The following is a 144,179-nucleotide window of genomic DNA, read 5'->3' on the forward strand; positions in this document are numbered from 1 at the left end:
TGCCGAAATATCTGATGAACTGCTTCAAATATCTCCAAAACATCTTCTCAACCCTTGGATCAAGACTTAGGAGCAGTGCTGGGAATGGTAATAGTAGTAGGCTTGAATTTTCGCGAAAATCACGTGGCTCTCCCAGTACAGTAGTTCAAAAACGTGAATCTCATCAAGTAGCCTCTTTTGGGTGCACGAATTTTCTAAATCATGAGTGTCATTGAAGGCTCTAAATGCGGGAAATGCAGCGGGAAATAGAACATTTTTCTACAGTAATGCTGGGTTGCCCTTAGCAACGGGTGTTTTGCAATTTTCAAGGCATTTTGCCTACAGCAGCGATAGCGTGATTTTCACTGGCTTCGCTGACTGTGATTGGCTTTGTTTGGCTACTGTAGAGTGAATTTCAGATTTTTTCCCAACCCTGCTTAGGAGGTTTCTTAGGGAGGAATTGCTAGAATAACTATAAGCAAAAATATCCAATGAAACTAGTGACATCATTTAGCATAATTTTTTTTTTTGGAGAATTCCATTGGTCGAAGTAATTTTCAGCCTTGTGGTAACATCCGCGGCTATAAAGCAAAGCCATTCGCTTTCTTTTCGCAAAGTTCTTGAAATACTGCAGAAATCAGTTTTTTTTTTTTTGAGGAACTGTATGAGGAATTCCTGTGTGAATTGATTGAGGAATTGTGGAGAAAATGTGGAGAGTTTTTCCTTTTAAAAAATGAATGTGTTGAGATACTATTTTTTTCTTAAAGGAATTCATGTTGAAATGGCTGGAAGAATTACTGTAAAACTCGGAACAGGAGCTCCAGGAGGAAGTTCCAAAATTTTCTTTGAAAAATCTTACCTTTTTGTGTTTCTTTAGGAAAATTGCTGAATTTTTGAAAGATCTCCTGGAAGAACGATCGAAATAAAAGTTTTTGCAAGAATTGTCTGATACAATCTGTAGAAATTACTGAAAGTATCAGCGTTGGACTGCTGCAGAATTTCCTTAAGCAAATTTCGGAGGTATTCTTAAAGGCATCTCTAGAGATATCGCTAAAGCAATTTATGAACAAATCCGAGAACGAATTGCTGGATAAATCTTTTGAGAATATTCTGGAAGGTTCTTTGAAAAAGGAATGATTAAATTCCTGAAGCTGTTCCTTTGTGGATATGTGAAGAAATTTCTAAAGAACTTTTGGCAAAATAGCCCCGTAATCTCTGTGATTCAAAGATTCATATCAGGATTCACTGCAAGCATACTAACTCGTATTGGTATGGATAGAAAACTTAGGGGGAAGCTAAAAAGTACAAGTTACTCCATTCTACTTTTTAGTTTCTCTATTGAGATTCTGCTCAGAAAACTTAGGTTAGCTAGGGATTAAATTGCCTCCTTTGATGTACCATCAAAAAAAAAAAAAAAGAAAGTGAGTCTGGGATTGAACACATGACCTCCTAATTCGGAAGCATAAGAGATACCCATATGTCAACTGGCCTCGATTTCATGAGGACGGCACTTTGAAACACAGTTACACAAAATTGAGTACGATTCACGCTCTTCTGGATCAACACATTAGGCGCAATTTTTTACACATCTTAAAATTCGGTCTAGTGTTAGTTTCTTCTCATTTTTTTTAAACCCATGCTTTGATTTTTCGTTGGAAAAGAAATCTCACAGAACGTCTCTACTTTGAAAATGGTTGATCTTACAAAAAACAGGGGTATCTCTGAATTCACAGCTTCCGTGCAACAATGAGGTTGAAAACTGTCGATAAACATGTCAAACATGGAAAAAGGGACATTTCTTCGGAATGCGAGCTTCCTTCCAAGAATGGAGTGAATTATGCTGAAAAATGCACTGAAGAAGCAATCATTTCGATACTTTATACAGAATTTCCGAACAACACCGAACAATAGTCACAACCAGACACTTCAGTGCGCCCAGCGAGGAATCGAAGGGCGTCGTCACTCGTGTCCAGTATTTCCGAATTCACTAGATTTAAGCAGAAGATACGTATATCCATAGGAGGAAAATAAGGCTCAATACGAAAGCTGCTTGCGATGATGGAATTTCATTGACGGGGCATGCTTTGCGGTCTTCGACATTCAAGTCGAAAAATATTCAAATGATGAAGCAAACAGCTCTGCTTTAAAAAAAACTTCTTCTGATTTGCGTTTTGCCGTTCCTCAAAAGAGATTCAACCCATGAATGTAATTATAAGTATTAACAATCGAAGTTTGCATTGCGAAACGAGTGTTCTGTTCAGATTCAGAAGGTGTGATGATGGGTGAACTGAGGGGATGGGGGGACATGAATGACGTGAGAGAAATAATACGAAAATTAAAACAAAAACGGTGTTGAAATTGAAAATATTGAGAAAATTGCTCTGTTTATTGTATTTTTTTTTTGCTTCATACACATAACATACTGTTGCCGTTATTAAATTGTTTTAATGTAGTTATTGTTTCTATTTGTTTTGTTTCGTTTCTGTGTATCTGTGTGTGGTTGTGTGTGTTTGTATGTGTTTAAGACTGTAGCGGATTGTTAACAGTATTCTCTCGATCTTCCTTTTGTTTTTAGTCTGTTTGTTGTCAATCATAATAAGATCACTACATAATTTCACTTACAGTTATCGTTATGATCTCTTCCTCTTCTTTCGCGTTAATCAAATCTGTCATTTTTTGTTCTGTTTTCTTTGTTTGGATCACTATTTTTAATCAGTTAGATTTGTTTTTTTATTTAGATCTAGTTTTTCAACGTCGTCTCTTGCTTCCGTTTGCTTATTCTTTAATATTTACAAAGCGATGTGTTTCGCGAGCAACACTGCATTCTTCCACATTTTAATTATTAGTATATATATATATGATTCGTTTTTATGCTCTCACACTAACGTCAGCTAACAATCGACAGTCAAGAGCGGTAGGAGAATAGAAAATTAAAACCATTTGTTGTTCGATTGGTGAAACGTTCAAAATGTAATCCTCGGATAGAGTTGGTTAAAAGTATAATTTGCCTAAATAGATGCCTACAGGTTCGTTTTGATATTAGCTATTTTAGTTCAATCGCGCGTATTCTCTTCTTCCGGTTGATTTTTTTTTTGGTAGATTCTAATGTTGGCTTTACACGCAGAAAAAAAAACAATTTCAACTCTCCAAAACGTGAGCTTAGTTTACGTTTGCATCTACTTATCGATTGATTGCAGTAAAAAAGCTTGCCCAGTTATGCTGTCCTTTTCGTCGTGGCCACCTTTGCACCTAGGTGGCTTCCAGGTGAAGATTATATTGCGTGTCTGTTTGCCTTCGGTATATATTTAAATCAGGTAATAAACGTTCACTATAAAACAAGCGAAATCGTCCTTCCTGGAACAATCATCTCTCCGGTCTGGGCCGCGTTGGTGGCCTCGATGCTGCTAGCTGACGATTCCACTTTCCCGAGGGTCTCGATTTGCCCAGCAAATCGTAACCCCCTCTCGTGCACACCCTCCTCGCGACGTCCATCACCGTCATCACTCCACAGTTGCTCGATCTCTCTTGCAGTGTGTTTCAATTGTTTAATTACTACTACAACTATTACTACTAACCACTAGTGTAGACTCGTCCCGTCCCCCGTGCGTGAGCCCCTCGTTGCCACGTCCTGGCTCGGATGACCCGTTCCTACCTGCCGGATTGCTCCGCTATAACTAGTACAAAAACGAAACAGGAAACCGAACGTGACGCGTACCGAATTAGCTTCACTAGTCACCCGGATGTTCCGGACAGCTGCGATTCACCTCGAACCATTTGTCGATACATCTAAAAAAGTAAACCACACAAGAATGGTCAATACCCAACAGCCTCACCCAGGTTGCAATGTAGGAGCATTACTCACCCTTTATGATAGATGCATAAGCATGGTAATCTAGCAATGATATCACCGGGACATAAATCTTCTAAGCATATAACACATTCACCCTTGGCATCCGTTAAGCAGTCCTCTGTTGGGAAACAGTGTGAAAAAAAAACGGTCAGAGTCGGTCATCATTTTCGATCGAGCATCGCTCGCAGCCAGCCAGCCGGCGACCAACTTACCATTGTAAGACAAACGAGGTTTCGTTAGGCACATTACTAAATGACACTCTATGTCGTCGGGCATGACAAACTTGCTGCACACTGGACATTTGATGCCTGGAAAGGAAAAGAGAAAAGTGGGAAAAAGGATATGATGAAATTGAGCTGTAACTATTGGTAGGTTAGGTTTATGAGTTCACCTGGCAGGACCAGTATATAAGAGACGGGCAATCATCATTAAACAAATATTCCCTCAATGAATGGTAGGTACGAGTTAAGAAACAACAATGTGGGTTAAACAGTTCATACTTGATGCTTTCCATAAAGGAAAAATGACTTTTTATATTGAGGTTGCACAAATCTCATCACCTATATAAGGTGAATCCAGACCATAAAGCTTTGGACTCTCCCCCCCCCCCCTTAAAAAACTTCCTGTGATAACAATGGAAATGCAGAGGTATAGATACTCGATCTTTAGTAACAAATTGACATTGAAGATGACAGGCTGCCAAGCTACCAAGCTACATCTATTGATTTCCTATGCAATTTCGGTTATTTTTGTCCATGAAGGAATCAAGCAACTACAAATTGTACATTTATTGAACTTGTTACAACTTGCGATACATTGTCGATCATGGACCGCTACAGATGAGATGTTTATCTTCGCTTGCTTTGATCGTGCTTCAAAATCAATTGAGAACGAATTCTGCAATGCCTGACCATGCTATTGGCAATAATTCACTCGGATAATGTTGATACTCAATCACGACCAGGCATTGCAGAATTCCTTCTCAATTGATTGCGAAGCACGATCAAAGCAAGCGAAGAAAAACATCGCATCTGTATCGGTCCATGATCGGCAATGTTTCGTAAGTTGTAACAAGCTTGGTAAATAGCAGCAGTGAAAGAGAGCCCCAAAGTGAGAACGATGATAAAACCAATGTTCGCATCTCCCGTGCAAAAACAGAATCGGGTGTATTTACCATTGGGGTTAGGTATTTTAATCTACTGGCATGATAACCAATCCCCGAACTTCTGATAGAAATAGTGTCCCCCAGGTTTGGGGCTTGATTAGATGGGTTTTATCATGCACTGTTAGCCCTCAGATATAACCAGAGCTATAACAGTAGACGATAAACATATCATGATGTGCAGCGGATTATGATTGTTGCAGAGAGCGATGAGTGAGAGATATTCTCAATTTTCCCAGAATTCAACCCCAACCCCAAACCCAAATAATAAAAAAAACAAATATCATAATAACTTTAAAAATCAGGACATGACCACCATCAACCCAATGAATTCAACAGCCACCGGTCCCTGGCATACATCACCAACTGAACTTCGGCATTTTCCTGAGCACATTTATGCACAATCAGACTCGTCGGGGGCGAGAGACAGAGAGAGTAACAAGTATTAATCCATTTCCAAAACCACACCTCGTCGGAAAGCATGAGGGGACATGTAAATAAATCCTGGTGCCTGTCGGGCAAAAAAACGCGGTCGGCACGTAACTTTCACCAGCAGCAAAACGATGTCGACGTGGTAACAGAGAATTCCCATAAAAAACGACAATTAGATTGCGTCGGAAGTTGCCACTGTTGGAGAGACCCCCTGCCATAGGATACGCACCACGACACTGTTGCCACAGATAAACAGACGTCATACTTTGATCACTATCCATCGAACACTTTTTTTAACGGTTGAGAGTTGAGATCAATTCGCCACCCGCAGCACTAACATCGTTTTTGTTTGTGCTTCACATTTGCACACTATCGCCACCTGTTGGCGGACCGACCAAATACCGTGATGTGAGCAGTGGGCGTACATGTTCTAGCGACTAAGATTTTGATCCTGATTTCTTTAGGTGTTACCCTTGTTTGTCTGTGATGTAACAGTAGGGCCAGGATGAACGGGATGGTACAGGGGGCGGAAGGCGCCAGATCTCATATACATAATTGTTCACATTAAAATGGAATAATGGACGAGCAGGGTCGAATGGACTACTCAAAAGGGGACCTCTACTAGCTGCTATGTAAAACAGTGCCGGCGAAAGCTTCGACAGCAGGTCCTCTTTCATCTTGTGAGTGACATCAACATGGTCGGAGCCCGTGTACGAGTTTACTTTGTAGCAAACTCGGCGCATCTACTGAGGAGAATATAAGAACGAATTCAATTCCCGAAACATTCGGTGAACCGCCAAGTCGCGCGTTCATAATTTGGCAGGGCTGATAGCGACTGAATGTCTCAAAAATAGGAACTCTGGAGACCTCATGCTTGAAACAAAAATCCATAAAAGACCGAATAGAAACCAAAAAGAGACCAAACAAGAAATAAAAAGACAAACAAACGTAACAGATAGAAAACATATCAGTTCAAAACATATTAACACGAACATTCACGCCTAATGATAATATTGCGGCGCTCATTTTAAATCCACATCCATCGGCGGCGGTAACGCGCAGAAGATATGCGCGCAATTCAAACGTAACGTCAAAATTCAAGTAGGCTTGGATTTTTTTGTTCTTCATGGATGCTAAATCTGAAACATTTGATGACATATATTGACATTTTCAGATAATCGCATTACGTGGATTTTTCTTGCAGAGCACAATAATATTGCATTTGGTCAGCCGCGAACTAGGTGGCGGTAATGCGCAAACGTCAAACTCGAGCAAAAGCGATGCGAGCGTCACGAGTGATCGTTTAGTCAACTACCAAGTATTTCGCTGTGCGATGAAAATAATCCGAATGTTACGTCTGTTTGTCCGTGACTTGATTTTAACAACTTTAATTTGTATCCTTCGACGTATACGTGTATTCCGTCTTAAAGAAAATTTTGAAGAATCCAAGGAAATTTCACTTGGAAAATTACTCTTAAAGTGGTTGGAAGAACTACGGATGTAATTCGGGGATGAATTGTCGATGAAATTCTTAGATAAAAAAGTCCCTGGTTGAATTTATTGATGAATTCCTAGAAGATTTCTAATGAGATTTTCTGGAATCCCGGGAGGAATTTTGGGGCAATTCCAGAGAGAAACCGTGGATAAATTAAGTAGAGAATCAATGTCAAATATATATAAGAGCATCTGCAAAATCAGTGTTCGAACTTCTTGTAGGGTTTCCTGGAGTTATCCATAACCGATTTTTCACAAGCTGTGACTTATGCCTTAGAGAATTTCCATGGAAACTTTGAAAGATCTGCTAGAGCAATTAATGGAGAATTCGTTGGAAGAATTAGTGTAAAAGAGCTATGGACAAAATGTTGGAATTTTATATGAGAAAATTTTCAATGTAGGGTCTCGGTCTAATTCGTCATATTAAATTTGAAATGCTCCACTACGGCGTACATCGAACCTACTTACAGCGATTGAGTGTCTTAATAAAAGGATCTCTGGAGACTTCATGCTCAATAAGAGGCTGAACAAGAATAAAAAGGACCAAACATGGATCAAAAACACACCATATATAAATCCAAAAAAATAAAATTAATATAGGTATTTGCTCAAAACTTGCTTCAGGTATTACTCCGAGGATTCTCCAGGAATTTGAATGTTGATTCTTTACCGACTTTCTTAAGCAATTGCTTCATCAATTTTGTTCAATATGCCTTTAAAAATTTAACTTTGATTCTTTATGGACGATTCCAGAAATTACTCCAAAGATTGAACCACGATTTTTTTAAAGAAATTCCTCCAAAGATTCTTTTGCAAATTTCTCCAAGGTATTCTTCCAGCGATTTTACTAGGATTTGTTCCAGGCAAATGCCCTCACTGGTTTCTTAGGATTTCCCTCAAATTGTCGTACAGGATTTTTTTTTAAGTTTTCATAGACGAACGAGCCAAGGGCAGAAAGTCTTTTTAATAAAGACAATAGTAATAATTAAAGTTTTTCTTGATTTCATCTACGAATTTCTCTAAATATGATGATCCTAAAGATGGTAATTCTACAATAATCTCACATGAATCCTCTATATAAATTCCCAATGAACTCCGGAGGATGTCTTGATAGATTTCTAAGAGAAATTGCTAAGGTAATTAATGAAAAAATAATCAATCGAATCTCTGGACAACCCCTGTGTCCCCAATTTGTGTTGAGATGATTGGAATAATAGTTGTAGTATTTGCTGGTGTTTAGTGAAATCTCTGTTAGCACAAGGATTAGACGAAATGGTTGAGATTAATTACATTGTGTCAAAATTCCATCATGCATAACTTTCTTGAAAAATTATAAAATTGGATGCGATCGAAAGCAATTCGGCGGTAAATTTAGACCAGTTTCATAAATTGACCTAACTTGATATGATTACTGTTGTCCGCTGAAATAGTAACGGATTTTCGTTTTGATGTACCAAAGGCTCAAGTCATGATAGCCCTTGAGCTACTGAACAACTTTTCCGAAAACGCCTAGTCAGGCTCCTGAGATATCTGCAAAACTAAATTGTCGACGCCCACTGGCAAAATTTTAAATTAACTTAATCAAACAAGGGTAGCCCTTCAACTTACTGATTAACTTTGCCGAAGACGTCATCCTTCTAAATGGTTAGGAGCCCCAAATATCCGCAAAATAAAAGTTTATCAGTCCTTTAGCTACAAAACAACTTTGCCGAAGGCGCCAACATTTTAGTGGTCAGACTCCTCCTCAGGCCGCAATATACCAAACTATAGTTGCATCGTCACTAGCGCCAACTATCTCGAACAATAGTAGCCCTTGAGTAAGGACAGGCTCCTGAGATATCTGAAAAACAAAAGTAAAAATTTCATGCTCACTAGTTTCACCTAGCGGCCCACTTTAGAACTAAATGAGGAACCATCAGACAGCGCTCCACCTCCAGAACAACTTTACTGAAGATCACAAGTTTCTATTTCGAAATTATCTGGATTTTGAAATATACCGATTTCAATTTGTGGTCTACTCGAAGCGTTCGTTTTTATGCGACTTCTATGTACTGTCCAATATTGTTCTTAATGAGATTATTGAGGAATATATTTTGGTTTGGTCTATCTTTGTCGCAAAATTATAGCATATAAATTATTACTGTTGTACAAACTACAACAGCGCGACAGGCCGAAGATTAAATAGTTATTACCAGTGTTGTAAGCAATCATATTAGTCAACGCGGCAGCCTTACCTTTCACAACACGAGCGGTCAAATAAATCTACCAAAGCAAAATGTCAACTGAATGTAGTTTACCACGATGGTGTCGCCAGAAAACGGTATTGCTTTAAATTGACGCTCATATTGAGCTGTTCGGTGATTCAATCCGCATGGTTATTAAATTAATTAACTCATTACGCGTGGTAAAGATGGACAAATTATGGGTGAAATTATGAAAAAAATCCACGTGCTCGGCTGGGATTTGAACCCAGGACTCTTGCATGCTAGACGAGCGCTTTGCCAACTAAGCTAGCGAGCCACTTGGTGACCCAATAACTGAGTTGGTTACAAGTTTAGAATTCAAATCCCTACAGACCACGCGGACCCCTTTCATAACCCATATCCATCCATCTCATGTGTCTACACACGCGGAAAGAGCGAGTGCGATTTATTTAGTGTTGAATCTGTTTGCCTATCGTACCTACATCGCTTCCACATTGTATTGTTTTGTTTGTATTGTATTGTTTGTATTGTTTTATTTATTTCTACATTTTTTGTAGTGAGAGCTGATTTCTCTGTATGTATGACACATAAAAAGCAAAATTGAACTATAGACCCAATTTTTGTGTTTTGTTGGAACCTAACCACTCTACTAGCAGCTTATTTTTTTTACCGCAAAAAATGTTCAAATCGCTATAACTTTTCTGTTTCTTCATATTTTATACGAAATTCTTTGGGGGACCGACGCGTAGCTATAACCCACGTAAACATCTCAGGTTACAGAATATTCATCGCGTTCGGATATTCACTCTTCGGAACAATACATTAATGAGAGTATGTTGTGAAAAAAATGAAGTAATTTGGTGCAGTCGTCTTTGAGTAATGAGCATTTATGTTTCTGGCACCATTCTGTCTAAATAGAGATCTTGTAAACTTGAAAAAAACATCATATTGTAGTTTTCCGATATCTCCAACAATACTTAACCGATTTCTATGATTTTTACAGAGTAGTTTCTTATTAAATGGCATTGTATAGTCCACATTCTTATTTTTATTGATAAATGAACGTTGAAAAAGTTAGCCGTCAAAGACATTTTATATGGAGAATGTCGGTCCCCCAAGGAACCTCGGAATATCTTTAAAACCAGATCACCAATGATTAATATCGACACGGATTCTTAAACTAGAAGAGTGTTTTGAGAAATTGTAAAAAAAAGTGCACAAATATCGAGAAACAAAAAAGTTAACGCGATTTGAATTTTTTTTTGCGTTAAAAAATGAAGCTGCTGGTAGAGAGGTTAACTAATAATGAAAGATTTTTTTCAAAATCCTTCGATGTGGTGAGTTTAAGTACATTGTATCTAAGATGTTCGACAAGAATTATTGTTTAAAATTTTGCTAAAAAACAGTTTACAAAATGGTAAAATTCTAAAAAATCTTAGCTTTTCAGGTATTTCAATATACAGCCATTCCATAAAAAAAACGAAATTCCGTGAACATTTTCTATTTTGTTCTTTATCCGAAATAAGGATACACGTGTTTTTGGATTATTATTTTTAATAGGCTGACCATTTCCGAAATAACTTGACCAGAAAAATCAGGAGTATGCAAAATTTTTATTCAAAAAAAAAACATAACTTAAACGGTTCAATTTGATCAATTTTCAATTTTCTTGGACGACATGAAAGCTAAAGATTTTGACTTTTCAAGAGAAATATAAAATTTCACAATAATTTGTTCTTTACATAAAAACAAACCAATAATTTCCGTTTTTTCGTGTTTTCGTGGGGCTATTACTGTTATCATTTTTACTTGAAAGTTCAGCAAATTTTATGTTTACTGTCATATTTTTAGCCATGTATGTTTTTAATTTTTTGAGATATATTTTTTTGAAAATAAAAAACCAGTCATTTTTCATCGGCAGACACTGTAGGTCTCAGCGGAATAGATTTTTTATTAAAAAAAAATCATAACTTTTGAACAGCTCAACCGATTTCCAATCTTTTTATGGAATGAAAGCTTAAGATTTCAACTTTTCAAAAAAATATATAAAATTCCGATTTTTTTTTTTACATGAAAAAATATAAAAAAAGTTTTTAGGAAATTTTAGGAAGGAGGTTTAGAGAAAATACCTCTAGGATTTTTCAGGATTCCTTGAAAGAAAACAAGGAAAGTAGTGAGTTTAGAGACCATTTTGGGTAAAATAGAGACTGTTGACACCTTCCATTGAAATGGATTAAAATATTGACCAAGTCTCTAAAAAGACACCTGCTACCAGCCCTGTAATGGCGATCTAAGACGCGGTTCGAGTGCGTGAGGTCGTGGCTATAAGCTCGGAGGAACCCACGCCACTATGGCAATGCCAATAGATGGCCTTGAATTACAGATGGATATACCCTGCTATCGATTGACCTCCTTCGGTGACCGATTATTTTCTCTGCCATCTCTGCAACTTCTTCGACTCCAAGTCGAAAGGCATGCGAAGGTGAGAAGGATTTGCTTTCCCCCTTAAAGTTGTTGATTGACTAGTGCTGCATATTAATCGTACCCCTATCTATCTATAGTAAGTAAGTATAGGCGTCCGAATGATGTAAGAAAGCTAAGAATGAATGTGAGTGAAGGCTTATTTTACGCAGCTGGGCAGCAAACACTTTATCATCGGGGTTTTATGTTTTGCCATAAGCAGCTCTGCCCATAAAAGCACAATCGTCCCATATGGAATAAATGTTCATAATTTTCCAGTACATTACTATTGTAAAGTTAAATTCATTTGGAATCACCGCACAAATTCCTCATTCAGGCATTATTGATCAGCAAAACATATGAACTTACACTTAATAATGTGTTGCGATGAAAAAAGGTGTGATGTAGGAAATCCACATGAGACGGTTATGCTTTTATGGGCTGGGCTGCAGATAGCGGAAAATCATTGGCAGTGAGCGGAACAGGAGTCGGTCATCTGGAAACGGCAACAGTTGTTGCGTTGGGTGCTTTCCTGTGTTTGACTTATGCTTCCTTGCAGATGATTGCAGCATCGATGCAGAACTTTTAAGTTTTTCTTGTGCTCCCTCTTATTCTTCTTCATCTCCTTCTTTATGGTTCTATGTTCCCACTAGGAATTGACTTTTCGCAGATAATAACTGTGGAACTGCTCATACAAAATTAAGCTAAAATGCTAAATCTGTCCCATTTTGTACGAAATGTCAGAGAAGAGGAGAAGATCATATATCTTCGAAATTGGATTATGAAAATATAATTAGGAAATTCGTCATTGAAGTCTTGCGTACCAATCAACTTTGGCATAATTAATTTGGTAAGCTATTTAAAACTATTTTCGTCTACAATAATAACACATAGCTAATCAATGCGATATGGATGTTCCGTAATCCGGGGTAACATTGATCAATTTTTATGAATATATCTTATATATTTCGTTTAAAAATGCAAATGTTGCAAATTTTATATTTCCAAAACAAGTAGTGCCACCTATAGCTCGTGACTATATACTTTATTTGGTTTTTGAACGATTTAAGAATGTTTAAAAACATATTTTAAGCGATTTTTTTATTTAGCTGGTATGGGATAATATTGATCACTTATGTAAACAACGTTCGGTAATATTGAAAATGTTGTTTCTTACTTAAATCATGGCCCCTGAAGCCGAATATGTAGGTCAAACGCTTACAAGTCATTTACGTTTACACCTCGAATCACGGAATACGCCTAAAGGTAGGCAATTTCCTAAGGTAAATTTACGTATAAGGTAAACTCAATTTTTGCAAAAATCTTCACGTTTGTTAGCTCATGAATATAAGAATGGGAAGCACCATTTATGGTTTGGAAATGTTCCATCAATAAATGATAATGCGAACTTTTTACGAGATGAGTCATTCCGATCAATGTTACCCCGCTGATTAATGATACCCCGGATTACGGTACTAAGAATTTTACGACCAATTCAAGAGAACATTGTGAAAAATGGGCTTCGTAGCCGTGCGATTAGTGTCATCAGGTATTTGGCCGCATCGTGCTAGGGGGTGAGGGTTTGATTCTCGTCTCATGCTAGTGTGGTGCTTCCTTCGAAGGGCAAAATGTCTACTGGAAGCATTAACCGGTGTCTTTAACTCTCAAACACCCTCAAAATTTAAAATATCATAACTTGGCCAATTATAGACCGTTTTTGGATCTTCTGGTCTTGAACAAACCGCATACTCTTCAAGATTTATTATGTTCCTGAAGAAATGGGATTGGCCACTTACGGAGTTATCCCGGATTCAAATGGGGTATATTCGTTCTGGAAGTGATGGTTTACGTAGATTTTACAAGATTAGCGATAAGAAAATTATTCATAGTGTACTTTATTTAAGTAAAAAGCTGCCAGGAGGTCAAATGACATTGTTCCTCATTGATTCTGGTCATTTTGGATACCCGGTCACTTGGCACCGGAACATTTTCTGAAACTGAAAGAACAGTACCGTGCGACGGCTCAAAATTCATGATTTTTTGTGCTGAATATCATCGATATAATGCCATGGACCAATATGAGATTCTGTCCACTTCTGGATACTCCGGAATCGGTTCCGGCAGGGCCTCAGTGGAAAACTTTTATAATCCTACTCATATACCTGCGGTGCAGCTGGGCGCGGGCTTAGTGGTCGACCCTGCCCGCTTTCAGCCGTCAACAGGAGGTGAGGACCACCCGGGAAGCTGGCAATGCGCCAGCATGCTACCTTGGTGGACCCCCATAAGCGTGTCATCGATGTTCGTTGCTGCATGGCTACGCAGCTAACCTGGAGGATGCGATGTGCAATAGCCCCTCTCCGAAGCAATGCCTTCTTGGTGGTCCCGGAGAGACGAAGGGTTTGGCGGCAATGGAAATGGTTTAGTGGGTCGGGGGTGTAGTCCTGTTTACTGCTTGTACGTAGTAAATGGTCTCCAACCCCACACTCCCGGACCTCGGTCCGGAGTCTGTTGTGCAGATTATCCCCCCATTGCTTAGAAGGAAAAAAAAAAATAATAATCCTACTCAATCATATCGTGCGACGGCCCAAAATTCATGACTTTTTATTCTGAACATCATAGATATTATGTCAAGGACCAAAATGAGGTTCTGACCACATCTGGATACCCCGGAACGGATTCCGATATGACCTCAGAGGGACACTTTTGTAATCCTACTCACTTATATCGTGCAACGGCTCAAAATTCACGATTTTTAACGATTTATGAACGAAAAGCGAAGTTTTTCCAACAGTGTTCTACAAAATACAACAGCGCGACGACTGAAGTGTTAAATCCTTCCGATTATGAAAATATAACCTAAATACCTAAATACCGAAATACTGAAAAATCCGAGGTACATTCGATTTGAATAATCTGCTGATTTAGACATAGTGTGGACTATAGAATGGCCGGAGCGGGTATTGAAGTAACATTTAGTTTTATAGAGCAGTTTCATTATAACCGAACCTGTTTTTGAAGGTTGAGTCGAATTAAAATAGACAAAAACAATGCTGTCTTAAGCCTGATTTGCTACTGAAAAGAAATCGCTAAAGAAATTTCTCGCCGATTCCATGCAGAAATTTTCTACAGCGACTCCCATTTGAACTGACATTTCTTTTCAACTGCATACTGCGATCAGAAAAAAATCACATTCTTGATCGATTCCTTGCAGAAATTTTCCATGCATTAAGATAGGCCGAGAAATTACTTGTCAGCAGCGAATCAGGCTTTAAGCCGCAGTACACAGTTGAAAAGAAATGTCAATTCAAATGGAGCTCACTGTAGAAAATTTCTTGACCATTTCTCGCACAGAAATTTTTACTTTTCTTGAGCGGAACAGCATACACCCGATTCTGTTTTTGCACGGGGGATGCACACCGTGCAAAAAAAATTTCAGTTCAAAACTTAAAAAGCCGTGCAAAAAAAGTAACACCATTTCTCGACGTTTCATGTAAAAATAACCCGCATAGAAAAATACAATTTGCCGCACATTCCGAACAGTAAGTATCTTATAACTGATAAGGTCAATGTTTCACAAACAGTTGCTATTGTGTTGAACAATATGAAGCACAAAGTGAATAATTATAAAATGTTGTTTAAGTAATTCATACCAAACAGTAAAAATATAACTTAGTGTGCTGAAATTGTTCAACTATATTGGAACGAAATTTCTTTCGATATTGTTGAAATGTTTTATTCCCCTTTGTCGAATGGTTTTTCTGCATTTACTATATATAACTTATTTCCAACAGTTTGGCAAACAGTTGCCCGCTTTGGTATTTGTGAGTGATTTTCATTATGCACGCTTAAAAAATTATTAGTAGCTGTATGCTAACAAAAATAAATGTTAATATTTTTATTGAAAAAATAAGCACATCCCAAGCAACCAAAAGTTCCGATAAAAAGGCATATTTTGGCTTAAGCAGCTAAGTAATTAACCGAACTTCAGTTCACATAAAGTTTAATTAAATGCTTAAATGGAATGATATTTACCATAAAGTCGAGAAAAAGTTTGATTCGATCGTGTTCTGAACTTTCTAGTTGTTTATAAGTGTATGAGTTACTTTCTGGAGAAGCAAGTTCTGTTAGTATCTGTTGTGTTCTCTTAATCAGCAATATAGTTCAATTGGAACTTAAAATCTACTAGAAGTGAGCTTTTGAGTTCACTGCTTAAGTAAAATCCGAACTATTGGTTGTTTGGGATGTTTTTACAAAATTGTTGTCACATATTCCTCAAAAAAACTCAAACTGTATTTGATTTATAGACAAACTTTTAAAAAATAGAAAAGTAAAAACTTATTTTGATCTAGGTATGAAATATATACAAACGCTGAGTTGATGTTTTTTAAGCGTGCATTTTCCTGCACAGATTTTGCAACCGCCAAAGAAAGACGAAAAAATGAAAACAAATTGAAATCTTCTAGGTTCCGAGAGTTTGTTCGGTTTCCACGTTCCAGAGATTCGTGAGATTTATCCTTCTTTTGTTCATAGGCTGTTCTTTCAAAAGGGAAATATTTTTCATAATTAATTTAATTAAAGGGGTCATGCACAAATTATGTCACGCTCCAAGGGGGGGGGGGGGGAGTTGGTCAAGGCAAGCGTGACAAGCCTTACAAAATTTTTAGAGGACTCATATTAAAAGTGTGACAAAGGGGGGGGAGGGGGTCGAGAAAGTTGAAATTTAGCGTGACGTAATTTGTGTACCATCCCAAAGCTTAAAATACGTTCTTTTCAAAACATTTTTTTTTTACCTCAAGGGTTAACTTACACACTCCGAAAAAATCATGCGATTTTACGTCTTTTGGATGCACATAAAAGAAGCGAGCCAAATGACGTGATTTTGTGTCTCATTTTAAATACGATGGTGTCTGATTCGGGAAATGTCAATCATAGCGGCATCGTTTTCATGTCCTTCATCATGTAAAATTACATTTTTCTTTCAATACATCTATCAGAACCCATTTTTACGTCATTTCATCACTTACATAATGTGCCATTCAGTCATAATGTGAATTACGTCCGGAGTGATTTTCATTATTTTTAAGAGTGTAGATGAGATGTCATTCTCCTACAAGATTAAAAGTACAACTTGGGAACTGAATACTGCACCGTTTCTTGAATATAGCAATAAACGATCCGATGAACACTTACGTCAAAGAAGTACACTGTTTCTCCGTTGTGAAAAGAAGAAGCCAAGACTTGTTGATGTCAGAACTATGAAATATATTACTTAGTACGATTCGAGGGATCGAAGCAAGCCGATCCAGCAGAAGGACGAATAAGTTTTAAACTGTTTCAGTTACTGTCAAAAGTTCAAACGCGATGCCAAAACATCTGTGTGGCTATTACCACTAGCTTAGCATTGAACAACTGCTTACATTTAGGATGTTCTTCTTTCAGCTCTGACTGTTTCTTCAACTAACACTAAAAAGCTTATGTATATCAATGATGATATTTCCTATTTTTATGAATAAGCTGAATAAGTTCTTTGGAATTCATAATAAATCCATGCTAACTGTAGTTCACTTTTGTTTTCAATTTCGGCCAAACGGCATTCGGCCAAATGGCGTTCGGCCAAATGACCCTTTCGGCCAAATGGCGTTCGGCCAAACGGCATTCGGCCAAATGGCATTCGGCCAAATGACCCGGAACCCCTGGGGTGATTCCTGTCTAGAGAAACCTCAAGAAAAAAATATGGAGAAATCTCTGCAGGATTTCATGTAGAATGTAGAAAAATCCTTAGAGGAGCTTATGAGAGAATCTCCAGTTAAATATCTGATACAAACACGAAAAAAACGGAGTCTTCGGAAAAATCCGCAGGAAAAACTTTTTCGGAATTTAAAAAAAAAAATTCTGGAACTATTTTTGAAGGAACCGATGAAGAGAGTTTTACGTCAAGAAATTCCTGAAAAAATGCCTAAGAAATCTAAGGAGGAATCCTTGCAGAGATTTTATCAGATGAATCCCTAGGAAAAAAATCTGTAGGTATCACTGAATGGGATAAATTTATGAAGGAATCCTCGGAGGCATCATTGGAGGCATCATTGGAGGCAATTCCACTATATTTTTTTTCACTGTAGAGACCATGCTGGAGGTATTCCTAGGGAAATTCCTGGAATAAACGTTGGAGAAATGACCAAATTTCTGGAGAAACAACTGTAAAGTCTCTGGAAGAAGACTTGTAGAAATTATTCTGGAAGCCTCTGGACGAATACCTGGAGAAATCTTTGAAGGAATCTCTGGGGGTGGTTCTAGAGAAATTCCTGGAGTATTGAATGGAATTCTATCGGAACTGCTTTTGAAAATACGATTGTAATTGCAAGTTCTTCATTAAGAAATTCATGGAGAAATTACTGGGATAATTATTTGCGGAATCCTTGGAATATTCGTACTGTGGCTAATAGATTCCGGGGTCGAAAATAGATCTTATGAATGCTTTGAAAATGTTTTGAATTAATGCCTGAAAGCAAAGATAGATTAGTTTAAAGAAATCGTTTGTAATAAAATACTCTGAATACAGCAACAGCAACCAAATGAAGTGACATTTTGACGAACAATCAATTAACCACACATGATTGCTACGACCATCAGTCGTAGAACCAAATACGTCTTTGCTCGAACCGTGTAATATATGGACGAACAGTTCGTTTTTACAGAAGCTCGAACAGTTCGCGCGAACTTTGAACGAAATTTTTGAGCGAACGTTCGTGCATTGCGCGCGTAGTGCAATCAAGGCTTTAGATTTCATTTAGTAATATTTCACATATACTGCCGTTCTACGCATGCTTGTCCCACGGTCCATAAGGTTTACATAGAACATGGGACAAGTAGGCGTAGAAGGGCAGTATGGATCAATGCACGAGTTCACTAGTTGACGTTTGAGCGGTGCCGTGTTATTTACGTGACCATGGTAACTAGTGAATTCGGCACCGCTCAAACGTCAAATTAGTGAACTCGTGCATTGGTCCATGGATCAATGCACGCGTTCACTCGTTGACGTTTGAGCGGTGCCGTGATATTTATGTGACCATGGCAACAAGTGAATTCGGCACCGCTCAAACGTCAAATTAGTGAACTCGTGCATCGGTCCATATGCAGTTGAAGTCAATGGGCATTTATTAAAGTTAAGGTGAAGATGAATCGAAGCCAAAAATAAAATTTTCAAGAGCACGCACGAATCTGGAGAACCAAACATTTGTATAAGCTGAAAACTTAATCGATTGGTGAGCTGGTGGTGACCAATCGATTAAGTTTTCTGCTCAAACGGATGTTTGGTTCTCCTGATCCGTGCTCTTGAAAATTTGAAGTTTGGCTTCGATTCATCTTCATCTTAATTTGAAACGAGATTCAAACCTGAAACCTAAGGTATAGGTACAGGTGATACCAATCACTATCAAATTTTCCAAAAATTATATACATTCGTGTGTCATATGAAATTTTCATGCTTTAAAATTAATGGCATGACAGCCACAAGTATGTTAGTCCTGGAAAAGTGTAAGGTACGCTGGGCAAACTGAAACGGTTACGGGAAGATAAAATGGCATCGATAAAATTATAATATGATGTAAAATTCAACCACCAAAGCATTTTTTGACAAACGGAAAAAAAACCTTAGAGAAACTTGCTATAGTTTATGGAAAATAACGTTACTTACTAACATACCAGAAAAAAGTATAAGCATACGTGGGCTTAAACCTCAATAAAAATGCTTATTGAGTAAGCTAAATACAATAGCTAAAATACATTCTTGCATCAACAGTCACCATAAAAACATGCAGCTTGTTTTGTGCTATCATTAGAAAATAATACAACAGTATTTTCTAGTTCAACCTGCAATTTCGGGAAATCCCGGGATTTTCGAAAATGTCCCGGGATTCAGGATTTTTTAGATCCCGGGATTTTTGTGGGCTGTTTGGGCACGTAAGGAGTTAATCATCAAAGTTAGCTTCCTTTTCCGAGCAGCCTAGATAGCCGCGTAGTGTCGGTAGCGGTTGTTTCAATTGGCTAAGAATTAACACTACGGACTGCCTGTTCCGGTGGTAACAGTCCACCTCACAGGTGACTCCTAATTCATGCGGCCTTAAGCTTACCGTGCCTAAAAATGAATGGTTAGGGGGGTACCAGGGCGCCCTCTACAGTATCAAATTCTTCCTGTGCTACTCGGAGTAATGGTGCAGGTGACCTTGTGTTTCTCCGAGATAATCGGCTGCCCTTCTTCAGTCTCAAGCCTGAGTCTGAATAAGGGTGGGATTATTAATACGTTGTAATTTAGTTTAAATTTTCACCTCTATGGTTTCGCATTATGCGTATTACTCAGTGTATTCTGTGCTTTTCGCCTTTGGCGACTTTTAAGAGATACCGATCTGGTTTTTTCGCTGCTGGTCTTTTCCGTTCTGAGATTGCGAAAAGCTTAATCCTGCCAAGTTTGGGTAGTGGCTACGGTTAGGATAGCTTAGTTAGACCAATCTTAATCATAGAATATCAGCAACGTCCAATCTTTGTAGACTCATGCAAATGGTACAGTTCAAATGGCGCTAGTTCAAAAACCTTACTTTCGTGAACTTTTATCTAGGTACCCTTGTGGACCCAGTTTTTGCTACTTTCAGAAACATGAAATAGCAAACTCGCGTGCCAGGCCTCGTGCTAGACGTTGCTACACTCATTTCTGAGTTAACAACCAGAGATGTATGTGCTTGGTGACCTCAATAGGAAATACGTCTTTCGTTTTGTGGTGTATTTACCACATGATGAACCATCCCCAATGAATGACTTCAAAGTTGTCGTTCACTGCCTATGAAAAGGCCTTCAGCTCATTGTGGGCAGTGATGCTGATACTCATCGCATCATCTGGAACAGCTCAGATATCAATTTGAGAAGCTCCAGTCTGATGGAATGCCTAAGTAGTTAGTTCCTATAGTAAGTAATCTTGGATTACTTGTTATATGAAATCGCTCAACCTTCATGGTATCTGCTAGAGAAGAAGTGTTAGTCATAATGCTCTGCTCGAACAGAGTCAGTCACGAGTTGACGAATTGGCATGTATCAGATGATGAATCATTATCTGATCATCGCTACATCTCTATGTACATATGAATGTAAATTCGCAGACTTTGAATTTGTTATACTCCACAAACTGGGAATTGGTTGTGACCAAATACCATGGATTCTCTCCGTCCATTAGAAATCCTAGTGATTTGGATGTTTCCATTTCCGGTGAATTGAGACACAATTGTCCTTGCTTCGAGTGATCTTACAATTGCTTGTCACTTTGCTTATAGGAAATGTTCCCCACAACTCCCTTCGCGGGACGAGTGGACGTCTGGCTATTTGTAATGGAATATGTCAAAAAGTCAGGCTGCTTCTATAGCTCTTGCTTCGGCCAACTCAGCGTCTAAGCTTGTTATCGCACGTCGAACTCAATTTGAGGAACTGAATTCAGTGAACTCTGTAAACCTTGTATGGGTCCTTGCTATTATTCCATGACTGGGAATGAATTGGCTTATGAATTAGCTCGCAATGGAGCATTGCATGACTTCATTGGCCCTCACGCAGCTATTCCAATTTCGAAGTGCTGGGTGAAGCTTCAGAAATTCTTGGGCGGCAACTCAGCACCAGTAATACTGGAATAATTATGAGTCATGTCGTCAAACAAAATTGGACATTTCGAGCCATCCCAAAGGTGGCGAAGTATTTAACAAATCTGTCAAAGCAGAATTGCAGTCTCTTGGTTACAATCTTGACTGGCCACTGTCGACTCAACTATCACATGGCAAATATTCAGCGTGCTGACTCATTTGTGTGTGATAGTTGTGACTCCGATTATGGAACTTCGTATCACCTAATATGTAACTATCCAGTTTTCGCGTAATTGCGATTCCAATTACTTGGTAAACACTTATTAAGTAAAACTGATTTCAGAAACCAGAATCTTCAGGACATTCTGTTATTTTTAACCTGCTGTGGTAATGAGCTATAGGCTCTCTTTACGCTCATGCGTTTTGCAGTGCCCTTTTTAGGGCGCTATTTGAACCCATTGTGGTATGGAGCTACATGCTCTCAATTCGCTTATGCGATTTTCCCTCTTCAAGGGACCCCACTCCTATTTCCTCCCATCTTTCCCGTCCCTTGGGTAGATGATGAAATAGGCTCGAATATGGCCATGGCACAAATCCCCCAAATGGCGGGGAACGTGTCTCTGGAGCCGGCCTTCTGATACCTGATAAGTCGAGATTACATTCGCGTGATGTCAAGACTTATGTCCCACCATCACTCGCTACACACCAAAAAAATCTTAAATTTACACGTACCGTAATTTTAGCTTTAATCATGCAAAACCATTTCTCATGTATTATTCAATGATAAAACCTACAAACACATCTATTATATCCAACATTGTTAGCAAAATCCTTAATATTGAACACGAAACGTTTTCTCTTAAAGAATGTTGCATGCAAAACGACTCGGTTTACATGATTTTCAAGCTGAAAATTCAATCATAAATAATGCTGCACATCAAATGACAAGCCATCGATTCATCCATGTGCATTTTATATGACAGAATATTCAGCGTAGAATCATGTAAACCGAGTATTCTTGTTTGCAATTTCACTTTCTAGATGCAAGAAAGCATGCAATATTGGGGAATGTTGGATAGAAGATCACGAAATGTTTCAGTTTCACTAAAGATTGCAAGCATTCCTGAATGCAATGAGACATTTTACATTATTTATCGTGGAATACTCAGTTATAACTCGTTTTACATGATTATCATAGAAGTTTACATGTCAAGTAAATTTAAGATGTTTTCGCTGTGTAGATGCACATTTGCACAGGATTAACGATGAGCAATATTTGTAACAGGTGTGATTCCTGTCATGATGACATCGTATCCTGGGATGTGGGTTGAAATGCTGGAGAAGTTGTCCGTGCTTTTTCAATCAGTTGTTAAAAAGGCTAATCGAAATTTTGTTCGCAACGAGGTTAAACGTAGATAACATTTCAAAGATTGGAGAAATTAATGTGAATATCAAATGTTTTAGAAATGCGTGATCTGGAGCAAACTAAAAAGTTTGGCCTTAATTGCTTTCGAGGAATGTCCAACAATTGTCTTCCAATCTACTTGAAAAATGTCTTTTAACTTACATTCCTCGCTTTCGCTAATTGCCTTCTGAACTGAAGTTATCTTATCATCCGCTGTATTTTTATCACTTTCTGTGTTCTCTGCACCATTCAAGTGTACATAAAAATACTGCTTCCACTTTTCGATTATCTCACTTCCATCAATAAGCTCCTATTCCTTTTTAATCCTTGTCGGGTATGTAAGCCACTTCGAACTCTTGTTCCAAGTATTATCACTGCATGAAGCTTTTCCGGGTTGTGTATAGCTTTTCACAGTTGATATATAATACTAACAATAATTTTAGTTGTCATGATTGAATTAATGAAATATTATCTAAATTTTGGATTCTTCTTCTTCTTTGTTTAGCCTTAACATCCAAAATGGGACAAAGCTAGCATCTCAGTTTGCTGGAAGCAAAGCTTAGAAGCATTTTGTTTTTTTTTGCCAATTGATGACCATGCTTGCATATGTTATATTCAACTGGCAAACACATCGATACTCTACGTTTTGAAAATTTGATAACATCTCAGACTTGAAAACATTCTTCAGTATGATCTTGCTGAATAGCATTGCGTCTACAATATTTTACTAGAAATAGGAAAATTACAGTTTCGCCCGAAGTGATAAAATATTCAACAGCCACTCATGATTAGTTCCAGCGTAATAACAACGGATCCAAACACACAATCAGATCAACGATTTCCTTTCTTATCGGGCATTGATTCTGCTGCGTGTGCCCGTGAACAAACTCGACAAACAGATCTTGATAGAGGGTAAAACACCTCCACCTGATACATCACAACAATCATCCTACTATGTACCATCAAAGGCCATCTTCCATTCCAAGCGGTGGTAAGTGCTGCCGGTGGAGATTTACCTCGACTTGACTTCGAAGACGACACGATGACGACGAGACGGCAAAGCCTTTTGTTGGGCCCGCCGACCCAACTACAATGCACAATGGTCGGGCTCAATATAAAAAGAGGCAAAAATCATTAAAAATTATATTGAGATTTTTATATTTTTTTATTATTCTAAAACATATCTTCATGATTAAAATTGGACAAAAACTAAATTTCTTCAAATTTTAGTAATTTTGGTGACTTTTAACTTGAAAAACAACTCGTGTCGCGTCATTTCGCCGCCATTTTGAATATAACGCATCAATAAACATCCTTAGATCTCACAAAAACATTATTTTATTGTAGAAAATTTCTGGTTTTCATTTTTTTACATTATTCTACAATATGTGACGATTTGACATTTAATCAATTTTCAATCAAATTTTATTGTATTTCTGACGAAATTTTGTACATAAACGAGTTACATAGTATGTGAATAGTCCCTTCTGAAACAATAAAAATATCAAATAGCATAATAAGATTATTATTTATTCGATTAATACCGTAAAGCTAGATTTGTCCAAACATTTTGTGTCCTCTCATTGTGCAATGCCATGTTATTGTTACTCATCCCCCTGTCTAGCCAAACGGACACGGGCGGAACCACTTTGGCAGATTGCTCTGCAATCAAACCCATTTTCCTTTCGCAGCTTCTCTCTCGTGGTGGCTTTGTTTCTTTTTGAAGATTCGAGAGTCCACTGTACCGCCGACAGGTAAGTGTAAGGAGCAAAGTTACAACCACAGACAAACAGACGTAACACTGAAGAAATTTCCATCGACCACGCATTTAACGATCATTTCAAATTCGCTATGTTTCAAATCTCACAACCAGAGGCGCGCGCATCGTTTTCCTTCGTGTTTGACGTTTCACACTACCGCCATCTGTAGGTCTTGTTGCACAAAAGTGTTCTAAGTGTTACGTCAGTTTATCTGTGTTACAACCATTGGTAATTCATCTAGCAGGGCAGGTATGTCTCCTTGCTCTTTTTGAAATTCTTATAACTACCCAGGTAACCACAAAGCACTTATAAAGCTACAAATGTTTTGTTAAAGTGCCACTATAGTGCTTATATATAGTTTAATAGTTCTATATTAGCAATATATACCAGTTTTGGCGAAATATGGGACTTATTGGTTTCCTGGATATCATTGCAAAAGCCTTTTTAATATTTTAAGCTGAATTTTCTCAAAATCTCGCGGGCAAATTTTTGAAAATTTCAACGAAGTGTGAACTCAGAAAGTTTACATTATATGTAGAAAGCTACATATCGAGTTAATTCTAGGCTCTTTCCGCTTTCCTTTGGCGTAGAAGAAAAAAAACGAAACATTTAAAAGCACCTGCTTCTATTTGGGACGATGATGATTACTACATACGAACGTAATACATGTACACATGTATTCCAGAAGGCGGAAGGAAGCATCATTGTTAACTTTTGTACTACATGTTTTTTTTTTGTTTTTTACAAGGGGGAAATCTGCAAACAGATCCCCTGAGAAGATAACTCAGGGAATGCGGGGATGACGCACCAACGACGACCCGCTAAAACCAGCCTATGCACTGTGCATGAGCAATTCATTTAGAATTGCTCAAGTGGTGAACAGTGCATCGACATGACCCTTGGACTCAGACCCTCATCTCCCCGGAACCACCTTACGGTATTTCTTCGGGAAGGGACCAGTGCATATAGCACAACACGTGTAGCAGAAGTAGCCTAGGCAAACTGCTTCTCCTAGCCGACTTAAACAATGTTACAAGGGACCAGCCTCGGCAGGGCTAATCCTCTGCAGCCAACTCTTGGTCGGCGCGCCATAGACGCTGCAATTCTAACATAATGTGAGTGACAGCCGTAGTTACTGCATTCCAGCACTCGGCATCCGCACACATTCTCTCTATAATATTGTCGGGGGACGTGTCCCCTCCGCATGTAGTGAGCATGCGACCTCTCACAACAATGAAACGGGGGCAATCGAACACGACATGCTCCGCTGTTTCCTCTACACCAGCACAATTGGGGCACGCAGGAGATTCTGAGTGCCCGAACCTATGCAGGTACTGTCTATAGCAACCATGTCCTGACAGAAACTGCGTCAGGTGGAAGTTCACTTCCCCATGGCTTCTACCATACCAATCTGACACATTTGGTATTAGTCGATGGGTCCATCTACCCTTAGTGGAGTTATCCCATTCCTGCTGCCAGCTTCTGAGCGTTTCCTCTTTACACGTGTCGCGGACTCCTCTGGTACCCCTTTGGTTGAAGCATTGAACATCTTCCTTGATGATGAGCCCGATGGGCGTCATCCCGGCTATGATGCACACGGCCTCTTTAGATACCGTCCGGTATGCACTTGCTACTCTTAAGCACATTATCCTGTATGTGCTTTCCAACCGCTTTAGGTTTCTGTTCGTTCTAAGCGCTTTTGACCAGATTGGTCCTCCATACCTTAGTATGGATAGCGCCACGCTTGCCAGCAGCTTGCGTTTGCTGGCAATTACAGCAGAGCTGTTAGACATCATCCTCGAAAGCGCCGCTATAGCCGTAGATGCCCTTTTACAGGCATATTCAACGTGGCTAGCGAAGCTCAGCTTGTCATCGATCATTACTCCAAGATGCCTAAGGGATCGCTTGGACTCTATGGTGCAATCACCTACCGAGATAAGCGCCCGTTGCTCGGACCTGCGGTTGTTGACCACCACCACCTCAGTCTTGTGACGGGCCAGTCCTAGTTTCCTAGACTTCATCCATTCCTCAACCAGGGAAATAGAGTGCGCTGCTGTCAACTCTACTTCCTCCATCGATTCACCATAGACCACTAGGGTGATATCGTCGGCGAAGCCAACAATCTTAACACCCGTCGGAAGGGGCAGCCTCAGTACGTCATCGTACATCGCATTCCATAACAGCGGGCCCAAGATTGAACCTTGAGGTACTCCCGCGGTAATTCGAACGCTTTTCTGCCCCTCCTTTGTGTCATACAGTAGAATCCTACCATCAAAATAGCTTTCTAGAAGCTTACACAACTGCACCGGTACCTTGAGGCGGTGAAGCGCGTGTGCTATTGCTTCCCAGCTTGCGCTGTTGAACGCATTCTTCACATCCAGAGTGACAACCGCGCAGTAACGGATGCCGCTCCTTTTATGCTCGATTGCCACCTCAGCTGTTTGAACGACCGACTGGATGGCGTCCAGAGTAGATTTACCTTTTCTGAATCCAAACTGGTTGTTGGACAGGCCGTCCGCACTCTCCGTATACGGTACTAGTCTGTTGAGAATCAACCTCTCCAATAACTTGCCCGTCGTATCTAGTAGACAGATAGGTCTATACGCCGACGGGTCACCTGGTGGTTTCCCCGCCTTTGGTAGTAGCACCAATTTCTGTCGCTTCCATACATCCGGGAAGATTCCTTGATCAATGCAGCGTTGCATCGTGGTTCTGAACATGTCCGGATCCGTGTTCACTGCCGCTTTTAAGGCAACATTCGGGATACCATCGGGTCCCGGTGCCTTGTTTGACGCGAATGATTTCACGACTTCTGCCAGCTCTTCGTTCGTCACTCTCGCCACTTCTTCTCCTTCATCTGCCGCATACGGCGCTGGGGGCCATGGGCTTATGGGATGGTGCGGGAAGAGTACATCGATTATCGATCGCAGCAACTCGGGCGATTTCTCTTGGGGCGCTATGGCTCCTTTGGTCTTAGCCATTACCACTCTGTAGGCGTCACCCCATGGACTAGAATTGGCACTCTCGCATAGACTTTCAAAGCATGCCCGTTTTCGACTCTTGATTTCCTTTTTGAGAGCCAACTTTGCCTCTCTGAATGCTGCACCGCGTTCCTCTCTTTGTGCTTCTGTGCGTGCGCGTTGCATTCTTCGTCTAGCCCGAAGGCAGATTGCTCGAAGATTTGCAATTGATTCGCACCACCAATACACTGGCGGCCTGTTCTCTCTAGGAGGGGCTTTTCTCGGCATGGAAGCATCACACGCTCGTGATATCATAGCAACTAGCTCTTCACCGTTTAGGTCCAGAGTGTTTCGTTCGCGCCTCAGGGCTTCAGTGAATACTTCGCCGTCGAAGCGCGCTGTTTTCCATCCTCGGGCTTGGGTCGAGTTACATCGCGCTGCCTTCTGCCCGCCTGGTATTATACTATAGCGAATCGATTGATGATCGCTATGAGTATAACCGTCATCAACGCGCCAGTTCATGGTACCTAAAAGGTTAGGACTACAAAACGTCACGTCGATGATCGATTCTGCACCATTTCTGCGGAAGGTACTCACTGTACCCACATTTGCCAGCTCTACATTTAATGCGGCCAGGGATTCCAACAATAGCTGGCCTCTTTGATTGGTGCAGCGGCTACCCCACTCCACTGCCCATGCATTAAAGTCGCCAGCTATCACTACTGGCTGCCGATTAGCTAGTTCGGCCATCATCCTGTCAACCATGTGGGAAAATTCCTCAATCGACCACCTTGGGGGCGCGTAACAACTGCAATAGAACACGCCGTTGATTTTTGCTATCGCAAAACCGTCATTTGAGCTAGAGACTACTTCTTGGATTGGGTATCGTCCTGTCGTCCCTATAGCTGCTAGCTGTTGAGACCTATCCGCCACCCAGTTCCCGTTGTTGGCTGGTATGCGGTATGGGTCCGATAATAACACCACGTCAGTCTTGGTTTCCGAGACTGACTGCCAAAGCAGCTGCTGGGCTGCATCACAGTGGTTTAAATTTAACTGTGTTACTTCCGTTTTGGCTGCTTTGATACTCCGCTTGTGCCCGGACATTTGGGTCCGCCCGTTAAGTGTCCGTTGTCTGCTCTGTCGACACATATTAGGCACTTAGCGATTTGCTTACAATCGCTTGCCCTATGGCCTTCAGCGCCGCATTTTCTGCACATCTTACTTCTGTCGGGACCATTGCAATTCCACGACTTATGGCCCTTCCCGAAACACTTGAAGCAAACTTCAGGAGGCTGTTGTATGCTCAGCCGGCAAACCGACCAGCCTACCTTGAGTATGCCCAAGTTCTTCGCTTTGTTGGCCTCTGCGACCGGCAGCCTGATCGCCGCCACCTGAGTGCCCTGCGGGCCCTTTCTAAGGTGGATGGCCTTACTGGCTACGTCGATGTCACACTGCTCTTTGAGGGCAGCCGAGACCTCCGCTGCATCGGTGACCTCATCCAGATTTTTACACTGGAGAGTCGCTTCAGCAGTAAGGGATCTTACATCAACCTCGTCACCAAGTACTTCTTGTGCCAGTTGCTTATAGACTGCACCCTTTTCCTTGGCGTCCTTCTTTAAGACTAGGATCATTTCACCAATCCTAGTTCGCCTTATGCTTCGAACGTCTGCGCCTAATGGCGATAGCTTCTCTGTGCTTCGCATCGCCTTCAGAACCTCGGCGTATTTTGCTTCCTCCGTTTTGATAACGAGGGCTTCGCCTAAATTCCTACGTTTCGCTGTTTTCGGTTTAGCGCTCTCCTTGGGCTCCGTTTTCGGTTTCCTCTGTTTTTTCTTATTTCCAACTCGTATCCACGGGTTGCTGTTGCCTTGCGCCCGTGGTTCCTGTGGATGCACTGCCTGGTTCCGGTTAACCCGTGGCTCCTTTTTCTTGGCTTTCTTGGCCTTAGGATTGGTGTTGGCCTCTCCTTTGTTGCCATGTCCTCTTGATCGCGGGGCTTGGCTCGTGCCAGCTTTTCCGCTTTGGAGGACGGCCGCGTAGGTCACTTTTCCCTTAGCAACCATACGTCTTTTCGCCACGTATTCATCCCCGGAAGCTTCCCTCTTCCGCATCGCGTATCGAATAATATCATCAGATATATTCGCGTTGCCTGTGAAGGAAAACACTTCGGTCTGACACGACCTAGTGTCTTTTTGGCCTTCTACCTTGCCCAGTTGTTCCTTGGCTTTCTCGTAGTCCTGCTTTGCAGCTAGGACTGATTGTCGCAATTTCAGTAGACTTGTTTTCAAGTCTTTGCTGATATTTGTTTTGCTTTTAACATATTCGATGATGACATCAAGTTGCTCAGCAGCTACCTGCATTTTAGGGAGGTACTCCCTATTGCGATCCATGGCCTCGATTAGTCCCGGGCCATCGGTCACCACACATGTTGCACTGGAGCGGCCGGTGCCTGCCGTCGTCACAGTATCTAGGCTTTTGCCCACACTGTTTTCAATAAAGTTGGTCGCCTCCTTCCTTGGCGGGAACCTTAGCCGGTTACTGATAGGTCCAGAAGCCTCTCCTTCACATTCCGCTAGTTGTTTGTTTTGGTTGATCATCTCTTATGGGTCCCCCTAAGAGCCGCTATCCATCTCCGCTGGAATAGTCGCCTTTATAATCCCATGGTTATCTATGCAAGCAGGGAGGCCATGCTAGGGTTGACATAGTCCTTTATGGGGTACTATGTTCAGAGCCGGATCGGCGCAGGTCAGGTAATGGCATCTGAGCCTACTCCCGCCCAGTTGGAACAACCAGACGACGGATTTGGAACGTACTCTAAGGCCTGCCACGGTTTTACGGGACGGGGGCAGCCTGCGCCATTAACCCACTCGCCGTTTCGGGCCAGTGTCACCCGACCCTACTAAGGGAGTAGAATGTCGCCGCTGTCAGCCTCAAAGCATATTATCCAGTACATATACCGTTACTTGTCCTTTGTCGTGCGCTGCCAGTATACATAATTGGGGCCGTACTGGCGTTGGTCCCAATGTGCTCGAAGCACTCCTACTCGTAATTCCATGCCTTGTCCGTTTGTATCGCGACCACTCACTGGTATCAATCCTGATGTGCCGGTTGGCACTTCTGTTAGTTTGGGCTAGGGTACTTTAAGCGGCACCGGTCGCTGTGACAGAGTTGCATTCGGATTTTTGTGGTTTTTATGAAGGTTCATCAGAGCCCACTGCGAACTTCACCACATCCTGGGCAACTCCCCAACTCGCAGAGGTCCTGGGGGGGGGGGGTGTCCGTTAAGCCCCTGGACTGTCGTCCCTGCTGCCCCAACAAAAAAAAACGCATAATGCGAAGCCATAAGGGTGAAAAATTTAAACTAATTTACAACATCCTTATAATCCCACCCTTATTTAGCCTCAGGTTTGAGACTGAAGAAGGGAAGCCGATTGTCTCGGAGAAACACAAGGTCACCTGCACCATTGCTCCGGGTAGCACAGGAAGGGCACAATACTGTAGAGGGCGCCCTGGTACTCCACAGGCTCCGTTTGCGGTTAGGTTTTTTTTAGACCCCCCTAACCATTCATTCTTAGGCACGGTAAGCTTAAAGCGGCATGAATTAGGGGTCACCTGTGAGATGGACTTATACCACCGGAACAGGCAGTCCGTAGTGTTAATTCTTAGCCAATTGAAACAACCGCTACCGACACTACACGGCTATCTAGGCTGTTCGGGAAAAGGAAGTTAACATTGATGATTAACTCCTGACGTGCCCAAACAGCCCTGTTTGTACTACATGTGGTAGTAGGTAGTGGTTGTGACTACAAGGATGAGCTGGTATCACTTGGGTGGAAGCAAAGATTCGACGTATCACGTATCTGCGTGGATGTGCAATCGGAGATCGGCATACCACACTGGATTGAGGATATACTTCAGATTTGGTACAGAGATAAGAAGGCGTGAAATTTGCCGCTACAAGGCCAGATCGGCAATTTTTTCGGGATGATTTTTATTAAGAATTCAAGAACTATTCAGATATCTTCGAATTTCTGAGGTGGTTTCAATGTTATGTCAGCTAAATTTTCTTTGGCCTCGCGGCATAAGCAAGGATCAGATACGACATTACCTGTAATTCAGTATGCAGAATAGAGTCCTAAAATTTTTAATGAAATCTAGTTTTCATTTTATAACTACAAAAGCATATTCTTACAACTACTTGAGCAATTTTTCCCGCTCAAATAACGGCTAAATCATATTCAAACTTTAATTTAAAAAATGGGTCCAAATATTTTGGATCATGATTGACGTTTACTTAGTCGACAAAAACGCCACAGGGGCCCTCCTTTTTAACACTGGAGTTTCTCCTATCTGACATTTTGGCAGGCATACGGGAAACAAAATACACCCAAAATTTGAGTTTAAACCAAAACGTGTGACAAAATCTAAAAAAACCGTAAAAATTTCTGAACTCATACCAACAAAACCATATGAAAATTGAGTAAACATGGTTTCTGGTTTAAACTTGAGCGTTTGCCCTATTGCCTTTTGCCGATTTTCATTCTTCATTTAACAATCACACCCATCACCTTGTCAATGTCGATCATACTCATTAACAGAATATATGACAAAAGGTCAAAGAACAAAAATAAATGACAAAAGTTCGAAAATCTTTTTTCAAGGAAGAAAAAAAATCCAACCGAGCAAAACATTTTCGATCTTTTGTCTTTCGACGTTTTGTCTTTCAACTTTTTATCCATAAATTTCATTAACAAACTAATGTTATACCTAACTGTTCAAATTTTAATTCCCGAACTGTACCGTCTTATTTAACAAGTCTGCCTTTGATTTTTAATTCTTATCTGAACAATTAAAACAAATAATTGATGTAACGTATAATACTGTAACTATTGTGGAGTCAACAAAAATTGGTGTGAAATTTATATTGCAATTATTGAACAATTTATATTGCAACTGAACTTATTTGAAACCTGAAACCAAATTCATAAGAGGTCCGCCAAACTTGTTCATACACTGCCTGCCAAAAGTATGGAATCGACCAAAAATTGGTAACCAGGTGTCATTAGAATCGTAATCTTATATTCTTTGAAGGGCGCTCACGAAAATCTGATAAATCAAGTTTAGGTTCAACAGAGCCGCATGAAAATTATTTTTGTCAATATCTCTGCCATTTTTCAATCGATTTTAATAATTCATAGCTTTTACAAACGCAAATAATGGCATGTACATGATTGGTTTGAGATTTCACAGATTTTCCGTGTTTTAAGTAAGTTCAGGTGAACCCAAACTTTTGCACGATGACTTGAATGACTGTTTTATAATTTTGAATAGTTTTCATATTTTTCCGCAAAATGAGCACCCTTCAAAGAATATAAGATTACAATTCTAATGGCACCTTGTTTAAAATTTTTGGTCAATCACATGCTGAGGAAATTAGCTTTGTTTTGTCAGTGTGTTTTTTGAAAAATGTCACAACTTTAAGTTAAAATTTAGTATACAATATTCAAAAAATGTTTTAGGCAAAGTACATACAAATTAAGAATAACTCTTTGCCTTTCGAATGCGGCTTAGAGAGTTTCAATTGGACGTGTAATCCCAGAGACATGGACTGAACACTTTTGTATGTTTTTAGGGGGTGAACCCAAACTTATGCATGGGAGTGTATCATAATGATCACCTGGATGAAGCATGTGACGCATAAAACATTTATCATTTTCCTCATTTCAAAACGAAGTTTTTGAAACTTTGAGTGTTTCTGTAGAAACTGGATAGAAAATTCCATTGTTGAATTTGAATTTGGGTTTGAGTCATTTCAATCCATTTGAATGCTCTCAAATGTTTTTATTTGAGCCATTTTAAACTATTGAAATCCATTTTGAGCCGAGTTAACCCATTCTAGGCCATTTTAAACCATTTTAATGTTCTAGAATTTTAAATTTTGAGCTATTTTAAATCATTTTGAGCCGGGTTAAGCCATTTTAAGCCGTTCAAGCCATTTTATACCATATTCATGCTTTGAATTTTGAGCTATATTGTGCCATTTTCAGCCATTTTAAGACATATTAAACTAATTTAAGACATATTAAATCATCTTAAGCAATTTCATACCATTTTAAGGTGCTTCAAGACATTCAGAGCTATTTTAATGCTCTTGAATTTGACATTTGGAGCCTTTCAAGCCATTTGAAACCGTTTTAAGCAATTTTAATGCTCGCGAAATTTAAATATTTAAATTTTGAGAAATTCCAAACTATTTTTGTTATTTTGAGCCATTTTGAGCCGTTTTAAGCCATTTTGAACCGTTTTTATTTTAAGCTATTTGAATACGTTTGAAGTAGCCAAATTAAGTTCAATTTTTTAATAATTTTAAGCCATACTTATGCTCTCGTATTTGTAATTTGGATAAATTTCAAGACATTTGAAGTCATTATAATGTTCTACAATTTCGAATTTTAAGCAATTTTAAGCCATTTTGAGCCAAGTTGAGTTATTTTAAGCCGTGCAAGCCATTTTAATGCCCTATAAATCCGAATTTTGAGTCATCGTGTGTCATTTCAAGCCGTTTTAAGCCATATTGCGCCATTTCAAGCTATTTTAAGCCTTTAAGTCGTTCTAAGCTATTTTCAGCGTATTTTGCCTTTATAAGCTATTTCAAGACAATTCAAGTAATCTTATTGCTTTCGGACTTTAAGTCATTTTTAGCTATTTTAAGCTATTGTAAGCCGTTTTAAGCCATTTGAGCCATTTTAATGCTCTCGAATTTTGAATTTTGAGCTATTTTTGGACATTTCGAGCGTTTTTTGTTTTTGCTATTTTAACCGTTTATAGATATTTTCAGCCCTTTTAGGTAATTTTAAGCCATTTAAGCGTTTGTTGCCATTTTAGGCTATTATAAGCCGTTTTAAGCTATTTCAGTCATTATACGCCATTTTAAGTACATCCGATTTTGTTTTTGCACGGCCATGCAAAAAAAGATTCCATATATTTTTTTTTTCGTTAAAACCTTATTTTTGCATGAAACGTCGAGAAATGATGTTACTTTTTTGCACGGTTTTTCAAATTTTTAACTGAAAACGATACGCATCCCCCGTGCAAAAACAGAATCGGGTGTAATTTTAAGCTATTTTATTAAAATTTTTAGCTGTTTAAACCATGTTGAACCATTTTAAACCATTTTAGGATACACTCTATAAAAATAATGAGATTTGCGAGTGACGTAAATCTTATTACACTTAATTATTTCACAACTTAAACACAAATATGACTTAATTGTATGGCCTTCATGATGTATCCTGAAGTTTCAATGTTCAAAACCTTGATTTTACATTAAATAACAGATAAGCGCTGTGACTTCGATTCTAGGGGCTCCAAACTGAGAAAATGTTCTGACAGGCTTAATTAAAAAAATATTTCTACAGAAAATTCATGTATGATTTTTCCATATGTGCGTTAACACAAAGTACCGGGGCAAATTGATCACTATTTTACAACTTTTTGTTCGGAATTCAAATATTGTTAAAATTTTTTGACAAAATCAGTACTCCATTGATCTTTATCAGCTTATGTAATCGACTTTTCATGAAATAAATCTATCTACTAAATTTGGGTCTGCTGAATCTGAAAATGATGCCAAAATTCTCAAGCACCTATTTGATCATTTTATTGCAAAATTAAACTTTGAAAATCTGCCTAATACGCCTTAATGTAAGCAATTTGAAAATAAACGGTTTTATGAGCAAAAAGCTATACTTTCTATGCTGTATGATATCAAAAATGACTTCAATAGTTTATGCTTAAGCTTACACAACATTTTAAACACTCAAAGTTAACAGGTAGGCACAGCACCAGTGGATTATTCAGTACCGGCATTCCCAACTTTATTGCTTACACTTTCAAAGAGTGTGAATATTTCTATGCAAAAATTACCCTAATAATAATGAAATAGTTTAAAATCATCATTAGACATCTAAAAACTAGAGAACATGGAATGTCTGTGGTGCCAACGAAACCTTCAGCATCCTTGGGAGGAAATGTTTTTTGGTGCCGACATGATCAAATTCACATCTAAGTTTGATGTGTAAACCAGAAAAAAAAAATGAATTTTGAGCCTCTCTTCTAGTAATGCATCTCGACAGACGAACGTGAGGTGATCGAAAGGTGGAAGCAGCACTTCGATGGACACCTGAATTGCGCTGAAAGCATAGGCGACGGAGGTCAAGACAACGGAGGAAATGACACGATGTCACTAGTGAACGTCAAAACGCATTAGCACACAAAGCAACGCTAGCGACAAGTGGTCATTTTTGATATAGACACTAGCGCCAAAGTGTAAAAAGCGGCAAATTTGTAGCGTTCTCAATCTGACGACAGCGCCGCGTAACAGGAGCATAACGACATACTTTAAAATGACCAGTACAATGCTTTACAAACGCTGACGAGAAAAGATAAACGTCTGTTCTCTGTGCCTGTAGTAAACGAGTTCGTGGGAAGTTATCAGCGGACCAGATCTTTACAGTACAGCAAATCCTCCAAAAAGGTCGTGAATCCCAGGTCCCAACGCATAAACTTTACATCCATAACAAGGCAGCATACGATAGTAGCGACCGCATAGAGCTATAGAAAATCATGGACGAAAATAGCTTACCCGGGATGCTCACAAGAGAGCAACGATGGAAGGTGTGCAAAATTGTGTGAAGATTGCAGGCGAACATTCTAGTTTATTTGAATTACAAGGTGATGGACTTTCGTGCCTGTTTTTCAATATTGTGATAGAAGGTTTTATGGGGAGAGCCGGGTTCAAAAGCCGGGGTACAATTTTCACGAGATCCAGTCAATATGTTTACTTCGCAGATGATATGGACATTGTATGGTGAAGAATGTCTCGTGGACAATGCTCAAAGAGCACCACCTTAGGACGATCTTTGACGGAGTATGTGAAATTGGCGTAAGGAGGAGAAGAATGAGCTAGGAATTTGCAAAACTCTATAGTAAACCCAGTGAGCAGAAAGTCGTCAAAGCTGGAAGGGTACGATGGGCTGAGCACGTTGTGAGAATGCCGGGCAACAATCCCGCAAAATGGTGTTCACCTCGTATCCGATCGGTACAAAACGAAGAGAAGAGCAACGAGGCAAAGAGAAGAGGTGGTTTGATCAAGTGGAGCAGAATCTTGAGAGTGTGGGACGATCAACAAACTGGAGGCAAGCCTATCAGATTTCATATGTTTTGTTAGTTTTCCAATATTATGTTTTGTGGATCAATATGTAATACAAACTACAGATAAACTATGACTCATCTGCAGTTTGCACTACATATTAATCCTCAAAACATAACCTTGCAAAACTCACAAAAGCATATCAAATATGTAAATGTAGTCTGCCGTTGACTGACCGATCGTTTTCCTTTTCTCCCTACATATTACTTATCAATTTCCATACAAACGCAGCTGAGTACACACAGAGTAGAAATCAAGCAGATTGTGACGGCTCATCGAGCAACAACTTACTGTCTTCGTTTAAAATATTATATGTTCTTAGTGAACTTCTCACATCAGACAGTGCGCAACGCACTACGAACCTTCTCTCCTCGCCTCGCCTAGCCTCTGGCTCGATTGCCTTCGCATGACGTCCGTTCCTCAAATATGATGTTGTTATTATCGCATTTCTGCCAAACAAACCGAGCGATGTGGATTTGTGTGCTCGGGTCAGCAGAGCGCGTCAGAGTACGATTCGGGCGGTATCGTAAAACGAGGTAAGTTTTATAGTTTTTGTCGAATTAAATTTGAAAATTTGTGCATCCTTTCGTAAAAGTTTTCACAGTGTTGCATAATTCTAGGCGTTAAAACGTTATATGCAAATTTATGAGTTTGATTACAAAAGTGATCCTGATTGGTGAAAATACATTTTGCTAAGAAATTTAAGACCAAAGTTAAGAGTTCTACTCCAATTAGGATGTCAAGGATTTATGTATCGACAACGTTCGGAGCTATTTTCGAATATAAAAATTTGGTGATAGGTAATAGCATTTTTAAAATTCTTACAAACAATCTGTTTTACGATCCCTATTCGATGAAATTTAAATCACTTTTTGAAATTAAGTATTTTAAAAAGTCTATTACATATCATTAAATTTTTATATTCGAAAAAAGCTTCAAGCGTTGTCGATTCCAATGAAACTAGTTCTGATTATTTATGTCCATTATCAAAGATACCCCATTCTACGGCACGTTTGTTGACTTGTTTTGGGTGGACTCGTCGAATGGTGACAATAAATGCAAGCCACGAGGAGGCCACTCGCGAGCTTTATTTTTGTTCTTGCCTGTATAATGCCAGCAAGAGCAAATAGTGTAGAGCTTGTGCGTCTGTCTCTCGATACCCGCAAAAGGACCAACCGCCGCCACTGACCGCGCTTACATGATCGAAGTAATTTAATTATAAACCTTGAAATGTGTGTGTTTCTGTGGCTGCTGTAGATGGCGGTGATGATGATGGTAAATCGATGGACGCCCGTGGTCAGTGGCATCGGAATGCTGCGACATTTATATCAATATCAATTTTGTACACACTTAGCTTGGGGTGCTAAATGATGGGTGGGCAGCTGAAGTTGAATGCAGTAGTAAGGACATCCGAATGACAACAATACTTCGAAGAAACTTTTTTTTTTCGGTTTACGTTTTCTGACAGAAAGACTGCTACGAAGCTGTCACTGTTACTTGCAAAGTTCAACAGACGTACAAAATTATCTAAAGTATGGAAATTGACTGATGAATTGCTACTATTGAAAGGTGAGAGCGGCGTTAGGTCGAACAACTGAATGGTAAATCCTGCTGTATCGATTGGTTGCGGTCGCATTCACTGGAGAATTCGCATTAGAAATAGAGGTACTGGGACACGGAATGAACGTTTTGATCGTGCTTCAAACGTTTCGATCGAATGCAAAAATGGCCAATTGGTAAAGAAAGCTCTCAGTTATTAACTGTGGAAGTCCCCATAAGAAACATTGAGCTGAGAAACATGCTCAGTACCAGCTGGTACGTAACGCCAAAAAGAAGAAGAATTTAGAATAATCAACAATCCCATGACAAAGTAAACATAACTTTCAAAAATACAAGATACTCCATACTCTCTAATATAAAATTGTATCTGCAATTTTCAATTGTTATTTACCGCTCTCGGAATGATTAGTTAATTCCTTCCTTCGAGCATCCGACTAGAGTCATTTTATTTCCAACAATCACTGAATTGTACAACAAACAGCACTCTACTAACATACTTGTGAGATGCTTTTCATAGCAGGAGTGAAAGATACGGAGAAGATGATAATGATGATAGTTGCTTTGTGTGAAATTGATTGTAATGTATACTAATGTGTAACATTCGCGTGCTCTCCTTCTCCGAACCGGCTCGCTAGCTACCTAGCCAGTCAACTTATGCGTTTCACTTTCCGACGGCAAACTATAAGCATGCCCGTAGTGGCTTGTTTCGTTGCACCCTGTCTACTAATAATGAACGACTAACGATTGCATTTGAATGACAGACCGACAGAGTGACGACAACTACTACGACTAGAAGACTATGTTTTGGAATTGGCGCCTAGGAGCTCTCCGTCAAAACAGCTAGCTACGGACTACGGAAAGCTCGAAACCGGTCTTGGCTCACACGAAAGTCTAGGTCGACCGGCCTTCTTCTAATAAAAACGCCCGAGGTCAACTGGAGCGTATTACGTTCAAGCAACAGTGTTCTCTCCGGATCGTCTCACTACGTTTACTCCTCCTAACCTGTCCATTAGGGTGACCCTTAATGATAAAATTACGAATGTCTTAAGTTACACCCCCAAATTTGTCCATTTGAACTTCCGAAAGCTACTGTGACAGTTTGAATTGAAGAGAGGCTAAACGAGCTTGAAGTTTGTATGGAGAAAATCGACAAAATGTATGGGAAAAAAGGATCCCAATTGCATTTTCGACCACATATGGCGCTGAAGTCGATGAACTTCTTTCATTTTTGATTTTTAGATTCTCCAAACAATATAAAAGAGGCTTCAACAAACTGGAAGTCTTTTCGTTAAGAAACAATAGAGGTTTCTGGAGGTGTTTTCGATTGATGCAAAAATGTTCATATTTCATCAATTACACAGTGGAACACGTTTTTGTCCCAAGCACCAAAATACCGCTATTTACTTAACACTTCAGTCGTCACGCTGTTGTATTTTGTACAACACTGCTAAAAAAAACCTCACTATTCGTTCACAAGCGCAGAGTGGTGTTTCTGACGGTGGCAAATCACGCGACGACTGGAAGGTTAAGCAAGGGTTGCTGAATCCATCGCCGATTACATCAAATGTTTATTATTCCATGTTGAGAAAACGATGATATAGGGCCGGAAACTATTCTTGGCAGTTTATAGAGTAGCAAAGAAATAATAAAATCATAAATATTTTATAAAATATTCCTATGAAAGTTTTTTGTTCGTTTTTTGTTGACGCATTCTAAAAATATTTGTAAGCTTAGAGCACAAAATGTTCGTTCAAAACGATTTTCCCGGTGACCACCTCAAATTTCTAGTTTTCCCTTCTTTTTCCCGGTGGATTTAAATTTCCGTCTCTTTCTCGCGTTTCCCGGTTCGGTCGCTACCCTGCGCTTTTGATTCACTTCGTCATTGGGGTTTTTGAAAGTTATTGAGCTTATATTTGGCCACAATATGCATCGTATCGAAGTGCTTTGTATTGCAAAGTTTTAGACAATTCAGTCAAGAAGAACCCCCCATGCCAAAGTAAATCACGGAAGTGCCCAAGTAGCTCTGCACCCTACTGCAAAACTGACTGTTATTACTGGAAATTTCTCAAGAAATGCACGGTAAATGAAGAATTTCTTGCATTATCTGGCAGAAAGTATCTTCAACCCTGCATGTTTTATTTTACAGTTTTCTAAAATATCATAAAAGAAAATGCTGCGTGAAATCTTGGAAAAAATTCAAAAGAATGCAATGGAATTTCTGAATGACATTTCTTGAGTAGAAGCAACTCTGCAAAAAAAATCATTGAATAATCCCAGATGACCAGAGATTTCTTCTAAACTCTTCCATAGATTTTTCAGAAATAACATCAACAAATTTATAAATACCGTGAGGGCCCCTAACTCTGCGCAGCTCCTAACTCTGCGCACTTTTACCAAAATCCACCAAAACCTGGTAAAATACTTAAATTTTTGTTTACATTTTTTTTCATATATTGCTACAATAGTAATAAAAAAGTACGCGAAGAACTTTCTTGACAAATTAACGTTTATTACTTTAATAAAAAATGAAAGAGCTTTAAAAATATTGAAAAACGTCCAAATATGTTAGAGACATTCCACGCTCCACTAGGGACGTAATGCCGGATCAAGTAAAAAAATGAAGATTAATTCAGAGTTCAACTGCTAGTAATGCTTTTAGTAAAATACTTTAACTGTTATAAAGAATTTATCGAATGCGCAGAGTTAGGAACCTAAATGCGCAGAATAAGGAGCATTGCAAAAATGAGTGCGCAGTGTTAGGAACACGGACACCCTTAAAAAAAATAAAAATTTGCAATAAAAATCATTACTTAGTGAAGCTTTTATATTTTTTTCCTTATACATAAGATCAATAAGTATTTGCTTCCAAAATTTCAGACTATTGTGTTTTGTTTTCAATTAATTACAGCTGTTTGAAATTTGAAAAGCCTTAACTGCGCAGAGTATGGGGCCTTCACGGTATTTGCTTATTTTTTTATTTTATATTTTTTTTTTTTGAAAAAAAGCATTTTGCTTTTTGGCAAATGAGACAAAAGCTGTTCTCAGCTAAGTGCTTTATGGACATTTTAAAAGATATTAACTGATTTGCAGATATCTTAGGACCCTGACTACTACGCAAGATAGGCTATTCGGCAGAGTTTTTCAGTAGGTCAAAGGCTGTCATGTTTTGGGATAGTATATTTGGTATTCTGCCATCAGACACAGTGCTATCACGCATGCAATTTTTGTTTTGCAGATATCTCCGGATCCTGACTACGTTTAAAAAGTTGGCGTTTTTAGCAAAGTTGTAAAGTGGGGCAAGACTTTCTTTTTAAGATTCCTAATTGAATTAAAAAAAAAAGTATTTGCAACGTCATGGTGCTTCGATTGCTATTCAATCTGGACACTTTCACTCGAAAGATTATTAAAATCGATTGAAGTTTGGAAAAGTTATGGCTATTTGTTGTTTTTAGCCGTGAATGTTGTAATTTTCGGTCGAACTTTCATTGCATGGAGCAAAACAAAAATTAATTCGAGACCTAAGGGGACTTTGAGGTGTATTAGTTTTTGCAAAATTGCTTGGATACCATTTATGGCTCATAGTGGGGCAAAAGTTCAAGCCGTATATTATTTCGCGAAAATTTTTGCGAATTGCCTCAAATTACCTTTAAATTCATCGAAATTTGCCTAATTGTGCGAAAAAACGTCACCAAAATTTTACGTTTTTAGTTAGTTCTGTGAAAAATGGCTATTTTGGGTATATTACAATTAATCCTGTTTGAAGAAGATTTATGATCAAGACAATCAATTTGAAAACTGTTATAACTAAAAAAAGGTAAATATTTCGACACAAGTTTGTTCAGCAAAATTGTAGCCAATATGTTGATGGTTCACTGTTGTGGTTTTTTTTCTGGAAATATTTAATATTCCACTAAGGTTGAACTTTTGCACCACTACTCTAGATTTGGAATTCTGCCACCAGGCAGCGATAGTCAGTATGAAATGCTTGATTCGTGGGTGTTGCAGGATCCTGACTACTTAGAAAGGAGACGTCTTTGGCAAAGTTGCTCAGTAGAACAAGTCTAGACTAACATATGAAAAGCACGGAACAACCATTACAAACTAAATCTCCACCATACGTGTATTGCAACAAATTTGCATAAACTACCTCACTAATAGGGTAGATAGGAGACAGCTCTGACTGTTAAATGGCGTCTAATATCGGTTTTTAATATATACTTATCGAGTCTGTTCCAAATTGCATAGGCTTCCACTGTTTGTTACAAACCACCATCTTGTTCTCTGGTTTCGATGTTCTCTCGTCTTGGATTCAAAAATAACATCTAACATTGATTACTGGCATAAACTCGTTGAATCTATTCCAAAACCACCCATATTGCCTTTGATTTCCATTGATTTTCATAAACCGCAAGTCGTTATCTTGATCTCTGGTCCACCATCTTGGATTCCAAATAGCGTCAAGCAAACAATGTTCGACATCTACTCGTTGAACCCGTTCCAAAAATGCCTATATTGCATAGATTTACATTGATTTTTAAAAACCGGGAGCAGTCATCTTGATGTCGGGTCCGCCATATTGGGTTCCAAAATGGCGCCATACATCGATTTTCGACATCTCCTCATCGAGCCCGTTGCAAAAATACCTATATTTCATGAGTTCATAAAGATTTATATTCTAATTAAGCTCCGCAGTGCCAATGGCCGCCCTACATCGGGATCCTACACTGACGCCTAAGCCGCGCTCTTATAGCCCTGCTACTATCTGATTTTGATCGAAATATGAACACTTTAAAAAATCTGCGGAGCTGGCCGTTCCACTAAATAATAATTAAAAAATATATGTTCAGAAACGTCCTTATTATCAGATACACTATCATATCAGCATATTATCAAACACTTAAAATAAAATTAACTATAGTAATTTGAAGTATTTCTTAAAATTGCTTCAAACTTATACAAACCATATATGAACCATCATCAATTGACAGAAAAGAAGATTTGATTAGAATTTCAAAGATGTTTAACGTTCAATGCTCCGTCATCGTAATCATCGAAACTTCAAAAGCAGTTTTTCTGTTCAAAACTGAAAATTATTCGATGAAAATGTGTTCACTTTGTTTCAGTTGGAGAATAGAATACAGTGAACACATTTTCCTGTAAATTTTCTTGATTTTGAAAGAAAAAACTGTTTTTGAAAATTCCGAAATCAATTACGGATCCTGCCCCCTGAAGGATTATTTTTCGAAGGACTTTAGTAGGGATGTCATCAAAAAGTAGGTTAGAGATATCTTCTGGCTGTTTGCCGTTGATTACTTCAGAAATTTCATCATAAATTCACTCAGCAGAACTGATGGAAATTTTTCCTTGTGTTCTATCAAACCCTTTTCAAGAACATTCACCAATAAAATCATCTGACATTAAAATATTAAAATTTTACCAGAACTATTATCACAAATTCCTCCTAGAATCCACCAAATGAACTTCAGCAATTCTGTAGGAATCCCTCCCATCGTGACAACATGTCTACTTGAAGTTGAAGGTTTCAAATAAAGAGCTTTTAGTTTATGTAGTACAATTATAATGTTTTAGAAAGTATTACTCGCGAAATTTCAACAAATACTACTGTATGCATTTTTCAAGATTTTTTTTCCAGGAATTTCATCAGAAACTGATTCTAGTATTTGGCCAAGGTTTCCTCCGTGTATTACTCTGGACATTTCTACTGATATTTATTTTACGGTTTTCTTAAAACATCGTTTTCTATGATTCAAACGAATGTCTTTTCAAGAATTTTCACAGAAATTACCAAAGAAGTTCAACAATTATGTGTTTCTAGAATTCCCCCAAAGATTATTTCACTAGGATTCTTCGTGAATTCATGTAGTAATCTCTAGACTGATTTCCTAGAATTTCCTCCAAAATTGCCGTTGAGTATTTCTTTAATATTTCAATCAAGAATTCCTTCAGAAATCGCTCCGGAGACTTCTCCTACGATTCCTTAAATTCTACAGAAATATTTGAAAAAAAATTACCACAGATTACTTAAGGAATTCATCGAAGACAATTCCATCACCTGCTAAGAGAAGAAGGGTCCATTAGCATTCGTCTTCCAGTAAAAAATTTTGTACTATTACTATCGTACTAGTAATAAATGGGCTTCACCCTGAGGCTTGCTTATCGAACGCAAAATTGTAATCCAAAAACCTGATTTTCGATATTTTTGTAATTCCTATTGATTGTTTATACTTCTCAAATAACATATATGCACATATTGTTGTTTGCATTTGACGTGCAAATCCATTCCAACTGGGCTTCAAATGCGGTAACACAAAGTAACCAAAGGAAACTTAGCAACCATGACCCATATCACCGCCAACCTAGCAAAGAAAGTCAATCTCTGACTTCGCCTTCCTTGTTAGATATCTTACCGCGTTTGGTGTTCCTGCCTTTGAAATTTGCATTTCAAACGCACACAGCAATATATTTTCGCGGATATTTAATATATGTAATCATATTTACGTGTAAAAGAAGCCTCAATCCCGTAGAAATTAAATGGAGCGTATTGCACCGAATTACCCCAATCATTTGAATTTGCAAAACTTTCGTAACCTAACCTCACATTTGATCGCCAATAGTAATCTCTGATGAAACTTTAGTTGAAAATTCTGATGAACTCTTGCAAAGATCTCTGAAAAAACTTCCAAATTCCTGAGGAAGTCTTAGAGCATTTTCCATATGAATTGCAAACATAATAAATCGAACGGAATCTCTGAAGAAATTTTTGCAAGAATGATCGGAACAATTGCTGCACTATTTGCCAGTGTAAAACCTTGAATTAAATTTTGCAGAATCCATGGAGATTTTATTTGAAAAAAATCTACGAAAATGGTTTGACAGAACTGCAAAAGTAAAACGTGAGTGAAATGTTGGATAAAATTCCTGTAAAAAACTGGCGGAATTTAATGGGCAGGGATACCCAATATACCTGAGGGAGAAATATTCCTTCTCAATAGATTTATCGAAATAATCGCTGGATGAGGTTTGGAGTAATTCCTGAAACAAACCACGATTAAATTATGGATGCATCCAAGAAAAATAATCAGCATAGGACCTTTTTAAGGACACCTAAAGTAAATTCCTGAACGAATTCCTAGAAACAAAAAACAGAATAAATCATTGACGCTTTGCTTGAAAACTTGTAAAAAAATTTCTAGAGGAAATCCTGGAACGGAAGCTGGGGAAATTTTCAAGGTAATTCCTATAGAAATTACTAAGGGAAGTAATGTTGAGTTTTCTAGAGAAATTCCTTTAATAAGCCACTGCAAAATGTCTGCAGAAATTTCAAAATGAATTCCTGGAAGAGTTTGTGAGAAATTTCCAAATGAATTTGTGGAGAAAAGCATGGCGAATTTATGAGTGAGTCTCTGAAAAAGTTTCTCTAGAGCTGTTTATCTAAAAGGAAGAGGAAAATGATGACTTTAAAGAAAATGGTCTCAGAAAAAAAGACTTTTTATGGCCTTGCATTAAAATGCAAAACCAGTGTTTATAAGAAGACTTGCTACTAGCCCTGCTACTAAGAAATTTTGAGCAAAATCCATAAACTCTAAAGGAGGAATAAACGGGCTTGAAGTTTGTGTGGAGAAAATCAAACAAATATAAGGGAAAACAATTCCCCTTGCATTTTCGACCATAGATTTCTTTCATTTGTAACTCACGGCTGATCATCGGCAGCTACAGTAGGAGAGTGGCTAATGAGACTCTGTATTCAACCCTCATCTCTAGGGTCGATACGCTAATCCTTGCTATTTCGCGGAATTTTGGAAAACACCCGAGTTGCCTTTTCACACTCCTGTTTATTCTTTTTCTTATTCTTCTTGTTTTTTCTTCTTCTTTTCTAATTTTTTTCTTCTCTCTCTCTTTCTCTCTCATTTCATCTGTCCTTGCTATCTACCTTCACTCTACTTCACCCACTTTCTTAAGACTACTCTGACCTTCATTGTTTCACTTCTTTCGATCCTTGGGGACCCTCTGGCGATGTTCTCGTTGCTCCTGCTTGATCAATGGCTTTCTTGCGATCTTTGCCGCCATACATGGACAATGTGATGAGCGTATTGGAGAATATGCTGAAGATGATCCCACCGGGCAAATGACCGATCTTAGCTACTGCGGAGCTCCAAAATATGAATCATGGCCTTGCTACCAATGGTTGCTCCCTTGGGATTTAGACAGAGTCCTCTGGTGGTCGGTATCTTGACGGTATGGGTAGCATTTAACAGACTGCGTGCCGATCGGGTGACCACATAGAGCAGAAAGGAGGAACTGAATTCAGTCAACTCTTTAAACCTTGTATGGATACCTGGTCATTCTTCCATCCCTGGAAATGAATTGACTGATGAGCTAGCTCTCAATAAAGTATCGCATGACTTCATTGGCCCTGAGCGAGCTATTCCGATTTCGAAGTGCTGGGTTCAGAAGCTTCATATAAACTCTTGGGCGGCAACTCAGCACAAGCAATATTGGAATAGTTTGGAGTCGCGTCGTCAAGCAAAATTGTACATTACTGAGCCATCTCCAAGGGTGGCGAAGTATTCAAAACATCTGTCAAAGCAGAATTGCAGTCTCTTGCTCAGAGCGTGACTGGCCCCTGCCGACTAAACTATCACATGGCAAATATTCAGCGTGCTGACTCATCACTGACTATCACACACAAGTTGTGATTCCGATTACTTGGTAAACACTTATTAAGAGAATCTTTTTTTCGGAACCCTGAATCTTCAGGACAATCTATTATTCATAACTTGAAGTTGAATAGAACACTAAGTTCATTAATGCTTAAAGAAAATATCAATTATTATTCATGAAACTTTTTGGTGAACCAATCCACCCAACATGCAAAATTGGACTTAAGCTTTTGTATGAAACACAGTTAGATTGAAATTTCTTTATTCAACATTGATCTAATCGAAAGTCTGAACATGCTTGCAGCCCCATACAAAATTCATCGTTTATTTTATATGGCCGAATGCAATACTTTTACAAATCATCAAAGTGCACCGTTCGAGTAACAAAAATTTTGCAAACCTTTCTTAACAGTGATTTCTGTAGTATATTATGCAAAAAAAACAGCTTACAAGCTTTGACTGAAATCGATTAATAATGCATTTTAACAATCAATATCACAAACACTAGAGGGGCTATAACATTTTCGAAAACGGCAATAGATTCGGCTACCCAAAAACCCGACCAGAACCACATAACAAGATTATAACACATTTCTATCAGCAGCAGTTAAAAATAACAGAAATTGATAAAATTTTGTTGTCAAAATGGCTTTGTTCTCAACTTGTTATATTTTTAGTAACACATTTATAACAACATTTGTTACATTTTCGACATCGCATTTATAAGTTTGTTGCCAATGACTTCCGATGTCATAAACAATAACAAAGCTTACAATAATTTTGTTATTTTGTAACATCCTTGCAACACATTCTGTAATAATTTTGATATAATTGTAACAGGGTTTGTTACATTTTAGTATAATTTGGTGCAAATTTTGTTAGAATTTTTGTTATTTTAACTACTAACGGTACATGTTTTATAACAACCGGTGATATAAAAAAATTCATATCAGGGGAACACATTCTGTTATAATCTTGTTTCTTCCGTCTGGTCGGGAATCAAGCAAATATCGGTGTTTTGGAACTTGAAACAAAAGTAAATGCATCGACTTTAGCTCCATCTATGGCCGAAAATGTTATTGAGATTGTTTTTTTCTCATATATTTCGTCGATTCTCTCCATACAAACTTCGAAATAGATTAGCCCCCTCTTAGAGTCGACCTCATTCTGCTCAAACTAAAGGTTTTTGTATTTCGATCATTGTGGACCACCCTACTGCCCATCGATGGAACATCACCCAACAGTTCACCGTTCTGCAACGGTGACTGCTCTAAGCGTACGCAAAATCTTGTTCTTCGTAGGCGCAGCTAAGCCAAGCGAATCGCATTTCTCCTGTTTTGCCCTAACTAATATTGTCTTTCGTGTAGGAAGGTACTGCATTACTGCAGGCAGGAGGGTGGCTTTGGCTAACAGGTGAAATGGATCCTGCTTCCTCCCAGGCGCAATATGGTCGTATCGAAATAGTATTCGGTGTAACGTTCGAGACCGACACTGAGGAAGCCACGTTGGATGGATGAAAAGTGCTACCTTTCTACCTTTAAACTAGTAGGTCTTCGCCGAGCGATGCACAGTGGGAAAATTCGGCTGGTAAGCCTAACTGCCACTGAAAAAGAGTTCATTTTCAGTTTTGAATACCACTCTATTGATAAGGTAACGAATAACTACATGTTGTAAATTAACAATAATAATCAATAACTGAGTCACATTAACCTCTTCTGTTGCGTTTTTTGTATGAAATGCTAGCCAAGGTCATTATATTTCGATCTATGGTGAAAAACTTCTCAAAAGTTTCAGTATTGCACTGTTATAATCGACAGAGAGTAAGAGAGCTTTTACAGGCTTTTAAACATCTTCAGCAAATTGGTCATGATGTGTGGTACTGTTAATCCTATGTGCGATGGCTGAAGTGGAACTACTCGCGCAAAAAGGGCCAAAAGGTGCAAGGCACGAAAATGGGGCTACACGGCACGCCTCGTGTCCAATAATAATAATAGTAGCAATATTTGCCACACGGACGAACGACGGCCATACGGACCAACAACAGGCGGCGACGGAAACAAGGAACTGCTGTAAATAAAAACGACAACGCCAACAACAATAGCAACAGCAGCGGCGTGAGATTGAATGCGATTATTCTGCTTCCTATACGACCACCACCGGGCACACCGGTGCCAGCACTGTGTGCCAGTATGCCAAACTAACACCTGCCTGAACCGAACCGACAACAAAAACAACAATTACTAAAACTGCATAGGTACACTTGGACGTTGAAAGCCAACTGAAGCGATATGATATGACTCTCTGCAACATAACATACATATGTAGTTTGGACGTTGAAAGGTGCCAGACGAAAGGGATTTTACTGGTCAATTCTTTTAACATTCAATTTGCAGAGAAAAAGAAACAATTCTCGCTTAACTTTTCAAAAGAACCTATCAAACATTGAAAGACTCTCTTTGTTTACTTTCTCTTTAATCAAAAGCTGAGCCACATAACTGAACTCTGCTGTTGCGTTTTTTTTTGTATGAAACAAAGATTTCTTACATCCCTGAGGTAACTCAGGTAAGTCAGATGTGAAAATATTGTATAATGTTGGTCTCAGCATGCTGCCTTGAGGAACACCTGCTTCTACAGGAAGTCTTTCAGACTTGGAATTCTGATAAACTAAAGTGTACGATATGACAGATAACTTTGGATTATTCTAACAATGTATGTTGGAAAGTTGAAGTTTTTTCTTTTAATTTGACAATCAAGCCTTCATGCCAAACACTGTCGAATGCTTTTTTCTATGTCTAGAAGACATGTCTAGACCAGTAGAATAGCCTTCAGATTTGTTGGAACGGATCAAATTTGTTACACGTAAAAGTTGCCCCTGGCTTCAACAATGGAATTTGTTAAAGTTTCAAGAGCATTGTCAATATCAAGTTTTGTTTGTAAAGAAATGTTAACATCAATATTACTATCCATATATGTTTCAAATATTCCGGTTGGCTCGAAAATAGTTGAAAGTGGAGCTGATGAGATTGAGAATCGTTTCATGAAATATTTGAAATGTAGCAGGGACATGATCAGAATCAAAATCAGCATGAGTAACCATTGAATCAAATTGTCATCAAAATAGACAAAAAACAAACAACAAAGCAGGCTCGGTTACAACCGTTTGTCGGATAAGGACACAATCAAAAGCAAAATTATCATGACAATCACAGAGCGCAACATTGTTGCAACCCTTTCAACTCGCGATTTATCAGTTATTTTAAACACAAAACCAAATTGGTTTTATGGATGCTGTTTGATAATGTGTCAATGTTTACCAACACGGAGAAAGTTCTCCGAAGCCCAGAAAATCGCTGCGCACGTGGTGATCGATCTTTGTCATCATTCTGTTCAAGTGATGATAAACTGATGTTGCGGAATGAAATTGTTGCAACAAGAATAGAAGGTGACAATGTCTTTGTTGCTGCGTGTTGAGTGACAATGGATTCACTGTGAGTAACCAATTGGCTACAGAGGTGACTAGAGTCGGTTGAGACCAGATCAATCGTAGAAGGGTTTCTAGAAAAGGAAAAATAAGTAGGGCTCTTAGGGAATTGCGAAATATCCTGAGGAGCACTCATCAAATAAAATTCTGCCGTTGGAATAACTTTGAGAATTAATCCTGTGTGATGTTTGGCATTAAAGTCACCAATGACAAAACATTTTAATTTATTGCGAGTCAATTTTCGCAAGTCAGTTTGAAGCAATTTAACTTGCTGCCCAGAGCATTTAAAATGCAAATAGGCAGCTATGAAAGTATATTAACCACGCTATGTTTCAACGGAAACACCTAAAGTTTCACAAACTTTGGTCTCAAATGACGAAAAAAGTTGATTATATATACGCCTTTGAATGATGATTGCAACTCCTCCACATGCCCCATCATGTCGATCATTACGATAAACAAAAAAGTTTGGATCTCTTTTGAGCTCGGATCCAGGTTTTAAATAAGTTTCAATAATAACTGATATATGTATGTTTTTAACTGTTGGAAAATTAAACAGCTTGTCCTCTTTACAATTCCAAGAACAAGCATTCCAATTTAAAATATTTAAATTATTATTTGGATCCATTAGAAAAACGTAATCCAATAAAAATATGATTAGTAACTTTTACACCGGCTTGGACAGCTTGAGTCAAAGTGGTGGTTTTGAACATTGCATCAATCATTTGGTTCAATTGTTCAGTTAGAAAAATAAAATCAGAGGGAGACATATCACTTAAAGTGGGTACATTATCTGATGACTTTCCGTTAGAATATTCAGTAGACGAAGAGGCAGAGTAGAATTTTCCTGTGGCGGCAGGGTTGTTTTCCATTTGATTTGAAACAATTAGAATGGTTACTTGTTGTATGAAAAGGAGGAGTTCAAATTATCTGCTACGATATCGGTATAGGATTTTCCTTGGGTAGATCCAGTCGAACGGCTCCTGTTGGAATAAAATTAATTTGTTAATGAGCATGATTATGATCTTCCTAATGGATATGATTCGATCGTTAACTGAAAAATGAGCATTATTCGATACTCTACCAGGGGAATTTCGGAAACGACCGTTACTGTAACGGACATTACCGTTCATCTGGCTGGCACGAGCCTCGACGACTCGCCTACGCGAATGGCTATCCAAAAAAGTTAGATTTATGAGGGTCCCCGCAATTTGCGCATACAAACTTTTTGGTATCTTCCCTCATAGGACAGACGTCCTCAGCGTGAGAAAAACCTCCGCAAATCATGTATTTACAATCCATGCGGCAATGTTTGGTACCGTGACCCCATTTTTGATGCCGACGGCACTGAATGGGGTTCTGGAAATTTACTCCAGGTTTCTGGAAATGTTTCCATGTCACACGGATGTCGAACATAAGTCTTGCTTTTCCTTAAGCTTCAATATTATTAGATAACTTCTGCTGAAGTGAACTAAATCATATTCTTGAGAAAGCCCTTTCCGAACAATGCCAGATTGGGCCCTCTTTTTAATAATGATTACTTGTACTGAGGAAAATCCAAGTAAATCATATATTCCATTTTTGATCTCTTCAGGTGACTTATAGTCACTTGAGAAACCATTCACAAACTTTGAACGTTTTACTCCCAGTGGTTTACGTGTGTAATACCATTGGCGTAGCCAGGAAGCACTGGTACTTTGAAGGATAATTCTCACTGAACTTTACTAAAGGACCTGTAAATGAGAGATTCGCTCCTTTATCGCTCTCTTCGAATGTAACAGTGGAATACTAAAGCTATTGGGAAGTTTTTCATTATAGATTGAAAGACACATGTCCTTGGCTAGCGTTTCAAACAAAAAACGCAACATAAGAGGTTAATGTGGCTCAGTTATTGATTAAAGAGGAAGTAAACAAAAAAAGCCTCTCAATGTTAGATAGGTCCATTTGAAAAGTTACGCGAGGATTATTTCTATGGCATGTAAGGCGCCGTCCACAAATTACGTTGAACGAGAGCAGAGAGAAAACTGCAATGCATTACGGCTTATACAAACAAATTTAAAACTTTCCTACAAAAAGCGTTACGGAGAGGAAGGATTGAAAATGTTCTATTTTAGCGTTACGTTATAAATGAACGCAGCCTGAAATTACAGATAGTTGATCAGGAAAAATTATTACAATCATTCGCACTAATATGTAGAGTAAGGTTAGACAAAAGTTCGATCTCATTGAAATAATCAACACGATGACTTAAAGGACTATTTTATTGATTTTGAATAAGATATTCATGCGCAGGGCATATAGAGAATGATTTCAAAATAGGGACTAGGGTCCTCCCTCCTGGAATAAGAGACTAAACCAAGAAAACAACATTAATCTACAGATGTTACCTCAGAGATTCCATCAATAATCCCTCTAACGATTCTTCAGAAGGATTTGGAACAGTGATTCTTCCATAGATTTCCCTAGGACTTCCTTTAAAATTGTTGTTTAGAACATCTTCAAGATTTCTTCTTAGGTTTTTTCAGGAATTCCTCCACAAAATCTTTGAATATTTTCCCAAGGATCTGGAAGGTATTTCTTCAGGAAATCTTAAAATAACCTCTGATGAAACTATAGTGTATGTTCCAAAGCAACCTTTGGTAAAATCCCACAAGGATCTTTGAAAGAGCTCTTGGGCGAGTCTTAAAATATTTCGTAGATGAATTGTTAAGGTGATTAAAAAAAAAAAAATCGAATCAGTAGATGATATTTTGCAGAATTTTCATAAGGAATTTTAACATCGGACGAAATCCTTGCAAATACATTTTTTTTAGTATGGCTAAGCTACAAAATCAGTAAACCAAAATGTCCTCCTTTCTGATATATCCTTCTGGTAAGCCTATCTATGGCATGTAAGGAAGCGCCGTTTACAAATTACGTAATACTTGACCGAAATGAGAGGGTAAGCTGCAATGCATTACGACTCATATACATACGGGAGGGTTGAAAATGTTCAATTTTACCGTTACGTAATAAATGGACGCTGCCTAAAATTACAGATGGTAACTATCGACTGTTGATCAGGAAAAACGAACACAATCATCCACACTAATATTTAGAGTAAGGTTGGACAAACGTTCGAATAATCAACATGCTTGACTTGAAGGACTGTTTTATTGATTTTGAATAGGATATACAGGACTGGTATGATAGCAAATGATTGTTCTGAAAATAGCAACTTTAAAGACCTCCTGTCTGTAAAAAAAACTAGACCAAGTGAACAAAATAATCTTGGCAGAACCAGGAGATAAGTGTTTGGTTCTTCATCGAAGCTGACTTGCCATTTCTCAAAAAATATCCCTAAGATTTTTTTTCGTGACAAGTATTATTTTGTTTCATTATTTTATACAGAATTTTTTCCAAAGTTTCCTTCAGATATTAGTCCTAAAATTTCATCCTTGAAGTTGCCTCCAGGAATTTCTCTAAGGATACCTTTAGAAAACACTTCAGAGATTTCTTCTTAGGGTTTCTTCAGGAATTTTTCCAGAAAATCTACCAAAGACCTGGAAAATCTCAAGGTAATCTCTGATGAAACTTATGTAAGTTCTAAAGTGACCCTTGGAAGACTCCTACAAAATTCTCTGAAAGAACTATTTGGATCTTTAGCGTCTTAGAGGATTTTATAGACAAATTGCTGAAATAATAAAAAAAAATCAATCTGAATAACATCCTGCAGAAATTTTTGAGCAACATCGGTCGAAAGCCCTGAAGAAATATATGTAGAAATGATCAGAGGAGCTACTGGAATAATTGCTATAGTGTTGAATGATGTAAAATCTCAAAAGAACTGAAAAAAAGAAACGCCAAAATATTACTGCTTCCAGTGGACGGTTTTGTCCTTTGAAGTGTGGTGTTACACTAAACAATGGACTAGCACACAACGCCCAATGACACAGTCAGAAAGCGGGAATCGAACCCACACTCCTTGACACGATGCGGACAAATGCCTGACAACACTAACCGCATAGTTACAAAGCTGACAACTTTTGAAAAATCCTTGGAAATTTGACTTGAGAAATTGCACCAGGAATGTTTAGAAGAACTGCAGGAGTAATCCTTGGATGAAATGCTGGATAAATTAATAGAGAAATTCCTAGAGAAACTTAATGAGGATTCCTCGGTCTAATTTATTGAACAAGTTCTGGAATTTTTCTTGTATTGGCAAAATAACCCCTAGACGAATAAACAAAAATAGACTCTGCAATAAACCATTCGAGGAAAAACTCATGTTGGGATCTTTGGAAATTTCCTGTAGTAACTAATAGAGAAACCATACTCAAGGATTTTATGCAGCAAATTCTGAAAAAAATCCTCTAAACATCCATTGAAAAATCACAATCACATTTTTGGGAGAATAATTAGTAAAGGGGAATCTCTATGGGAATTCCTGAAGGAATCTTTGGAAGAGTCCCTCAGATTTCTTCTTAAATCTCTTTAAAAATATTTAGAAGAATTCCTGGACTATTTTCTCGAGGAACTTGATAGAAATTCCTGAAAAATCTGTGGAATAGTCATATAATAGTCTCTCAAATTTTATCTGCAGCACCAGGATTCATTGCAAGCATAATAAGAATATAAAATGACCTTATTGACCAACAGTGTGGGACAAAATTTAGATTCTCGCTCCAGTCCACTTTTTGGATTGCATTTAAGTCACATAACGACTGCGCAAAATTTCAGCTCGATCAGTGAAACTATATTTTAGCGCCAGCCGTTCGAAGTTTGTATGGGATTTACTATGGGAAAACTTACATTTGCAAACAAAAATCGCCAGAGGTCGCCCATTGTGCTCTATAAAAATTCTGACCTCGATAGGTGTTTTTACGATGAGCAACATTGCCTAAGACCGCGAAACAATCCGACACTTGTGAAAAAAGTTATTCAATGAAAACCAATTGGCAAGGTCACGTTGATTAACACGTAAAGGATAATAATAACAAAATCGGGCAAAATTTCCGAATAGTCAATGTCTAACAACTTTTTTCACAAACATCGGATTGCTTTGCGGTCTTCGGCAATATTGTTCATCGTAGAAATACCTAACGAGATCTGTGTCCAGAATTTTTATAGAGCACAATGGGCGACCTCTGGCGATTTTTCTTTGCAAAAGTAAGTTTTACCATAGTAAATCCCATACAAAATTCGAACGGCTGGCGCTAAAATATAGTTTCACCGATCGAGCTGAAATTTTGCGCAGTCGTTATGGGACTTAAATGCAATCCAAAAAGTGGACTGGAGCGAGAATCTAAATTTCTCATATAACCGTGTCCCAGGCTATTGACCAAGCCTCTAAAACGAGACCTATTACCAGCCCTGGATATGGACAAAATCGAGAGAATCTCTCACTTATCGCTCTCTGTAACAATCATGATTTTCAGCGAATTGTGAGAGCCTGTTTATCGTATACTGCTACAACTCTGATTAGATCGGGATGATAGCATGATAAAACCCCCTGAGCAAGCTCCAATACAGGGGGACACTATTGCTATCGGATGTTCGGGGATTGTTTATCATGCCAATAAAATAAAATACCTACTCCCAATGGTAAACAAGCGAGAAAGAATTTTATCTTTTTTGTCTCTCTATGTGGCACTCGTTTGCTGCTCTCATTCATCAAACTTGTAACAACTTGCGATCGGCAAAGATCAACCGCTACAGATGGGATGTTTTTCTTTGATTGCTTTGATCGTGCTTCAAAATCAATTGAGAACAAATTCTGCAATGCCTATACTGCCCATAACTGCATATTTGTAACATTCGACAAAAGTAGGCATTGAGTAAATTGAGTACAAAGTGTGCATTTAATCGCAGTATGGGAGGAAACTAAAATTTCTAAAAATTACCAGGAACTCAGAAGTGCTTATTTGAGGCTGATATTTTGTACAACTCATTTCGCATACTAGATGAATAGTCAGAAAATAATTCTGATAGAAATTTCATTGATATTACATTACGACATTCATTTATAATCTCAATGTGACTGTTATGCGGTTATAATTACCAATGTGACAAAACAACTAGGTATTTTTTCGACTTTTCTAGAACAATCTCACAGATTTCAGTAAGTGGATCGAAAGTATTTATCATTTGATGACTCTCCAGTTATGGGCAGTATATGTAGGTATAAATAAGGTAACCCTACGACCTCCTCCAATGCTACGCCTCTGTGCAGCCCCCGATAACAGCTCGAGCTCGAGGGGTTATGTAAATCATACCGTCGCCGTCGCCTCAGCCAGATGAGCCCGGCCGGCGAAACTAGAATGTGAACGAATCGGCATTTTCCAGATTAGTCCTTAAACCGGAGGAGCTTACGGACTGATTGGACCTCGCCATCATGATGCGGCGCCCCCCTACATCGTTGACGACAAATCGTTATCGTTAACAGTACGGAGGTAGATATTGCAACCCAAGTCTGGTCATCTATACCGAGTTACACGACATCGACTGGAGGCGGTAAAAATATGATCATGCCCTAGGAAAAGGATGAGCATCACTATTTTTTCCAAAAACGACGAATAAAATAATTTGAAACAAGCAATAATTCTCATGGAACTTTTCAATAGGACTTATGTGACAATGGGAGATTCTCTCCGGTCTCTTTTGATTTTAATAGTGTCATACTTAAGCATTTCGGAAGTTTTTCACTATAGATCGAAAGACAATGTTCTTGGATAGCGTTTCATACAAAACCCGCAACTGAAGAGGTTAAAGTGGCTCAGTTATTGATTAAAGAGAAGTAAACAAAGAGAGCCTATCAATGTTAGATAGGTTCTTTCGAAAAGTTACGCGACAATTAAATATTCAAATTAGAGTTGAAAAAATTACTGAAAATTTCCCGAAGAAAACTAAAAAAAGCACAGAACAGCTCAATATAAGCGTCAATTTATAACAAAACATTCAAAGTCTTACACTAAGCAATAAATTTTAAAGTTTTTTGGAAAATTTTAGATCTTCTATTGTTTTAGTTTATCGAATTTTTATGTGCATAGTTTCAATTTTCTCGAATTCAAATTTCTATCAATATAAAATAGAAATTCTATCGGTATAAAATAGAAGTATTATTGCTTAAATGATTGAAACTATTGCTTAAATCTTATTATTTTATTGACTACTTTTTGGCCAGAAGAGTGTTCTATAAATGCTTGCTATAGTGGCTGCCACTGGTAGCGTATGTTTTTCACTCGAAAATTGCCACTCAAAGCACAACCGGGCCAATCATCGCGTTTGTTTGTCATCGGCCCAACAGAACAGCAGCGCCTCGAATTGAGCAGCCTTGTAATTTCGAGTGTGACTTCAATGTCGGAAAAGACGCCACCACACATCAGGGCCCGACGTATATTTATGTTTGCTTTCGTTAATTCCCCGTAGATGATAATGTGCGTTTGAGATTACCTTCCAAGCTACTACCACGGTCAATTCGGTTCCGGTCAGAAGATGGTCGGTTCACAGTCGAATGCCTGTGGATTGTCGATTTCAATGCGTATCGGAGTGGTTTGCTAAGGGTTTTGATCTACTTCGTCGCAAGCGCTATTATTCGTCGTATCGAACTTGAAATGTTCCACTACGGCGGATATTAGAACTTACCTACAATATAGATTCATTTTCCAAATGTAATTCTGTGAAAGCTGTTATGATTCATTCACTTGTACACCAATAATGCAATAAAACTACCGTATTTCGATAAATAACCTCAGTTAAATGAATCACTTTGCACTTTTTCACCGAAATCGCATGGACGAAGACGTACCGAGCGAAATCTGTTTAGCAATCGACGATACGAATCAAATGTCTTACTTACTTTACCGGGCACTAATTTACACTAAGGAAAACCTTCGTACATCTTCACTGAAGGATTTCATACCAATCACACGCCGTAGAACTTTTATAATTTACAAAATTTTACGAAATTCCCTCAACGGCCGCATATAATTGAGAACGTAAAAAAAGTGTACGCATCAATGTGTGCGTGATGTTCGGCGTAGAAAACGATCTCTTTGATTATGATTGTTTTCGCTGCACTGTGAGCCGTCATGCATTTGTTTGATCAAAAGTAATTTTGCTTGAATGTTTAGGCTGCATTTTGATGGGACCAATTAATGTTAAGGCTAAGTAGCCCGTCATTGGTTTTGGCAACAATGATGACTTTTCAGCTTGCATTTCAAAGTGATAAAACTCAACCTTGATAGTTTATATTGACTTGAAAAAGTATCACTGCACGCGCTAACATGCATAAAGTATGCTGATACTTTTTCAGCTGTGTCAGAGCCAAACCAACTGATTTTCTTTGATTCGAAAACGTGAGATGGGTCAACAACAATCATCAACGACGCGTACAAATTTCAATGACGGCTTACTTCGCCTTAAGAGAAATTCAAATATTTCATCGTGCTGTGAAATTGGAGTGGGATGCCCGAAGATCTAAATAATCTGGTTAAGCATATTGTTATAACGTTAAAGTTGTATATTTTGACCACTCACTACATCACACTGAGCCGTTATAGCCGTGAGACGAATCAAAACTGATTACGACCGATATAAAAATGGATACGACGAATGTAGAAAACTATAAGTAATAATTTCATTGCATTATTTCCAATAAACGATCAAGATTTATCCAAATATGTTTTCACAATGCGAAAACCGTCCAGGGAAAGAATATTTTGGCATTGGTTTGGATCAGCATCATTTACTGCAATACTCGGAAAATTTTAGGTTCTCACTGATCAAAGCTTAATACGATGCATATTAGCTCATCACCCTACTTGTTTGAGGACACATTTTCTATGTTATGCTACAACTTCTAACTATAATTTGGTTTATACTCAGCTACCACCAGTAATTGCTACAAGAATTCTAACAGAGATCCCACAAGGAATTCCATTAGTTCTTCATCCGGGATTCAACAAGGGTTTTGTGCAGGGATTCAATTACGCATTTCCTAAGGAATTCCACCAAGCAATTCATCTAATCTCAGGAGGAAGAGATTACTTTAGGGATTCCATCCAGGCATTTTCAAAGAATTTTCCCAGGGTTTCTTCTAGGGATCACTCCAAAATATTCTTCTTGCTAGGATCTTCCGGAATTTTCTCCAGGAAATTCTTCTGGGATTTCTTTGGGTGATCCTCCGAAAATTCCTCTCAAGGACTCCTCTAAGAATTCCATCAATGATTGCTAAACAGAATCCGTCAAAACTACTTTCAGGGGTTTCAGCGATTTCTCTTGAAAACCTTCCGAAAATACCTGCATGAATTCTTAAAATGATTTTTCACCTAAATCTTCCAGGGATTTCTCCAGAAGTTCGTCCAGAGATGTCACCACATTTTTCTGCAGTGATGTCTCTTCAGAAACTCCTCAACGGATTCTTTGAATTATCCTTTCTGGGCATTCTTCAGAAGATTCTTCCATAGACTCCCCCAGGCGTTCGTTCAGGATTTCTTTCAGAGATTTTTCCAGGAATTCTGCCAGAAATGCTTAGAGCTATTTCTCCCAAGATCCTCCAGAACGTCTTCGTTACATCTGTCAAGGCATAACTCTTCGGATTCCCACGAAAATTTTACAGGGATTCATCCAGGGGTTCCTTCACAAACATATTCCTTCATTGATTCTTCCAGGGGGCTCCTCAATTCCTTCAGGAATGGCTGGAATGACTGGAATTTCAACGAATATTGTGGTAAGAACCTCTAGAGAAACTCTTGAAAGAATGTCACGTTCATTTTTTAGATGAATACCTGGACGAATTTTGGGAGGAATTCTGTAAGAAATCCCTGAAGGTATTCCTGCAGCAATCTCTGGCAGAACACCTTCAGGGATTTCTTCTAGAATTCCTCCCAAAACTCGTCCAGGTATTCCTCCAAAAAGTGAACGAGACATTCTTTCAAGAGTTTCTCTAGAGGTTCTTACCACAATATTTGTTGAAATTCCAGTTCTTTCTTGTGGTATTTCTTCAGAAAGTTTTTCAGAAATGTCTCAAACAAATCCTGCAGGATTTCATGAAGATATTCTTCCTAAAATGTCTACAGTATTTCTTCTTGAGTCTCGTTAAAGCACTACTGCAGGGATCTCGTCAGAAATACCTCCATAGGTTCTCCCAAACATTTCACTGGGATTTCTTCCAGAGATTCTTCAAAGAATTCTACCATAAATGCTCCAGGCGTTCCTCTTAAAATCCTTCTAAGTTTCCTCCCATGTATCGGGGATTTTTCAACGGTTTCTTCCAGGAATTCCTCGAAAAATTCGACCAGAGATTTCCCGAAGGGTTGCTCCAGTTATTCTAACAGAGATTCCTCCAGGAATTGTTCCTGAAATTACTCTAGGGATATCTATAGGTATTCTTCCAGACTTTACCCTAGAATTCAGTCAGGGGCTTCTTCATATATTCCTTTCTTTTTCTTGGCATTAACGTCCTCACTGGGGGTCCAGATAGCCGTAGCGGTAAACGCGCAGCTATTCAGCATGACCATGCTGAGGGTCGTGGGTTCGAATCCCACTGGTCGAGGATCTTTTCGCAAAGGAAATTTTCTCGATTCCCAGGGCATAGAGTATCATCGTACCTGCCACACGATATACACATGCAAAAAATGGTCAATCGGCAAAGAAAGCTCTCAGTTAATAACTGTGGAAGTGCTCATAAGAATACTAATATGAGAAGCAGGCTCTGTCCCAGTTGGGACGTAACGCCAGAAAGAAGAAGAAGTCCTCACTGGGACAGAGCCTGCTTCTCAGCTTAGTGTTCTTATGAGCACTTTCACAGTTATTAGCTGAGAGCTTTCTTTGCCAAAGTTGCCATTTTCGTATTCGTATATCGTGTAGCAAGTACGATTATACTGTATGCCCAGTTTAGTCAAGGAAATTTCCATTACGAAAAGATCCGGGAACGACCGGGAATCGAACCCAGACACCTTCAGCATGACTTTGGTTTGTAGCCGCGGACTCTAAACACTCGGCTAAAGAACAGGGGTCTTCATAGATTCCTCAGAAGATTATATCAGGAATACCATCAAAAAATTCATCTAAGATTCCATCAAAAATTCATCTACATAGACATTTCTCCAGGATTTTTTCAAGAGATAATGAATCCAAGAAAATATTCAATCAGAAAATTCTTAAATGATCTCTTTTGGATTTATTCAGAAATAGCTCCAAGGATTCCTCTAGGAGCTTTTTTAGGAATGCCTCCAGAAACAGCCTCAAGAATGTCTTTAAGGAAGGCTTTTAGGAAATCTAAGGAATTTCTACATGGATTACTTTAACAATTCCTCAGAGATTCTTGGAAAAAATATTTCAAGTAATACTCGAGCAATTCTTGTTTGGATTTTTCGAATTCAAGGGAAACTTCCTCATACTTCCGAAAGTTCCTCCGGAATTATAGCTATGGATTCATCCAGGTATTTATTCATGAATTCATCGAGATTTTTCAGCCCTTCAGTGGAATATGCAAAGATATGCCTCTAAAAATTCTACTAGGATTACTTGAGTAATTTCCCTTAAAAATCTTTCAAGGATTACTTTCAGATCAAAGATATAGAGATTACAGAATAAACATAGAGGAATCCTTTCAGATTTTTTATGGAACCTCTAAAGAAATTCCTATGCGAACACGTGGAAGAATTCTTGCATGGAGAAATTAATGATGATCAGTTTCCATCTTTGCCAAAATCTTGAATGAATTTATTGAGTAATTATTTAAAAATCCTAGAGTGATCCTTGAATGTGGAATCGTTTGAAGATTTCCTGTCTGTATGTGTTTACTGGAAATTAATATGGAAGTATTCGTGTAAGAATTCTTAGAGGGTTTTTTGAAGAGCTTCATAGAGATTTCCTAAGGAAATTGATGGATTTTAATATTTGATAAAATCTTCCCGAAATCCTTGGAGATCTTTTTGAAAAAGTTTTTAAGAAAATACGTGAAGTAATCTTGAGAGAATTAATGAAGCATTCATTAGAGAAAGTTATGGGAAGAATTTCTCGACTACTTTTTTCAAATTTACGTAAGTAACACTCATGAGGTTTTAAAACCCAATAAAAACAAAAAAAAAAAACTCATGAGGTTTTTGTAAAAAAATAGACTAAATAGAATAGAGAGTCAAAACCTTTGTTCTGCAACTGTCGAGTACATCGTTCAAATTTTGCATGCAGAGCTGAGATGCGTGCAAAAACTAGGTAGTTTGTATTATTTTCCACAAAAAAAGATGACAAAATGATACACCATTTCATTCAATTCCTTACGACGTTTTTGTACCAGTGTAATATTGACTCAAGTGGTGTTTTATTTTGATTCGTGCTTAAATCACTTTTTCTCTCCATGTAACAGACAGCGGTGAAATTATTGGATTCGAAAGTTAAAAATCCTACTTAAGTCTTACTTAAGTCGTTTTGTAAATCTGGAATTCAAAAGTTTTAAAAGTAAAAACCGAGTAGGTTTAGAGTGGAGTGTGTTTTGTCAACGGAATACGATGGATCGAGAATGTTATTTCGGTTTATATTTGGAGATAAGGCTGTTTGAATACTATTTCGAGAATTGAAGGTTATTATTCTTCTAAACATAAACGAATTCTTAGAGTAAATTCTCTGATAAAATCGCTACAGTAAGTAATATGTGGGGAAATTCTTGGAGAAATCCATGCAGGTACTAATTGAAGAAATCCCTCGAAAAAAACCTCATTCAATCTATGAAGGAATTCTTGGAGCTCTATCGGAATCGGTTCCATGAATCCGGTAGTGGTCAATTTTTTTTATTGGTAGATGTTTTTAGGTCTTTTACTCTAGATAAAAAATCAGGATTTTTGATCCGTCGAGTGATATATTTTTATCATATTATTAAATTTTCCTAGCTAGTTCCTTTAAGCACAAAAATGTCTTAAAAGTATGGAAAATTCTGTAAATTTCAGATCTTAATTTTTATTTAAGGAGCCTTCCTTAGCCAAGTGAAGGTGTCTGGGTTCGATTCACGGTCGGTCCAGGATCTTTTGGTAATGGAAATTTCTTTGACTTCCCTGGGCATAGAGTATCATCGTACCTGCCACACATTATACGAATGCGAAAATGGCAACTTTGGTAAAGAAAGCTCTCAGTTCATAACTGTAAAAGTACTTATAAGAACGCTAAGCTGAAAAGCAGGCTTTGTCCCAGTGAGGACGTAATGCCAAAAAGAAGAAGATTCTTTTTTATCTACAAAATTGTGGATTCTTCAACAGAAATGATACCGATGAGATACAATGATGGTTAAGATCTTGGGTTCCCAATCATGGACGTGTCATCCAGTTTAAATTGTGATGTTATTGTGCACCCAGCTATCATTAGCAACCTACGAAGCTCTGTTACGATCCGGCACGACCTGCGTGAACTCAGTCCTATGTGAATTGCGCTAATCAACCGAATTATCACATCACTGCGAATTGCTTCACAGCGCACTCTTTCCGAGAATACATCAACGCACGTTATATGAATACTGCTGCGCTTTCTGATGATACATCTATAATAAAAAAAAACTATAATTTCCCTCACAGCAGACTAATGACCCGAACTCCCGGGGCAGATCATTTGCCAGGCATTTGTCAAGGAAAATTGCCATTCCATTCCTGTCTTTGTGTGCAGTCACTGCTCATATTACAGATATTGAACAGAACCGGGAAATGCGATAGTTGGCATTTGGTCGCTTTCTGGGATGAAACAGCTGTTTCTTGTGAAATCCAACAAAGACGGCGCTCGACACCAACAGCTGGTTTCCGTATAGACCTACGCTGCAGAGATTTCCCGAATGTCAACGAACTGCGAAGGTTTCTTAAGTGGCTCTCCAAATAAACTGGATTGAAAGTTCAGTTACACGTACCCTAATAATGTGTGACTTCGAATCCGATTTTGTATTTAGCGGTGAACGTCTATTCAGAGTCACTATATCACTATACTAACAACCCTAATGACTAGCACTTACCATTCAATGACCAGATGTGTGCCGGCAAGGATGTGGCCGCGTAGACCCTACCTAGCGCTAGTGATGCGGCACTCGCCGCGGCATTCTCCTCCGCGGAGCTACTGTCGGTTTCCGGACTGGCGGAGGATATTTCGTACGCCGCTGCTGGAAGGAAAGAATCGTGGAAAGAAACTGTTAGCTTGGGGATTCTACATGGTTTGTATATCTAGTTGGAATTTACATTGTTTTTTGGCAATCTAAAACTAGATCCACAGACTTGTTAGAAGGTGGTTGTTGGTTATCTATTAATTGCTACCGTGACGTAAAGAATTGGTATACACAGGACTGGTAGCGACTGAGTGTATTAAAAATAGGAACTGTAGATCTTGAAGCTTGAAAGGTTCAACAGAAACCAAAGAGATACAGGAACCAAGGAACCTAATATAATCCAAGCGGGAATGAGGAGATAAGAGTTTTTATATAAATGTTTTATAGAATCTGGCTAGATATTTTTCTAAGGATGTTTCAAAGAGTTTGGAAACAAATACACGTATTACAACAAGTTTTATTTCTCGATTTACTGTAATTGGATGTATTTTCATGATTTCCTTCTCAGGAATTTCACCAGAAACTACTTTAGATAGTTGCCCAAAGTTTATCTCAACTGTTACCCCGAAGATCTCTTAAGGCGAAGTAGGCCGTCATTGAAATTTGTATGCGTCGTTAATGATTGTTGCTAAATCATCTCACGATTTCGATTCAAAGAAAATCAGTTGGTTTTGCACTGACACAGCTGAAAAAGTATCAGCATAACCCTTCATGCATGTTATGACGAACAGTGATACTTTTTCAAGTCTATATAAACTATCAAGACTGAGTTTTATCACTTTGAAATGCAAGCTGAAAAGTCATCATTGTTGCCAAAACGACTTAAGGAGTTAATTAACCTTTGCGCCCTGACATTTTTTACCAAATTTTCGTGAACTTTTTGCTCTAATTTCCATAATTTTCAGCCGAATTCAATACAATTTTGACACAACACCACAAAGCTGTTCAAGATCCGTGACCTGTACTGAGACCTCAGAGGGACGGTCGGTTTCCGATTTACACTGATGTTGGGGTCTGTCCGAGGGTCATTTGAGACATTAATAACTAGATTTTTTTAAAGCAAGCCCTGGGAGAAAACGAGATGATTTTTTTCAAGAAATCTTAATTAAAATGGTTGGAACTACTAATGAAAGGATCGGTGTATGATTTCCGGAAAACATTTCCTTCGACAACTGTGGAATAAAACTTAAAAGATGTTCTACCAAGAACTCGTAAAAAGATTTTTGGAAGATCTGCTAGGGTAACATATGAATAAATTGCTGGAGAAATAAGTAGAAAAATATCTAGAGGAAATTTTGGGAAAATTTTTAGAGTAATCATTGTGGAAATTACTGGATATATAAATAACAGTTAAACATATTCAAACATGATTTTCATCAGCACACTCAATAGTTTACAGTTTAATCTTGCAAAGAGATGAAAAGCTTCAACAATTTCGGCTGGCCCATGCCCATTATTAAAAGTCACCGCATTAAAAGTCACCGTAAGCCTTGAGAATATGAATCGAATCGGTTCCTAGTTGCGTGTTTTTATTGATAATAAATATTCGAGCTGTTTAGTAGAATACCTATAAGTAGATGAAAAAACCGAATTTAGTACTATACCATTTAATTCCACTAGAGTTTGTATCCTTTGACAGATACGCGTATTTCGACCTCAACTGTAAGGCCGTCTTCAGTGTCGTGTACTAGACTCGACTTCCTTATTTGCTGGATCGACTGTTTTTATTTCCTGGGGAAATTCATCTATGCTTCTAATGAAAAATCTGTGGTGAAATTTCTGGACAATTGGCTAAAAGATGTTTTAGAGGGATTTCTAGATAGACACCAGAATACTAGTCCCTGAAGTTTTTCCTCTAGACTAGACAGGAACCTCTGTAGATCCTTTGGATTAAATCCCGTGAAAGTATCTAAAAATTTCTTTGGAGCCTCTAGAATGTTGCACCAGGGTTTATTGCAGGGAGAAAAGGAAACAAGCAAATACACCATTTTGGCTAAAACAGATCCTTCAGAGACCTTCCATTAAAAAATGTCCGTTTAAAGACTTGCATTAAAATAATGACCTACTACCAGCACTGTATACATACACATATCACACGGCTTATAGATGGAGTATGATTCTCTGGTTTTTCGTTTTTTTCTCTCATAGATACAACGCCTCCGGAGATTCTACAAGAATTTACACAAAGACTATTTCCTCGCAGAGAATCTCTTCAGACATGCTTCAGGAAATTCGACGTGAAACTTTTCTAGCAACTTCTCTACGGATAAATCAACGGTTTTGCTCGGCGAGAATCCTTCAAAAAATAACATTGATCCTTAATTTAATACACTGACAATACTATCGTAAATTTCTATTATTTACTAGTAGTTTTGACGTTGTATTACCTCAAATTATTCTGATACGGTTCTACGCATAACTCCAATACAAACTGACATTTTTTTTGACTCTCCTGTTGAATATTTATTCCTTTTGTGCACACAAACACGTCGGAATGCTTCACAAACACAAAACTGAAAGACCTTGTAAAATCTGATAGCCCGTTAGGAAACCATTTTGTGCCATACAAACAACATTCCATTTTTATTTATCTAGATCGATTATCGTAAATTTCTATTATTCTATTATCTATTTCTAGTCAACACTTCACTTCAAAAAAGTACGACTTTATATTTCGTACACACTCCCAAAATATCAAGTAATTTTAAGTTTTTTGGATGCACATAAAAGAAACGAACCGAATGACGTAAATGTGTGTCACATTTTAAATACTGTAGCGTCTGATTCGGGAATTGCCAATCATAGTGACATCGTTTTCGTGTCCTTTAACATCTAAAATTATTTTTTTTTGTTAGATACATCTCTAAGAACACATGTTTGTGTCTTTTTATCATTTACATCATGGATCATTCAGTCATAGTGAGAATCACGTCCACAGTGGTCTTCGTTTTTTTCTAAGTGTGTATGTTTGCAGGTTATCCCTTAAAAAAAGTAATCAACTGACTCAAAAATTGCTCGACTGGCAGGATTCAAACCCGCCACCCTTGGCATGATTCTGCTGAATAGCAACGCGTTTAAACGCGGTGAAATTTTGATTTATACTGTTGACTTATTGCATCTATAATTGGTATACCTACCCTACAATGTTTGAGATCATAATTAAGTTGCTTAGATGCTTGCTTGCTACATTAATAGCAAACATGGATAATGTTTGCAAAACAAATCTCACGAATGAATCGATATCGTTGTGTTGTGAAAAACTCAATTTCTCATAACTCACGCTTGATATTTTTCATGCGTGAGTTGTCAATCAAGCAACTCAGCAGTCAAAAAATCAGGGATGAGTTGGCCCACCTTTTTGACTCATTGTCTCAATTTTCCACAGTTTACTCACACACGGCAATAATTTCTTGTAAGTCTGGTAAAATTATAGTAATCCTTTCTATAGATGCTTGTTACAACAGATCTAATAACCGGTCACTGTGACGAACCGAAAAAAATGTCCGTACAAAACGTTATGAATTGCTCAACTGTGTGTTATTACGCACTTCTCAATACAATTCGATAATGAATCACATTTTGTTTAATCTAGGACAGTAGTAAAAAGCCTCATATTCGGTCAAGACATCATCAACATGATGATTAACTACCGTGCCGCTATTATCATTTCTCGACCAGTAGTCTGGTAGTACACAACAATTGCCCTGATTAGATACGTCAAATTGCATACCTATGACGTCGTGTGTTTATAAAAAAGTGAGAATTATCTTCAACGATTACAAAAGCGTAAAGTTAGCTCTTCCGATGATACTATCAAGCTTGTTTCTAAAAATATATTATTATTGTTTTGTTGTATATTGGATGTTGTATTCCTCTTTTTTTAGATATTCATTCAAGATTCTCGTTTAAGGTTTCTTCGAGAAATCAATCAGTAGTTTTTTGTAAGCATATCCCCAGAAATTGTTTCAGGAATTCCTTGATAAATTTCTTCATAGATTCTTCCAAAAAAAATTTTTTTTTTTTTTTTGTCGGTAGCGATAGGGGTAGTACTGGCACTCTTAATCTGCCCTAAGCTCCTTCCCAGCATTTGCTTTTATAAGCCTCTATTGCGTTCATCACACAGACGTTCCTAAGCAATGTTGCTCAAATGGTCACTGTGTACGCTAGCAGCAATCAGCCCTTGCCGTAGTTTTGCAGTGTAGTAGTTCAGACTACTATCAAACTATGATAAGGCCTGAAATGCTACTAGAGTGGTTAAAGTGAAGAACGAAATAGTTTTATTAAAAGGTCCTCATTCCCCATTTCATTTCATCACTCACTATTGACACTTTTATTTTCGACACTATCACGTATAACACCGATTATCACTCATCACTTTTCACAGCACACCATTTTCATATAAATTCATTGTTATTATTTACCATTTACCATCTGTTATCATTACTAAGTAATTAAAAGATAATCAATTGACATTTTTCATTATTTTTGTTGCTGTTGAGCCATTACTATTCGAACTACGATTTAGCACTACGATCAAGGAAGTTACAGTAAAAAATCACTTCGATCCATTCTTCTGCACTCGCTGTCATTATTAACTTTTTTATCATGTACGTTTGAAGAACTAGGCACAACTAAGCAATAAGTTTATATTCAGAGAAATGATTGCACAATGTATTATGGCCATTATTGAATTAGTAGAGTTCACATCATTATTAATATATTTTTACAAAACTATCAGAATCACTTCCACTTTCATTTTCAAATTTTCATCACCATAGATTTTATTATAAAATCACTATTAGCACCTTCACAATCACTAAATTTAATAACGACGAGTAAAACGCACAGTTCCACCAAACACCCATTCTTATGTTGCATTATAAAACGATTGATCACACGTTAGCTTCGAAACTTAACAACCATTACTGATTAGTACAAAGGATGCTACAGCTCGTGGTAAACGAACTGAACCATCAACAACCAGCACTGGTTTATAAGTAACTAATGAGCCCTGGCGGTCCCTCCGTTCGAAGAGGACCTGATAATATGCCGAAACGTATTAACAGATCCTCCGCCTGAATGCAGCCGTTTCATGATAAATCATGAACCGTTGGAGGTGTGCCAAAGTATTGGGAAGGTGATATGTTTCACAGACGGGTATTATTATGGTGCACCTTCTACTTTGGCACCGTCAAACCCTGTGATCGTGGCCAGGGAGATTCTTCCAAAAATTTCTCGATGAATATCTTGATGATTTTTTCCAGGAATTCTACCTATAGTTTCTTCATAAATCATTATGTGCATCGTCTGCTGACTTACTCCAGAATATTTGTTCATGATTTCGGCGGGGCCCAGATAGTCGTAGCGGTAAACGCTCAGCTATTCCGCAAGCCCAAGCAAATACAAATCTCTTGATAAAACAGGAACTTCAAGAGGAGGTACGAATTTACAGTGAAACCTCCATGAGTCGATGTTCCACTACTCGTCATCGACTCATAAAACCATATAAAAAAAATCATGGTTACTACGATAGTCCCCTCAAACAGCTTTCGAAAGCATTGCTGTTCGATGACTCAAAATTTCCATAAGTCGATGGTCCCTTCAAATATCTACTCATGGAGATTTGACTGTATTTAGAAATGTTGAAGGAACTTCTGTGGGAATACCTGCAAGACCTACTAGAATAAGAACTTAAGGAATTAGTGAAAGAATTAATAAATGATTTCGCAGAGTAATCCTTGAAGGAATTTCTGGATCAATTCCTGGGAGAATCCATGTGGGATTTTTGACATAAACTCTGAAAATGACTTAAACATTCTAGGTCTTGCTCGATTATCGATACAACCTGTAGTTGAAAAATGTACGTACTTAAAAAATAACAAATTTTCAACTGGAACTGTGAGTGTTATGTTGTGCAAGATAAAAATAACAGAAAAAATCAAAGTAGGAACTTTTGGAAAAAGTCAGGTTTTATGTTCTATGGAGTGCAGAATAACTTTAGAGCCTCTGGAGGAAATCCTGATTGAATCGGTAGGAAAAGCTTCGCAACAATCATTGTGGACATAAATGAAGGAAACAGCGTTAGACTGAAAAATTCGTGGATGCAAACAATTACACCCGATTCTGTTTTTGCGCGGATTTTTTACACGGCCGTGCAAAAAAAGTTTCCATACATTTTTTTCGGTCAAAACTTTATTTTTGCATGAAACGTCGAGAAATGGTGTTGCTTTTTTTGCACGGTTTTTGACATTTTGAACTAAAAACTTTTTTTGCACGGTACGCATCCCCCGTGCAAAAAAAGAATCGGGTGTAATGAATAAATCGCTTGAGGAATCTCCAGAGAACTTTCTAGTGGAATCCCTAAAGGAATTCGTGATGAAATCTCTATGGAAATAACTGGAGGCGTTACTGAAGCTGTTCGTCCAGGAATCTGTGAAGAAATTGTTACCGTTTACGGTAACAATGGATCAACTGGTCTGCATGTACAAATTACCCCCTCAATTGTGAAACTATGCATTTAGTGCCCCTCGCCAATGATGTCTCACTAACGCATAACGCCTATGGAGGCGAATACAACGAGGGTAACCCCATATCCGGGGCGAAAAGGAGAAGACCAGGAGAAGGAGGAGAACAGACTGCATTGCGGAGGTCCCTTCCCGAACCGGCCATCTAGCTTAATGGCCTAATTTCTCTGACATGTAATTATCGGGTAACTCAAACGGGAGCACCATAGAGACTCCCTGATTCAAAACCTCATGGTCGGCATTAAAACTCGCACTTAGTTTAGTCTACCACAGAAGTTCTTGGAACAATTTATTGACTGGCTAGCTTCACTCCCACTTTCTTAATCTAGTCTAACCTTAGCGGGGCCCCTTCTTCTTCTCCACCACCTTACTGCTTACTGCTTCTCTGACGTAGATCGGTGCAGAGCTCTACCTCGACGACGATGCAGCACGGCGATGTCTTCTGGGGTGGCTTGGGGTATGGGTCTTGTAGATCCACTGCGTGTCCTGGTCCTGCCGATATGGTAACGGATCGGCCTTCGGCCTTGCTCTATCATTGCCCTCTCAATGAACTAAACGACCCCATTACGCCACCCCTCAAGGCTACCCAAAAGATAATAACCAAGCCCTCTGATGGTGGGATTTTTCACTGCGGTGGGTAGGTGGCTGCGTAGAGTAGTCTATGGTGGTGGAGTATATCTAAGGCTGCTCGAGAGTTTGAACAGTGGAAACATAACGAAGTATAAGTTTTCCTGACATTTGACTATACGAAACGCTAAACACGAATTTCCCGGTGACTCTCATGACATGAAATAACCAACACTTACAGACAAAACAGGTACCTACCTATCTCAGGATGCAAAAAGGACAGCTCTGCCCATAACTGCATATTTGTCACATTCGACATTTTTGACAATTTCGAGTTAATACCGGGGGGTACTCGGAGACCCCACGCAGCTACCGGAATTCATCACCAGGGGTGTCACATTCCTTCTGCCAAAGGACCAACACACAGCTGACCCAGCGAAGAACAGAAAGGCTGTCGCAGAAACACGCAAGGCTGCAAAGATCAGGTCATCGTAGATGCAGTCATTGTAGGGCAAGCTACCCAAAAGCAAAGGAACCTGAGTATGGCGTACATCGACTACAACAAGGCATACGACTCAGTACCGCACTCGTACCTTCTCAATGTACTGCAGTTGTATAAGGTAGACGGGAACGTCATCAGGCTGATGCAACACGCGATGGGGATGTGGAGCACATCCCTACACATTACCGACGGTACAGCTGTGGTACGGTCCAGGACTCTCAGCATCAGGAGAGGGATTTTTCAAGGCGATACCTTCAGTCCGCTGTGGTTTTGCCTGGCCATGAACCCCCTCAGCAGAGCACTCAACCAATGCAACTATGGCTACCAACTGAAAAGTGGGGCAAGGAGCACAAAAGTTATCCACACCTTCTATATGGACGACCTGAAGCTATTTGCGGAATCAGTGCAGAGGCTGCATCAACTGTTGCAGCTAGTTACGACATTCAGTAACGACATCCGGATGGAGTTTGGTATTGACAAATGCAGGTCAATTTATCTACGTCGGGGTCAAGTCATGGATGCCAGCTGTTTCCGCGTCAACGAGCAGGAGGAGATTCCGGATATGGTTGAAGGCGAAACGTATAAATACCTCGGATTCCTGCAACTTAGAGGTATTTGCCACAAGATCAAGAAGGAGCTGCAGGAAAATTCTTGTCTCGTGTCAACTGTATTTTGAAGAGCTTTCTGTCTGTCGACAACAAGGTGAAGGCGATCAACACGTTTGCTGTGCCCCTGTTGACGTATACTTTCGGGGTGGTAAAGTGGACCAAGACTGACTTGGAGGCGATAGAACGAGCAGTACGAGTGGCGTTCACCAAGCACCGAATGCGCCACCCAAAATCGTCCATTGAGAGAGTCACCCTGCCACGTGCAGCAGGAGGACGAGGCGTCACCGATATCCAGGCACTATGTTTTTTTTTTTTTTTTTTCTTTATTAAAGTGATTTTTAACTCGTTTGGCTAGTTCATCACTGCCACATGAGGTGCCTGAAGGGCACTCGTGTAACGGGGGAAAGTAAGGCGAACCATAAGGGTCCGTCTTCGAGCCCAACCGTGGGGTCTCGCCAAAGGTTTCGTAGCTAATCTCTTAAAGTTACTGACGTTCCCGGATTACTTCACTGTGTTATAATTTGTTATTCTAGTATACCTATTTGCGCTAATGTTCCAAATCCAAAGTGTTTGCACAAGATTTGCCCTATTAATTTGTGGTGAGGCCACTATAACAACGAAAATGATCTCGGGCTGCCCACAATTAGATCCTATAGAAGAGGCCAGCATCTTTGAGGAAACAGATCAGGGAGGTTGTAGCGGATGCATCGTCACTTAGAATTTCCCGGATACTGCTGGAGAGTCCATATGTTTGACGTGAGAACTCATACTGGGGACAGACACATAGGAAGTGCTCAACAGTGTTTCTCACGTTGCACGTTGAGCAGATAACGTTGAAATCAGCTCCATCGAAGTTGTGAGAGAGACGCGTGTGTCCAGTACGCAATCTTGAGACAACCCGTTGTTCACGTAAGGATTTACGATCATCCCAGGCAGACGTATCTTGTTTGATTTTTCGGATATATGATGAGTGGGAGCAAGCCCATTCGACATTCCAGTGGTCCCTAAATTTTTTCCTGATGTGTCTTTTGACATCATCCAGCGGGGCTGTGGAGCTATACCTCCGTTCGGCGTGACCGATTCCAGCGAGTCGATCCGCTGCAACGTTTCCAGGGATTCCGCAATGGCCGGGTATCCAGGCAAACACAGTGCTGTGTGGTGAATTTTTAATAATTCCTTGTATTCAAGGGTGCTGTGGGGTATCAGATTGAAGGGCAGAGATGACACTGGCGGAGTCCGTTAACACTAAAATTGGTCGCACGCTGACAGTAGTAGCAGCAATAAAAACCGCCACAGCTTCCGCCGAGAAGATTGAGTACCACGGTTGAAGACTTTTGCTGATTTCCAGAGAATGTCCGATGATTCCAATACCTACTCCTACCTGGGAGAGGGAGCCATCTGTGTAACGGTGCTCGTAGCCTGAATATTTTGTCTGCAACCATTCAAGCACTGACATTCGAAGCGTTTGCGAGTTGTCACCCGCTCTAAATCGACGCTTGATTTCGTCATCGATTTTTGGTGCTTCTTTATGCCAACTATTGTCTCCGTACCAGTGGTACTTAGCCACAGGGGGGAGATTTCTATTGGCCACCCTACGGAAAATCTTATTTCCTTCTTCAAGGAGAAACATTTTACGGCGCCCGGAGGTTTTTGCAGCATGGACTGCAGCCTTAGTGCAAATTGCTTTGGTTATGAAATGGCGAAAAGGTGGTCGACCCGCCTCGACACATGCAGAGTCGGCTGGCGTAGACGGGAGGAGTCCGGAAATAGTACGAATGTAGCTGTTGTATATGGGCGCTAATATTTCTACCAGCTGGTTGTAGGCGATGCAGGTGAGCTCCAAGCCATACAGGAGACGGCTATCAACAATGGCTTCAGCTACTCGGAATCGAATCCCACGATTATTGGAACGATGTGGACGGGAGATTGTCCGAAGTAGATTCAATCTTGTTTGGCAGTTATTCTTAACGTTGGTAAAATGCGGCTTAAAAGACAGGTGTCGATCAATTATGATCCCGAGTACTTTCACTGTCTTCTTGGAGGGAATAGGGTTACCATCCACCCGGATTGGCGTTCTGTCGTATTGATGCCTATACTTACAGACGTGGCAGCGTACACTTTTGTTGGCGGAGAGGCTGAAACCAGGCACTATGTGTCTCCCAGATCCAGCAGCTGCGGGCATATTTCGTAGAAAGCCAGAACCGCCACGAAATTTACCGCACTGTATGCGAAACTGATCACGGCTTCAGCGCCCTGCATCTGGCGCAGGAGGATTACCAGCTGAACTGCGACATCAAAACCGTCGATGAGAAGATCGCAACGTGGAAGCAGAAGGAGTTGCATGGAACGCACCTCCATCAACTGGAGCTCGAGCACATCGATTAGGTGGCGTCAAACACGTGGCTGATGCGGGGTGACCTCTTCTCAGAAACAGAAGGTTTCATGGTAGCCATCCAAGGCCGGGTAATTGCGACGAAAAACTATCGGCACTACATATTGCACGAAGACGTGGAGGACCGCTGTACTGCCCATAATTGCATATTTGTAACATTCAACAAAAGTAGGCATTGAGTAAATTGAGTACCAAGCGTGCATTTTATGGTAGTATGGGAGGAAACTAAAATTTTTAAAAATTACCAGGAACTCAAAAGTGCTTATTTGAGGCTGATATTTTGTACAACTCATATCGCATACTAGGTGAATAGCCAGAAAAAATTGTGATAGAAATTTCATTGTTATTACATTACGAGGCTCATTTATAATCTCAATGTGACTGTTATGCGATTATAATTACCAATGTGACAAAACAACTTGGTATTTTTTTCGAATTTTCTAGAACAATCTCACAGATTTCAGTAAGTTGATCGAAAGTATTTATCATTTGATGACTCTCCATGGTATTAACTCAAATTTGTCAAAAATGACTGTTATGCAGTTATGGGCAGTGTAGGAAGTGCAATTCAGTAGGGGAGAGTATCGAGCATGTCGTTGCCGGCTGTTCAGTACTAGCTGGATCAGCCTACCTCGATCGTCACAACGAAGTTGCCAAGATTGTGCACCAACAGCTTGCCCTTAAGCACAACTTGGTGGATCGATTTGTACCCTACTACAAGTACCTGCCGGACCCGGTTCTGGAAAATAGTTGCATAAAGCTGTACTGGGATCGCGAGATCATAACGGACGTCCTCATCCGTGCCAACCGCCCCGACATTGTAGTCTACGACAAAAGGATGACACGAGTTACACTCATCGACATCGCTGTACCGCTGGACCACAATGTCCAATCAACGTTCTCTAACAAGATAGCGAAGTACCACGACTTGGCGGAGGAGTTGAAGCAGATGTGGCACCTAGAGGACGTCCGTATAGTTCCGGTAGTCCTCTCAGCGACCGGAATTGTCCCGAAATCTCTCCTAAGGTCATTTTTTGCTGAGAAGTGCCAAAACTCTATAATAATAATAAATAAATATAAATGGCGACGAATTCATTAAGTAAAGTCGATTGCAATCTTCAATTTAAATTGTGGCTTTGGACTTGTGGTCAGCCAGCAACAGCAGCAAAGATAAGGCTGTTTGTCCACGATTACTTAAGTTAGGCCTGCCCAACCTTTTTGGCTCTTTTTTGACATAAATGGTTGCCGCGTTCGCAATAGTAGTCCAATCTGAGCAATTGATACCGCAAATGAAAGCTATATCTGACTAATCCATGTATAAAAATTTGACTTTACATCAAACTCTTCGCTACAGATGCAGTTGACTAGAAAACAAAACGTGCGGCCCGCGGGTCGGAGTGATTTTTGCCTTTGCCTGTATCGCTAACAAAGAGTTTAGTATAAATTTAAATTATAATACATGGATTAATCAGATATAATACCAGGCGCGCCCAAAACTATCCGTCATCAATGATGTACGGTACCGACGCCCGCCCCGGTACAATCTCGAGCGGCTGAAACAACCGGATGTCGCCAATGCGTACGCGCAGCATCTTGAGGCTGCGTTGCCGGATTAGGGCGAGCTCGGTAGGGCCCCTCTTGGGGACTGCTGGACGACAGTCAAAGCAGCCTTTAACGACGCTGCCGAAAGCATTGTCGGATATGTGTAATGGAGCTCAAGAAACGATTGGTTCGACGAGGAGTGCCAGGAGGTTTTAGAGGGAAGAATGCAGCGCGGGCTGTAATGCTGCAGCATGGTACGCGGCAAAACGTGGAACGATACAGACTGAAGCGAAAACAGCAAATCCACCTATTCCGGGACAAAAAGCGCCGCCTGGAAGAGGTGGAATGCCAAGAGATGGAGTTGCTGTACCGTTCTCAACAAACGCGGAAGTTCTATCAGAAGCTCAACACATCCCGCAAAGGCTTCGTGCCGCGAGCTGAGATGTGCCGGGATAAGGATGGGAGCATCTTGACGGACGAACGCGAGGTGATCGAAAGGTGGAAGCAGCACTACGATGAACACCTGGCGCAGATGGCGCAGAGAACACAGGCACAGAAGGTCAGGACAACGAAGGCGATGGCTACGCCAGCATAGCGGACAGCGGAAACCAACCAGCTCCCATGATGGGGGAAGTTAAGGATGCTATTCAACAGCTCAAGAACAACAAGGCCGCTGGCAAGGATGGTATCGGAGCCAAACTCATCAAGATGGGCCCGGACAGGTTGGCCGCTTGTCTGCATCGGCTGATAGTCAGAATCTGAGAAACGGAACAACTACCGGAGGAGTGGAAGCAAGGCGTTATATGCCCTATCTACAAAAGATTTTACCCCATTACCCCGAATTCCATCACCCCGAATGCTATTTTCCCGAATTCACAATTATTTTGACATGATGATATTGATGACATTTCCCCATGATTTTGGAATTCGGGGTGATGGGTCGTTCGGGGTTTTGGAATTCGGGGTAATGGCGTTCGGGTTAATGGCATTCGGGGTAATGGGATTCGGGGTAATGGGGTAGAATCCTACAAAAAGGGCGACAAACTGGAGTGTGAAAATTATCGTGCAATCACCATCCTAAACGCCGCCTACAAAGTGCTATCCCAGATTCTCTTCCGTCGTCTATCACCTATAGCAAACGAGTTCGTGGGAAGTTATCAAGCAGGTTTCATCGACGGCCGCTCGACAACGGACCAGATCTTTTCCGTGCGAATCCTCCAGAAATGCCGTGAGTACCAGGTCCCTACGCACCATTTGTTCATCGATTTCAAGCAGGGTGTCTACTCGTTCACCGAAATGAAATTCCCTGATATTTCCAGGTTTTTCCAGGTTTTATAAAAATAATTCCAGGTTCAAGAAATACTCTAATTTTATATGTCTAAAACAATATAATGACAAATTTTAAAGTGTTTTCGATTTGATAGGTATTTATACACTTCTAACCATTATGTAAAGCAGTGGTCACCAAACTGCGGCCCGCGGGCCACATGCGGCCCTCGTGAAGGTTTTGTGCGGCCCACGAACACATTTTGAATGTTAATGTGAAGTGGCCCGCGTGTTACATAAAACAAATAAAGAGGCTTATATTCTTTTGTCTTCGACACTATGTTTTCGAAAGTTGATCATTATTATATGAAACATTTTCCTGTGGGAATCTATGGAATATCGACCGTATTTATCAGCTCAGGAATAACCAGTTAAGTGACTGAAGCTCCTATTCGATGCAAAAATGAGATGGTTTCGAGGTTTTTCTGAAGTAAAAATTCAACTCGAAATTCACAACACGAATCCTCAAACGATGAGAGTTATCGAAATGCAAGGATTTTTACTGATACTCTTTCTCTCTTGCTTCTATGCTCACTCTTACTGACACTTTAAAATAACTTATTAGTGACTCGTCCAAACAAAGCCTCGCGGAGTTGTGATTGCACTCTTTTTTGATGGAATTTTCCTCCGTTGTGTTTTGTGTCGCGTCTTCCTCGCTCATTTTTTATTGCCTCTCTGCTCAGTATATTTTCGCTACCTTACAAAGAGGCAAAGACAGCAAGCTTTCGAACTCTGGTGATGCTGCGGAGTATTATCGAGCCTGGGGATAACTGGAAATCTGTCTGAGACCGTATCTCTTGAATATATATTGAATCGAAAAATCCTAAATAAGCCAAGGGTTTAAAATTAGCTTCGAGTGCCCATAAATTTCTTCGCTTCGCGAAAAATCTTCGCATCAGTTTATTTATAAAATTATAATTCCTTTGATGCAGTGTAATCTTCAAGATTTATAAGCATCCAAATTTAAGGAAGGATTTCAGGGAGCTCAGCTCCAACCCGTATTAATTAAGAGTCTGTTTTTGTTTTTATTGGACAATATTTTCGGTATTCTTTCGGTCAAGGCCAGTGCTGTAAACATTCGACACTTTGCGCGACGTTCGTTTCGTTGCCGTGGTCAGCAGTCACAGCACAAGCTGTAGAATGAACGTCGACAAACACAAAAAAGTATCAATTGAATGTCGTCTTACACGATGACATTTGCATAAATCATAAGTTTTACATAGAATTCAGACATCGGATAATAAGCAACATGAATAGTTTGATCTTGCCTGTTATGTCGAATGTGACACACATACAGTGAAAGCAGGACAAAAACAAACAAAACCGTAATGTTTCCTAGCGAAGCTATCGCGGTCAGTGGCATTCAATTGACATTTTTCTTTTCGACATTCGTTTGATCGCCCGTTTTGTGCATGTTTAAGGGAAGCGCTGTCGAATATCGGCGAAAACGTGTCGACTACCGTAATTGCTTACAACACTGGTCAAGACCTTCTTCAACAACAGATAACCGAAGGACCACAAAACTCATCTCCGTGTTAATAGAAAAAGATTCATATTTTTTACATTCTCCTTGAAAATTTAAAAAAAATCTCAAATACGTTGTGGCCCGCGCTATGTTTTGAAAACACCTAAGTGGCCCGCATAAGCATATAAGCTGAGGACCACTGATGTAAAGCATGCTGAAACTATTCCAATATCCAATATTACAATATTATTTATTTATTTAGTTGGTGTTACATCAATTAATTTGATAAAACCTCGTTAACGATGTTACGCCAATTTACTCGGTCCAAGGCTGTGTCTCTCCAACCTCGATTTTGGCCCACGTTCTCCAGATCTTGTTGCACCTGATCAAGCCACCTCGCTCGCTGTGCTCCCCGCCTTCTTGTGCCAACCGGATTCGACGCGAACACCATCTTTGCAGGATTGTTGTCCGGTAGTCTTGCAACATGCCCTGCCCAGCGCACCCTTCCGGCTTTAGCAACCTTCTGGATACTTGGTTCGCCGTAGAGCCTAGCGAGCTCGTGGTTCATTCTCCGCCGCCACACACCGTCCTCCTGCACTCCGCCAAAGATCGTTCTAAGCACCCTTCGTTCGAACACTCCAAGTGCTTGCAGGTCCTCTTCCAGCATGGTCCATGCTTCATGTCCATAGAGGACCACCGGTCTTATAAGCGTTTTGTACATGGTACATTTGGTGCGGGGGTGAATCTTTCTCGACCGCAGCTTCTTCTGGAGCCCATAGTAGGCGCGACTTCCACTGATGATGCGTCTCCGTATTTCACGACTAACGTTGTTATCAGCCGTTAACAAGGATCCGAGGTAGACGAACTCATCAACCACCTCAAAAGTATCCCCGTCTATCGTAACACTGCTTCCCAGGCGGGCTCTGTCGCGCTCGGTTCCGCCTATCAGCATGTACTTTGTTTTTGACGCATTCACCACCAGGCCGACTTTTGTTGCTTCACGTTTCAGGCGGGTGTAGAGGTCTGTCACCGTTCCAAATGTTCTGCCGACAACATCCATATCATCCGCGAAGCAAACAAATTGGCTGGATCTTGTGAAAATCGTACCTCGGTTATTGAACCCGGCTCTCCGCATGACACCTTCTAGCGCGATGTTGAACAGCAGGCACGAAAGTCCATCACCCTGTCGAAGTCCCCGGCGGGATTCGAACGAACTGGAATGTTCGCCCGAAATCTTCACGCTATTCTGCACACCGTCCATCGTTGCTCTTATTAGTCTTGTGAGCTTCCCGGGAAAGCTGTACTCGTCCATGATTTTCCATAGCTCTTCGCGGTCGATGCTATCATAAGCCGCTTTGAAATCGATGAACAGGTGATGCGTTGGGACTTGGTATTCACGGCATTTCTGGAGGATTTGCCGTACAGTGAAGATTTGGTCCGTTGTCGAGCGGCCGTTGATGAAACCAGCTTGATAACTTCCCACAAACTCATTTGTTATTGGTGATAGACGACGGAAGATAATCTGGGATAGCACTTTGTAGGCGGCATTCAGGATAGTGATCGCACGATAGTTTTCACATTCCAGTTTGTCGCCCTTCTTGTAGATGGGGCATATGACCCCTTGCTTCCACTCCTCCGGCAGCTGTTCGGTTTCCCAGATTTTGACAATCAGCCGGTGCAGACAGGCGGCCAACCTCTCCGGGCCCATTTTGATGAGTTCAGCTCCAATACCATCTTTACCAGCGGCCTTATTATTCTTGAGCTGGCTGATGGCATCCTTAACTTCCCTCAATGTGGGGGCAGGTTGGTTTCCTTCATCCGCCGTGCTGACGTAGTCACTTCCTCCGCTGTCGTGACCCTCGTCGCCTGTGTTCTCCGTGCCATTCAGGTGTTCATCGTAGTGCTGCTTCCACCTTTCAATCACCTCACGTTCGTCCGTCAAGATGCTTCCGTCCTTATCCCTACACATTTCGGCTCGCGGCACGAAGCCTTTTCGGGATGCGTTGAGCTTCTCGTAGAACTTTCGCGTTTCTTGAGAACGATGCAGCTGTTCCATTTCTTCACATTCCGCTTCTTCCAGGCGGCGCTTTTTGTCCCGGAATAGTCGGGTTTGCTGCTTCCGTTTTCTTTTATATCGCTCCACGTTTTGTCGCGTTCCTTGCTGCAGCATTGCAGCCCGCGCTGCATCCTTCTCCTCCAAAACCTGCCTGCATTCTTCGTCGAACCAATCGTTACATGTCCTCCTTTCCACGTACCCGACGATGCTCTCGGCTGCGTTGTTGATGGCTGCTTTTATGTTGCTCCAGCAGTCCTCAAGAGGGGCTTCGTCAAGCTCGCCCTCTTCCGGCAACGCTACCTCGAGATGCTGCGCGTATGCGGCAGCGACGTTCGGTTGGGCCAGTCGCGCTAGGTTATACCGAGGCGGGCGTCGATACCGTACATTGTTGATGACGGATAGTTTTTGGCGCAGTTTCACCATCACTAGATAGTGATCAGAGTCGATGTTAGCGCCACGATAGGTTCTGACGTCGGTAATATCGGAGAAGTGCCGTCCATCGATCAAAACGTGGTCGATTTGTGATTCCGTCTGCAGTGGTGATCTCCAGGTGTATCGATACGGGAGGCTGTGCTGGAAGTAGGTGCTGCGAATGGCCATGTTCTTGGAGGCGGCAAAATCTATCAGTCGTAGGCCGTTCTCGTTCGTCAGCCGGTGGGCGCTGAACCTTCCAATCGTCGGTCTGAACTCCTCCTCCTGGCCAACCTGAGCGTTCAAATCACCTATGATGATCTTGACGTCGTGGCTTGGGCAGCGGTCGTACTCGCGTTCGAGCTGCGCGTAAAATGCGTCCTTGTCATCATCAGTGCTTCCGGAGTGAGGGCTATGCACGTTTATGATGCTGAAGTTGAAGAACCGGCCTTTGAGCCTCAACTTGCACATTCTTTCGTTGATCGGCCACCACCCGATCACACGCCTTTGCATATCACCCATCACTATAAAAGCTGTTCCCAGCTCACGTGTGTTGCCGCAGCTCTGGTAGATGGTATGATTACCTCTAAACGTTCGCACCATCGAACCTGTCCAGCACACCTCCTGCAGCGCTACGATGTCGAAACCGCGGGTCTTCAGTACATCGGAGAGTATGCGTGTGCTTCCAATGAAGTTGAGAGATTTGCAGTTCCACGTACCGAGTTTCCAATCGCTAGTCCGTTTCCGTCGCTGTGGTCTTTGCCGATTGTTCCGGTCCGTATTCTCTCGTTGACGTTCCTGTGCTGATGTGTTTTTACGGCTGGCTTGCAGGGCCTGACGCCAACCCCCTAGATTTCCGGAGGACCATTCCCCCTAAATGTTCGGAGGGCCATAGTGCGCAGTTTAGCTTAGAGTCCTTCTCTGGCACTCGGACGATGATCAGCCGCCCCTGACATGGGGAACAGACGCTGTTGTGAGCCGCTCCTAACATGGAGTACAGACGCTCAAGGTTTGCAGAAGCAAACCCCCCCTTCCCTGTCAGCATACGACCAAAGTTCCCACCGGGGGTTGGTTACCCGATCTTCCCTAAGGTTACTCGTACCCCGGCCAGTACCACGAGGAGGTAGGGATAGGAGTTGCTGGGCAAGAGGCTAAGGACCGCACAGAGGGGTCTATTTTATTCCTTCAGGTACGCGAGGTACCAATGGTACGCCATGCCCAGCCATTTACCAACCAATATTACAATATGAAGATGATAATAACCAAAGCTAAGTTTTATTCAAATGAATTGTATTGGACAATAATGATGCCTTTTATTGCGTTTGTAAGAGCTCTGTGAACTGAACGGAACTTTCAAGTACATCAGTATGTGTCTTCTTGAAAGTGTTTTAGTACAAATTATGTATCATTTATTTCCATCGGTCGTTTGGATAACTAAGACAGCTTCATGAGCGCAAAATTAAACTTTATTTGGATATGTGGCAATATTTTACAATAAATACTAAGTTTACCGATGTATTAGCAAGTTATCACACAGCAAAAAAGCCAAATTTTTTAAAATATCCCAAATTGAATGGATCGTGTTAATCATCTGCTACATATTTAAATTAACACAAATAATTCGTATAACTTTTGGATTTCGGATTCATTTTTTTTATAGTACAAACACGGATTATCAAGCCCCTGGGTAATCACGTTCGACCGTATAACATTCAACTCTCGCATAATCTGGGATAACGCCCTAGAAGCCGCATTGGTACCCACGTGTGTAGCTCGTTGTTTCTGAGCAAACGAATTATTAAGCATCCAAACCAACACTACTGGCAAGTATGGAATGATCCTTTTTTCACCATATCGTCGTTAAACAACGTGAAACTCCATTCAAATGCTCAGAAACAACTAGCTACACACATGGTTACCAATGGCTTTAAGGGGGAGATCATAAGTTATGCGAGAACTGTGGCAATATAAATAAATGACAATTTTTTGCATTTCATTCGATAAAAAATCTAAATTAATCGTGATTGTTCGAAATTTTGAATTTAAAGTTGTTTAAATTCCAGTTTACTATTTGAAAATCGTTTTTTTTTTTTCTGGAAATAAATATTTTACAATAATTTACAAAATTGTGCATGGTAAATAAGTTTGTTGAAAATATGAAATTTAGAAATCTCTTCCCAAAAAAAAAAGAGATTAAAAAGTAACCAAAAAGAGACCGAAAAGAGACAAAACGGTATCTAATCAAAAAACGAAACCTAACAGGAACCAGGACAAAATAGTTTGATCAGACCAGACATTTCTCTAAAAATATTTTTAAAACTGTTTTTTTTTTTTCATTTTTTTGTGGCATTACGACGATATACAAGCACATCTGGTATATGCCAGTAAAGGACAGACATTCATTGATGTATTGCGACGACATTATGAGAGGGATGGATTGATATCTATATTTGACATTTTCTCTCTCCAAAAATTTTCCTTAGGAATTCCTCCAAAAAAATTGTTTTTTATATCTCAAAATAGAACCAGGATTTTTTCATTAAATATCACAAAAAAATATCTCAAGGCTTTCATCAGAAATTCCTTCACATATTATTTCAAATATTTTTGGAAAAAGCCCTTAGTCCTCGAGAATTTTATCCGGTGATTCTCCAATCAGTTTTTCTAGAACATCCTTCAAGACTCCCGTTCAAAACATGTTGTAATATTCAACCAGAATCTCCTTCAGATGCCTCCAAGGATTTCTCAGGATTTTCTACAAAATTGTTCTTTAGAATTTTTATCAGATTTTGAGTACAAATTTCTCTAAGTATACCTTCAAAAATTACTTCAGAGATTGCTCCTACGATTTCTTCGGAAATTCCTCTATTAATTCTAAGAGATTTCTCAAAGAAGTTTTCAAAACTCTTTTCTCAAGCATTCTTCCATGAGTTTTATCCAAAGAAATTCGAATGAACTTTCCCAGAAAGCTAAAAAATTGTTGAGAAAATTCGAGAAGCATTCCTGAAGCAAATTTACGGGTATCTTTTGTTACAGTTACTTATGTAAAATGAAAAATGTTTGGATGAACTCCAGTAATTGTTGGATGAAATGCTGGAGAAATTCATAGAAAAAATCTAAAGAATAACCGTAGATGAACTGGCGTTGAAATTCTTGTCGGATTTTCTTGGGAGAAATTCTGTGGGAAACTTCAGATATCTCCTAAATAAACGACTGTAGAACTCGGTTGAATAGTTAGTGAAAAATATCTGGAGGAAGTCCCAGGAAAGTCTTTGTTCAAAGTACTCCCTGAGAAAATTACTAGAGGTAGTAACGTTGAAATGTTCAAGGATTTCCTGAAGCAAATTATGGAGGAAATCGTGTGAGCATCCTATGAAAAATATGCTAAAGGAATTTCTTGAAGAATTCCTGATAAAATCTCTGGAGAAACCACAAGGATATTTCTTGAAGCTGTTCTCGAGAAATACGAGAAGAAATTGCATCTCAGTTATCTGCAAGCAAGTTATGGAAAAAAAGAGACTTTAGAGACTATTTTGGTCAAAATAGAGACTTAAGAGATTTTTTATCAAAAATAGAGACTTTTTATAAATATAAAATATAAAAAACTTGCATAGAAATGGTATCTAAAAAGAAGCCTGCTACCAGCCCTAGATATGTTAATCCTTTACCGAATAATTTTAGATCATGTTTTGATAAGCTGATGAAATTTCATACTCGAATGGATCCTCACTGAATAGCTCATATAGTATGTTGAGAGTGGCGCAGCCGAATTTTTTTTCGAATGAAGAGAGTTTTCTGGCAATTTATGATAGCTCTGTTATGATAGCTGATAGCTTTAGTTATGACGCAAAAATACTTTGGCGTGAAAATATTCTATCATAAATTACTGCCTCATCATAATTTCCCTGATTGTGGTCGAAATTCCCTGAAAATTCCAGGTATATTCCAGGTTGAATAAAATTCCAGGTTTTCCAGGTTTTTCCAGGTAGTAGACACCCTGTCAAGGCAGCATACGATAGTATCGACCGCGTAGAGCTATGGAAAATCATGGACGAGAACAGCTTTCCCGGGAAGCTCACAAGATTGATCAGAGCAACGATGAACGGTGTGCAAAACTGCGTGAAGATCTCGGGCGAACACTCTAGTTCGTTCGGGTCTCGGCGGGGACTACGACAGGGCGATGGACTTTCGTGCCTGTTGTTCAATATTGCGCTTGAAGGTGTTATGCGGAGAGCCGGACTTAACAGTCGAGGCACGATTCTCACGAGATCCGGACGTGATGCTTCGCGGACGACATGGATATTATTGGGAGAAAACTTGAAACGGTGGCAGATTTGTTCACCCGCCTAAAATGCGAAGCAGCAAGAGTCGGGCTAATGGTGAATGCGTCGAAAACAAAGTACATGCTGGTTGGCGGAACTGAGCGCGACAGGACCCGTCTAGGAAGCAGTGTTACGATAGACGGAGATACCTTCGAGGTGAAGCGTGAAGGTAGCTAAAGCTGGAAGGATACGCTGGGCAGGGCATGTTGCAAGAATACCGGACAACAACCCTGTAAAGATGGTGTTCGCTACGAATCCGGTTGGAACAAGAAGGCGTGGGGCGCAGCGAGCTAGGTGGATTGACCAGGTGCACCAGGACCTGGAGAGCGTGGGTCACAGTCGAGGATGGAGAGAAGCGGCCATGAACCGAGTGAATTGGCGAATTATTGTTGGCGAGGCTTTATCAAGATAATTGATGTAAAGCCAAATAAGGAGGACCAGGCATTAATTTAAGACACAAATTTCTCAGATCTTTCTATAATTGCGAACGCGGCAACAATTTATGTCAAAAAAGAGCCAAAAAGCTTGGGCAGGCCTGAGGCAGATAGAAAATAGGATCGCTGAAGTATGAAGTAAATTTTCGGTCGAATTCATGTAAAAATTGTTGGGGATATCTCTAGAGGAAATGCTGGAAAGATTCTCAGGATTACTAAATTTCTGGTTGTAATTTCTAATCCCTATAGCTCCTTCCTCGAGAAATCTATGAAGGAACCCCTGAAAAACCGGCGATGGAGACACGTAGGAATCTCTTGCGTCTCAAGGATGTACACCAAAGATTCCCAATGTGATAACCTTACAAACTATGAAGCGCTTGTACAGTCTCAATTTCCATCCAAATGAGATAAGCCTTTTAGAGAGCACTCATGATTTGATCTAGCTTCGGAGAAGCGGTGTGGAGTTTTTTTACTGGTTTTTTCCAAGAAGTGCGGTGAAAAACAGTTCGATCAAAGATCAATTTATGTAACATTTAAATTTGTGTCAATATAAATTTAGAAAAACGTTAATATTGTGGGCTATAAGCTTAGTGCAACGAACGAAAGTTGACTGTATCTGGTGTGACGCTTAATAGTGGTTAAAAACAGTGTTCTTTTTTGAACTAATAGTGGATACAAAAAAATAATAAATGTAAAACATTTTGAACAGGATTTAAAATGCTTCACAATATATTGCATTACCTTTTCTTGAATCCTTCCGAGTGTTAGATATGTCGTTTTTTGAATTACACTTGGTATATAAAAGTTTTCGTAATCAATATTATTGTGAAGGTCTATATTGTCCAGGATAAAATCTTAGTTTGGTTGTCCTAAGCGAGTATATTTTGGGATATCTGCTGTTGTTTTCAATTGTGAAACATAGTCTTTGATGCGTAATGAAATAGTATCCAATACACCGGTTATATATATTCAGGGCACCACTAGGGCGGTTCAAAATACAAACAAAATATTGAAAATCAGGTCTCCTATATCTTTTCTACCATCCTTACTATAAAAATTGTGTTCTGTGAAATTGTCAGCTTCTTCGGTGGTGATTTAAAGGTGACCCAAAGACAAAGTAGGTTTATATGGAAATTACTAAGGAGAAATTTTGAAAAATCTTCCAAACAAGTAAGTACTGTAATGTAAGTACCAACTTATCACCTAATAGTGAAAACTCAATCTTTAAATCATCATCAAGAAAGTTGCTGAAAAAAAAAACAAATACTTTTTGTGCTGATTTTGTTTGTAATTTTTGTTTTACTGAGATAAATAATAGCAAATACATTCATGAATATCTTTTCTCCCATACGTAGGAATGAATTGCTCTCTTCAGCAACTTTCTTTTTTAAGGTTTGAAGAAGGTGTTTTCACTATAAGAAGATAATTATCAGATATTATCGAACTTGCATGAACCTCCGATCTTCTTTCGCTAAAAGTAAGCCTTGGTAGTCAAGAAAAGCTTGCGGCATATTGAAAAATCTTTCATCGGTAAAAATGTCAAAAAAATCAGTGGGGGTTGTGCACAAGACACGACCGCATGACGTTCACTACGCCTAGTGATTTTCTGCATTCAAATCCAAGTCATAATTGAACCTTCCTTTAGTTATAACTCAGAATGTAATGGTTTGTGAATTTAAGAACAGCGAGCAACTCTCCGTTTGTAGATGTGCCCGAGTCATCGATATCGTCATCGCCACCGTAAAATTTCAATTTGCCGTATTGTCCTCACTGGGACAAAGCCTGCTTCTCAGCTTAGTGTTCAATGAGCACTTCCAAAGTTATTAACTGAGAGCTTTCTTTGCCAAAGTTGCCATTTTTGCATTCGTATATCGTGTGGCAGGTACGATGATACTTTATGCCCAGGGAAGTCAAGGAAACTTCCATTACGAAAAGATCCTGGACCGACCGGGAATCGAACCCGGACACCTTCAGCACGACTTTGCTTGGCAGCAGCGGACTCCAACCACTCGTCTACGGAAGGCCTTACAGGTAACCAAGGTAAAACATGACAAAATGATAATCGTTCAAATATTGGTCGTTTGAAGTCTGAGGATCACGAGTGGTAAAGTCAGATTAGATCTAATGTACGCCATGCAATAGTAGCAATGCATGAAGGAATTATACCACAAAACTTTAAATTTAATTACAACGAATTGTTGTAATATACTAACACTTTGCTTGATTACCTAAAATTAGCAGATATCACACCATAAGGTGCCAGCTAGCTTATGAACTTCAACCTTTACGTTGGTAGATCTATTTTGGTGAAGTGTATAGATTCATCGCATAGTAATCAATCCTTCAAGCAAAACTCAAACATCATTGCAAGTTTGTATCGCAAAAAAAACCCTGTGAAAAGTACGGGACCTTAGAACGCACATCAAATGGCGACGAATTCATCAAGTCGTTCGCAATCTTCAACTTGAGTTCTAGCTTTGTGGCTTCGGGCTTGTGGTCAGTCAGCAGCAGCAAAGATAAGCCTGTTTGCCAACGATTACCTAAGTTATTAGCGCCTTTCTACTACGGGATGGCGTTGGTGGTAGTATATCGAACATTAATATAGTATGTATTAGTATTAACATCAGAGGGTAAGTACCTGCACCGGCGGACACGACATCCGAGCTGCTGCTGGTGGAGAAGGTTCTAGCTCTAGGACTGGACTGTCCACCATTTGCTGTACTGGCCTTTATTCCCATCTCTTCTCATGAATGTTTCCGAGGGCTATCGTGTCCTAGCAAGAGGCTGGCTTCCCCCCGCGGGCCGTCGTCGTCGTCGCTGAATCGGCTACTATCCACACAGGAGCGCTCCTGAACCTGAACTGAGAGGGGCCAGCAGGGCGCAGACTACAAAGAACACACTCTTCCTCTCCACTGGCACCACACCACTCGAGACTCGAGATCTGTGTTTGGCTCGGTTTGTTCTCCCCTTGCACTGATTTTGGTAGCAGGAAATCCCACACTCTATACTTCTCGAAAGTCGAAGTCGAAGCAGCTTTTTTGCACACACACGCGATAGCACAGAAAGATGAAAAATAAAACGAACAAAAAATAAATCAACTCAGTCGAAGAAACCACCCGAGATAAGATTTCGCGACTTCACTTCACGACGACGGAGACACTCAGCAGGACCCCGAAAAATCCGATCCCAACTAGATCTACATAATATAGCCACACCACTCAGCAGAATCTGTCCGACTTCCCGAAAGTGACGTATTTTCTTCGCGGACACTACTTTTGCTCCCCTCCACTCTTGGCAGAGGGCGATTTTCTCAACTCCCTTCACGGTCAGGAAGCTGACGAGGATTCTTCTTCACCTGCAAAGGATTCAACCGTGCTGTTCTTCGTCACTTTTGGACGGTGTCGAACAACACTTCTTATCCGAAAAGGGGCCCACTTTTGACACACAAAGTAAAAAGGTACTCCTCTTCTATCTTCTATGCACTGTGCCTAGATTAGTACATCATCATCATCGCGCACTATGTTTTTTGTCGTCCACTCTACTTCTCGAACACCTCGCACAAACACCACTCTGCTGCGACTGACTGTTCTTTCCTTTCGTGCTGCTTTAGCTCACAACACCCCGTCGTCTCGTCTCGTCGTCGTCGTTTCTTCGGTTTCTTCTGACTTTGTTCGCTGTGCTTCTTCGTCACTCTTCAACTACTCTTGGCTGACTGCGCTGTTGTTGTTATTTTTAGTGTGCTTGATCTTCCTCTCTGGCTAGCTCGTTCTCTCTCCTATTTTTGGCGCTGTGTTTGTGCGAGTCTGCCGTTGTTCTCGCTGTGTTTGTTTTGAATTCGCAAACTCTGGGGGCGATTGTTATTATTTTTACACTGTCCTACGAAAGTTAAAGCCAAAAAGTATCCACAGATCAGTAAATCTCGCATTATGGGCCCAAGTCTCGACCATTTGAATCACATTAAGAAATTTCATCAAGCTGAAGCGGACGAGAAGATGTTTTTGGCATAATTAAATATGTGCTTCCACAGAAACCACGGAAACAAAGCAATAGCAATCCGTGGATACAGTTGGAATGAAGAAAATATAGAGAAACCCGAAAACAACGAGCCCAGTGATCTATTTTGAGATCAGAGTGCTCAAACGTCCAGTCTGTGCTCATGGCCGCCACTGTGTCGGAATCATAGTTCATCTGTAGCTTCTTTACCGATACAGATTATATTCTCAAGTAATCTATATTTATCATCTACTTCACTCTCTTCTACTCTTTTACTCTCACACCGAGCAGGTAGAAGAGTGCTCTGCTGTTAGTCCAATCAATTTCCTTATAAGACATAGTCCATTGCTCTTGCGGTGGTTCATTTTGCCGTGTTCCTGAGTCGTTTAAGACAAGCCGCCTTCGAAGAGGGTCAGTTTGTCTCAGTCACCATCTGATTCTGACGGAGGATTGATGTGCTCCCAAAGCACATTCCTTCGTGCGGCGTCTTCTGGTGGCTGGTGGTGTCTTATGTTACTTCGAGCGTGGTTTCCAATGGATCATTGAAGGTAACTTTTGCAGTACTCACTGTATCAAAACAACGGCTTTATTGTAGATGGGAGTTAATATTGTGACAGTATTCCTGTTCTACCACACGGTGGCGCTATCTATGCTTTGCACGTTTTAAGGGGCAGAATCCGTCATTGATTTCGGAATTTTCAAAAGCAGTTTTTTCGTTCAATGTCAAGAATGATTACAGGAAAATGTGTTCACTGTATTCTGTTCTCCAACCGAAACACAGTGAACACATTCTCATCGAATAATTGTTAGTTTTGAACAGAAAAACTGCTCTTGAAGTTTCGATGATGACGAGGTTTGCGATGACGGAGCGTTGATCTTTAATTATTTTAATGATCCATTCATTGATTCATGAAAGATTGTATTATAGATCCTAGAAACATCCGGGATTCCAATTGTAATTTTGAGATTTCAGAACTGATCCTGGGATTTCAGTGTGAATTATGGCAGTGTCGCTCCTGGGATTCCAGTGCATATCGTGGAATTCTAGGTTAGTATTGCAGTGTAGATTATAGCATTTGAGTGTGGGTTTTGGTATTTCAATGTAGATCCTTTGATTCCATGGTGGATTTTGTAATTGTAGTATAGAATGTGGGATATCAATGTGGATCTTGGAGCTCTATAAGTATGAATCCTGGTATTTCAGTGTGGATCCTTTGATTACAATGTTGACCCTGGGGTTGTAGTATGGAACGTAGAATTTCAGTGAGGATTCTAGGATTGCAGTGTGGATCGCAGGATTCTAATGTGGATTTTGGGATACCAGTGTGGATCCCAGAAATGTGGATTCCTTTATTCCAGTGTGAGTCCTGGGATTGTAGAGTAGATCGAAGAATATCAGAGCGGATCCTGAGACTGTGATGTTGGTCGTAGGGTAACAGTGTGAATCATGCTTACCCAGTGTGAGGTTTGGGATTCCAGTGTGGATCCTAGTCCTAAATCTTGAGATCCCCGTGTAGATCCTGGGATTCCTGCCTTGTTTTTTGGTATTTCCGTGTGGATCCTTTGGCAACAGTGTAAATCTTAGAACTGAAGAGTTAATCTTGGAATTTCAGTGTGGATTCTGAATTCTGGTATTTCATTTTGGATGCTTTAATACCAATGTAAATTTTGGTATGGATCTTGGGATTTAAGTATGTATTCTGGGATTCCATTGTAAATCCTTGGATTTCAAGGTAGAGCTTAGATTTCCAGTGTAGATTCTGGGTTTCCTGGGGGGATTGTAGCGTGGACCATAGGATTTCGGTGTGGATTCTGGGATTGTAATGTGAAACACAGAATTTCATTAAATTTTGGCAGGGATTCCAGTGTGGATTGAAGTGCGGATCCTATGATTTAAGTTTGTATCCTGGGAATCCTTTGTAGATTCTGGGACTACAGTATGGATGTCGGGATTTCAGTTTGGATGCTCTGATTTTGGTTATTGGGGTTCCATTGTGGATCCTGGTATTCTAGTGTGGATCATGGAATTTCAGTATTGATCCTGGGATTCCAGAGTGGATGCTGGGATTCCAGTGTAGAACCACGTAGAACCTAGGATTCCAGTGTGGATTCTGATATTTCAGTTTCAACCCTTGGTTTAAAGTGTGCATCCAGGAATTCCAATGTGAATACTGGGATTCTAGTGTGGCTCCTCTAATTTTAGCATAGATCCTATAAAGTATATGTGGATTCTGGGATTTCAGTGTGAATGCTGGGATTCCAGTGTAGATTCTAGGATTTCAGTGCAGATTCTAGGATTCTAGTATGGATACTGGGTATCAAGTGTGGGTTCTGGGATTGCAGTGTAAATACTGAGATTCCAGTGCAGATCCTGGGAATCCATTGTGTATCCAGTGTGGATCCTGGGACTCTGGTGTGCATCCTGGAACACCAGTACGAATCTTGAGATTTCAGTGCGGATGCTGGGGTTCCAGTGTAGATTCTGGGATTTCTGGGTAGCCTGAAATTCCTTTTCGGTATTTTAGTGTGGATCCTGGGTTTCCAGTGTGAATGGATTCAAGTGAGGATACTGGGTTTCCAGTGTGGATTCTGGCTTTACAGTGCGGATCTTGGGACTCAAGTTTGGATACTGAGATTCCAGTATGGATTCTAGGGCGGATTGGGGGATTCCAGTATGCATCCTGGGATTTCAGTATAGACCCAGGAAATTCAGTATGGAGTCTGGGATTCCAGTGTGGATGCTGGAAACCTAGTATGGATCATGGGACTGCATGTGGATCCTGGTGTTTCAGTCTGGATCTTAGAGTTTCAAACTGGATCCTGTATAATGCCTGGTGTTTTTAATCGAATAGAAGCATTTCAAATTTGACTTCCATGTATGCCAAGTAAAAACTGTTTGTCATCTTCGGGATCACAAATTTTGTCAAACAGTGTTGTCCCCATCTTTTGCATCAAGTTACAGACACACGCACAGCAACAAAAAGGGAGCAGCTCGTAGAATCAAAAGAGAGAGAGAGAGAGAGAGTCATTCAATTTTCTACTGACAGATTAATGAAAATCGAGGGAAAGAGAATGCAAGTCCGACGATCTTGCTGGTGACACTGACAGGCAGCAATGAATGACCACACACAGTGGACTATAAACGGAAGTGTAAATAGAACCACCTTTCAAACTGCGAAATACTTAAATATTCCTACGAAAGATTGCACAAGCTTTGGCTTATCACTTTGTCCATGGTAGTCCAATTCAAGTTTACCCTCACAAATTGATCACCTCTTTGAGAAGCATCCACTGTCAGAAAAACGTCAATCGAGTTTTATTATGAACAAAGGCGCAATACAAATGAGGGGAACCACTTAAAACTTTAATTCATCCCAAATAACCATCCGAATGACGTTTCTTATTCCTGATAGCAGAGAAAACTTGACTGGTCAGGTAGAGAGCTTGAAGAAGAACGATTTATCACAAATTATACAAACGCAACGCTTACTATGTTTACTACACTTTCCGACTAAAGTTCGATGGAAATAAATTGGAGAACTCCCATTTCGAATCAGTCCTCAAAAACTTATCGCACAGGTTACTACGATGCCAAAGCTATGACAGCATCTCGGAACTTTCTTCCTTTTTGCACACACACTGAAATCCAGCGACAGCAAACTCCTCCGATTCGGAACGGAACGAGTTTTTCACACCACCATTATGAGCAATCCATTTTCGTTTTATATATGGTTCTGGAACTGGTGTGGGCTTTTGCTTGCATCCAACAGCGCCAATCAGCCAACAAAGAGGACGACGATTCGCGGAATTAGTAAAAACTCACTCGATCGAACACTGTTCAATTTTCTTCCGATGACCCGAAAAGCGCTCTTTCAAGAATCTACGACGTTCTCGAATCGACCGACCGTCACCGCATTATCCGACAAAGAAAACGTCTGATGTGGAGAAGGACCACCACTGTGCACTTGGAAACTCTTGCTGTTAGCAGCCGTCCATTATTACCGTGAGACGAATTTCGCCCGGATCGCTTTCCTACTCACGAAAAGTGCGAATTTCTAATGCTTTAGCAACTGCTGCTGGTAAAATTGTCCAAGTTTAGTAGCAGCGCAGGTAAATATGGACAGAACAGGATTTGAGATCGCACTTGGCAGCTACCTACACTTGACTCCGCCGCGATGGACACTCTCTTTTTGACTGAACACTGAACTGAACGACTGCACGCACGCACGCAAACCTGTGCGAGACCGAACGTTGCTGTTGTTTCAGTCTGTCCATAAAGAGCATCTTTGTACGCTTTCTCTTTCCTTTCTTACAAAATCATCTGTCAGTTGCTCTTGTCGTCCCTTTCATGGTATTCCGTCAAAACAGCTGACAGCAGCGGAGAAGTACACGGAGACGGAATTCAACTCAATTTTGGGTTGTTTCAACGCAATTCCGTAGTTGAGCCCAATAACTCAATTTTGGCTAAATTTCCAAGGTCCCCACTAGGTAGTTTGGCTTTAATTCCATTTGAAAAATATACTCAATTTTGGGTTGATTTAACACAAAATTGAGTTCTTTCGACCCAAACATAAGAAAAGTTGCATTTACCCAAATTTGGCTTATTGGGCCAAAGTACCCCCATTGGGTAGATGCAGCTCTCTCTATTTTTGACAACATTCGTGTGGGAGAAAGAGAAAACCGAGAGATTTTGGGTTGAAACTATAATCAATATACTTAATTTTGGGTAAAGTAAACTCAAAAATTAGGTAAAAATATTTCTCCGTGTAGGGTAATTTTCACGGAGAAATATTTTTACCTAATTTTTGAGTTTACTTTACCCAAAATTAAGTATATTGATTATAGTTTCAACCCAAAATCTCTCGGTTTTCTCTTTCTCCCACACGAATGTTGTCAAAAATAGAGAGAGCTGCATCTACCCAATGGGGGTACTTTGGCCCAATAAGCCAAATTTGGGTAAATGCAACTTTTCTTATGTTTGGGTCGAAAGAACTCAATTTTGTGTTAAATCAACCCAAAATTGAGTATATTTTTCTAATGGAATTAAAGCCAAACTACCTAGTGGGGACCTTGGAAATTTAGCCAAAATTGAGTTATTGGGCTCAACTACGGAATTGCGTTGAAACAACCCAAAATTGAGTTGAATTCCGTCTCCGTGTTTGTACTTTGAGCAGATCGTTGTTTTTTTTTCATTTTTGTTGAAGTTGCGGGATTCCTGTTGGAATGATATGATCCTAGCACTTAAACCGAATTTAGTCTTCCGCTTTTTTACTAGCGCTGCCTTTCCTATATGTAATGTCGGTAGTAGTGCGCTGTATAGAGCATCTGATCAACTATACAGCGCACTACTTCCGACATTATGTTTAACGTACAGGAAAGGCAGCGCTAGTAAAAAAGCTAGTTGCGCAGCTATGGCACATGTCGGCGCACTCAAGGGGGTGGTCACTCTACACACTTCGTTGGCACATATTCTTTTCATGCTGTGTCTTCAGAGCGCCAAAGTGTGCCAAGCCTATAGGACAGGACGTGACAGCTTAACTAAGACTGCCCCGCTGTTTTTCAGTTGATAACCTTGACGATACAAAAGCCAGTGTAACCAGTATCCTTTTTATGCAAATTTTGTGAACAAACTAAAATATCAAGGATCAAAATTCGATTGTTTCCGGCACGCTCCATTGATTTAGTGCAATAGAAGAAGCTATATTTGAAAACAAAAATCAGGCTAGTATTCGAAACTGTCGGTAATTTTAGCGAGAATGGACACAATTTCCATTATATTTGTCTATATAAGGTATTTTAATTTAATTTAGCATTATAGAAGCACATGTTTTGAGCATAACATCAAATATAGAAAGATACGAAACAAAAAGATTGCATGAAAAATTTACAAACTTTTGATAAAAACTCTAATCTATAAACTAGCAACACAGCCAGCCTAGCAACAAAGTGCCCTGTTGCAATCCAACTCAACGATGTGAAAGTAGGCCTTTGCCAAAACGATCAATGGGGAGTGGTCTTTTTTGACAGGCAATTGGTTTCATTTTTGTACTTTGACCTGTCACGTCTTGTCTTAGTGCCAAGCTTGCTATGGACCTGTGCACGAGTTCACGAATTTGACGTTTGAGCGGTGCCGAATTCACTTGTTGCCATGGTCACGTAAATAACACGGCCCCGCTCAAACGTCAAATAGTGAACTCGTGCATCGGTCCATTATTCCAAGTGCTATGAAAATCCATTGAACTGAAATTACAGGAAAACATTCTCAGCAAACATTGACATCACAAATTTCTTTTCGTTTGCATCTCACTAGAGTCATGATCCCTTGGGTAGAATTAGACGGTATTAATTACGATTACTTCGGAGGTAACGGATGGTTTTGCTTCACAAGGAAAGAATTTTTATAACACGACGGCATTCCGGGATACGTTTCACATAATATTGAGAGGAGAATAGTACGGGAAGGCAAAATTACTTGTGTGACACATATGTTACTTCAATGGGAAGGTTTGGGAAACGGCCCTGTTGTATTGGGCTGATAATGAAAAGGCGTGGTGGAAAAGAAGGGGTTGTATGGGGATCTGTGAGTGAATAATTGAATAATATCTCCTCTGACTAAAGGAACGCAAGGAGACGTAAGTCATGTTGGACCACTGAAAACCGTTGGACACATAGAAACGTTGATACTCTCAGGGAGGCAAGGGATGACATTCCCATAGAATGATGGTCATATTTGGCCGTTCGCTATATTATTTTGTGTGTTTAACTTGGTCTTAGAAAACCCAACATATATTTTGCTCATTCATCCCGACTTCGGGATTCGATATGAGTTTCATCAAAAGAGAAAAAAAAAACTACAGGGAAAAAGTGCAACTGGTGTCTTTTGTTCTCGTTCTAGAATATTTTTTTCACGTTTTAGCCCGCCTATCTCTGTCTGCAAAAGATGTTCTAGTTGCGTCGCTTGCGGTATTCTTCTTCTATAGTTTACTATATCCATTAGTCTGTAACTTCGATCTGAAATACCAAAAATTGATAAATGGGAAATAAAAAAACACAATTATCACAATAAATAAGTAAGTTTTTCCTGCTGAAATCACATAAATTTTTCCTTCATTTGACGGGAATCAAACAACAAACAAATATCAATGGCTAAGACAAGACGTGACAGGTCAAAGTACAAAAACGAAACCAATTACCTGTCAAAAAAGACCACTTCTCATTGGTCGTTTTGGCAAAAGCCTACTTTCACATCGTTGAGTTGGATTGCAACAGGGCACTTTGTTGCAAGCCCGGCCGTGTTGCTAGTTCATGAATTAAAGTTTGCATCAATAGTTTGCAAAATTTTCATTGAATCATTTTGTTTCAAATCTATTTATATTCCATACTAAGTTCCATGCATGTGTTCATACAATACTAAAACATATAAAAAACACCTAATTTAGACTAATATGATGGAAATTGTGTTAATTTTCTCTAAAAATATGGCCGGTTTTGAATATCAACCTGAGTTTTAAGTAATAAAGCATCCTCTATTGCAGTAAATGAATGAAGCGTGTAAAAAACAATCGAATTATGCGCCTTGATATTTCAATTTGTTCACAAGATTTGCTCAAAAAGAATACTGGTAACACTGGTTATTGTATCGTCAAGGTTATCGGTTGAAAAACAACGGGGCAGTCTTAGTTGAGCTGTCACGTCCTGTCCTAGATCAATGGTTGTTAAGATCAAAATTTCAGTTCACTGTGATTTTTATAGCGAGATTTTATGGAAAACTGTAATCTTTTATGGAAGTGCGCCTGGGTGTGCACATGAACCAATGCACGAGTTCACTAATTTGACGTTTGAGCAGTGCCGAATTCACTCGTTTCCATGGCAACATAAATAACACGGAACCGCTTAAACGTCAAAGAATGAACGCGTGCATTGGTCCATTGTGTAGAGTGACCTCCCCCTTGGGCGCACTGATTGGCACAGCTTTCCAAAATGGGTTGCTATAAATATCACAGTGAACTGAAATTCCCATCTCAGCAAACATTGAGTTTTCTGAATTGTTTACCATCTATCAAATACGAAGAAAAAAATTCAAATTGGCTTCGGCTTCAGGAGGACCTCGTAACAACATTCAGTACCTATATTTATTTTAAATTTATGAACCTTATTTTTATTCCAGAGCGAAGCTTCAGAGCCCATCGACCCGAACTGAAGGCGATGTAAACGGCTTTGTTGAAGTCTTAAACTAAATAGATGTTGGATAAAAAGTAATATGAAAATGATAAAAACAAAAAAAAACGTCAGTGGCCATCAACTCATAGCAAATTATAAAGGCGGGAAAATTGGTGAAATATGTATCTAGGAAAATCTGGGAAAAAAGAATCAATGGTTCTCATTACTCGAGCTGGTAAACCAAAATATGATTGGGCAAAAAGTTTCAATGCATATTCCAAACAAAAACGTTAATTCACGCGGTTCATCATATTAGATTAAAGGCCCCGAAGCACCGACAGCAGAATGTCTGTACCCCCCTCTTCATTGGATATTCTCTAGTTCAGAAAATTCCCAAAATTGTACTCCATGGTGTTCAAAACCCACACTACGGCGAATACCAAAATATGACTCACATCTTCTTGGGATGTCCTTTCTTGACTCTCTTCAAGCTCAACATAAATACCCTTTTCCCTTCCACCGCACCCTCGTACATAATCGTAGCGCAATTGTCTTAGAATTAGTGTGGGTCATTTCCTAAATGTCCATTGAAATGTTACATATACATGACTTGTCATTCCCGTGTTCCCCTGAAATAATGTAAAACGCATCATCAAATAAATACCACCGCTCCATTAGAAGCACTTCCTTACAAAAGTAATGCAAAATTCAGTCCATCTCAAACAAGAGGCAAACAATAAAGGCCGGTTTGCTACTGACAAGAAAAGGAATCGCCTATCTCGATGCGTGGAAAATTTCTCCCAAGAAATGGTCAAGAAAGTCACATTTTTCTGATCGCAGTACGCAGTTGAGAAGAAATGTCACTTCAAAGGAAGCTCTCTGTAGGAAATTTCTTGACCTTTTTAATCAAGGAATTTCTTTACTTTTCTTGAGCGAAACAGCATACTTAGCTTAAGTCAGTTATTGAAAATTAAATAAAATGTCAATGCTTGCTGAGAACGTTTTTCCAAAATTTCAGTTCATTGAATTTTTATGACATGTAATATTATAGCACATTTGGCGCACTTGGCGCACGTTGGCGCTTTGAAGGCGCAGCTGTGCCGAATGAAGTGCGTAGAGTGACCACCACCTTGGGGTAATCCCATTTTGGGGTGAAATTGATCACTTATCAATACAATAATTGTTAGTTTTTTTTTTTGTTTTTTTTTTATCCCGTTCAACCAATCACATGCGATTGATATCGATTTACTTAGAACCATTGGCCATTCTTGGACAAAAATATATAGATAAAATTGTAAAACTGGTTGGCTGTGAATGTCCTATAGCACAACGGTTCAGAGTATGTGTTTGCTTATAAATATCTAAATACAGTCGCCTCTCCACATCTCGATATCGAAGGGACCATCGAGATAGGGAGAGATCGAGACAAAGAAGATTAATTTGATGAACACTAAATTGAATATCATTCCGTCACCAGGAAAATAATAAACAAACAAACTTCATTTCGAGTTTTCAAATTGTTCTGAACCTCTTAAATCTGGTCTAGTAACCTTTGATTATGTTCATATCAACTGATTGTGACGACAAGCTTGCCAAGGATCTTGGAAAGATCCTGCAAGGATCTTGAAAGGATCCTGCAAGGATCTTGGAAGGATCTTGCAAGGATCTTGGAAGGATCCTGCAAGGATCTTGGAAGGATTCTGCAAGGATCTTGGAAGGATCCTGCAAGGATATTGTTTTTGAAGATTTCAAGATTTTTTGCAGCTGGAGTGGTACCAGAAACATACCTCATTACTCAAAAACTGTCGCATCCGTTTGTTCACAACAAACTCTCATTGAGGTATTGTTTCAAAAAACGAGTAACTGAACATGAGAACAATTCTGTAATCTGTGATATTTACGTACCTTATGGCTAAACGTCAGTCCCCAAGGAATTTCGGAATATTTCCGGATCCAGATGACTAATGATCAAAATCAGCATACATTCTAATAGTAGAAGCGTTTTTTGAGAAATTGTGAAAAAATAGTTCAAACGAAAAACAAAAAAAAGAGGCTTAAGCGATTTGAATATTTGTTTGTGGTGGAAAAATGATGCTGCTAGTAGAGAATTTAAAGCAACGATAGACGGTATACAAAACTGCGTGAAGATCTCGGGCGACCACTCCAGTTCGTTCGAATCCCGCCGGGGACTTCGACAGGGTGATGGACTTCCGTGCCTGCTGTTCAATATTGCGCTTAAAGGTGTCATGCGAACAGCCGGACTAAACAGTCATGGCACGATTTCCTCGAGATCCGGTCAATATGGACATGGACATGGATATTATTGGAAGAAAATTTGAAACGGTGGCAGATCCGTTCACCCACCTGGAACGCGAAGCAGCAAGAGTCGGACTGATGTTGAAAGCGTCGAAAAAAAGCGCAATAGGATTCACCTCGGAAGCAGTGTCACGATAGACGGGAATTCTTTCGAGGTGGTTAACGAGTTCGCCTCGGATCTTTGCTGACGGTCGACAACAACGTTAGTCGCAAAATACGAAGGGGCAACCTGGAAGTCGTGTCTAAATATGGGCTCCAGGAGAAACTACGGTCGAGAAAGATTCACGTCCGCACCAAATGCACGATGTACAAAACGCTCATTAGACCGGTAGTCCTCTACGGGCATGAAACGTAGACTATGCTCGAGGAGAACCTGCGAGCTCTTGGGGTTTTCAAACGCCGGGTGCTTAGGACGATCTTCGGCGGTGTGCAGGAAAACTTTATGTGGCACGAAAATGAACCACGAATTCGCCCAGCTCTACGATGAACCCAGTATCCAGAAGGTGGCCAAAGCTGAAAGTATACGCTGGGCAGGGCATGTTACAAAAATGTCAGACAACAGTCCTGTAAAGATGGTGTTCGATGGTTTGAGACTGTTGAAATTAATGGAATAATTACAATTTGAAAACGATGTGAGCTTTGATATTTCGAAAGGTATTTTGAGATTACCGTAGAAATTTTGATATTTCGAAAAGAATTTTAAGATTCCGGTAAGGAATTTTGAATTTGTTTGAGAGATCTGGTATTCTTTCTGGCGAGTACTTACACAGTTATTGACTGAGAACTTTCAATGTCATTTGACCATTTTGCATGGGAATATCGTGTGGCAGGCACGAAGACACTCATTACGATAATTATGTTCAATCTGGCATTACGATAATTTTGTAGTTTCTTAGGAATTCTCGGACATCGGATGGATTTCAGCTAATTATAAAGTAATTCTTATTTTTTGTAAGAATTCTGACATCCCAGATTCTCTGATTTCCTTTGGAATTCTGGAATCCCTATAGTAATTCTGGGTTTCCGATAGGCATTCTAGATTTGTTATAACAATTCTGGGATTCTGGAAGCCATTCTGGGGTTCTTTTGGGAATATTGTATTTAGCTAGCTATTAATCTTTTGAAATTATTCGGGTATCTTCAAGACGGTATTTCGTATTTCTGTAAGAATCTCTGAGATTTCAGTGAGATTCCTGCAAACTCTGGTCCGAATCTTTGGAATTCTTGTGAACTTTAGATCCCTCTGGTTTCCAGTTTCGTTGGGATTTCAGAGGAAATCTTCAATTATAGTATAAACCCTTGAATGTCGGAATGTAAAAATGTAAAAGAAAATCCTAAATTCAACCACTATTGTGAGAATTTATTTTTATTTCTAAGAATTCCAGGGATACTATCAGGAAACCTACCGAAACAACGAGAACCATAGAAATACTAAGAATCCCATATCCATCATCGGAGTTCAACATGCTGTTTTTTTTAATTCACAGAGGAAGCTCAAAATTCTACCGGTATTTCATCAAATTCTCAGTACTGGAATCTTGAAAATGTTAGGAACTTTATAATTCCAAAATTGCTGTAATCTCAAGATTCCTTCATAGGATACAGATTTCTGGCTAAAATTACAAAATGCTCAGAAAAATCCTTGTTGTCAAATCATTATGAAATTCACTTGCACATAAAGGGAATGGTTGTCGCAAATTTTCACTTCAAATCGTGTAAAGTTACATACCCTACATGAATTTGTGTTCATGATGGATTACGCGATGCATAGCGGGATTGAAGTAATATCAAGGGGTGGATCACTCCTGATGCATCTGATGAATCGGAAAATGCATGTAAATGCACACTCGACAAATAAGCAATTCATGGCTTGCTCCAATAATTGGTTGTTGATTTTGTCAAAGTGTCAAACTCGTTCTCCCATACTCATTCAAAAATAGTTGACCAGAGGAACTAAAAACATTTAGTACATGAGCAGTAGGATGAGAATCGGATATCGACGTTTGGGTAACTACTTAATCAAGAAGGATAAAATCTCTCCGTAGACAGTAAGGTTGATGATAAGGTGGACTTCAGCTACGGGGAAGCGCAGCTTTATGACTGTTATAAGCAGGAGTACATCCGGAAGTGGCTGTTTTACGTGCTTCCCCAAGTAACCATGGAGCATTATATCATTGTATATATAATGTAGCTGCATTGCCGTAAGCCTACCATTAAAGTAGTTTAAAAGTGGAAAAGGGCCCTTTTACAGTTGCACTAATGCAACAACGGCGATAAAGCAATGAAGCAATTTATAAAGTAACATTAGTGCAGCAGTACAATTTATAAAGTGATATTAGTGCATTGATACATTTGTAATGTAGAGTTAATGCTATATTGCTTGACAGCTCTTGAAATATGTCGAATGAAGGCAATGTTACATCAATGTTATTGATATGCAGTAGAATACGTGCAATGTTATAATGCTTGTGGTTACTTGGGTCATGACCCTGATGATCCAATACCTTTATATCCCGCCAGTCTAATGTTTGCCTTTTCACATGAACAGAATTATTACAATATGCATAAAAATATCTGCTCCACAGGTAACTCAATAACTACGAAACATTTTTGTATGAGCATGTCAAAGAAATAGTAATGGAAAGTTCAAAGCAATGTTTCCTGAAGTAATAGTTTTATCATGTGGAGGAAGAATAGATATATCAACGACTTGTTTTCCAACTTAGGCGACCACGGAAGGCTACATGTTCAACGCTTTTTATTCATACCGCTCAATGAGTCATTCCATGTAGCGGACCCCAACGAGCGAATCCCCACTGTACAAGATGTTTCACCTTATTTTTATTCACTCACTCAGAAATAAAAAATAGTCACAGAATTGATTAAGTTTATGCATTAATGACTATTTTCTATCTGCCTCTCTTTCGTTCTGCTGTGAATTTTCACACTGTCATTTCAACTGGGTTGAAGCTTAGCGATGCTTCAACCTAGGTGAATTGACAAATAGGAATATAATTCCCTATGCAGGATGAAAGAGAGGCAGATGGAAAATAGTCACAAATTACTAAAATTCAGTCATTCTGTGATTTCCCGTGTTTCTGAGTGCCCGCATAACTAAGAACAATATCAGTACTGTTTCCCGTAAAATCCAAAACAGTTTGCGACAATATTCAAACAATTTCCTACAACATCAAAAATAACAATAAGTCTACTGTATCACAAACTATTTTGACAGTCTTCATTTATTTCATTTATTTGGCTTTACATCAATTATCTTGATAAAGCCTCGCCAACAATATTTCGCCAATTCCCTCGGTTCATGGCCGCTTCTCTCCATCCTCGACTGAGACCCACGCTCTCCAGGTACTGGTGTACCTGGTCCATCCACCTAGCTCGCTGCGCCCCACGCCTTCTTGTTCCGACCGGATTCGTGGCGAACACCATCTTTACAGGGTTGTTGTCCGGCATTCTTGCAACATGCCCTGCCCAGCGTATCCTTCCAGCTTTAGCTACCTTCACGATACTGGGTTCGCCGTAGAGTTGAGCGAGCTCGTGGTTCATCCTTCGCCGCCACACGCCGTTCTCCTGCACGCCGCCGAAGATCGTCCTTAGCACTCGGCGTTCGAAAACCCCAAGAGCTTGCAAGTCCTCCTCGAGCATAGTCCACGCCTCATGCCCATAGAGGACTACCGGTCTTATGAGCGTTTTGTACATCGTGCATTTGGTGCGGGGGTGAAACTTTCTTGACCGCAGTTTCTTCTGGAGCCCATAGTAGGCACGACTTCCGCTGATGATGCGCCTTCGTATTTCCCGACTAACATTGTTGTCAGCCGTCAACAAGGATCCGAGGTAGACGAACTCGTCCACCACCTCGAAGGTATCCCCGTCTATCGTAACACTGCTTCCTAGGCGGGCCCTGTCGCGCTCAGTTCCACCAACCAGCATGTACTTTGTTTTCGACGCATTCACCATTAGCCCGACTCTTGTTGCTTCGCGTTTCAGGCGGGTGAACAAATCTGCCAACGTTTCAAATTTTCTCCCAATAATATCCATGTCGTCCGCGAAGCAAACAAATTGTCCGGATCTCGTGAAAATCGTGCCTCGACTGTTAAGTCCGGCTCTCCGCATGACACCTTCAAGCGCAATATTGAACAACAGGCACGAAAGTCCGTCGCCCTGTCGTAGTCCCCGCCGAGACTCGAACGAACTGGAGTGTTCGCCCGAGATCTTCACGCAGTTTTGCACACCGTCCATCGTTGCTCTGATCAATCTTGTGAGCTTCCCGGGAAAGCTGTTCTCGTCCATGATTTTCCATAGCTCTATGCGGTCGATACTATCGTATGCCGCCTTGAAATCGATGAACAAATGGTGCGTAGGGACCTGGTACTCACGGCATTTCTGGAGGATTTGCCGCACGGAAAAGATCTGGTCCGTTGTCGAGCGGCCGTCGATGAAACCTGCTTGATAACTTCCCACGAACTCGTTTGCTATAGGTGATAGACGACGGAAGAGAATCTGGGATAGCACTTTATAGGCGGCGTTTAGGATAGTGATTGCACGATAATTTTCACACTCCAGTTTGTCGCCCTTTTTGTAGATAGGGCATATAACGCCTTGCTTCCACTCCTCCGGTGGCTGTTCCGTTTCCCAGATTCTGACTATCAGCCGATGCAGACAAGCGGCCAACCTGTCCGGGCCCATCTTGATGAGTTCGGCTCCGATACCATCCTTGCCAGCGGCTTTGTTGTTCTTGAGCGGTTGAATGGCATCCTTAACTTCCCCCATCGTGGGAGCTGGTTGATTTCCGCTGTCCGCTGTGCTGACGTAGCCATCGTCTTCGCTGTCCTGACCTTCTGTGCCTGTGTTCTCTGCGCCATTCAGGTGTTCATCGTAGTGCTGCTTCCACCTTTCGATCACCTCGCGTCCGTCCGTCAAGATGCTCCCATCCTTATCCCGGCACATCTCAGCTCGCGGCACGAAGCCTTTGCGGGATGTGTTGAGCTTCTGATAGAACTTCCGCGTTTCTTGAGAACGGTACAGCAACTCCATCTCTTGGCATTCCACCTCTTCCAGGCGGCGCTTTTTGTCCCGGAATAGGCGGGTTTGCTGTTTCCGCTTCAGTCTGTATCGTTCCACGTTTTGCCGCGTACCATGCTGCAGCATTGCAGCCCGCGCTGCATTCTTCTCCTCTAAAACCTCCTGGCACTCCTCGTCGAACCAATCGTTTCTTGAGCTCCGTTCCACATATCCGACAACGCTTTCGGCAGCGTCGTTAATGGCTGCTTTGACTGTCCTCCAGCAGTCCTCAAGAGGGGCCCTATCGAGCTCGCCCTCATCCGGCAACGCTGCCTCAAGATGCTGCGCGTACGCATTGGCGACATCCGGTAGTTTCAGCCGCTCGAGATTGTACCGGGGCGGGCGTCGGTACCGTACATTGTTGATGACGGATAGTTTTGGGCGCAGTTTCACCATCACCAGGTAGTGATCGGAGTCAATGTTGGCGCCACAATAGGTTCTGACGTCGGTTATGTCGGAGAAGTGCCGTCCATCGATCAAAACGTGGTCGATTTGCGATTCTGTCTGCTGAGGTGATCTCCAGGTGTACCGATACGGGAGGCTGTGCTGGAAATAGGTGCTACGAATGGCCATGTTCTTGGAGGCGGCAAAATCTATCAGTCGTAGGCCGTTCTCGTTCGTCAGCCGGTGGGTGCTGAACTTTCCAATCGTCGGTCTGAACTCCTCCTCCTGGCCAACCTGAGCGTTCAAATCTCCTATGATGATCTTGACGTCGTGGCTTGGGCAGCGGTCGTACTCGCGTTCGAGCTGCGCGTAAAATGCGTCCTTGTCATCATCAGTGCTTCCGGAGTGTGGGCTATGCACGTTGATTATGCTGAAGTTAAAGAATCGGCCTTTGATTCTTAACTTGCACATTCGTTCATTGATCGGCCACCACCCGATCACGCGCCTTTGCATATCACCCATCACTATGAAAGCTGTTCCCAGCTCGCGTGTGTTGCCGCAGCTCTGGTAGATGGTATGATTACCTCTAAACGTTCGCACCAATGCTCCTGTCCAGCACACCTCCTGCAGCGCTACGATGTCGAAACCGCGGGTCTTCAGTACATCGGAGAGTATGCGAGTACTTCCAATGAAGTTGAGAGATTTGCAGTTCCACGTACCGAGTTTCCAATCGCTAGTCCATTTTCGTCGCTGTGGTCTTTGCCGATTGTTCCGGTCCGTATTCTCTCGTTGACGTTCCTGTGCTGATGTGTTTTTACGGTTGGCTTGCAGGGCCTGACACCAACCCCCTAGATTTCCGGAGGACCATTCCCCCTAAATGTTCGGAGGGCCATAGTGCAGTTTAGCTTAGAGTCCTTCTCTGGCACTCGGACGATGATCAGCCGCCCCTGACATGGGGAACAGACGCTGTTGTGAGCCGCTCCTAACGTGGAGTACAGACGCTCCAGGTTTGCAAAAGCAAACCCCCCCTTCCCTGTCAGCATACGACCAAAGTTCCCTCCGGGGGTTGGTTACCCGATCTTCCCCAAGGTTACTCGTACCCCGGCCAGTACCACGAGGAGGTAGGGATAGGAGTTACTGGGCAAGAGGCTAAGGACCGCACAAAGGGGTCTAATTTATTCCTGCAGGTACACGAGGTACCAATGGTACGCCATGCCCAGCCATTTACCGCGCCTATTTTGACAGTCTGTTGAACGGTAATTGGAAAAAGTACAGTATGGGGAATAGGCGGTTAAGTTATGTCACCATTCAAAAACGCCGATTTTCTCGAACATTTTTTTTCGTTTACAGTCTGCTAAATGGTCGATATACACAGCAAAAAATAATGTAATATGCATCGACGTAACTCATGCCGATGTATTGAAAATCCGATGTAATCAACAATTTCAGGTGTATAATAACATATTTTCAATGCTATATTACATCGCCCCAAAATTACACGGAAACATCATTACCAATTTTCAACACGTTGCTGTTGTGTAATATTCACATCTGAAAATGTTGAATATTACACAGAAACAGCTGCAACCAACTCGTTCCAACTTACGTTAGTGATATTACACTAATTCGATGTCATTTCACATTCGGCATCTATGCTATAATACATCTCGCAACACTGCTCAGACTTTGTTTTGGTCGGCGGTTGTTGGCCGCCATTAGTGCGCGATCGCGTTTTATTTTGTGGATTTCCGGAGTTTCCGACGCAAAAAACTCCTGAAAATAGTGAATTTAGAAACATCGGCCAGGAAGGCAATCAACGAAGCAGGAAATTAAGACGTCTCTGGAGAAAATGTGCTCCCTTGTGATCCTTCCGGCATAACCGTCTCAACCGGTAAACCAGTCGGGAGAATTCAACCTTTTTCGACGTTTGTTGTCCAGCAAAAGCCATGAAACCGGCCATACCAAAGGAAGTCTGGTGGCTCATTTCAATAATCTGCCCATGGATAGACTTGGGAATAAGTGGAGACGCTCGTAAACGGGATCCGACGTCCCGTTTATCTGCCATTCCAATCGATCTTCAGCAACTGGCGCGCTGCAATGATGTGAGCTTCTAATGATGAACCTAAAAGGAGCTTCGGAACAACTACGGTAAAAAAGGTAACTGTACGTCAATGGGCGAAATTAACTACTTTTTGATTGAGAATTTTGAAAATTGTTTTTAGTGGTTTTTGAGTTGATTAGGGTCTCGGAGAATGATTGAGAATTTTTGTTTAATATCTAGCAATTCACACAATTTTGTAGGTTTCGTGGCCGAGCAGTTTAGTGTCGTTCGGCAGTAATTTGCATCGTGTCACGGGGTGTGGCCATTGAAACTTTTCATAAGGAATGTTTGTCGGCTGTGTCTGGAGCATGTATGTCCGTTGTGTCAAGTTACAGTCTGTGCAGCTAGATGGTGTCCGTGTCTACACTTTTTCCTAATAAAGATTTCGACGATACAACAATTTAACACATAGTTTATTTGATCTTATTATTTTTCTGCTAAATTTAAAAAGAAGTAAAACCCTTTTTATTTTATTGTTTTGAATTTTGAACTATTTGAAATATATAATTTATTTAACAAAATGTGATTTGGTTTTCTATCAACACATTTACATTTTGCAGCGTTAATTGCATTACTGTGCCAAGTCTACACCAATTCCCTATAAGGGGAGATCCCCCAGTGCCGGACAGCACCCAATACCGGACAAAGTCGAAACATTGAGAAATCATGGTCCAATCAAGATGGTGTATTAGTAGAAAAGAAAGCTATTATGTAGACTAATGTTTGCGTAGAATAACACATCCTTAAAATATGCATGCCTTTTTAAAAAAGTAGAAAAATTTGAAAATCTTTAAAAAAATGACGTATCTTTTTAATTTTGAGCCTGTTTAATAATTATTTTGAACATAAAAAAATACTTTGGATCCCACAAGCATGATCGAACATAATCCTAATTTGATAGCATGAATGTATTTTGTACCATAATTGAACTAAATATGGACAAATTACAATTTTGGTTAAGCACCTCCTGTCCCTTAGTTTCGGACAGCTTGATTTGTTATATGATATCTTTGTAATTTTTGCATCAGTGTCTCAAAATTCTTTCATTTTTCATGGGTTCCGTCGATCATGGTATCAAACATGCAATAAAATTAAGAAGAATGAAAATTCAGAACAACATCGTAAAATGTGCTTTTTTTCATCATATATGATAGAGGTTTTTGATAGGCATCTTGCAAACTAAGAAAAACTCAGATTACTCTTGTAATTGTTGCAAATGCATTGAATTGGAATTATAAACTATTCCTATAGTGTACACATTCTATGATGTTTAAATTTACAGAATTCGAGGCATTCCCAGATCGTGTCCGGTATTGGGTGCCTTTCAAGATCGATCAATGTGGTACTAAAATACATCATCAAAATGCAATGTCAAAATTCATATTTATATTTTCAAATTTATTTTTGTACACTATAAAAATGATAATATTTATCATAAATGGGTAACACGAGCCCATAAAATCAATATTTTTCGAATTATGAATTAAGTGGCTTAAGTGTCCGGTACTGGGGGATCTCCCCCTACCCTATCACCCTATCGACCTGAATGACCAAGCGGTTAAAAGGTCTCTAATAAACAAACAAACAAACAACAACCCTATCACAACCCTCTCTATGCTTTCCGATGGTGTTCATGTAATCTGCATTCTGCATAGACCAGTGTTGTGAAAAACTCAATTTCTCACAACTCACGCTTGAGATTTTTCATGCGTGAGCTGTCAATCACGCAACTCAGCAGTCAAAAAACCATGGATGAGTTGGCTCACCTTTTTAACTCATTGTCTCGTATTTCCACAGTTTACTCACACACGGCAATAATTTCTTGTTAGTCTGGTAAAATTATAGTAATCCTTTCTAACGTAAACAACAACATTCGGGTTTCACGAGTTTTTGCCGGGTTTTGCGACTGAATCATTTTTTACGGTTTGAGTTGATTGAGTTGATTCTGCATCAAAATCTCAAGCGTGAGAATTGCGAAGCAGATCTTTAATGAGTTTGCTCTCACGGGAGAGTGAAAACTTGTTGAAATTTTAAAAAATTCAAACCCTAACGTTAAAATGAAAAATTCGATTTTTTGGGGTTTCTACTAAGAGTGTTGAAAAATCTCATTATCGAACAGAATTCGCATGATTTTGACTACATAAACTAGGTTTTTCCAAATGCTTTGTGACAAAAACTACTTCATTTTATCAGTTTTATCTTATTTTGCTGACAAAAGAATAATTTGTGAAAATTGTATGAATATTCTGTAGGAATTTGTATATGTGCACGGTGAATGGAGGCCGCACGGTGACTGGTGACTTAACGGTACTTGAAAATTCTTTGGAACATAACTGAAAAAGTAATTGGCGGATTCCATAAGAGATTTTTAGTGAATTCTTCAAAAGATCTTATTTTCATGCAACTCATATGCTATGAATCTTAGCAGTTGATTTTTTTTTTAATAAATTTCTTAGAAGAGTGGTTTCCTACTAAAATCCTGGACAGTTTCATTAAGGAGCCTGATTGGTGGATTCCTACAGCGGCTAATAGGATTTTTTTGTTGGTGTGAAGCCTTGTTTGGATTACTAGCTTAACTAGTCCACAGTCTTAATGACTTGACGTGATTTTGTATGGCTTTCCGAATTCTTATGCGAATTTCTAGTGAGATCCGCAATTAATTAATGGCGAGATCATTAATGGATTAATAAATGGCGAGGACACTTAGCTAGTATTGGGCAGATTTTTGTTTAGTTCTCAACGACACAAGCCATCAAATATGTTTGGCGAGATATTGTTTTTGAGTTTGACCAGGACTCAGGAACCAGCCACAGGTCATGTCAAACTTTGCTGTTTTGTAGAACAAATTGACCAGATGGTTTTCATATTATTTCAAAATATCCCAGAAACTTTTATGATTTCTAATTCATGCACGGCATCCTTCACTCTTTCGAATGAATGTACTGTACGTATTGAAATGAAAGGTTATTTTTTCTGTGCCAAATATTTGCTTTAAAGGTTTCAAAATATACATGTGATTTTTCGATAAGAAAGTTGAATTGATATTTCCTAAAAATCGAAGACCTGGTCCAAAGGTAACTTCAGCAAACTTTCAGTGTAAAGTTTGATAAAAAATTTAGTTGATCTATCAGATTTTCAATAAACTGATTATATCTCTTCGTAACTTGTTTCTTCTTCAGATACTTGTTTTTATTTTCCATTATTGGACAATCTACATACTAACCAATGCAATGGTGTTCTACGGGAATTTGAAAACTTATTTTGAATAGACACCCTGCGATTGGTTTTTAAGATCGAAGCCACGCTGCAAATTTTTAAGAGAATAAATCTATAGAACCAGGCAGCCATTTAATAGGAAAACTTGATTGATTAGTCTCTTCCTGATGATGATCAATCGATCAAGTTTCCAGCTTGAACCACTTGTTGGTTCTTTTGATTAGTGCTCTTGATGTTTTGAAGTATTGCTTTGATTTATCTTCGTCTTAATTATGTCATTATACAACCCATCAAATTCAATGGTCTAGATTTTTTTTTCTAAAATCGACTGGAAGGTCAGGAAAAATCAGGGAATTTATTCATCAAAATTTGGTTGATACCCTGCTTAGACTATAAAACAGACTTACCCAACCTTTTTAAACCGCGGGTCAATTCGCTGAAACAATTTTTTGTGGGGGGCCATTTTTTACAATGTATAAATATTCGCATGAAATTTGACAAAAGTCAGTAAGCCAGTTTCTTTTGAACACATCGAACAATAGGTGATTGCTGCTAAACATCCAAACATCCTACTGTAGATTGTGAGATTCCCTTACGAATTCGTGCAATAATCTTTTTCAAGCTATTTTGAAACTCTGCCCTCTTCCTTCAAAATTTCTTCCAATTTTCATTTCGCAATTCTGAATTAAAATCATTTTAAATACTTTCCAATAGTTCAACTCATAGTTCAACACAGACAAGCAGACGTCACACTGACGCAACTTCCATCGACCACTCATTTCACGATCATTTCAAATTCGCTATGTTACAAATCTCACAACCAGAGGCGCGCGTATCGTTTTCCTTATGCCATCTGCAGGTCTTGTTACACGAAACAGTATTTCGTGCAACATGCTCACCAGATGATGATGGTGTAAACTGGACGATGGATTTTAAAGAAATTTGTTCTAAGTGTTACGTCTTTTTGTCTGGGGTTCTATTATAAATTAATTTGAGAATCATTTTAATCCCTACCTAAGGCTGCACTTTAATCTTGTCCATTATTTTCGAAAATTGGAATTGAATAGGTTAAAAATCCTGACCAGAAGTCTATGGAATCTTGTTGAAGATTTTATGAGAATCCTGCTCATGTTATCTCTGAAACTCGTGTCCAGAATTCTTTGAGAATCCTGTCCAAGATTTTGTGCAAACCTTGTCTTTTTTATAATCACACGTATAGGTATCACTCCTAGGAGTTGGTAGAATTAATTTTAAGGTCCTGTGTAAATATTCTAATGTAATTAAGTAAAATCATGTTTGAAAATTGGACCTTGATGCAATGACTTTTGTTTAGGCGTCATTAACGAAAATTGAAGGAGGTTATTGCACAAAAATGTGTTGTTATAAACCTAGCAAGATTCTCATAAGTTTGTGGTTTTTAGAAGTAACCTCAGTTTGGTCTTTTCAAGTTAAATTTCTTTGTGGAATGTTTTGGCTGTTAGTGAAACTAAAATCGACAGGGCTTACAATCTTACTGCAAAATATCCCGAATTTTTTTTTTTTCAAATATTTGAAATAAAAACTATTAATAATTCATAAAAGCAAAAATGTTTTCAATATAAAAAAACAAGCTCAAATGTTAACTAAACTAAATTTAAACCAACCACGGTATCTCAACTTCACGTTGTAGAATACTCAACGAGCCAAATATGAAAAAAATCTTCGAAACCTCCGTAGGCCGCACAAAATTTATAGAGCTGATGATTTTTGTAAATATTTGACTATTCTTGGTGTTTATCAGAGCTGTTTTGTTTTGAAAAAGCTAGGGTAAAAACACTTGAATAATCTGGAAATAAAATATATTATTTCTGAAATTACTGTAGGGTTGATAGCGAGTAACTTGTTAAACCCTTGGTCACTTTCTTGAAGCCGATCACTAAAAAGTTACTGTTTTAAGGCCAGTGGTGGAAAAGTTCGCATCACGATGCAGCTCACGAGTTTATACCAACGCATAACAAACATCACTGACTCGCGAACTGGTTAGATGTGAGTAAGTCCGCACCCGTCTGCTCGGGAGAACATGTCAAAAGAAGTAGCAACAAGCTCGGGAACGTCTACTCGCGAGTAACAGAGCAAAGTGTGATTTATTATGGTTTTGACAGACAAATTAATTGGAAACCCATCAAATCGACAGTAAACTACTAGTTTGTAGTCAAAAACCCTTGGAAATCATAAATCTCGGAAAGGAAGCAGTTTTTATCCTAAAAGCACAATATGACTCTGAACTGCTCTGAACACGCTCGCGAATCACTTTTAGCTTCGGTTACTCGGGAGCACGACGGATGCGAGTAAACCAGCGCTCTGACGTTCGGGAGCGTTTGGTTTTGTTTTTGTTCCAGCTGCTAGAAAAGAACTTAAATATTATCTTTTTTCGTTGTTTCATTTAAATGGTGTAGTGGCGTAGCCAGAAATTAATTCTAGGAACATAAGGGGTCTTGAGAAGAAAACAATTTTTTGACCAGCATACACAAACAAACCATTTTCAAAAACTCTCCTTTTCCTACCTAAGTCCAAAACTGCTAAACCATTCATATTGTATATTGCAATACTAAATTATTTTAATTTTATGCATAAAAACCAAAAAACAAGAATATCAAAAATCATACTCCGAATAATCGAGTCTAAAATTCCGAATAATCGAGTCTCCGGATAATCTAATCCGACCTGTATACCAGAAAAATAAATGTTCATTACTCAAAAAAGTGATACCAATATGATTCTTTTTCTCAGTCTCTCATCCTATTCTAGTTTTGAACAACAAATAATCGAAATGATAAATAATCTGTAGGCTGAAATGTTTAAGATTAAACATCTCTGAATCCAAACATGGCCGTTACAATGGCCGACATGTAGCCCTATTCACGTTTTCAGAAGCACTCAGCTGATGAAATCGTCAGCTAATGGACTAGATCTTCTCATTTTAAGCTCTTTGCTAGTACACTGTTGTTTGATGCTTTATTCGTCAGATTTGTGCCTTTGAAGTTTTGGTATAAGATTGAACTAGAATCTCAAACTGTTTCATCTTAATTACATTATGGATATGCGTCGGGCTCCCAAGAAATCGAAAATTTTGATCATTATGTTTGTAGGGTGATGAACAATGTATAATATTTATTTTTAAATATCACCTTTTACACTTAAAAAATACCAAACAGTACATTTTACTAACATTTTATTTGTTTTTGTATAGGCTCAACAGAGTACGAACTTTCCACAATGGTTCACAGTCTAATCAGGAAGTCAGCACACAAGATCGAGCGTCTTCTGGTATTCATCACTCTGGGTTTCATTGCGAAGGCCTATTACTGTTAAAAATAATAATATGTAATAAAAAAATAAATAAAATTTAATACTGTCTGTTTAACCATTCTTTATTTTTATCGTCAAATTCTTTTCAATGGCTGATCAAATTGCTTTTTATCCATTTTTAATATGCAAAAAAAAACACTAATATGTAACTCTTGTTCCCGAGTAAAACGCGTTTTATATCATAAACGAGATTCAGCTGCAAAAAAGGATAAAAAGGCAATTTGATCAACCATTGGACGGAATTTGCAAACGTTTTGTTGTTAAAATCGTTCTGATTACATAGTTTTCATATTACATCGCATCAATTACATCGTATTGTGTACATGGAATATATTACATCGCAAAAATTACATCGGTCGCATTTTTTACACCAATTGCCCTCGAGTACGTCGGGCTGTGTAATATTCCACAACCGAGGGAACGACTTGGTTGCAGCAGTTTCGATGTAATATTCAACAACTTTTTTTGCTGTGTACCATCCATTTTTTGGCCAATCAACAGTATAACAAACAGTACAAGAACAGTTGAACCATAACATTTGAAAAGAATTTTTACTGCTTGTAAAATTTCCGTTTTATTGTGCTTTATTGTATTTTTACTATATACTATGCTGTTGTGTTGTACTTATACTATATACTACTTTCCCTTCCTTTACGTCCCACTTTTTGTTCTTAATCTCAGTGATGTCATATTTTTCAAGTCAATGAAAACTATTCCAGCATATAATAATAAAATATATATTTATTTCATGTGTTCATAATCTTTCTTTTTTTTTGTTATGTAAAAAACACTGCTTCGCCATCAATCTTTAATCAATCTTTAATCACAGACAAACAGACGTAACACTGACGAAATTTCCATCGACCACTCATTTAACAATCGTTTCAAATTCGCTATGTTACAAATCTCACACCCAGAGGCGCGCGCATCGTTTTTCTTCGCCTTTGACGTTTCACACTACCGCCATCTGCCGGTCTTGTTGCACGAAACAACCTTTCGTGTAACATGCTCACCAGATGACGATGGTGTAAACTGGGCGATGGAATTTGAAGAAATTTATTCTAACTGTTACGTCTGTTTGTCTGTGCTTTAATTTTAACATGTATATGTACATGTATCTTGGACATTCACTTTTCTTTTAGCGTTATAAATCCTCATGCACTCACCGTGGGCGATCACCTCCTAGCCAAACCGGCACCGCAGATAACAGGAACACCATTCCGGGCGATGCCGCTCAGCCAGATTGTGCATCTGTTTGGTGGAAAAACTTTCAATCTGGTACTGGATATGGGTCCTTGTGGGGAAATTTCAGCACTTCCGGCTCGACGAAAGGGGATGGTTTCAACCCGACTGGGAAGATGCTTTCAGCTATTCTCGGTGATGATGCCTAGATTCATCAAGCGCCGACACGGATTTTCCATTTTTCACTTTGCGTTCAAACTTTTCGGTCTCACAAAATAAACAACTGTATGCACACTAAAAACAATAACATCATGATTTTGCGAGATTGACACAATCAGTTAAAAATGTTGTCATTTCCATATCAAAGAACAAAGAAAGATGCTAGTCAAAGAAATAGAATATTTTTTGAAGTTTTCCTTTTTTATGGTTGAGATGCGTGTAAAATCTCGTTGGAAAAACAAAATAAATTTTGATCGGAGTGTGGAACTTATATGTTGAGCTTTTTAAGCGTGTGCACAAAAACGGTGGGAATTTGCGCTCACAAATACTAATGCATGTAATAATTTGGCAAACTGTTCATTAAAATTATCAAATGGTGGAATGTAAATGTGTGTTAGTATGTTGTGCAAATATAAACTAAAACAATTTGGCGAAATGTGTAGTTATATTTTAACCATTTCTTTCTGGTTTCGATGATTTAACAGTAATTACTAGCGTAACATTTGAAAAGGGCCTAACTGCAAAATGTAAACAAACTTGATTATTCATTATTCGTATCATTTTTTACGTAAATTACTCCTACATACTCTTACGGGCATGCAAAATGCATTATTAATGGTAATTTTATTCAAATTTAAAAGGGCCTATCTGAAAATGATAAAACTAAGAGGACCTAACTGGTCATAAAAGGGCCTAACTGAAAATTTCCATCAAAATCAGATTGGCCCTTCCGTGCATTTTTAATTTTCCTCCATATTTTTCAATATTTAGCCATTGTATAGTGTTTTTCTCACATAATGGAACCTAGTGAAATATTTGAAAAGGGTCTATCAGCATAACGTAAAAATTGAGAAATGCTCGATTGAAGATTCTGTAACATATTGATTGTTACTATTTTAAACTCATTGCTATCTAATAGTTTTAAACTTTTGTTCGACACTCATAGTCTATTACTGGGCCACGTAACGTTTTAAATCTAACATAACATAAAAAGTAGTAAAAAATGTTGAATTCAAACATCATCGGCAGATAGGCCCTTTTACGAGTCTTCAAACCAGTTAGGCCCTTTCAATTAGGCCCTTTAATTGAACATAGTTCCAGTTAGGCCCTTTTGGAATTTGTTAATTTTATTGATTATTGAATAGATTTTCAAAGTTTTAGAACAAAATCAATCGATCATGTGAGAAAATCAACAATGAAAATTGAAAATTCTTTATTGAAGATTATATTGATTGTTCTATATTGATTATTCATATTTCAAACCCTTTCTCCTATTTACTAGTTTTATATTTGTGTTCGACACTCATAATAGTCTACTAGGTGGCCCATAACGTTTTAAATCTTAAATAACAAAACAACTCGTGAAAATGGTTGAATTCAAACATCATCGGCAGATAGGCCCTTTTACGAGTCTTCAAACCAGTTAGGCCCTTTGATTGAACAGGGTTTCAGTTAGGCCCCTCCAGTTAGGCCCTTTTATTAAACATAGTTCCAGTTAGGCCCTTTTGGAATTTGTTAATTTTATTGATTATTGAAGTTATTTTCAAAGTTTTAGAACAAAATCAATCGATTATGTGAGAAAATCAACATTGAATATTGAAAATTCTTTATTGAAGATTCAGTACTATATTGATTATTCATATTTCAACCCCTTTCTCCTATTTACTAGTTGTATGCTTGTGTTCGACACTCATAATAGTCTACTAGGAGGCCCATAACGTTTTAAATCTTAAATAACAAAACAACTCGTGGAAATGGTTGAATTCAAACATCATCGGCAGATAGGCCCTTTAACGAGTCTGCAAACCAGTTAGGCCCTTTCAGTTAGGCCCTTTGATTGAACATGGTTTCAGTTAGGCCCCTCCAGTTAGGCCCTTTTATAAAACTTAGTTCCTGTTAGGCCCTTTTGGAACTTGTTAATTTTATTAATTATTGAAGTGATTTTCAAAGTTTATGAACAAAATCAATTGATTATGTGAGAAAATCAGCATTAAATATTAAAAATTCTTTATTGAAGATTCAGTACTATATTGATTCCTATTTCAAGCTCATTCTATTTTTTACTAGTTTTATCATAATCTTAATGCGAAGTTAGTAGAAAAACTGTTTTTTTATCCTGAAAAAAAAATTACATTAAAAATTTTGAATAATTTTTATTTGTTGCCTCTAGTTGTGGATCGAGTTTCAAAAGTCGCGATTTTCACAAAAACAAATTCTTCTGTTTTTGTAACAGCCCTGCAAGAATTCTTCTTATACTTCTTCTTGGCATTACGTCCTCACTGGGACAGAGCCTGCTTCTAAGCTTTGTGTTCAATGAGTACTTTCACAGTTATAAATTGAGAGCTTTCTTTGACAAGTTGCCGTTTTCGCATTCGTATATCGTGTGACAAGTACGAAGGTACTCTATGTTCGGGAAAGTAAAGGAAATTTCCATTACGAAAAAACCTGGACCGACCGGGAATGGAACTCAGATACCTTCAGAATAGCTTTGCTTTGGCTAAGAAAGGCCCCATAGTATAATACAAGTAAAAAAGTGAATGGGTTTGAAATAGATATAATCAATAAGATACTGAATCTTCAATCGAGAATATCCAACATTTAGATATTACATTGTGTTTCTCTCGCTTGATTTTAAATATTTAAGAACTATGAAAATCACATCAATAAGCAATAAAATAAAGGGGCCCAGATAGCCGTAGCGGTAAACGCGCAGCTATTCAGCAAGACCAAGCTGAGGGTCGTGGGTTCGAATCCCACTGGTCGAGGATCTTTTCGAGTTGGAAATTTTCTCGACTTCCCAGGGCATAGAGTATCTTCTGCCACACGATATACGCATGCAAAAATGGTCATTGGCATAGTAAGCTCTCAGTTGATAACTGTGGAAGTGCTCATAAGAACACTAAGCTGAGAAGCAGGCTCTGTCCCAATAGGGACGTAACGCCAGAAAGAAGAAGAAGAAGCAATAAAATCAACAAACTCCAAAAGGGCCTAACTGGAACTATGTTTAATAAAAGGGCCTAACTGGAGGGGCCTAACTGAAACCATATCCAATCGAAGGGCCTAACTGAAAGGGCCTAATTGATTTGAAGATTCATTAAAGGGCCTAACTGCTGATGATATTTGAATGCAACCATTTTCACGAGTCGTTATGCTATTTGAGATTTCTAACGTTCTGGGCCACGTAATAAACCATAATGAGTGTCAAACACAAATATAAAACTAGTAAAAAAGTGAATGGGTTTGAAATATCAATAATCAATATGCTGCTGATTTTTTATAGAATAGTTTCCAATATTTAGCTATTATGATATTGTGTGTTTTTCTCACATAATCATTAAATTTTGTCGAAGAATTATGCAAATCACTTCAATAATCAATAAAATTAGCAAATTCAAAAAGGGCCTAACTGGTTTGAAAATTCGTAAAAGGGCCTATCTGCGGATGATGTTTGAATTGAAGTATTTTTACAAGTTGTTGTGCTATTTGAAATTCAAATCGTTGTGAGCCACGTAATAGACCATTATAGGTGTCGAACACAAGGGGTTATCCGAAAATGACGTCCATCAATTGGGGCCTCCTCCAATGGGGGATGTACGAAAATGTGACAAGTACATGGAGTGGGTATTAGAAAAAGCGTGACAGAGCGGGTAGAAGGGTTCTAGAAATCCCAAAAAACGATGGACGTCATTTTTGGATCTTCCCCAAGAATGAAACTAGTAAGAAGCGAATGGGTTTGAATTGGAATAATCAATATGGTACTGAATCTTCAACCGAAAATTTCCAATATATAGCTATTATATAGTGTTTTTTCACATAATCGCTAAATTTTGTTCAAGATTTATGCAAACCAATTCAAAAATCAATCAAATTAGCAAATTATAAAAGGGCCTAACTGAAACCATGTTCAATCAAAGGGCCTAACTGAAAGGGCCTAACTGAAAGGGCCTAACTGGTTTGAAGATTCATAAAAGGGCCTATCTGCCGATGATGTTTGAATTCAACAATTTTCACGAGTTGTTGTGTTATTTGAGATTAGAAACATAATGGGCCACGCAACAGACTTTAATCGGTGTCGAACACAGGTATGAAACTAGTAAAAATGCGAATGGGTTTAAAATAGGAATTATAAATATGGTACGGAATCTTCAATTGAGAATTTCTCAATGTTTACGTTTTGCAGATAGGCCCTTTTCAAATGTTACGCTAGATTAAACAGTATCACAATCTGTCACTATTCGAAATGAGTTACTTAAACTGTTCTTAATAATTTGAATCTTTATGCGTCATATTGTTCAACAAAAAAGCAACTGTTTGAAATACAATCACCTTTACAGTAAGAGGATGTTTACTGTTTTGAACATAAGCCAAAATGTATTTTTCTATGCGGGTGCTCATTTGATTCCCACTAGTGATCCTTTATAAAGGATTACTAATTCCCACCTGATGCACAGCCGTTCTATTCACCTTGGGTATTAAAACTTCCCTACTGGGAACACTGTTTGCGTCGCTGATGTGCTGTTTTGTTTACATTCACGGAACGTCAAAGTAGAAAATCAGAATCCGAAAAAAAATTGTGATGTGGATTACTTTCTTCGGTATTTTATAAACTTTTTTGCTGATAACTAGAAGATTTAGTTCGATTCGTTGATTTTTTTGCACGAAAATGTCGTCTGCTACGGTAAGAACAATGGGAAATATGGCAGAGATGCATACTTATCGAGTTTTCACCGACAGGTTCCGCTGCTCGACGATACCGTGCCCTTCGGCGACGAAGAGGAACTCGACCCAAATGGAACACCTAAAAGATTGAGGTATGTGCTTGGCAAAGTTCTTATTTGTCATGTTTTGGTTCTAATCGAGTTTCTTTTTCTAGCCACCCGTATGTGACATTCCTCCACGTCTTTTTCCGGGGAGCCGCCCTGGCTACTTATCTGTTCTGGACCCTCTTCAACGATTCCTTCATCAAATGTTTCCTGCTGGTGGTTTTCTGGCTGTCGGCCGATTTCTACCTGGTAAAGAATATTAGTGGCCGGCTCCTGGTGGGAATGCGCTGGTGGAACTACGTAGACGATGATGGCCGTTCCCATTGGGTGTTCGAATCGAAGAAGGGTGAAAACGGGTACGAGTCCAGGGTGAATCCGCATGAGGCGCGAATTTTTTGGACGGCACTGGTGGTTTGTCCGGTCATGTGGGGATTGTTCTTCGTAGTGGCCCTATTCGGGTTCAAGTTCAAGTGGATGGTGAGTATTAGTATTTACAGTTAAGGGGATAAGGCACGATCCATAAATGACGTAGCATTTTCACGTTTTCCACTGGTTTCTATACCCAATAGATCTACCCAAGTAACCATTTGTCCGCTAATTCGCCTTTGTGGGCTATATGACGATTAGAAGTGAGTTTAAATCTTTAAAACTCAAAATTCGCGTTTGCTAGATAACTATGACTGAATTTCGGACTTCACGGTGCTCTTAGTGGACTACCGTGTACGCACCTAACTTTGCGCATTTTTAAGAAGCATCAAAAAATGATAATTAATCGTTGTTTTTTTCAACAATTCAATTTCGTATATGTGAAATAAGTATTTGACATACATTTGTTTACTAAGAAACCCTCGTTAATGTTAGTAAATAAACAAGAAAAACCTTATCGTCCCACGTATAAACGTCAACTTTTACACCGACTTAGTACAAGCGCTAAGGAGGTGGCTCTGCCAAAAATCAACCATTTTCTAAACAAAACTGTGTTGTGAGAAGTATATTTGCGGTGTATTTGCAAAAAAAAAAATGGAATATTCTAGTAATTCCATTAATTTTTACTATAAATTGTCGAATTTTTATTTAAAAAAAAAGCTATGAGCAATGTTAGGGCCCATTTTTTACATTTTTAGGGCCTTAATTTTTGCGCACTTCTAGCAATTCGGAATGGCACGTAAATACATGTACGTCCTTGAAAATGGCAAAAGTTGTCGATCTTACCAGTCACTCAAGACGTAAGACAGCGGATACATGTAATATTTCTGAAAGTACCTATTGTATGAAGCTGAAGAAGGCAATGCATCGAAAAATCTCGGAAAATCCCCTGTATTAACGCAGGAGGAGTCTTTTATTGTTAACTGGATAAATAATTGCGTAAAAGTTGGCTTCCCAGTTGATGAACAATGATTCAAGTTCCAGTTGTTCAATTTTGGAATGTATGGCGGCAAATCAATAAAAAACAATGAATCGCTTAAGATCAACGATACAGCTCCCCAACTAATTGATGCTTAGCATGGATTCGATGAAGCTTCAGTGAAAAGTAAGGGACAGCTCCTAAGCAACCTGCAGCTGACGGATTTCACGCCAACTCGACAAAGGGATTGGCAGTACCCCTTCAGATTTCAATGAAACTTTCTGGGTGTGAAGACTGTGTGAGACTAAGATACTTTAAATACTTTGTTTTTTCCAAATCGATCTAGACTAACATTTGGAAAGGGTCAAAGTTTTTTTTTACTTTTTTTATAAACCCTCGAAAACGATAAGACCTACAAAAAAGTGTTGTATGGGGGACTGTTGTGAAATTTCCTGACGTTTTAGAGAAAAAATAAAAACACATTTTCTACACTAAAAAAAATATTCAAAACTTTACAGTCGATTTAAAAAAACGACCATTTCAGATTTTGATCATCCTTAAGCAAAAAGTTTCGTAATTAAATTTACTAAAAGTCGTCCATACATTGCAAATTGGGCATATTTTAGGGAAATGCTTTAAATAGTCTAGTATGATCATATTTTCAAGTGATAAATGAGTTTTAATCACAAAATAGATCATATTTGTTTTATTGGGAGTAGTTAAAAGAAATAAGAAATAAAATGACGGTGGCCGTTTTTTTAAATCGACTTCAAAGTTTTGAATCATTTATTTTTCAGTGTAGAAAATGTTTTTTTTTATTTTTTTTTTTTTTCTAAAACGTCAGGAAATTTCACGACAGTCCCCCATACAACACTTTTTTGTAGCTCTTACCGTTTTTGAGTTATACGGGTTTATAAAAAAAAAATTTGACCTTTTTCAAATGTTAGTCTAGATCGATTTTGAAAAAAAAAACAAAATATGCAAAGTATCTTAGTTTCACATACTTTTGACATCCAGAAAGTTTCATTGAATTCTGAAGGGGTGCTGCCAATCGCGTGTCGAGTTGGCGTGAAATCCGTCAGCTTGAAATACTAGTGGACTGTATACAGCTTCGCGTTTAAAAATGGGTTAACCAACGTGCAAAGTTTGGTTTTTGACAAACTTCGCCGCGTCGCTACTCGATTCCTAATAGTGCGCATAATGCACACAGTGGAGGGCATAGATGCGCACTATCCAGCTTTTTAAAACCGCTAATGGCTGCCGCAAGCATGCTTACTTTCTGGCAGGGATCGCGCGATTTGACGTTTGGGTTGGGTCATTTCTATTGAATGGACCCAAGCCAAACGTCGTATCGTTTGATCCCTACCAGAAAGCGAGGCTGTTTGTGGCAGCCATTGACGCTCGTAAAAAGCTGGATAGCGAAGTGACTCGCGACGCGGCAAAGTTGGTCAAAAATCGAAGTTCGCACGTTGGTTCACCCGTTTTTAGTCGCGAAGCAGTATACTGAGAGCAAGAAAACTCTCGAGCATAGCTCGCCTGAGCTTCAGTCGAAGCACATCACTGCTGAAAACTCGTCAAGTTCATCTGGGAATTCTCCACTTCCAGCTGATGGGGCCTTCCTTAGCCGAGTGGTTAGAGTCCGCAGCTACAAAGCATAGCCATGCTGAAGGGTTCGATTCCCGGTCGGTCCAGGATTTTCCGTAATGGAAATTTTCTTAACTTCCCTGGGCATAGAGTATCATCGTACCTGCCACACGATATACGAATGTGAAAATGGCAACTTTGGCAAAGAAAGCTCTCAGCTAATAACTGTAGAAGTGCTCTTGGAACACTACGCTGAGTAGCCGGCTCTGTCCCAGTGAGATGCCAAGAAGAAGAAGAAGAAGCTGATGACATGTACAACAAAGAAGATTTTCTTTAAAAAGCTTCCAAATTGTGCAAAATCAAAATGTTTACGACCGTCAGCAGTGGATACGAGCGTCGAATTTCGATAGTTTTTCAGAGAGATGGAACAGAATAAGAACAGAAATAACAAGAAATAAAAAAAGTTTAAAAATTGAGAAAAAAAAAACAAGAGAATAAATTATGTAAAGCAACGTACGAATACAAATAAGCAATAGCTACGGCTGTAAACTATATTGCTCAGATTGTGAATATAAATATAATAAAAAATGAACAACATAGTAAACAACTATTCGTGGCCACTCTATGTTTGGGGTGGTTGAACAAATAAATTGATGTGATGTGATCAACTAGAACAAACATTCTAAATTCTAAAGTTTACGGAAGCTATGATTTTTCACCTGATATTTACTGTTAGGAGGAAGAACTGTGGCTGTGGAAAAATTTATGGAACCAAATTCAGAGCAATTCCCGGTTGAACTCGGAAGTTAACTACCGAGGAGTTGCTGTATGAAATCCCAAAGGGATGCTTGATGTAATCCAGAAGAATTTCGGGAAGAAAGGAATTCCAGGAGGAACTCTGAATGAATACTGGAGAAATTCTAGGACCCTTGGGAATTTGCCGGAACTCTGTATAGTATTTCGGAAGATCTAGGAAAATTCTCGGAGTAACTCCAGTAGTTTTTCTATAGGAACAATGGCGGAAATTTGATGGAAAGGCATTGCCAAGGGAACTCCAATAAAAATCTATGTGGAGTTCTGAAGAAATTCTTGGAGGACCTTCAAAAAATTTGTGGGAAGCTTCGAAGGATGTTCAAAAATCCTGAAGGAACTATGAAGAACATCCCGGAGAAACTCTGCAGAAATTTCTGCATTTTTCATATTCAAAGAAATTCCTGGAGGAACTCCGAAGAATTCCTGCTCCAAAGGAATTCTCGGCAAAAGTTTTGAAAGAATTCCTGGAGGAACTTTTAAAGGAACTCAAAAATTATTCCTGGAGAAACTCCGAAGTAAATCTTGAAGGAATTCCGAAGAAATTCTTGGGGGTATGCTTGGAGTAACCCGGCAGAGCTCTTGAGGATTTTCCAGAGAAAGTCTGGAAGAATTCCTGGAGGAACTCTGAAAATATTCTTGGAGAAATTCCCAGAGGAACTCTTAAGGAATTCCTGGAAAACTCCGGATGCATTTGTGGAGGAATTGCGGAGCAACTCCTCAGGAAAATCCGGAAAAAAAATCTGGTACAATTATGGAGGAATTTCTGAAAGAACTACCCAAAAGCAACTGTGAAGGAAATCCAAAGGGTTTCCCGGTGGAGCTCTGGAGGAACTTCGGAGGAAATCAGAAGAATTTCTGAAAGAACTCCGAATGAATTTCTGGAGCAACTCGCAAGAGATTACCGATGAAGCTCCGACAGAATTCCCGGGAGGAACTCCGAAGGATTTTCCGGAGGAATATTGAAGGAATTCCTAGAGCGTTTCTGAAAGAACTCCGGACGTGTTTCTGGAAGAATTCAGGGTTCATTACTTGAGGATCTCCGGAGAAATTTCTGGAAAAACTATGGAGGATATTCCAAGGAATCCCCGATGGAGCTCCGGGAAAACTTTCCAGGAATTACTGGATGAAATGCAGAGCAAACGCTTGAGGAACTCTAGAGAAATTTCTGGAAGAACTTTGTAAGAATTCCTGGTGGAAATACAGTTGCGAGGAATTGCTGGATGAAATCCAAAGAAATATTTAGAGGGAATCAGAAAGAATTTCTAAAAGAACTTAAAAAAATCCTAGAGGAACTTTGGAGGAATTACACGAGGAGCTCTGGAGGCAATGTAGGGAATTTTTCGAAAAAAACGCGTGAAGAATTGCTAGTGGAAATCCGGAGGATTTCTATGGTATTACTAGAACTCTGAAGAATTCTTGGAGAAATTCTGAAAAAAAATAGGAGGAACCCTGGAGGAAATCTGAAGAAATCTGGTGGAGCTCCAAAAGAATCCCCGGAAGGAATCCCCGGACGCACTCCGAAAAAATCCAAGAGTAACTCTGAATACATTCTTGGTGGACTTTCAAAGAAATTATTGCACGAAGGAATTGCCAAAGGATTAGTTTTTAGAGAATCTGCGGAGAAATTCCTGATGGAACCATGGAGAGAATCCCGGAGAACTCTGGAAAAAATCCGGGAAGATCTCCAAAAAAATTCCTGAAGGAGAAATTTCTGGTGGAAATCTTTAGAGAAACTCCTGAGGGATATCCCCGGATGAATTCATGGAGCAATTCCTCGGTGAAATTCCTGGTGGAAATCCCATGGGAAACTCCAGAAGGAAATCCCCGAAAGAATTTCTGGAGAAATTCCTGGTGAAAATCTCAAGACGAAATCCTGCGTGAAATCCCCGGAGGAATTTTTGGGGCAAATCCCCAGAAGAACTCTCAAAGGGAATCCCGTATGAATTGCTGTAAGAAAACCCCGCATAAATTTCTGGTAGAAATCCACGGAGTAAATTCTAGTCGAATCTCATGAAAAATTCCTGGATGAATTTCTGGAGAAAATCTTGGTGCAAATCTTAACAGGCATGCTTGGGAGAATTCGGCGGAGGAATTTCTGGAGCAAATTCCCGGAGGACTTTCTCGTTTTTCAATGAAATCCCCAGAGGAATTTGGAATTCCAGGAGGAAATCCACGGGGAGTTGTTGGGGGAAATCTCCGGAGGAATTCTTGAAAAATATCTTCGGAAGAATTTCTGAACAAAATCCCCGGACAAATTCCTGAAGGAAATCCACGGGTGAATTCGCTGAAAAAATCCCGGAACGGTTTCCTGGAGAAAATGGCTGCAGGAAATTCCATGATGAAATCCCCGAAGGAATTCCTCGAGGAAATTCTCGGAGGTATTTCTGGACGAGCTCCCTGCAGAAATTCCTGATGCAAATCACCAGGGAAATTCCTGGGTTCCTGGAAATCCTCGTATGAGTTCTTAGGAAAAAAAAACATGCAGAAATATCTGAACGAAATCCCCTGAGGAATTCCTGGATGAAATCCCCGGAGGAATTGCTATTGGAAATCTCCTGAGAAATTCCTGGAGAAAATCCTCGGAGGAGTTCTCGAAGGATATCGCCGGAGGAAATTCGAAGAGGAATTTCTGGAGAATGTCTCCGGAAAAATCCTGGAGGAGTTGCTCGAGGGAACTTCTGGAGGAAATGTTCGCAGAAATTCTTGATGAGAATCTTCAGAGAAATTTCTTCAAAAAATCTCCAGATAACTTCTCTGAAAAAGTCCCTGAAGTAATTTCTGGAGAAAATCCTCGGAGGAATTCCCTAATGAATTTACAGACGAAATCCCCAGAAGAATTCTTGGAAAAAAAAATCCGAGGAATTGCTATTGGAAATTTTCATGAAGGAAATTACCAGAAGAGTTCTTGGAAAAAAACTCCGGAGGAATTCCTGGACGACATTCCGTGGAGAAATTCGTGGTGAAAATTCCCAAACACTCCTGGTAGAAATATCCAAATAAATTCTCTGAATAAATCCCCGAAGGAAGTTTTGGCTAAAATGTCTGGAATTTCATAATGAAATCACCGAAGGAGTTTTTAGACAAAATCCCCGAATTCATTCTTGCTGCGAATCCCAAGAAACATTCTAGATTGAATTCTCTGAAAAAATTTCCGGAAAAAATGCCTGAAATTTCCGAATGAATTCCTGTATAAATCCCCAGAGGAATTCTTGGAAAAAATCCCCGGAGAAATTCCTGAAGGAAATCCTCGGAGGGATTTCTAGAGGAAATCATCGGAGGTGTTCCTGGAGAAAATTCCCGACGGAATCCCACGGAGGAATTCCTTGTGGAAATCCTGAAAGGATTTTCTGGAGGAAATCCTGAGAAGAATTCTTATTAAGGTTCGAATCCTCTGAGCAGAATCTCGATAGAGAAACTTAAAAGTAGATGGAGTACCGTGTACCTTTTAATTCCGTTCCTAAATGCTTCTCTGTGACAGATACGCGTATTTCGACTACCACTTGCAGTCTTCTTCAGTGTCAGTGTGAGAAGAATTCCTGGTGCAAATCGACGGAGGAATTTGGACGAAATCACGAAGAAATTTCTGAAGAAAGTACATACCCGAAGAGATTCTTAAAGCAAATTCCTGGTGTAATTCTTGCAGCCTATCCCCGGAAGAATGTCTGGAAGAAATCCCCAGAGGAAATCGAAGAAGGAATTCCTCGTTAAAATCCTTGTAGGCACATAGAAGTAACTTCGGTTGAATTCCTGGAAAAGCTCCCAGAGATTTCTTTTGGCAGACTTCTTCGGAGGATTTCCAGCTTGGCTGTTTCAGGGAGAAATATCCAAACTGGTAAACAATCGTGTGTCAAATCAGATTTGGAACAGCTCAAATCTTGTTCCAAATCCGACCAAAAATGGACCAGGCAGTTAGCCTGTTCCAAAACAATAGACCAGAAAACTGGTATAAAATAAAATTGGAACATAATTTGCAACACCGGTGCAAGCTCCAATTTTAGACATGGTCCAAAAATTTGGAACCAACCAGTGATTTGGACCACCGATGAAGTTGCCCTTAGTCACGCCATGCACCTGATATCCAAACAACTAAAACAAACTCGCCGGCTGTCACTTGTCATTTCAAAATGACGGAATGGGAAATCTGACACATTGGACTATCTTCCTTCTAGATACCTTGATGTGAATCCAAAGTTTCACAATTTTCCGTAAGTTGAAATGTCACTGAGTCGGCAAATTGAAATCTTTTACAATCATTTCCAACATTAAGATATATATTGAAGTGCAATAAAATCGTGTTATACTTAGACAAATGTGCTCATTTGATCTAGCTACAAAAAAAATGTGAATTTACCTTCACTAAACAACATAATTATCAGCTGTTCCTTCAAATACACTTAGAATAAATCACCGACGTCGGTAATTTATTTACCGAAATCTCAACAGCTCAACAGTCGGTAATGCGTTCGGTAAACGAAAAAATACCGACTGGTCGGTAAACTGTGATTTGCCATGAAACGTCAAAAATTGCTGAACACTTCGGTAAATTTTAGGTCCGTTTACCGATCTATACGGTAATTTGCATTTTCCCCCCTTCATTCACCAGCTATTCAATCCATCAAAAAAAAAACAGAAAAAACATTAATCATTTGATGCGATTTGTAAATCAAATAATCTTTTAATCATATATTCATTTGATGCAGTAGTATTTTCGAAGCACCGCACGGTTTTGGCATTCCTCATAGGTAGAACTTCGAAACCGATCTCCATGGCGTTCGAAACAGGAGCAGCAATAAACGTTTGAATCTGAAAACCACCGAGATGATAAAAACTACTGTCTTCTAATCACGGAACCGAACTCAGATGATCTTACCAACAGTTTCTGGTGGGTTTTGATGAATGCATCCACTAATTTTGTGACTCGCTTTCGTTGCGCTTTGCAGGAGGATTGCATTGCACTGCGTACTTGAGATTTTCTGTCGAAAACATGTAGAGGTTGGAGTTGACAGCTCAAATTTGCAGTAATATTTTACCGAACTCGGTATTTGATCTGTTTTACTGATATTTTCGGTGAATAAAATTACCGTACTCGTTAAAATGGGATGACATCACCGTTATACCGTAGATTGATTTACAAATTACGGTATTCTAGCAGGTTATTACCGATACAACTGTAATTTTTTATATTACCGGTCTGTTTCGGTAATTTGCATTACCGAACTCTGAAAGTCTGTTTGAGTGTGAAAGTTGCACTTGTTAAGTGCTTGTCGGCATCATAACGATTAACGTTTCCATTAATGATTTACTCATGTTTTGACATTGGTCTCTAACACTCTAACATAAGCATATGGAAACGAAATCAATAGCAGTATTGTCAGTAGTTCGAATACAGGCATACTCACAAAATCCTGTACGTGAGATTTTAAATTTCACTTTTCTCTTAAAGAATAGCTAATGATTATTTTTTATTAAATCACTTATGTCAAAAAAGAGCAAAAAGTAGGGGGTTGTTTCCGAGATACGACCGCCAAGTTGACGTTGGATAAAATTAGCTTCTTCTATTTCCGGGCTTGAGACCGTTACGAACTTATAAAAGATTTCTTTCATTTTCATTTTCATTTTGCAGCGTTTGGTGGGGCAATGATAGCGCAAGTCAGTCCAAAGCCGGGGTAAGGGATAGGTAATGGCCGTAATAGTCTATGCCAGTGATTCCCAAAGTGGGCGAATTCGCCCCCCTGGGGGCGATTTTCAGGTCCAAGGGGGCGAAAATTTGTAAAATGGATTTTGGGGGGCGAAAAAACTAGAAAGGGGGCGAAAGTGTGAGAGACTGAGAGTAACGATACTTAACAGAGTAGAAGACACCCAAGTTAATAGAGGATTTATACTCTAATAACATAAAGATTAGTTGGTTATCCATTTATTTTTTTCCCTTTTCATGCTAATTTTGATTGCTTTTGATGTTCTATTTATAATAGAACTTTAGATTTGGACAGCTTATTTTACGATATTTGATATTAGTTTCCACTGAGGCAAAGTTTTCAATACAAATTGTTTTGGTATTTTGTTTCGAACATTTTAATCACTACTTATAGTACACACTTTTTTATGAACTACAGTTAACTCTCCCTTACTCGATATTGAAGGGACCATCGAGTTAGGAAGGTATCGAGATACAGAACACATATTTTTCAAATTTTTAAACATTTAATTATTTTGACAAAACACGTTCAAAATAGTAATATAAATGTGAAATATAATACGATTTTACTACATTTACCTATGTGAAACTTTTTTAACGGTCGGCAAAAATTGAAAATTTTATCATCCAGGAATAGGCAGTAAACCTCAATTTTACTATCAATTTAGTCATAATATTCAAATTCTTGAATTTATTCAACATTTGGGGGACATTTGGAACTTTTCATGAAAATATCGAGTTTTAGAGGTAAATTCACTTGGGGAAACTGGAACAGATAGGATCGAGTTAGGGAACATCGAGTTAGAGAGGTATCGACTTACAGAAGTATCAAAGCATGCTAAATTGAAGGGACCATTCCATCGAGTTAGGGGAAATATCGAGTAAGGGAAAGATGACTGTAATTTCAGAAAATTTAACCAGCGAAAATTAAGTGCCAACATTAAAGCCATCAATTACCAAAGACGTAAATCATGTTACTAAAAAAAGGTTTGAAGAAATATCGGATTGAAACCTCGAAAGCTGCAGAAAGCAATCTGGATTTTTTTAACAAAAAAAACTTTTCAAATTACGTTGGAGTGAGAAAGGTACAAACAACTTTCAGGATTTTCCAATGTTTTTTCAAAGGTTTGGACATTTTGAAGTCGTAAAAAATTAATTACTCGATATCCATAGTAAAAGTTGGTTCTCATGGCTTACTCGATGGTCTCTTGGTTTGCAAATAATCTGATTTTTTGTCATGTAAGTCGATACCTCCCTAACTCGATGGTCCCTTTTATATCGAGATATGGATAGTTGACCGTAATTCAACAGAAAACAACGGTTGAAACCAAATTAAAAATTTCAAAACCACATCAGGGGGGCGATTTCAAAAATTTGTTGGCCTCAAGGGGGCGAAAGTCAAAAAAGTTTGGGAAACACTGGTCTATGCGGACCACTTGAACACCATCGGAAAGGATAAGAAGGGTTGGGGTAGGGTATAGGGAATGGAGAAGACTTGACACAGTAATGCGATTAATGCTGCAAAATGTAAATGTGCTGAAAGCAATTTAATTTGAGTTTTGAAGTTTGATTTGACTTATTAAAATTCCAAATAGATCGGCCATTGTACAAGTAAGAAAGAATATGCTGAACGCTTTCTAGAAATTTTATAAACAACAAAATAATAACAATATGAGAGTGATGCTAAGGGCTGCTGATGGCACAATGCGACGCTTTAGGAGATTTTGATACTGAATGAACATTACTATACAGAGCGCAATTTAATCGATGGTGATAACTTTACAAACTTTATCTGTTTTTACACTGATTGACGATGCTGATTTATATAAAAAATATTTAAAAAATATTTGATATTAGTTCATTTTTTTGTGTGATCTAGGTGTTAATAATGGAAAAAATTTACATACCCTTGATGAAATACTTCCCTGACCAGAAATATTATATTTTGAGCGCCCTTTTCGAAGCTATTCTATCCAGGTATCCATGTACTGCTTTCAATCCTGAAATTATTCTTATTGTGCATGCTCATGCATTATATTAGTGATGCTCATAATCATGCAACAGATAAGAAGGAGAGAAAAAGAGAATATAGGAACAGTGATTAGTAATGAGTTAATTATGTAGTTTTGTTAGAAAACAATTAAACAGCAGTAATGAATAACTTATAAAATTACTTTGCAGCATAGCTGAGCCTTTCGGAACGTAAGACCGATGTATAAAAATAATTTGTTTCGAAATTGTCCGCGTGGTCTTCTAGTGCCCCTATTAGATCAGAATCAGTCATAGACATACATATCGAATGCTCGCCATGACCCTATGACCAACATTTGTATATGTATAGACTTAGCTGATGTGGCTTTTCTAATAGGTAGTTCTTTCACTCATTGATTGTCTTCAAAACCTTGTCAAGTATAGAAAATTGATTTTATTTCATTTATTACTACATTAAAGCTACATTGTACTTATTAAGTATTAGGTATTATTTTATGTTTTTATCACTATTGATATTATCAAGGCCAGAATTCCCAGTGAGTGAAGAATTTTATAGTACTAGAACACCATAGAAGATCGCTTAACAATACCTAATCATGGAACGGCTTTTTGCTCTATTATTTTAGGTAGATGCTATTGATCTCCCTTTGCTCCTATCCGCAACCCGGTGCACGCGCCCTGTTGGTTTTCGAAAACCTCGTAGAAGATTACAAACCGTCAATGGCATTCCCAATTACTACCCCACATTGCACATTCAAGGGTCTGATTGTGCTCCTAACCCACCCTCAGTCTGTAATCTTCTCGCCAGTTTGAAATTATATTTTCCCGAAGTGAAAGTAATTTTGATGAGTGATAGCGTAGTGCAGCCCAACTGCATAGTACAGTAGTTTAACCAGAATCTTTAGGTCAGAAGATAAAATCTAAATTTTGTAATAAAAAGGTTGCCATTGCTTTGAAATTTACCCAACATCTAATCAAAACTACTAACAACAGCGATCAATTATCAAAATTCATCGCTCCCTGGAAAATATAATCCCAAGCCCAGGGCGTTACGAACTTATAAAAGATTTCTACTTATAAAAATCCAATCAATTTTCATACTATTTGTTGCAAGTCAATTCTGACGTATTATGGACATTGTGTTATTATTTGGTTGGTTCGGCTACCACTTCAACACCGATAGAATCGATCGATAAAATAAGGAGCATGAGCGGTAACTCTTGCTCCCTAAACAAACATTCCGGTTGAACGTTAGGTCCACGCTTTAGTGAGTTTCAAAGCCAGTTTGTATGTAGTTGAGGTACTTCTCCATGAACCGCGAACTCTATGTTCCCCTCTTTGCTCAAATCGATGTTAAAGTTGCGTGAACCGTAAAACGGGGCAACTTTGATAGTTTTTTTTTTGAAGAAAACTTGAATATTTATGCATGCTGATTCAAAGAGTTATAATTTATATTATTAAAACAAGTAGTGGCATCCTAGCTCTCGATTGCAGTCGATAGATTACCAAGGATTTATTTTGAATGGATGTATAATTTTCCATATAATCGAAAGTTGGTTTTCTGTTTTGGGGTAACTTTGATAATGGAGCATATTGTGCATCCCGATAAAATTCAGAAAGAGAACTTCGCTTAATTTCCTCTTCTTTATCAACGAACTTAAGGTAACACACGATAGACTCATTGTGGCATCCAAAGAAAATATTTCTGTTTTATATCATATCGGTCATTCGGTGATCTATCGGATCATATGCTTGCTAACATCAGGCATGTTGATACACTTTCAGTTCATCTCTGTCCGGTAGAACCGACATCACATCCCCAAAACTACAAAATTGATCATAATTTATGGATAGCAAACAGTTGCACCTTAAGCACTACCAACACATTTTCAATCGGATGGATTTTGGCGCGCTCGAACTGACAAATCCTCCGTTGTGGTGAAACTTCTTCCGTCGACGTGATGTTGGACTGTTTTCAAAAACAGTCGAGATAAAAGCCGAGCCGGCAGAGCAATGACAGTTAATTCGTTCAACACTTCGCTTCGGAAGTCCAACCGGCGAACTCCAGATTGGTGCTGCGAAGTCAATAATTCAAACAAAATTGAATGAATAATGAACATTTGTAGGGCATTGCATACCTCTAGGCGTTTAACGTTATATGGAAATTTCTGACTTATAATACAAAAATGGTCCCAGTTTGTGAAAATGCTTTTCGCTAAGCGATTTGAGACCGTATTCATGTTCTATGATAACTAGGCTGTCAAAGATAAGTGGCCAACTATTCAAAACTACATCAAATAGTGAGCGTAGAACAGATTGTTTGTAAGCGTTTCGAAAATGCTAAAATTGTGTCAATTCGTATAAAAAGCCTCAAATGTTCTTGATTCAAATGAAAACCGCTCTTACATGAAGTGTCATACTAATATTCTTTAGTTTTGCATAACTGATTAACAGAAATTATGATATTTTGTTTAGTATGTGGTGGGTTACGCACTATCAAAGTTACCCGCATTATCAAAGATACCCCATTTTACGGTACATGTTAACTTCAAAACGTCACCTTATAACAGCAAGAAAAATGTGCTTTTCTATAAAAAATAAGACATACCTCGATATTTCCCAATTTTTCAACAGTTTAGTCATGAAAATCAATAGTTTTGATTGTTGGAGTAGATTCGTAGAAAAATTTCCAATCGATTGGTACAAGAATGTTGAAAATCTATCAGGGCGTTAGTAAGTTATTAACAGTCAAAATCTAACCAGTTTCCGTGACACGAGCGATTTTTCGTTTTTCGAAATTGTACCCCAGTATGTTGCCGTAAGACGTTATCCAACGTCAAAAGGTTGGGTAGGCCTGATGTAGAAAGTCATTGAGATTAAATCAACGCTTCATAACAAATGAAAGTTGGCTACAAGGTAAGATGCAAGATTTACACATCGAAGATTGAAGGTTCAAGTCTGAGTCGGGCGGAAACGTTTATGTTACCTTTTTCAATTCAATCAAAACATGTAACGTTGAATTCAAGAGCTGTTACTTTGATATTATAATTATTGTGTCAAGCATGAGCAAGAACAATAGTGCCAAATCCAAGAGCAGAACTATTTATTGATATCGTGCTTTTTACCGTGTATCATACGACACAGGACTGTTAGCTCTATAATAGCACCAAGTAAGCACGCAGGGTGATTTTCGGTTACTTGGGCGTGTATGACGAAGTAACCAATGATCTACTAAACTCTTTTTTTTCCTACTGGGTCGCCAGGAAGACCCTTGACGCCAAGGTGGCTCACGCACTCGAAATACATGATTTCCCGTACATATTTTCCTGAATATTTCAAAGAAAATGAACGTAGACAAACTAACCTGTCCAAACTGTATGTGTGTCCAAATAATATACGTAACCCTACTGTTTGTACCGAAAAAAATCTAGAATTCTACGTCCACTAAGTTAGGGACCTCTCCCTCCTCCTTATCAAACATTCTATAAATCTCCCCTCTCCCCTAAAATACTACGTCATTTATGGACGACCCCCTAATGGGGCATTTCACGGAATACATTACTAATGGAATCGTTTCTGTATACTTTTCAGTTACTGGTCATGATTGCTCTGTCGCTGAATGGAGCCAATTTGTATGGATACATAAAGTGTAACTTTGGAGCAAATGCCAATCTTAAGGCTACCACCACCGATTTCGTCCGAAGTCAAGTGCTCAGGAATGCCGTTAATTTAATGAGTCAACCAAGCAGCAGCTCGGCACCAAAAAATACTACTGTAGCTTAGATTTCGCTTATCCTCACTGTAATACATGTGCTCCATATTCCAAACGAAGACTGAACAACATTCATTATCTGAGAACATTCCCCCTACTCATGTTTGATCGGAACATTTTCCCGAATGGACCACCCTATTACACATCCGGAACACGCAAATGGTGTTCCCTAGCGGTCCCCCACATTATAAAAAAAAATTGCTCCAGGTGAGGCTCGAACTCACAACCCCGGCATTGCTCATCTCACAGTTACTGCTCTATAAGTACCGTGCGCTAACCAATTGCGCCACTGGAGCTGATGTCAGCGAGCCCGTTAAAGCGCTTTAAAAAACTTTGACCCCTATTCGACCCCCGGCCGGCCAACCGGTCCAGGGAGGGCAAGGAATGCAACTCCGTCCGGGAGGTTCATGTTTTGGAAATTCTGCAACGCATATTGTGGAAGTGAAGGCCAGCTAACGAGCACAAAGAGAGGCGACGAATGCTTTCTGGCGGGCTGCCATTTTTGTTTGCGATCATAGTTTGAATTTTTCCAATCGCGCTTCCATCCGTGCCCCGGCGGAAACTCATGCAGCTTGCTAGTGCTAGCACTATTTAGTTTTGTTTTTTTTTTGCTTAAAATCATTATATAACTTCATTTCAAGCACTCCTCTCATCGGATAGTTGCACTTGTTCAGAAACGAAGCGTTGATGTTCCGAAAAACTGCATATTGCATTCCTCACAAGGCGTATACACCTACACTGGAATATCGAAAATGTCCGTTAATTAGTTAAAATCCATAATTATAATACTCCGAGAAGTACAAAAATCTGCGTGCTCGCTATCGAATAGCTTAACTTTTCCTGAAAAACAATTCCAAAACGACTAACAAATAACATTCCGCAAAACGAAAAACTGAAAAGAGAGACTAAAGTCAGCCATGCACTAAAACAGCAAACAGCACACCAAACGAGGAAAAATAAACGCGTTCTCCCCGCCGCAAGCCGTTGTACAGTTCTTTATACTTGTGCAGGTGGTGGTGAGGATTTTTCTGCACACACACGATAAAACATTAGGGGTGTTCGGTTTCCAGAACGATTTGAATCGATGTTTTCCCCCAAGATAAAAGATAAAAATGCATCTCCATTAGACCTGTTCACTTTTTTAGATACACTCCCGCATAGAAAAATACAACTTTTTACGAGCGCTAATTACTGCCGCAAACAGGCTCGCTTTCTGGTAGGGATTCAACGATTTGACGTTTAGCTTGGGACCGTTCAATAGAAAACGACCCAAGCCAAACGTCAAATCGACATGTCCCTACCAGAAAGCGAGCCTGTTTGCGGCAGCCATTAGCGCTTTTAAAAACCTGGATACAACTTTTCAGTTCAAACAGTATGTTTCCTCTAAGTGATATATATAATATATGACAAATTGTTGTTTATATGTTGAACAATATCAAATCTGCAACTTAACATTATAAAAAATCGTTATATTAATCTATCCCAAATAGTTACAATACACTACAGTGTCCAGAAGTTGTTGAACTGTATCAGGTGAAAAACAGTGAAAACGTAAAATAACATTCTGTGTAACGGTTTTTGCAACACATCACACATATCTGCATTTCACTATATATTACTTTTATTCAACAGTTTGGAAAACAGTTGCACGCATTGGAGAATTTTTATACACGCTACAAAAAATGTACTCTATGTCCATGTACATACAAACACAGAGCAACAAAAAAAAATGTACCACGATTTACACAACTCCACAGAAATAATGGAAATAATACAATTTTTCTTCTGCAAAATGAAACAAAAGAATTGTTTTAATATGCGGTCGACATAAATTATTTTTCTGTACGAAAATGTGTCAAAATATTTGGTAGTTTTTTTTAGCGTGTATACTTTGGGATCGTTCAAATATTGCACATTTCTTTCACCACTGGACTATCGCAGAAGTTTTTATAAGTGTGGAAACGCCAATAAAAGTGCGTAATGGTATCAAATCGGGTAGATGTCTTTGGGGGACTTATTCTTTGTGAATCCGAGAATAAATGCTCTGAAGATACCATCGTGATTGGATGCAATCCCGCTCTTTTATTCACACTTTCGCATTTATGAGGCCGCACTTTGCAGTCCAGTGGTGAAAGAAATACACAATATTACGTAACGCAATAGGGGGAGGGAGGGGAGTCTTCCGTAGTGTTACGGATTATACAAAAATTTAAAATTGTCCATACAAAAGCTGTTACGTGGGGGAGGGAGGGGGTCTAAAATTAGCAAATTTTGCGTTACATAATATTTGAATCATCCCTTTGCCAGCCTCTCGGATTAATCAAAACATTGCAGTGAAAAAAAAGAAAAAAATCGCTTCATCCCAAATGTTGTCGGTGTCATTGAAGGTGAATATGAATCGAAGTCAAAGTTCAAATTTTCAAGAGCACGGATCTGGAGAACCAAACATCCGTTTGAGCTGAAAACTTAATCGATTGGTCACCACCAGCTAGTAATCAATCGATTAAGTTTTCAGCTTAAACGGGTGTTTGGTTCTCCAGATCCGTGCTCTTGAAAATTTGAAGTTTGGCTTCGATTCATCTTCACCTGAAAATTATAAAAAACACCAGGAAAATGACAGAGATTCTCGGTTTTCTTCAAAATTGTCAACGGTTGAATAGCAGTGCATAAGGCTATCCATGAGGACTTTCCGCAATAGGACTGACAACTAAAAGTGTGAATGCAACCGAAACGAAAGAGTAAACAAATCATGCGAGTGTTATCGGAGCTTTACATTTTCCTTTGTAATCGAAAGTCACTCCGATCGCGAAACGTCAAAAGCACATGGTAAACAAAAAAACCAGCTGATCGCAGCTGTCTCATGGATTGCCTTATTGAAGGTAAGGTTAAATTTTTAACAAATCGACTTGTGAAAAACCTAAAATGAGAAAATCAAAAACAATTGCCAACTATTCCTCCAGTTTAGTGCTTTTGAAAACGTGAGTAGGGGCACAAGTCGGCCATTGCGCCGGCCATCTTTGGATTCCGAAATGTTTCACCTTAATAATATCACAACTAGCTTCCAACCAATGAAAATTTGGAAATTGTTATTGATTGCGATGAAATAATTATACCCCGTTGGTTTGACCACATTTAATCTGATTAATTTGTACCCCGCTAATTTGCACATCTTTCAGATTGAAACTGGTTCAAATGTCATTGAGCTCATGGAATGGAGTGGAATGGCGTAAGGTGAAAAGGAACGCTGTGGAACGGAACACAGAATCAAAACAAAACAGCCAAACGGGTAACCAAAAGTACGATTTTCTGTTGATCGTAGGGTGACAAGAAGTTCAAATCATATATGGGGCCGTCCATAAATGACGTAGCATTTTTTTCACTGATTTTTTACACCCCCCTCCCTCCTCGTAGCATTTGGTCACAAATGATGATAAATGGAAAATACGTAGCATATCAAGCAAACAACCCCCACCCCCCACCCCCCCTAAATTTTTTATTTCGTTTTCCTCAGCGATTGGGCTAAAATGAATCATTAAAATCTAGAAAGTTCTACACAAATATAGAGATTAATGGATCATTAAAATAACCAAAACGGCCGCTATGGAAAGCATAGATAGCGCCACCGTAACCTTGTGTGTTTGACAGAACAGCAATGCTGTCACAATGTTAAATCGCATATACAGTGGCGCCTTTGTTTTGATGCGGTGAGCACTTGCAAAAACTACCTTCAATGATCCATTGATATTAAACACTGAAACATCAGGATGATCTATCGAATGATAGTTTGATATCCCGTAACGCTAAAAAATCCTTTGGAAAATAGTTTAAACAAGCATATTTCCTGTTAAAGTTACATAATTTTGATCCCCAATAATTTAATTTGTAGTACTTTTGGTGTTGTTAAAACTTAAACAGTTTACAGCTGAAAATGTAGAAAAAAAAGCTGAAAATTTTGCTCGGATTGATAAAGCTAACAGCACCCAGTTAGGGTTCATAAATTTTTATAATATATTGAACAGAATCTTTGTTATATAATAGGCATTTTTTAAATTGTTCATGGTTGAGAAACAGATTTCAGTGAATATGATCAACAAAATAGTTTAATTTGGAAGATTCATTCATTATTCTCTGAATTCAAATCTATTCAGGAAACAGTGGCCAGATAGATAAAAAAATAACAATTGTAATATGGAATATTTCAAAAATTAGCGTTTTTTATGCAACCACCTTTATGAATAGTTCAGCTAAAATTCATCATCGTTCCCCATACTGAAATATTCTTACTCAACTCATAATGAAACAATGAAATAATAAGAATGCTCTTTCGTTGAATTACCGAGTGATTTAGAAATCTGAACGATAGGACAATTTTGATAAAACTTGAATTCGATGTTTTTATTATTATCCAGGCTGTTCCATCAAGAGCATTGATATATCAAAATAAATCGATGAATGGACTGAGTGGAGATCTCCTGCAACATTTAACGCAAAAATTCTTGTTTTACTATAATAACGTTGATATTTGCCTAAATAGGCATATTGTATTCTTTTGAAGAATTAAGACTTCGATAGAAAATATGAATAAAGCCAAAAACGGTTGATTCTATGTCTTGTAAATGGTAAAACAATATTATCCAAGTCGATAAAGCATTGATTTTTACATATTAAGCTTTTAATTTGTTTGTTTATAAATAAAATAGTTTAGACATGAATACAATATAATATTCACATACCTAACTATTTAAAGGTTCATAAAGTCTGTTTGATTGTATTTATCAGGAAAATTTAAATTTCTTAGAAGTTTTCAACCTGTTTTTGAGTTAAATTATCATTTCATAACCAAATTTTGAAAAATCGGATAAAGAAAATTGATAGAAAATAAATCTGTTTGTCAGTTTTTTCAGTGCTACTCTTTTTACCAAAATTATTCAAAAAGCTATCCACTAGTTGGGACCCCTCCGTCCCCCTCGTCACACATCGTCACAAATCCGTGAATACCCCCCTCCCCCTAAAATGCTACGTCATTTATGGACGACCCCTATGAACCCCGATGGTTCAAATTGGTCGGGGGTGGACGGTATTAAGGGCCCATTCACAAATTTCATAACGCTAAAGGGGGTGAGTGGGTGTCCTAACGATGTTACGGCCCATACAAAAACTGAAAAATATTCATACAAAAAGCGTTACAAGGGGGTGGGTGGGTGTCCGAAATGGCCAATTTCAGCGTTATGAAATAAATGAATGAGCCCTAGGGTCCTAAAGCCCTGTCCTAATTTTAGTACCAAACTCTTAAGTTTCCTCAGCTATCATTTTTGTATAAAGAATATGCTTTCAAACGGTATAAAGCTAGCACATACTTTAAATGTGACTCTAATTATACCTATATGAGTTACATTAATGTAAGGTATCTGCTAAGCATTGAAGTGTCGCCTTTACTCACAGAGGAGAGGATCGATAAAGAAAAATCAATCATGCGACTTACGCCTTTATTCCAGCACACGCTGGAATTCTGTTTATCGCTCAACATATTTAATTCACCAAAAGTGGCTTTGGAGCTGCTCATAATCACGATTATTCCAATGGGGCTCTGCACTGTTTTGATTTAGTATGGGATTTTGACGTTTACTGGCCTTGTTGTATACTAATTTTATGGAAGAGTGAGTGAGAAGGAATGATTTTTGTGCAGAGCCCTATTAGCTCTGTTGGGCTTGCCTTAAGGCAAATTTAACCTTCCAGTCGTCGCGTGGTTGACCACCGTCAGAGCCACCACGCTGCTGTTGTGATCGAAATGGCGAGGTTTTTTCACCAGTGTTGTACAAAATACTACACGCGACGACTGAAGTGTTAAATCGACTATTGATAGCTTAATAGGGTCCTAAAGCCATGTCCCAATTTTAGTGCCAAACGCTTAAGTTTAGGCCAATAACACATGTTTACTCAATTTTCTAATGTTTTCCGTTGGTTTGAACCCCAAAAACATTTTTTAGGATTTTGTCACACCCGTTGGCTTAAACTCAAATTTTGGGTGTATTTTGTTTTCCGTGTCCCTTCCGAAATGTCAGGTAGGAACAACCCCAGTGTTAAAACTAAAACCCCTGTGGTGTTTTTGTCGACTAAGCGAACGTCAAACATGATCTTAAGTGTCAAGGTTCATTTATGGAACCAATTTTTAAATTAAAGTTTAAACATGATATAGCCGTTATTTGAGCGGGAAAAATTGCTCAAGTAGTTGCAGTAAGATGCTCTTTCGTGTTATTGAACAAAAACAAGGTTTCGTTTAAAATTTTAGGACCCAATTCGATAAAAACGGTTTGCATTGAATAGGCATCTTTTAAATGTTTGCCTAGATATATCCTTAATTCGAATGGAAATTTCGAAAATTTCCTTCGCAAGTGCAAGCCACCCCTAACGGTTTGATGTTTGTGTGCGTGAAAAGCGGTTGGAAGGAGTTTTTCTTTGGTTTGTGCGTCCAAAATCTTTGCGATGGCGGATCCCATACAGCGGGTCAGCGAGTCAAACAGATGAAAATCTAATAAACAGCTCATCCCGGATCAAAGTCGATTATATGATGTGTAAACTATTGAATCGGTGTTGATTATTTGCAGCTCTTCGATGCATCGCCTCAACCTCGTTTGAAAAATCATTCAGAGAATTCAAAATGCATGCATGCAGAAATTTTGAACCCTATTCATCTCAGCTCTGGAGAGAGAACTACTTTATCGACAATTCTAAAAATAACTTGACAGCGGGACATTCTCCAAAGTCGCCTGAACGTTTGTGCCCAAATATGAAACGGGGGACTTATTTGGACAAGTTGAGAAATTCAAGATTTCTATGATAGGTATGAATAAGGTAACTGCATTTGAAAAAAAACTCGCCACGGACTTGGGGCCCATTCACAAATTTCATACAGGGTTTGTTCAGAAATTTCATAACGCTGAAAATGAAAATTTCTGGCACCAAACCAACCCCGTCGTAACGCTTTTCATAAGAATGTTTTACCAATTTTTTCATAGTATTTACCTGAAACGTAAAGCGCTCAAGTAAAATTTCTCTATACCAAAGTAATTTTGACAGCTGATTCAGCATGAGCGAAATGTCACTTTTACTTGCGGAATAATTGAGTGGCACATTTTTCCGTTCGGAAAAGTGACAGCTCCCTTTGATTTGTACGGCAGGCGTTACTGACGTTATGAAATCAGCTCTACTTCTCAGCAGCGTACAGCTAAAGTAATTTCGGTAGCGGAATCATTCCTTTACCGTTTCTTGTCCTATCCTTTTGCACAGTACTTATGATCAGCGTACCGGCCATTTGTATGAACTGTAACGTCATGAGGACACTCACCCACCCCCTTGAGCGTTATGAATATTGTGAATGGGCCCAAAGCTGGTGGGTGTCCTTAAGATGTTACAGCTCAATCAAAATTCGAAAAACATTCATACAAAATGCGAAACGAGAGGTTGGTTGGTTGGTTGTCAAAAATGGTAATTTTTGTCATTTTGGTCGCTTTATGAAATTTGTGAATAAACCCTAAGGACTTAAAAAGTAAATAACTCTCAAGTAAAATTTCTGCTTTTTACTTAATAATTTTAACAGCTGATCCAGTATCAGCGAAATGTCACCTTTACTTGTGGAATAATTGAGCGACACATTTTTCCGTACGGAATAGTGACAGCTCTGATTTTCATGATAAGCATAACGGACGTTATAAAATCAGCTCTACTTATCAGCTGCGAACTAGGGACAGTGTACCAGTTATGG

General features: G+C 39.2%; 2 protein-coding genes, 1 long non-coding RNA gene and 1 other non-coding gene across 17 annotated transcripts; 2 read left to right on the forward strand and 2 right to left on the reverse strand.

The window, feature by feature from the left end:
* Positions 1–2,331: 2,331 nt before the first annotated feature.
* LOC5572548 (E3 ubiquitin-protein ligase znrf2) lies at positions 2,332–94,695 on the reverse strand. Of its 14 annotated transcripts, none has more exons than XM_021842613.1 (6): positions 94,611–94,695; positions 89,097–89,491; positions 64,223–64,363; positions 4,042–4,137; positions 3,842–3,947; positions 2,332–3,765 (listed from the first exon to the last, which is right to left on the reverse strand). In XM_021842613.1, the coding sequence occupies exons 2-6, from the start codon at positions 89,194–89,196 to the stop codon at positions 3,708–3,710; spliced, it is 501 nt and encodes a 166-aa protein (XP_021698305.1). In that variant the 5' UTR covers positions 89,197–89,491; positions 94,611–94,695; the 3' UTR covers positions 2,332–3,707. The 14 variants fall into 14 exon arrangements, with proteins under 14 accessions (XP_021698305.1, XP_021698280.1, XP_021698297.1 ...); XM_021842588.1 differs by having other exon boundaries at positions 64,223–64,366; positions 94,611–94,693; XM_021842605.1 differs by having other exon boundaries at positions 89,097–90,334; positions 94,275–94,657.
* Positions 94,696–107,793: 13,098 nt separating this feature from the next.
* On the forward strand, positions 107,794–115,113 carry LOC110676088. Its single transcript, XR_002500059.1, has 2 exons — positions 107,794–108,544; positions 114,934–115,113. It is a non-coding gene; the product is annotated as an uncharacterized LOC110676088 (long non-coding RNA).
* A 5,860-nt stretch (positions 115,114–120,973) lies between these two features.
* Positions 120,974–136,476, forward strand: LOC110676091 (uncharacterized Golgi apparatus membrane protein-like protein CG5021). The gene is made up of 4 exons (XM_021842622.1): positions 120,974–121,131; positions 121,188–121,264; positions 121,327–121,693; positions 136,237–136,476. The coding sequence occupies exons 1-4, from the start codon at positions 121,117–121,119 to the stop codon at positions 136,426–136,428; spliced, it is 651 nt and encodes a 216-aa protein (XP_021698314.1). The 5' UTR covers positions 120,974–121,116; the 3' UTR covers positions 136,429–136,476.
* Positions 136,477–136,616: 140 nt separating this feature from the next.
* Trnai-uau lies at positions 136,617–136,713 on the reverse strand. Its single transcript has 2 exons — positions 136,676–136,713; positions 136,617–136,652 (listed from the first exon to the last, which is right to left on the reverse strand). It is a non-coding gene; the product is annotated as a tRNA-Ile (tRNA).
* Positions 136,714–144,179: the final 7,466 nt, after the last annotated feature.

Source organism: Aedes aegypti, chromosome 1 (assembly GCF_002204515.2).
Source record: "Aedes aegypti strain LVP_AGWG chromosome 1, AaegL5.0 Primary Assembly, whole genome shotgun sequence".
Taxonomy (NCBI): Eukaryota; Metazoa; Arthropoda; class Insecta; order Diptera; family Culicidae; genus Aedes; species Aedes aegypti.

Coding starts and splice junctions, on each gene's coding strand:
- LOC5572548 (XM_021842588.1), bottom strand. CDS start 89,196: ATGGGAATAAAGGCCAGTACAGCAAATGGTGGACAGTCCAGTCCTAGA. Junction 4,138..64,222: donor ACACATCTGGTCATTGAATG/GTAAGTGCTAGT, acceptor TTTCCTTTCCAG/GCATCAAATGTCCAGTGTGC. Junction 3,766..3,841: donor TTATGCATCTATCATAAAGG/GTGAGTAATGCT, acceptor TTACTTTTTTAG/ATGTATCGACAAATGGTTCG.
- LOC110676091 (XM_021842622.1), top strand. Junction 121,265..121,326: donor GGAACACCTAAAAGATTGAG/GTATGTGCTTGG, acceptor TTCTTTTTCTAG/CCACCCGTATGTGACATTCC. Junction 121,694..136,236: donor GGTTCAAGTTCAAGTGGATG/GTGAGTATTAGT, acceptor TATACTTTTCAG/TTACTGGTCATGATTGCTCT.